The 136,089-nt window shown below is 39.8% G+C and overlaps 1 protein-coding gene and 1 long non-coding RNA gene across 4 annotated transcripts; one reads left to right on the plus strand and one right to left on the minus strand.

Moving 5' to 3' along the window:
• Nucleotides 1-80,766: 80,766 nt before the first annotated feature.
• RBBP8 (RB binding protein 8, endonuclease) lies at nucleotides 80,767-120,797 on the plus strand. Of its 3 annotated transcripts, XM_053986124.1 has the most exons (20): nucleotides 80,767-80,832; nucleotides 82,450-82,499; nucleotides 89,727-89,947; nucleotides 94,781-94,823; nucleotides 97,170-97,265; nucleotides 99,324-99,436; nucleotides 100,954-101,029; nucleotides 104,101-104,267; nucleotides 105,674-105,775; nucleotides 106,474-106,571; nucleotides 107,199-107,326; nucleotides 108,253-109,135; nucleotides 109,220-109,346; nucleotides 111,195-111,295; nucleotides 111,687-111,801; nucleotides 112,696-112,848; nucleotides 113,450-113,519; nucleotides 114,466-114,562; nucleotides 118,114-118,255; nucleotides 120,199-120,797. In XM_053986124.1, exons 3-20 carry the CDS (start codon nucleotides 89,836-89,838, stop codon nucleotides 120,294-120,296), a joined length of 2,721 nt encoding a protein of 906 aa, XP_053842099.1. In that variant the 5' UTR covers nucleotides 80,767-80,832; nucleotides 82,450-82,499; nucleotides 89,727-89,835; the 3' UTR covers nucleotides 120,297-120,797. The 3 variants fall into 3 exon arrangements, with proteins under 3 accessions (XP_053842099.1, XP_053842109.1, XP_053842091.1); XM_053986134.1 differs by lacking the exons at nucleotides 80,767-80,832; nucleotides 82,450-82,499 and adding an exon at nucleotides 86,737-86,828; XM_053986116.1 differs by lacking the exons at nucleotides 80,767-80,832; nucleotides 82,450-82,499 and adding an exon at nucleotides 86,929-87,148.
• LOC128812028 (uncharacterized) lies at nucleotides 84,412-86,138 on the minus strand. The gene is made up of 2 exons (XR_008438576.1): nucleotides 85,872-86,138; nucleotides 84,412-85,124 (listed from the first exon to the last, which is right to left on the minus strand). It is a non-coding gene; the product is annotated as an uncharacterized LOC128812028 (long non-coding RNA).
• Nucleotides 120,798-136,089: the final 15,292 nt, after the last annotated feature.

Consider the following 136,089-nt stretch of genomic DNA (forward strand, 5'->3'; position numbering starts at 1 on the left):
TACACTAGTGGAAAACTATACCCTGGCCTCTGCATCTTGAAAGAAAATGCCTGGACATTTAGGCACACACATGGGCCAGCATCTCATCAGGGTGTCTGTTGCAGTATTAAAAGCTGGGATTCCTTCTTTCAGGAGAGCTTGGGCATGTTTACATACCACTGGGTATTTTAGGGGTGACTCACTACAGAAGTCCCATTTGAAAACAAGAAAGAACAGAGTTTTGAAATAAAGTGCACTGAAAGGGTATGAACACAGCAACAGATCACCAAAAAATGTGAGGCTGGATTCGCCAGCCCACAGGAGTCCTGCTGGGCTGCAGTATGGGGGGGGTGGTCCTGACTGAGCACAGGAGAAAGGGTGAAGCAGTTGTAGGAGCTGGGCCCAAAAGGAAATCTCTTCTATACTATCTGTCCTCTTCCTTACTTCTGATGTTGTGGATGGACTGAGAAAGTGCCATTTGGAGCTATTTCTGCATGTGTTTTGCATGGCTATGGTCCTGGTTTGAAGTCACTGGCACCTGCCATGAAGCTAGGCATGTTCCCCCAAATTAGAATCAGATTTTAGCCTCTCTAGAATCAAAACCAGCATTTGCTCCAACCAAAATTGCACCAGTCCTTCCCATTAGCCCCTCAGCATTCAAGATACATTCATTCATAGTTTAGTTTCCTGCTCCAAACATGTTTGCTTTGGGAAAACTGATCTTTATTTTCCATCTAAATGAAGCCCAGTTGTGTCATGTCCACCAAAAGAACAATCTGGCTTAAAGCAGCTTTAAGAAAACCACTATCTGATGTCCATAAATCTCTGTCTATGCCATAACCGCTTTAAGTCAGGAAGCAGTGGGTGTGCTCAAAACAACACATAAAGATAAAAGATTTCTAGCGCCAAGAACGTGGATGTATTTTGGAAGAAAACACAGGGGGCATTCTGTGCAGGAAGAGATGAAAACATGCATCAGGCTGTGGAGCCTGCCATGCCACAGCTCACACACTCCGGCTCTCCGGGGAAGCCACATCTTCAGATGGAAAGACGGAGGCACTGGAGGCTCCTGTCCTTTGGCACACACACAGAGGGAATGGCTGCTGCTTTATTCACTTCTTTGTCTTGCAGCAGAGCAGTCTGTATTCCTCTGTTCTCTAGGAGCTGAAAGAACACATCAGAGAACAGACCCCAGCCCCTTCTCTTTTCCAAGGACAGATGTTGAACAGTTCCTGGAGGTGGAAGAGGATTTGGACATCTGGCTATGTTGCACTCCTGGACTCCCATGAGGATCTACCCTCATCCCCTCCTGAGTGGAAAGGGTGTTGCCACAACAAAACCCTTACAAGCTGGTCACACTTTGACCCTGTAACAACCCTAAAAAAGCCATTACAACAGGTGATGCTGGAATAATTCCATCAAGGTCAAGGATATTTCTATCCCTTGCCCAGCATGTGTAAGTTGGAAGGGAAGAGAGGTCATTGCTCTCTGTTAAATGTATACCTGGTTATCAACCTACTTCTACATCTTACTGTTAGTTTTTCTTTTATTTACAGTGCAGAAAAAAAAATTAAAACACAGACACAAAAAAAAAAAAGAAGAAAACAAAACAAGACCAAAATAATAATAATAATAATAATAATAATAATAATAATAATAATAAACCAACCAAACTCAAACAAATAAAAAGAAGTATACATCCACTGGAGCAGTCTTCTTTTCCAAGAGATATCATGAGGTACTGCACTTACAGGAAAGAGAATCAATCCTCTGACTGGCTCCTTGATTAAAAGTCATTACTTTTTTCAAGCCATAATGATGTGTAGGGCAGCAAGTAACCAGTTTAGAGGGTATTTTCACTCAGAATGGTAGGCATATCACCTCTATCTTTTACTATCCATGCTACTTACACAGCTTCTTTCATGCTGGAGTATCCAAAAACTAGTCATATTGTAAAGTGCTTGCAAACTGAGTTCTACAGCCCATGTATTTTGTCTGCCATTGGCCTTCCTCAGACAATTTATTGTTGTTCTTCATCGTTCTTTGGGAGGGAAGCAGAAGGCACATGGAGGGCTGCAGGTCTCCTGTCACCCCTTGCCAGAAGGGAAAAGGCAATGGCAGAGGGCCCCAACAAAGAACATTGATTTGGCTTGGAGAGTGTGTGTCCCATGCTGTGCCACTGAGAGGTTGCACAGTGTTAGCAGGCTGTGGTGGCAGACTGCTTTGGGGAAATAGATGTTCCAGCAATGTTCCCAGGTCACCCCTTAGGACACAGCTATGATTATGCACAGACTCTGCCTTTCAAAATGTGGATGGGAATGGTGGTGCTTACAAGAAACCAGTGGAAATTCTGTCCTCAGTAAATACATTTTTAAAAAATTAATTATCAGAAAAGCAGTGGTTTTGTGTGATCTTTGTACATACTTGTTGTCTCTAACACAGGTTATAAAGGCTTTGGGCAGGAGCCTTCTCTGCTTGTTCTCTCCAGCTCCATGTCCAGATATGCCTGTGAAACCAACTGCATAAAACCATAATGGATTCTGACAGGCTGGTCCAAGAGCATCATGCTCAGTACCTAGCATCTCTGGGGGAAAACTGAAAAGCAAAAAGGTCTTTCTGGGCACAGCACCTGCTCTCTGGCCTCCCTAAAGTTACCCATTCCTTGCTGCTACGCAATTGCCTTTCCAAAGCCAGAGAAAATAAGTTATGCATTTAGGGACACTTATGCAACCTAAACAATCCAGCATAATTCTAGTGAGTGCAGCCATGGTAGTGACTGCTGCCAGGTGTCCAGCCAGAGTAATTAACAAACACAAGAGAGCAGAGCTCATGGAAGCAAGGGCAGGCAGTATGTTAAAGACACAGAAATCAGCCAGACTAAGCCTGGCTCTTCCCTAAGAGCAAGAGCAAAGCTCTGTCCCCCCGGAGCCTTCTAAAGCTGAAGCTTACAATAATAATGAAATCTCTATGGGCCCAAATGAGCCTCCCACACACATCTCGGGTAGGAGCTTACCACACAAGGAGTCCTGCTGAAATTAATGGGCTGTGTGTGGATTACAAGATGCTATTTGGAATAACTGAGGGTGATCTTGCAGACATTTTCCCATTGTTTTTCCCATTGTCCATTCAGGATACCTGGCTTTTAGTTTAACTGTGTCCCTTCATGAAGGAAATTAAACACAAGGAAGGAGAGAGAAGAAAACATATTTTTGTGGAGAAGCATGGTGTAATGGCTGAAGCAGAAGACTTGGTGTCCAGCCTTGGCCCTCTCATTGACTCCTTCTTTTATCTTGATGCAGTTATCCTTTCTCAGATCTGCCATCCCTCTGCAAAGCAGAGCCTGTCAATCGGGCATCTGGTGTGATTTGATGTCGCAATGGTGACATGAGGCTTGAGAGGATCTCCCAGGATCCCACTGCCCATCCATCGCTCCTTGCGGGTGCAGTCCCTGAAATGGGTGATGTGGCTGTAGCTGCGAAGGAGGCAACAGCAGTGGCCTTTTCCTGTTTGCTTTATTCCCAGGGGTTATTTCTGGGCGGGAGGGAGGCTGCACTGTGATGTCAGTGTGTAAACAGGGAGGTGAGTGTCGTCAGGGCTCGGGGGGTGGAGATGAAGGCACGTCTGGTTCCCCGCAGAGGAGGGGGGACGGGGGGGGCAGGAAAAAAATCAGCTCAGATAAAGAAACATAAGGGAAATGGCACTGGAGCCACGGAGGAGGCGGCGGAGGGGGGAAAAGGCTGCCGTCCCCATGTAAATCGTTTGGGAAAACAGTGCACCGCCCTCCGTTAATTCCCCTGATTAAAACCGCATTAGTTTGTAGGTGTCAGGGACAGGCAGCTGTTTTCAAGGAAGCCCTGGCTCCACCAGGTCCTTCCTCGCCGGGCAGCGGCGGCTCTATCTGGAGGTAAATGTCAGCGAGGCGCGGAGCTCGCCGGCGCTTGTCCTCCTCCTGACAGGCCCTGGCCAATGTCCTGCTGCTGAGGGTCGTGGTAATTTACGTCCCTTCTGTGTACATTAACTTATCTGCAGCAGAGCTGGCGGGGCTCTTTCAGCCAGGCTGTCTCCTCCGCAGGCTGGGAGACTTTTCCTGCCTGTGGGACCCGAAGCGGGGACCGGCTGCGCGCCCCTGCCAAGTTCCTGCACCGGACCAACAACAACAAGAGCGCCGCGGAGCCGGCGGCGCTCGCCCCGACCCGCCGGCATCGCCCGAGCCCCGCGGGGGACACTCGTGTCCTGCGGCCCCGGGAGCCCGGCGACAGGGCAGCCAGGCGGCCGCCGAAATCCAGGCACTTGCCTGTAAGCCCCCTCCTCCGCCCCGACTGTCCTCCCTGGGTCTTATTCTGCTGTTGCTGCAACAGCTGAAATAGTTATTTATTATTTGCGGCTCCCACGGGGCTCCTTTCCCACCCCTCCTCCCCTGCCTCCGTGGAAGTAAGCAAGCAGCCTTCTCATGCAGGAGGCAGATATTTCTCGCTGGGCTGCAAATTTTGGTGGCCTCTCTGGGGTGACTATATCCTTGTGCTTTGCCCGGGAAGGATGTTAACACACAGGTACGCTGCTATCAGCAGCAAGATCACTCTGCCTGAGGAGAGAGTGAGGCATGAAGGCACTATCTCAGTTTTCCTCTGGGCATAGTTTTTTTTTCCATACAGCAGGGCATTCCCTCACATCCATATAGTTGGTTCTGTATCATCCCAATGTGCACAACTGAACACATTTAATCATCCAGCAGCTCCAAGGAGGTCTCCCTGATTTGGAGGTTTTGGGGGCCATTGCATTCACTCACTTTTTGTGTGATTATTCTCTTGTGGATCACTGAGGTCTTATTGGAAACCATAAAGGATGAAGCTAATTCTGCCTGTCTTTGACTAGGTTAGGCAAGGTTGTCCATTATCATTATGGAACTCACAAAAATAATGAGAGCAGAAAACAGCAGTGGCAAAGACCACATTGTCCAGCAGCCTGAACCCGCACCAGTTCACCCAGAAAGAGTTGATCTGCCAACCTAATTGCTAGTAGGAAAAAGGGGCAAAAACGTGTTGATATTTTTAACATATCAGAAAATGTGCCCCTTGCACAGTCTTTCAGGATCTCCTGAATGACCCCCATCAGGTGGCTTGCTTTACTAGATGCAAAGGGCCACTGTTGTATCAGGCTGTATCAGAAAGCCACCTATACTCTTTCGAAGTGCCACAATAATGTGAACAAGCAAATTACCTTTCTTCATCACAGGGTCTGAAAATTGTGTCTAATTAGGAGCTATTGGCTTGATCCTCCCACTATGTGCTTTACATGTACATCTCAGCCTAGTGATGCCTGGGTGTAGCTGGTAGGTACAATAATGAGTGTGTGGAAGATGATGGGTAACAATGTTACATTCTCAAAGCTCTTGGTGAGGATTAAGCTACTCAAAATAATAGAATAATTGAAAAAAAAACCCCACAAACTTATCAGGATTATGGCTACAGGCTGTATATCCTTTTTCTAGCTCTCCTCAGAAGCTGCAGGTCACCCAATGGTAGCAAGGGTGAAGCTGTGATGAGATGAACAACCTCAAATCAAGGGACAGGACCCACAACAGTACTGTGAAATACAAGACCTGAATTTACTGCTAAATGGTCAAATGCCGTGATTCTAAGGCCCTTGTTGGGAGACATTGAAAAGGTGCCTTGTGGCTTAGCTGGTGGCTAAGAATCCACTGAGTTTTTAGGTATATCTATAGCCCAAAGTTAGGCACCTACAGCATCTGTATGAGGCATGTAGACTGTTAAGTATTTCAGTTCTGGCTACCTCCCCCAGTCAGGAAAAATACCCAGGAGAGGACTTTGATTTAAGCTCTGCACATTTAGAGCTTAAGCCATGGTTTAAAAGGGAAGACTCTAAGTTCATCTAAAAGAAGAGGGCCATTTTCTAAAGACAGTCCTTTTTTAGATAGCTTTAGGGCAGTGACAGCAGCAGTAAAATCATGTTTGGAGTTATCACTCTGGATATTTAGGCATTTTTATGCTGAAGATTTCTTGTAGCAAGTACTAGACCCTGGTTCTGCTTCCTTAGGCCAGCTCCATAACCACTGGGCAGGTACCCCTTTTTTCTCCTCAACTCTATACAGTGAAAGTAGCTAAATTTTCCTCCTAAGTTAGGTACATCACTGGTTATAAAAATAAAAATATCAAAATATTCCTAAGACTTGATGTGATGTTTGTGAAGTTCACTGTGATAAAGATTGTGCTGTTTGCACCATTTTGACTGAAAGCTCACTAATATTTTAAAAATTCAGGCTTTGCTTATAGATTTTTTTAAAATATGGCTCAGTCAAAACTGAGGTGAAGCTTCCACAGGATTTTCTACATTTTGTTCTAAAGGTCATAACAAGAGAATAGGCTTTTCTGTGGAAAAGCTGACAGATTTTTTCCATGTGTAGGACTCTCTTTGTCAGAGTTTTCTGCTGAAATGACACAAACACTTGAATCATGAAGCACATCCCTTCCTTCAAGCACTTCCAAGTCATCATTTGCCTGTGTACATTACTGTGTTAAATCTGGCCTTATGAGTTTTACAGATGGACAGGAACAAGGAGTGGAGGATGATGGACACCCAGGGCCAGAACAGAAATAGAAGGAAATGACCAGCTTGGAGTCTAAGCAGACATGGATATGTGTTTCTTTCTGGAAACCACTAGAATACATCAAAGAACAGATTTAATCACGTACAATTGAGTGTGACCAAGTGTCTCTTGAGTGCTCCTCTCCTGAAACTATAGAAAAAATTTCAAAACAGCCTTTTTTCTTTTTTTCCTGATGAGCATCACACAGTCCTTTTGCCAGTCTTTCTTAAGACAAAAATCACTGCCAAGCCATAGGTCCAACGTTATGCATATGACATAACTTTACAGCCACTTGATGCAAATAATTTTTGCATCAAGTGGCTGCATTTTAAGGAAGCGGAACAGAGAAGAGCTAACAACTTTGCCTATTTGAAATAGATGTTTCCATGTATTTAAGTTTTACAATGAGCCTTAGAAGAAGAGCAACTAGGGTTAGTTAGAAACATATAGAAATGTATATATCTAGATATCTCTCTGTTCAAGATAAACATTACTGCAAGTATGCAGTGCCAGCACTGCCTATTCTTCCAGCTAAATCAAAACTCCTGTTAGATTCTGGTTTTAGTTCTTACAGCTACGCCTCCCAGAATCATGTGATTTTATGACAATCTCAGATTTTCCATCTTCATGTTTGCAGTGGAAATCATGAATATATGTTCCTGTGGGCTGCTGCATCAGGATGCAGGGAACAGGCCCATTCTAACAATAATTAAAAATATCCTGATGCTTAAGAGAATGTCACAAATTAGGTTAGAAATATGATGCTTAGCACCATTTTCTGTTAAATCATGAGTGTTCATTAAAGTTCTTCTCCTGCCTATAGGCAGCAGCAAGGGAATAAACTGAGCATCCCACACTTTCCCTTCTCATCCTGTCTATGATGCTGGGAGTCACGAATATCCCTTGATCAAGTCACACACAGGATGAGATACCAATGGACTGATTCTTACCCTTTGATTCCTTGTTTTCATTTTACTATAAAAGACCCTTATCTTTGTGAAGCAAGAGCGGGATTTCTTCCATTGGCACACACACAGAGCAGAGACCTCTGTGGCTCTGACAGGGTCTTGCAAGCTTTTCCCACCTGTCAATCTTGACCCAGATGTATTTGCACAGACCTGTTGATTTTGCACACAGTACCAGTTGAAATTTGAAACTTTCCAAAAATCATACAAAGAAAAGAACATTTCTGTCTGTAGTACTTTTATGGCAAGTTTCACAAACCCTTCCAACAGTGTTTGGAAACACTGTAGTTGAAACACTGGCAGCTGTGGTTTTTTGTCCTTTTCTCTCTCTCTTTCTTCTAGTGACATTGCCAAGCTGTGTTCTAATCTGGTGGGCACTGGGAAAATGAAACAAAAAATAGTTGAAGGGCTTATGGTAAGCTTGAGTCTTTCTGAGTCAAGGACGTGTGCTGTGAAACAGTCAGGAATCCAAGAGCTCTCTCCCAGTGCATGCTCTTTGCCATTGAGGGGGCTATGTCATTTCTTTGAAGCAGGCTCTATTTTGATGGGCAAGACACCAGAGGATGATGTAAACCTCTAAGGATGATTACTTGGGTCCTGTGTCCATCTTAGTCTGAAAAAAAAAGCCTTGAGAAGTGTTTGGAGCTGCTGCTCTTTTGTCTGTCAGCGATGAAAACGAGGGAGATGTTACAGAGCAACTGAGTCAAATGACAGGCACTTTGCTAGGAAGAAGTTCCCTGTGATGTTTGCTTGCCCTCAGTACAGCTGGTTCTCCATTTTCGATGTGGAGGTCTTCAGATAGAAGTGCCAGCTTGGGGGACACTGTGCCAGATCTCGACCACATCATGTGCAGTTTGTCTTGATCTGACACTGTGAGTTCAGGGCTCTCCCCAGCAAGCTGGTGGTCCTTAGGGCTGTCACCCACATAGAGCTGGCTGGCCAGGCCTCTGGCTGGGCTTTGCAGCTGCTAAGGCACATTTGGGAATGACAGCGATGCTACGTGCTTTCCCTCAGCATCTCGGGCAGCTGGATCCACATGAGCACAGAAACCAGTGAGGATCTCCAGTAACCCTCTGCACAGGGCCCATTGCAATGGTCTGAAGATTTTGACAGTCACTTAGTGAGCCTCTTGGTGCTCTTTTCCTTTTGATAATGACAAAAAGAAAGATAGATAAATTGAAACGTTGCTGAGATTCGTCATGTGTCATAAACCTCTAATCTTAATCTCTGTCTTTTCAACCAATAAGCCTTGATTCCTCATATTCCTCCTACGCCTGCCCACCATTCCCGTTCCCAGAACAGAGCCCCCAAATTCCCATCAGTCTTGTGGCAGAGTACCAAGATCAAACTAATAATATGAGAATTTTTCCACTTTCCCAAAGTTGTTCACAATGTAACAATAGCTGTACATAAAAAAACAAAGTCATACTCATGCTAAAATATTGGCGTTAAGGTTTATTTATCCTATTTAATTCTGTACACACTCCAATATTACATTTGTTATGGAAGTATCTGAGCCTCTTGCAGTGATGCATTCAGGAATGTCTCCCTCTTCCTACAGCAGAAAATGTAGAGGGAAAGGTAATATAGAAATAGACACAAAGACAGATGCAATACAGAAAGTGTCACTGGTACCAACAGTGGGGAGCTGTAAGATCAGCTTTTGGAGAGGTCATTTAATTCCCTGCCACTGGTCAAGACCTGAAAAGTCCCTGCTTTCTGTACAGTTTTCCCTTTTTTATCAGGGTCCTGTTAAAGGATCTTTGACCACAACTTTTGTCCCAGAGCTTAACTGCATGACTTTTTAGGCTCCCCACTCAGGCCAAGAGGACATAAAGATAGTTCATAAAACCATGAACTTGATTCAAATTCTGATTGGACACCATTAAAAGGAGTAGAGGACAAATATGACAAATCTGGAATAGCCTCAGCTGTTGAGAAAATGCAGGACCAGTTTCTGCACACGTTGATTCACTGAAGGCTTTCTGCCTTGCTGTAGCCTGGCCAGGAAGTGGCACAGGCATGAATAACTGGAGCCAGACCAATGACTGTCAGAGTAAGAGAAAATATCTTGAACAGCTCCAGACAGAACTGATCATTACTCTTGCTAAACCTTTTCGATGGCCCTCTCTATAAGAATAAAAAAGAAACTAAAATACACAGCACATTATTGAGGATAGCTGTAAGTAGCATCACTTACCATAGAGAGAAAAATAGAAAGGTTAAAATAGTTAAGGCAAAGCACAAGTCCCAAGGGATGAAAAGTAAAAATGAAGCATTATTTTGCAAGTTAGATCCAAGATAGTTCTTTATTTTGGTCTTCACTAAATAGAATGAACAGTGAGCAAATGTTGACTGCAGCTAACTCTACTGGCAAAAAAAAATCATTTGTTAAAAATTTTTAGTACACCATTAGTCAGAGGTAAAGTAGAAAATGCCAGATTGTTACCTCTTATGGAGGTAACCCATATTGACCCATATTTTCAAATGGGTTTCACTTGATTAAATTCACTACAACAAATTTGGACTCAATATCAGTGATCCAAAAACTCCAGATAGATGGAAGAAGTCATAGAGTACCAAAAAAGAGCAAACACAGCACTTTTTTTTTTTTTTTTTAATAAGAAGTCCACAAACCATGGCCTGTCTTCTTTATTTTAATTTCCAGAAAAATAATAGAGCTCTACATGCTCCACATGTATAGTATAGTATAACCATATATATAGCCAGAAGATCACATGACAATCAAACAACTTAGGAGATAATAGCTGCACAGGAGCATGGTTTTGTCAAACAAACACTAGCTCTCTTAAGCCTAACTCAATTTTCCTGTCTAGCAGGATAGGGGTCTTTGGGAGCTGATGTCACATATCTGGATGCTAGCAAGGCTTTTGACACTGTGTCATGTGACAGCTTCCTAAGGAAATTATAAGAAAACATGAGCTCAAAACTATTGTAAAGCAGGTGCTCAGCCACTTGGAAAACTTTACTTAGCAAGTAGCTGGGAACAAGTCATTGCCAGACTGCGAAGTTTCTTTGTAGTTCCACGGGGTTCCATCTTGGGTCAACATTTTTATTAAAAACTTGGAAAATATCAGAAAGGATTTCTCACTTCTTGGAAGACACTGGAAACATTTGGGAGGTTAGATCAGAATTCAAAAGATCTTTACACATTGAAGAAACAGTGTTTAAAATAACATATCAGTAAGGACTTGAGTAAAGTACTACAGCTAGAAAGACACTTTCAGACAAAATGCAAGTGCAGGGAAGAGCTGAATAGACAACAGTTCTTCCAAAACTGAACTAGAGGATGTGGGAGACCACACATAAAGGGTGAGTCAATTTTATGACATTAAAAACTCATCTAAATTATGGGGATTTTTAGAAGGGAATATTTTATTTAAGACTAAAAGAAATCCCTCCACTCTGCTCAGCATCTAGAAGGCATCTGTAAAGAACTGTGCCCATATTGAACAGACATTTCATAAAAGACTTGGACAAACTGGGAAAAGTCATGAATAATCGGAGGTTTAGACAACATGACTTATAGAGGAAGAATGACAAAAATATGGGCTTGTTTAGTCCAGAGGGAAGATGTGAAAATACATTTGAAATACATAAAATGCAGCTGCAAAGAAAGAGTAAAAATGAAAGTTCTTTCTGTCCATTAGATAGATAAAATGAGAAATGTTAGGTGAAATTGCAGTGTGGGATGTTTTTCAATGATAAAATGAAAATTTCCAAATGGTGAGGACAGTTAAACACTGACACTGAAAGCTACTGTGAGCTAGTAATGATCAAGGATATTGTGTGCTCCTCTCTTGTAGTCCAATCACAAGGCTTCCTTCAGTTCAGTGATGCCTAAGGTTCTGAGAACAATAAGAACACAAGAGCACCCTTAGCGCGTGGGAGTGACTGACCAACTCTGGTTCATGCCTCCCACCAAGAGGAGCACATCTCATACCAGCTCTTCAAAATCTTTATTCTGTCCGTATTTTCTGGATCATGACAGACTTCAGCTTTCAGCCAATAGCTCTAATCTGTGTACTGCTCTCATCCAGATAAAGTCACCTTGGTCACATTAACTAAAGAACAGCTCAGTACCACAAGAAGGTGGATCAGAACTATCTGGATGTTCCATGAGTTGGAACATCATCCAGCTGGCAGGAACATACTGAATAGCAGAAGAGAGAGAATTGGTCCTTGGGGGGGACATGAAAAGTGCTGCTGTCTTCCAACAGCAGAGACAGCTTTCTACATCTAGCAGTCACAGCCATCCCTTCAAGAGGGACCTGACCATTTGTTACATTACCCTGTTCCACTGTTAACACTCTGAAGTGAAACAGGAGTATCTTCAGGTCAAGAGTGTAAAATGTTGAAGAAAGATCCAGGAGGATGAAAATGGATGGCTGTTTTTCTATCTATTGACAAGGAGATCATCTGTCAATGCCACTAAAGTGGCTTCACTTCAGTGTCCTGGTCTCAATCCAAATTGATCCATCTCTCATACTTATTATCCCTACTAGATACAAATGTACAGGCCATATTTCATTTTCCCATCAGATACTGGCCTGAACAAAAGGAAGTCTATTCTGATATATAGTTTGCCTATAGTCAATATATGCTCTTGTACTTCTTTCTCCCCATTGGATAGTTAGTTTTTTTGTAGAGAGTAGATGTGTAGCCAGCTTATTTCAGAAGCAACACGTCTCACAGTTCTACAGGGAAATCAAATTATCCTGTTGGAAATAAAGATGAACTTAATTATCCAATAAGTGAATGCCAACACTGGAATCTTTGTAAGCACTTTTAGGTAATTCCTTAAAAAAAGAGATCCATTACACCCTAACCTGCACTTTGTCACCAGTGTTGTTTCACTGTCAAGGTAAAGAACTGAGGAATGTCCGCAGACTTGTTATGACATTAATCATATTAAGCAAGTTATGTGAACAACAACTGCAATTAAACTGTAGCAATCAAAGTCATAGGAAGCATTTACATTTTGGAAGACCATAAAGTGGTATGTTTTACTTAGAAATAACAAAGGTTGTGTCAATCTGTGAGACAGGAGCTATATACACACCCTTCCTGAAAACTACCTCTATCTCGGGCAGAATTTGTCTGCATCTCCAGTGAAGAGTCGGAGAGTTCAACAAGGAACTAAAACTTGACCCTGGTACATAGTGGTATAACCTCTTCAGACTCTAATGAAGTATAAACAATCCAAACTTATCTCCTAGCATCCACTTCTCCTATAGCTACCAGAAAAATGCCGAGCAAATAGTCAAAGTAAATAAATTTTAGGCTTCTTGTACAGAGCTATAATGCCTCCCAAACTGCTCTTTCACCACTGGGAATACTGATGGGCTGACACGAATCACTGATTGCAGACACATCTGCACTGAGGAAATAAGATTTTTTTTTCCCCACAAGGTTCCACATTTCTCTGTGAGAAGTCTGAATGGCGAAGTCAAGATTCCTGTTCTAATCTGGGGTTGCGTAGTTGCTCCAGAGAGCTCAGGTTTGTACTTAGGGCAAATGAGAAATAGATCCTATGCCACCCCACCCAGACCCTGGTGACAACCAAATCCTCACAGACTTTTAAAGCATTCAGGCCTTGGGCATAACATAAGAATATTTTGAATATAAACTTTCCATGACTATACACAGCAAAATCAATGTCAGAATACTGGACTTCTAGCTTCCAGTCATAAAGGTGATCACCAAGTATGACTGAAAAATGCTTCACATATTCTACTTTGCAACATGCTTTTCAGGGTTAACATTATGAAAACCAACTTGTTCATGTACTGCTTTGCAGCATCAGATGAGATCCATACAAACAGAAATTAATAATGTGCATATGGCTACACTTAGGCTTGCATCTGTCCAAGGCATCTGTATGAGGAAAGAAACTTTCAAAACAGGAAGATTCATTAACTTCACTACTGGCATTTGGTCTAGGAAGATGCTTCCCATTACTCCAGGATTTGGCAAATTCAGGAGCAGAGTGTGTTAGAATTTCATCTCTTCTGGCCTCCTGTCACCAAAGCTTAATTCTTTTCTTTACTATGCTAAATAATTTTGAATGCACAGTGCAGCAATATTCTAAAGACGATAATAATTTCCTTGGCTCTCCACTGCTCAGTAAGCACACAGTGCTGTAGGTACTGATGTGGTGATTACAGCTGCCTTTCAGCTGCAGGTCAGCCAGACCTGCTCAGTGGAGTCACTGCTCTCTGGCTCCCCAGCTTCAAGGACACTACTAACAATCTTTTTCTCTGAGGGTGAGCTGGCCTACTGCCACTGTAAACACAAAATCTCACTTACATGGTTGAAAGATTAAATATCTGATTAAAATTTCTGGCTGATAATTTGTTGAACTTGGCCATAGGGGTATATTCAATGCTACATGCTCAGGAGTAGGGGGAGAAGAGAAAGGGGGATGTTGTATTTCACAAAAATGCAAGCAAGTCACTTCTCAGCTGAAAATCAAGATGTAGGATATGATTTGGCCTCATCCAAAGCAAGAGGTGAACTGTATTTGGGCAAGTTGTCCTCCTTGGAGCAGCCTCTGCAGTAGCACAGCTCCTTGTAACCAAACCATGGTGTGAATTCACTGCAGCCACTTTTGAGATGTAGTGCCTGATTCCATGATTTACATGGCTGTAAAATGTCGCCAGAGGCAGAATGTAGGGATAGTCTGTAGTTGAGGCTAAATTCAGCACGGGATGTCAGTGGGTTAGACCAAGAACTTCTCAGTCTCCATGAATAACTCAAGGTACCACCAGAGCCCTGGTTCATGACACTTAGGAAATCACACAGGGATTTCTGCGGGCAGACATATCAGTCTCCCTACCCAGCTTCTTCAGGGTTTGTCTGTAGTAAAGAGACCTGGACAACCCACTCCCTTTGTCACAGTCCTTGAAAGGGTTGGGGAGTTATCAGCTGGTAGCACATGCTCAGAAACATCAGGCAATGGGTTTGGGTTTTTTCATTACAGGGCACAGGCAACTCTGAACTAATTTATTTTTTTCAGAGACATCAAGCAGCTCCATCCTAACTGCAAGTCTGACCCTTTCTGAATCTCTGGGGAAAAAAATTGAATCTTGTATAATGGGAAAACTTAGGCAACATTAATATAGGAACTTTTGGTGCTCCTGTACTAAGTCTTTACTGTTGTGGCTTAATTTGACATGATGGCCTCAGCCTTGAGCCTTATATTATTTCTTTGGAGTTGTTCTGACAGGACAGGAGCCTCAATCAAGCATGTTTCCCCACCGATGTGATAATTCACATAATAAGTATCAGAAAAAAAACCCACAATCTACTTATAGCAAGGACTGCAAATCCCCCATCACTTCTGCTGCCAAAATTCACTGATGTGGATATGTTTAGACAACTACAGATTATATAAAATCCATGGGTTTGTCCTGACAGTTCTGGTCTGTTTTGCCCATACACCTGTGGAGATCTAGTACAGTATATGACTCCCCAGGCAAGACTTTCCAGCATTATTTTTAGCATATTCTTAAATAGTCATGTTCCTTTTGGACTCTCTTTTCACTGCAACCTTTGTAGAGAATACTGCAACAATTCCTCATACCAACCGCATTGCTTCTTACTCTGTGCAGACATGATTGGGCTATGTTTTTCCAAATGTGTGCAAATCCCTGGCCTGTGTTTTATCTCTTCAGATTCAGTACAGTGAAGATAGATCCTGAACAATCTTAGCTCAGGCTGGGCAATGACCAATTTGTCTTAATTGGTGAGTGAAAGCTCATGGCATTTCTTCTGTTCCCAGCATCAGGTTTCATTCAACAAAATCAATGAGACACATCCATGTACTTAGAGTTAGTAAGTATGTTTTTGAATTGGGGCCTGGTTGTTCTTCAGAGCAAATATTGACATTTCTCCCCAAACTGGCTTTCCTTAGCACATTTGTGCTAATAAATGTCACTGCTCAAATGGTAAACAAAAGTGCAAATACAGTCAAAGCAAATTAATTCAAGCAGATATCCCCAGGCAACATTTTGCTCTGCCACCAGATGGCTGCAGGCAGTGACTGGGAGGGAACACTCTGTGCAAGTTAATGGCAAGAAATTTCTAAATGCTGAGGGGCTGGGAGCACTGGGGAGCTCTTCACAGCCACTCCACCACTGGCAAGACATGAGACTTGACCTTTCCAGGGTTCAAGCACACAGAAAAGCTCAAATAAAATGAAGAGCACAGGGGGCAGCGGTGGAGGCAACCAGCAAACCCTTTAGGTTTACCACCCATGATTAAATCTCTCCTGCAAATGGGAGAAAACTAGGGAAAATTCCAACAGACAAGCTGGGGGCTGAGCATTGCTTCTGCTGCATAAAATTAATTATCAAGGTATGGCCCATGAAATCCTTGTAGCTTGTAAAGGCTTTTTTGCAGTGGTAACCCAACAGGTAGTTACCATTGTGGTCCTATTACAAATCTAAAAGGCTCAGTTTTTCTATGAAGACCCCAGCAAAGCATCCTACTGCTCAGGTGAATATTCATCAGAAAATCTTGGAGGCTCCCATTCAGAAAAGACTTTTTTTTTGTTTTTCATTGGCCTACATTCCTTCATAATTTTGTCATGTCCTGTTATATTTTATCCCAGCAGTTGCCATACCCCAGAGTGGCTGGGCAAGCCTGGTCTTCTATCACTCCCAGAGATGAAAAAGATGCTGGATTATGCTGCTTGGAGCTCTCTGCACAAGGAAGGGGAAACCTGAAGTGCAGAGGGAAAGCAGAGCAGCAGACTCAGCATCACACTTCTGAGCAAAATATGCAACTTGATAGCCCAAAAATGTCATTGGCTGGAAGGCAGCCATTTACTTTTAAGAGTATTTAAAGTATGTTAACTACAGACCAAAAGAATACATTGTAAATACAACATAATAACTCCTCTAACAGAGGAGAGAGGTTTTTTATTTACCTACCAGAGACATTTGATTATCAAGCAAAATTGCCTTATGAAAAGAAAAGCACTCCATCACCTTGCAGCCTCAAGTGCCAGCATACCACATATAACTTTAATGTGGTCTGTACCTGTTTAGAGGTCACTTAAAAGGTAACTGTTTCAAAAAATGCATTCATATAAATGTACGTTTTAATACCTTTTGTGTGAAATGCTGAAGTTCAGTCTTGAATGCCTGTGCTCATGAAAGATCATGTAGTATTTTTAGCAAGGTTAAAAGGGGTAATCCTGGTCAAATTCCACTTTGAATACTTACACTTGGCCTACTTTAATTCTCCTGAAGTTTCAACTGTACATTGTGTTCTCCCTGGCTTTTTCTCTAATGTGTCAGCACTACCTAGATATGACTGCATTTCAGTAGCATGCTCTCCACCCCGCACAGGTCTGCACTGCTCCTTTTCCCTCTTCTAACACAATTGTTGCATCTTTGTGGGCCATTTCACTGGGACCTGAACAAAACAGGTTTAGCCAGGCTTGATGTGCAACAAGGGAGGACATTTCACCTTTATATTTTTTCAGTGTTAAGATACCTGGGAAAAAAAAGTGCTATGTAAGTAGGAAGGATCATTGCTGTTAATATCAATAGCAATATTTGTATCTCTATCTGTATTCCTTTTCACTTAAGTTTTTTAGTGATAAAAGTGTCCTAATTAAAAATATAAACAGGTCTTTCACTTTTTGTTTTATATTTATCTTCCACATGTGCTTGTAATAATCTGCCTTCTTGCCAACACCATCTTGTAAATGAGATCCATATCTCAAGAGTTTATCCTGGTTAAATAAACTGAATTCAATAAAACCCATCTTCAGATATTCCACATGTGAGAGTTATTACTACACTAACATGCTACTGTTGCTTCTGTTACCTAGTGTTACAGATGCATTAACTTCTCCCCTTTGCTTGAGTTATGCTCCACTGTATATCTAAGATAAGAAAATGGAGTGCCTGGAGTCTGTTCAGTGTTATCATATAACAAACAGTGACTTTTTTATTGAAGGAGCTCCACGAGTGATGCACGTTTTATTGAAACTAATTCAGAGGAGAAAAAAATATTTAAAGATAAATGTTGAACTAAAACCAAAGTAAGTAATGATGTTATTTGCCCCCTCTCTCTCCCCTTCCCTCCTCTTTGCCCCCAGCTCATAAGCTTTGAGATAGTGTCACATGGGGCTGCACAGTCAGAGCTCAAAGGTTACAGTGCAGTCTTATAGCTGCTCCCAGAAAAGTCGGCATCAGCATTTCCTGCCCCCTGAAATTCATTCATTTATTAACCTACTTTCTGTGAGCACCTCTGCAAAGCCTGCAAGCTGGACTGTTCTCAGCACAAAACTCGGAGCAAAACAGTTGTATTTGAGCTCCACTGTGCTGCCTTTTTTTCTTTACTTTCCTTTTGGTTTTTTCCTTGTTAATTTTTATTTTTTCTGGGTAGCTTCTTGTAGCTGCCTAGCTTGAACTTCCTGCCTTATTACTGCAAAATGATCTGATCTGCTGTGAGACACCAAGCCCTCAATGTCTTTTCCTGACAGCATTTCTTTCTCAAAAGCACCCCAGGCCATCCACTAATGCAAGCAAAGTTATATATTAAAAAGGTCACTGCATTCTCTCCAGAATCCTTCTGTTGTTGTTTGAAAAAGAGTGTAATGGACAACTGAGTGTTTTTCCAAAATTTGGGTACAGACCCCTCTTAGAGCAGGATCCCAGAGGAACAGCACAAGTAATAGATAAGATACAGTCACTCTTCCTGGTTTCCTATGGCCAGGAAGCCTCCTGAAGCCTCCCTTCATGTCCCTTGCTATTTGTTTTTTTAATCTCTTTTTCCTGTTGCCTTCCCAGCAAGGAATCCACTGCATTTCATCACAACCATCAGATGGAAATCTTCAGTTGAGTTTGCAGGGACATGGGCAGACTAAAGGCCCAGCCCTGAGATACACAGTGGCTTTGATTGGCAGCAAGAGCTCGATGTTCAGAATGATTCCAAAGGATGAGTTAGAAATACAGGACCAAGGCTCTCCCCAGATGGCCACAAGGCGATTCTTGGCCCATCAGAAAAATAATTAGAACGGCATTGCAAATAGCGAGCCTTCTTTTGCAACATTTATAGCAAGTGGAGGCCTCTCAGGAAAGATTTCCAGGAGCAGAGCCAAATTCAGAAATAAAAGCCAACAAAAGGAAGATTTACACCTCCCTCAAGAAGATAGCCAATAAGATTTCAAGGTGGATTTTGAGACTTTGGCTGCTGAACTACATTTCTCAGATTCTTCTCTTTGATTTTAATGAGGTGAACTAATGTGTTTGTTTGCTTAAAGGAATAATAATAGTAACACAAAGAAAAAAATACCAAAGGAACATCTTTTCTGAGCATCAAGGCCCACTTTCAGCATTTCATCTCCAACTACACTCTCTTCTTGGTTTTTATTTGCCAAGGCACTTCCTCGTGATGGGGTCAGGGACACTGTGCTAGGAACTGTTTAAACAGCACAGAATAAAGTCTTTTTCACAGAAAATTCACAATGTCTGCTTCTGGTAGGGGAATAAAAAAGGAAAAAAACAAAAAAACGAAAAAGAATGAGAAAAACTGCAACATTGCAACATTACTGCAACATTAAAGTCCAGTGTGTTGCTTTAAATCATACCTGAGACCCAGATTAACATACTGTTCAAAATACTGTAGAAATGAAACTATTGCCATGCTCTCCTATTCTAGTTCTCTTAAAGGGTTTTTCTTTCCTTGAGCTATTTCTTGCCTTTTTCTCCAAGAGAACTCCTCTTGTTCTTTTTGCACCCTCAGCTACCTTTTCTTTGCTTGTTGGCTTGGGGTGCCTCAGCTACACCTTGTTTCATTCACTGGTCATAGGAGGAAGTGGAAGAACCAATGAATGAGTGAATAAGTCTGTTAATCAGGTAATCACCTTTTTTCCTTGTAGGATTCCTCCTTATCTTAAGTAAATACTGAACTTGATGTCAGGAAGAAAAGGTTTCACACCTCTGAAATATAAAAAAAAAAGGATATGACAATGTCTTTTTTCTTGAGACTTCATCTATTAAACATGAAATTACCTCAGGCCTCTGTTTCTTGCATTTGTAACCCTGGTAAATAAATATGACATGATCAGAAAATGTTAACTAGTGGTTCTGTAAACAGAAAAGGCTTCCTACATATAGTCCTTAGGTGATATTGCTTTGAAGCATTGTTTCAAGTCATATCTTTCTGGCAAAGCTTAAAAGCTTTTAAGTGGAAATATCTCACTGGGAATTTTTATCCAGGCTCAACAGCCTGTTGCTAGAGGAGGAGCTGAGACCCGAGTGTCATTCCTGTACTGGCCACAGCTATCCTCTGAGATGCTGTGCTGGGTTCTAGAGGAACTGGATTTCAGAATGACAGGGTTTCAGACTAATGACTAGAACTAAGAAAGAAAATGATCGGAAGACACTGAACTAAAACCCACCCTCTTTTGTTTGAAGCTGGTACTTGATCAATTGGTTGGATGTGAGGTCTCAAGCTGGGAGGGTCAATGATCAGTCTCTGATTCCCCTTGCCCTGTTGCCAAGGCTTGTTTAGGCTCTGGCCCCAGGTCTCCCGTGGAGGTTTCTTTTCCAAGCTGAAAAGCCTTGCTCATGCACTCATGGCATCTGTGGAAACCTCTTCCACTCCTTCAGCTGCCCTCACCACCCTTGCTGGCAACTGCTTCTCTTTTGCTGCAGAGGCGGAGGGAGGATTCAGACCTGCATGCTACTCCATGCTCATGGAAACCATGGATCTATACAGTAGTGGCTCCCTGACAGTCACTATTTTATTCTGTATATTTTTCCTAATGCTCCCTAACATCTGATTTGCTTTTTAAGTGCTAGTGAGCACAGGGCTGACTTTTTCATGCAGATATTATAGTGCCAAGATGTTGTTCACAAGCGATAACAACCTGGCCCGTGGCATTTTACATTTAATTTCCAGATCATTTTCTCCCATGTGCATCACCTGATATTTATTTACATGGAGCTTCATCTACCATTTTACCATTTGGCCACGTAATCTTGTAAAACCATCTGCAACCATTCACAGCCAGCCATCATCTTGCTATCCTGAACAATCCAAAACTGTCCCCAGTGTTATCTCACTACTAAGCTCTTTTACAGATCCCATATAAATATTTTGATCAAGGGTTTTATCACAGATCTTCTGGAACTCCACTGATAACAATCTGCCATGAAAATAGACTGTGTTTTCTGCTCTTTCCTTCCTATCTTCTAAACAATTATTTATGCATACAAGGGCTTTCTATGCCGTGGTTTTTCAGTTTCTCTAGGAGTGACTTCTGTGGTCTCATGGAAGACTTTTAAGAATTCAATAGACTGAATCAATGGAATATCCCTACGTGTTTGCTGAGTCCTCCAGAGAAATAACATTTCATAAATAAGATTTTAACAGAATTTCAACTATAGACTTCCCTTTACAAACATCATGCTGTCTTTTGTACAGTACAGCATATTTACACATACTTATTAATTAATGACCTTCAGTATTGTTTCTATTAACTTGCCCAAGCATAGACATCAGGACGCCTGTAGTTCCCCTGAAATTCCGTTGAACAAAGTTCTTTTTTTAGGTAGCATAATTAAAAATTTGGTGTTAGTTTGCCAAGTGCCAGTCTTCAGTTACCAGGCTAGCTTTCAGTGTGCATTTAAACACTGCAGTTCAGTTATTTGTTGCTTGGATTCTTCCACAGCCATTGGGTAAATACCGTCTGGTCCCGACAACTTGGCATTGCTCGTTGTGCATATGGAGCCCATAACCTCTTCCACCGGCACTTCACTTAGAGACAGGTCCTCTGATGAGTCCCTCATAAATTAAGATCCCATTGTGGGAACCTCCCCAGATCTTTCCACACGCTCTTTTTCAGATGAAGTCTTGCATTCCTCATTTTAAATAATATAATACACTTATGCAACTCTTCTAATGACAAAGGCTGCTAAATTTTGTTTAAGTTTGCAAAACCATCATTTCCATAGTGGCTGAAAAGAAAGAAGGAGCTTAAAAATAATTTCCAAAGTCATCTACCTACAAAAAGAGCTGCTGCTACAGTGAATCAGAATAAAAATAATTTTGGTATGTATAGTGATTTTATCTTAAATACATGTCCTGGATCAAATACTGCCTGTACTGTATGCAGCCTGTGGGATCAGTCAGTCTAGTACACGATGTTTTGAAACTGACAAAATCATTGTGATTTAAAGGCTAGTATGAGTATACTTATATACTTTTATTTGCTCAAATTACACCACTCCATGGGTCTGGACTGTAACAACAACTAAACTGGTGCTCTTCTATTAAAATGTCAAGAAAACCCCTCCCTCAAAAGAAAAAAAAAATTAAAAATAGGATTGTCAGCTTTACTAAATAAGTGTAGAAATGATCTTGTTTGGAGCAGACAGGAGGGAAGAAGGCAGTAAGTGTCAGACAACTCATGGTCACTTACGCAGAAGTTTCTGAATTGCTCACGGCAAGACAGAGTGCAAAGAGTGTGAATCATAAAAAAGATCTAACACAGCTTCTAAGCACAAAGCTCTTGAAATGTTTTTCATTGTTAAAACACATGAAGTTACAGAAAACAAGAGGATGCCTGCTAAGAAAGCAAGAAATTTATAGCAGAATTCTACCATGCTGACTTCAGGAGGTAAATTGATTGTGAACATTTTATTCTTTTGAGGAATATTTTGTATTCAGTGGTTCATGAGCTTTTGTGTACATGCTGTAAGATTTGTGCACAAAGAAATGGTGAAAATGAGATGATGTGATTTCCCAAGATTCACTCAGAGCTAAAATCACATAACTTTGTAGGACAAAAGCTTCTGTGTGTTGCCAAAACCAAATGCTGCCAACTGTATTGCTTTTTTCAAATAATATAAAAACTAAATCTTTGATAAAGAGAACAGATTTTAGTTTGTGGCCAATGACTCTCCGCCATTGTAATGTCAAATGTTTCAAATAGCTGTTGCTCACTAAACAGTTAGGGGAAATAATCTCTTGTCTGCTGGACTGCTTTCAATGAGGCACTGAGACTGCATTAAAATATCCCATACAAGCAGAAAACATGCTATGATCACAAAGGTCCTTGGCTTCATATCACTGTTTGCACTGATAATGCCTACGATAACTCTGCAAGATACCTCTCTAGCTATCAAGTAATGAAAAATGAAAAGGATTATCGACTTGCAGAGAGCTGGTGAGCTTATGTGCTGCAAAATACAGTAATGTATCGTTTAGATAAGTTACTATTTGGTCTGGAAAATTGTGAAACATAGTATTTCAACACTTTTCCTCTCCTGCCAAAAGAACTTCAGAATCACAGAAGACAGTTTATTTCAAACATATGGAAAAGATGAGGAATGCTCTCCCAGAGATAACCATCTTTATAACCTGCAGTTGAAAGGATCTTCTTTTCCAGCTATTGGACACTGCTTTTGTATATTAGGTGAGCATTTCCCACTTGCACTTTTAAATATTTGGAGGGAATGGAGAGATATTTAAGTGACTGAATACTTCTTCCACGTCTCAGGCAAAGCAGTCTGAATGTTTTTATGATAGGTTTAAAACTGGAACAATCTGATTGTGGATGTGCTAAAGTTTATAGCATCAAACAACAGGGCAAACTGCAACAACTGATGGCAAATTACTTGTTCATAAATATAACCCTCATCTGACATAGCAAAGGGGAAAAATGGAAAAGAATTTCATTCACAGTAGTACTTCAGCTTTAAAATGCTTGACTTTACCCTCCACCTTCAAGAAATTGCTCTATCTTGATCTAGACTTGATGCTTTGGAAATGGTGCTTATTTTTCAGGAAACGGTAGGCATTGATAAAGGGGTAATACTGGACAAGAGGCTAGTGTAGTGACTATTTTTATGAGAAAGTCACTAAGGGTAGTGACTATTTTTATGAGAAATACTTTGCACTGAGACATTCACAAGTATGTGTGCACATACTCTAGAGAATTTTGCGTAAAGAAATGTCGAAACATTCAAGTTTTACTTACTACTACTCAGTTTCTTAAAACTTACAGTTTACTATACTATTCCCACCTCAAATTCAACAGTGACAAGAAATTTTTTCTCTGTCAACAAACTAGGAAAGACCCTGTTGAACATGTGCTTTTAGCTGAAATTTAACATTAAAATTAATTACAATTGTATTGATAAAGATTTTTTCTGATTGATTTAGATTTTAACTAATAACTAATTCAATTTTATCTAATTAACTAATCTTTTAACTAATAACTATATTTTAACTAACTTTAAGTAACTAATCTTTTTACTAATAACTAATTAGATTTTAATCTCATTGATTTAGATTTTAACTTTAACTGATATAGAACATTTAAAAAACATTTAACAGCATTTTAAATAACGTATTACAGCTTTATTATGACCATGATGAATCATTGTCGGGTGCGCTGCCCTAGTGCTATTTGCCTCAGCTATAAATACAGGTAGAGCTACCTGGTGTTCCATGGAGACTGCAAAAAATACCCTGCAGAGGTGAATAAAGGCAGTTTTTCCACCTGGAGGTCAATGGTACTGCAAGATGACTGCTAGCAATACCCAGCTGAGGTGTCGTAAAACTTGGCTGGTGACTTTTGTGTGACCTGGTGCCAGAAATCCACCTGGCACCAAGGTGCTCTGTGAAATTGTCACCAGGGGCCATGCCCACACAGCACAATGGCTCTAATGTCTTTCCAGTGAAACATCCTGGTTGGACACACCAGGTGTGAGGAGCAGGGCATGCACCCACAAAGCATCCAGTGGAATTAGCTAAGCAAGGAATGGCTCTGTGTGCTCCATTGTGCCCAGTCTGAACGCCTGCAAGGTCTGGCGATGCATTGCCCCATGCTACAGTATTTCAGTTTATTTTTGTTCACAAAGAGCTTCAGAGCCCTACAGTGCTATAGAAATAATATGCATTTGAACTTGCCAAGGACAAATCAAGTGTTTTAATTTTGCACTCTAACATAAGATAAGAAAATAAACATGAGCTGCTGGGGAGTTCAGTAAACTTGCTCATGAACTGGAGGGGTGGAGTGGAGGAGAGGCAGCAGTATGTGAAAAACTTCCATTCAGTGGAAATTGGATAGAAAAGCAAATAAAAAGTTACACTGCACATGAAAAATCTTGGAAACAATTCTGAAAATACCTAGGTATCACTGTAAAAACCAGGAATATGTCCTGATATACAAAATAGTATTTTTTCAAAAAGCTCCAGCAATCAAACTACAGTAATGCTTATTCCTACTTTCATTCCATATTCAAGCTCCCCTAGCAATTTTTTTGTATTAAGCAAATACAAAAACATACAAATGCTGAGGAGAAATCTTGTTGACAACACTGTGACAGTGCTGGGTTTTAGAAGGAATTGCAGATTTTTGTGTTCTTACAGGGATTGTGATGCAAGAGCACAGTCTGGGTCACAGCATATTAGAAAGACATTTATTACATTGGCAAGTTTTCCCTCTTTTTTTGGCAATTCTCAAGATCTGTAGAACTCCTCAAGAGAAACAAGATGGTTTTTTTTTTTTTTTCAATCTTGATTCTTCTCAATATTTCAAGAACTCAGAATCATCTGGGGAGCTCTTCAGCAACCATATCTATAATACCCACTTCTCTGGCTCATGGGGCCATGAGTTGCATCTTCAACAAGTGAACAAGCCGAGGGAGAAGGATACTTCAAATTATAGAACCATAAAACACCTTGGGTTGGGAGGACTTTCAGATATTATCTAGTCCAACTCCTCTGCCATGGACCAGGACCATCTTTCACTGGATCCAGTTGCTCAAAACCCCATTCAGCCTGACTTTGAATGGTGATGGGATATTGACAGCTTCTCTGGGAGACACATTCCAGTGTCTCACCACCTTCATCATAAAAAAATCTCTTCTTTATATCCAATCTAAACCTACCATCTTTCAGTTTAAAACTGTTGCCCCTTGTCCTGTTACTAAGAGCTCTGATACCTACTTTGTCCCCATCTTTCTTACAAACCCCCTTTAAGTACTGAAAGGTTGCTCTAAGGTCTCACCAATGCCTTCTCTCCAGGTGAGCAACCCATCTGTCTCAGCCTCTCTTCACAGGAGAGCTGCTCCCTCCCTCTGATCATCTTCATTGTCCTCCTCTGGACCCATCCAAAAGATCCATGTCTTTCCTGTACCATGGACCCCAGATCTGGATGCATCACTCCAGTTGGGGTCTCACCAGGGCAGAGCAGAGAGGCAGAATCTCCTCCCTTAACCTCTTGGCCACACTGCTTTAGTGCAGCCCAGGATGTGGTTGCCCTGCTGGGTTCTGTGTGCATATTGCTGGCTTGTGTCTGATGTTTCACCCACCAGCATCCCCAGGGCTGCTCTCAAATCAATTTTCTAATGAATGAAGGAATGAATCAATCAATCAATCAACCTTTTAATCAATGAATACTTACTACTATCTAAATCCTTTTTTTCTCAGAACGAAGTTCCTGTGTAAGACACCCAGCTTTGGCACTGTTACTAGCCTAAGCGTAGTTCCAATTTTGCTTTAGCTAACAGCTTCTAGTCAGAGCAAAGGTGCATCCCTCATTTTTTGTTCATACTGATCACAAGTAACTCTGTGTCATTCAATGGACCCAGGGGACCACAATGTCAGCAGAACATGAGGATTGGCATCAGCCCCTTTGACTTCCATCATAGCATTTCTGAAGGTAAATTGCAGGGCTCTCAGAGGTAAACCTGGTGTTCTGATATCTGGTGCAAGTAATGATTAAACAACAAGCCTGCTTCACTGTGAGCAGGCCAAAAATGATGCATGGTTTGGATTGTTTCAGGACTGTTGTGCTCATCAAACGAAACAGGCATCCAGAGCCTCCATTTTCTTGCGCATTTCAGGAACATGGTGGCATGATCAAAAGACCAAGACTTCCAGAAACAGGAAGCAGTGATCTGTTAACTAATAAATTCCGGGGGCGGCTAAAAGTGTGAGGATGTAAATTCCTCTGGAAGTGCCTTTTCATGACACTGCAGTATTGTCTGGTTCTGTCTGTGGGTGTCTGCAGCATGAGTGCTGTTTAGGAAGCAAGACTGATCTTTAAAAGGCTCTTCTGAACATTGCTGTTGTATAGGGTCCAGAAGAAACTAGGGCATGAACATAAAGGTTTTGTTTTCTTGGAGCAACCATTCTGAGAAAAGCAACAGTGTTACTAATTGGGGCTGGTTTTGATCATATTATTGTGTGAACTTTCATTAGTTCTGATTCCAGGGGTCAATGCATAACTGTAAATTTTTACAACTGGACCAGATTGGTTTGTAATTTGGGAAACAGATGCTCTAAAATACTTTCTCTAACCACACAAACAAAGAGCAAAAGGAGAAAGGAGTTCATTGCCTATCTTGCTTGTCAGATTTTCTATGCATTTTTTTAGCAGTCACCAGATAAATAAATGCATCTAAAGGATGCAGAAGTGCATCATTACAAAAGGGTATAATCACAGGTACTCACCTTGACCATTTGGTATAAATCATACTAATCATACAAATTTCTAATAACTAGGAAAAGTATTTTCCTCCTCCTCCATGTAGTGACAGATCAGAAGTTTTTCCTAAGTTTTTAATAGAATGGCAGACATTCTCCATAACACTAAACCTTGTTTTTTTCTTTCATCTGGTATGAGTCCCTACCTAAGAGTCTCACAGAAGATGACTGATTTAAGGCATTTTCAAGACATGCATAAGAGATAGCTCTAGACTATATAGCACAGGGACACTGAGCTCCCAAATTAAATCTGTAACCCTGGTTCAAATGCTTGGTGACACAACCAAGCACAACCAGGCAAAACTGTGGGAGATAAGCACGGCTGGCTGCATTTGCTGCTCACTACATTTCTGAGGACCAGACTGGTTTTGGCTGGGAAAATACAGGTCTGACTTAAGGCTCTTGCAAAAGGCAGCACCAGAGCACCACAGTCCCTCCGAGTGATGTGCCAGACCAATTACTTGTTCATTACTGACTCAGAAAAAAAAGTAAAGTCGCCTCCTGAGTAATCAAGCCACATCCTGAGGGATGTAATTGTATAAATCCTCTGAGATTTCTCAGGAGCTTTTTTTCTCACTTTTCAGATGTGAGATGCCCCTACCTGAGGATTGGTGTATCTGGGCCTGGTGGCAGGTGGTCTGCAGGCAAGGGGATGAAGACTGGCAAGAGCACAAGGACTTGGACACATCCTGCACCAGCATCCACAGGCTACGACAGCTTCTGGCTTTACCCTAGCCTGGGCATAAAATCCCATTTCCTGGATGGGAGCCCAGTGGTGAGTCAGGAGAGGCAGGTAGAGTGGCTGAAATCTCCTACAGATGGGATTAGAGATGCTTGAAGGAGAACATAAAGTTTCTTTATGCTTTAGTATGAGGTTTCAGAGCTGGCATGCTCTGGAGTTGGGATATTTAGCTGTGAAAGAGGTGAGACCCAGCATTACCCTGGGGGGAAGGAGGTCTGAGGAGACACAATTTGCTACAGGGATGGTATGGCACCTTCCTCTTAGCTGGATTACCTTCCTTGCCCTTCCTGGCTTTTTAGGGGTGATTATTTTTTTGTTTTGTTTTGTTTTAGGGTTTTTGGGGTTTTTGGGGTTTGGAGGTTTTTCTGGTAGATAAGAAGAGCAAGTGTCACTGTCACATTCAGGCTAAACCACCTCTTCAGCTAAGCTACTTAGGCATTTAACTTAATGCCTAAGTTAAAGGGCATTTCATGTACCAAGGGGAGACCTCATTGTGGTTTTCCCCTCATGAGGGGAAGTGGAGGGACAGGTACTGATCTCTTCACCCTTGTGACCAGTGATGGAACTTGAGGAAATGGCATGCAGTTGAGTCAGGGCAGGTTTAGGCTGGGTATCAGGAAAAGGCTCTTCACCCAGAGGGTGGTTGAGCACTGAACAGGCTCCCCAGAGAAGTGGTCACAGCACCAAAACTGACAGAGTTCAAGAAGCATTTTGACAACACTCTCAGGCACATAGTAAGATTTTTGGGGTGTCCTGTGAAGGGACAGCAGTTGGTCTCTATAATCCTGATGGGTCTCTTCCAGGTCAGCATATTCTATGATTTTATAATTCCATGATAATAAACAGGTTCTTCATTTTTATCTTTCAGAATACTGCAGTTTTGTTTTTTTTTTAAACTTTATATGGAAAAAACTATAATGTAATGGAAAAAACCCTAAATAATTAAAGAAACATGCCATAAACAGTTGTAGCCTGGTCCAGCAGTATGAATTAAAAACCTTACATAAAATAAAACAAAGTTGGTTACACAGAAAGAATAGAAAAGTTGAAATAATCTCTCTAAAATCTTGAACTACACATTTGTTTTATGGTCTATTAATTGGGGATTTTCAAGGTTTTTTAGCTCCCAAAGCCCCTAAAGTTTCTGCAGTCAGAATCAAGTTCTGTTTTAAGAAATAATTAACTATGAGACAACGGCAAAACTGATGTATTTCCTTGTTCAGTACACAAATAGAGTTATTCAATTCTCAAAACATAAGATGAATTTATCTTCCAGTGGATATTTTAGATGGTAGCATAATGATAATTTTATTTTTTAAATTGTATAAATAAATACAATAAAAAAATGAAATTATTATGGTACCATCTCAAATGTCCTAAGACTTGACCCCTCTCATCACTGCTACTGCTGTTTTACTAATTCTCCATTTTATTTTCAGAGGAGAGGTTGAACTGGCTATGTGAGAAACACGAAGGCAGCACAAAAAGATAAGAAAGATACCAAGGAAAAGGAGACAGGATGATACCCAAGCAGTGTTACAGGTTTGGTGCTGTCTGTACATTTTGTCATAGTTTCTCCCTCTGCAGAGCAATACCTGCCCTCACTGACCACAACAGCCATTACTCAGGAGGATTAGAGATGATGAGTACACGAGCAGTTCCCTCTCTCTCAGGGATGAAGTTTTGATAGCTCTCCCTCCCATTTCAGCCTCACTGCCAGCAGCATTTCCATGAGAAAATGCTAGTTTGGCCAACTGCATCAATTCCACCAGAAACACCGAGAGAAGCCACAGTGGGTGTCCAGCCCCTCCAGCATGCCTCCCTGAAGTCCAGTGCCAGACCAGTTCCTTGACTCCACAGTGCTTTTAAATTTCAGTTTCTCTGGAAATGCTGGGTTACTGAGTTAAAATTTAAATTTAAAAAGGAGTCTTTCTCTTGCATTATTATTTGTAAGTGTTGCCTTTGGGGTGTTTAATTATTTAGAAGAGCAAGACCTGAGCTGAACAAAAAGTGCCCACAGACACTTGTCAAACAACAAGAATTTCGATATTGTCCCAGCAGTAAGACCAGTGATAATTCTTTAAATCACCAGTTGATTGTTACTTGAAAACCACTGTATCATAGAATTCTTTAGGCTGAAAAGATCTCTGAGATCATTGAGTCCATATGTATGCAACAAGGTGTACAACAAGCTGTATATTAAAAAAAGACATGCTGTTTATTGTAAGAGAAATCAATCTATTCAGGTTTACTGTGTAAATGATTTGCCTGTGAATCTGCTTCCAAATTAAACTTACTAAATTGCAAATTGAGTCCCTTCCCCACTTACACTATGGATTCTTTTGTTTTTCTTAATTCCGTTGACTGTTACTTTATAGTCTCAAACAGCATCTCCCAACTGCCTCACTGAGACTAACTGAATTTATTATATAATCTCATCTCCATTTCCAAAAAAATTCAAGAGCAGTCTCAAAGAGCAGTCCTCTGAACTTGGCAGACACTCGTGTGGGAAAGTCTTTAAACAAAAACAAAATTGTTTATGGGCTGGGAGAAGGAGCTCCGCAAGACGATAACGTGCGCTGTGAGCCAACACTGCCCTCAGCAGCGGAGGTGGGGTGGCTCCCACAGTGCAGTGTGGAGCTGCTGCAGCCCCTCCACAGCCACCCCTCAGCTCCTGTTGGGCACATAGGAACTGCTTTTGCATCAGGGAAGAAGCAGACTGAGCAAAACAAGCAGCCAAGAATGCCTGAAGGGTGAAATGGTTTCACACAAAGTCACTTTGAATTTGTGGACTTCGAGGACATTTATAGAAGACTTATGTTTTTCCTCAGAAATTATTTGAATTTGTAGAAGCATTGGCTTCCCATGAGGTTTAATCACAAACCTTGGGAATTTTCTTACTTGCAATCTAGTCCTAGTTTTGACAGGACACATGGACAAATTTTCTGGATGGAAAAAAGCCCATACTTACTCAGGGTGCGGGCACAAGAAGAATCCCCCAGTCAATTCCCACAAAAGTGATGTTTCAGGACTTTTGAAGTGTGTCTGTATGATCTACTACACTGAATTAGTTAGTCCTAAGGATTTAGATTATGAATATTTTCCCAATTATGCACATTATTACCTCTTCTGGAGAGAAAATTAAAGAAGTGTGCCCTTGTGACATGGCTGAGAAAAGATGACCATGTCCTGTGCTAGCAGGTGAACCTTTTGTACTGAAACCACAATCACCAGGTACCTGCTGCTGAGCTGTGGCACAGACCCCCAGCACAGGAACCATGCACACACCTGGTCAGTGAGGTAGTTTTGCTTACTTGAAACAGAGGAATAGGGTTAGCAGGCAGTGAGGGATTTGCTAGACACATGAGATGTATTTTTGCCTCCTGCATGGAGGTGTCAAAAAGCACTGCAGTTTCAGGGCTATGCAGCTATCTCAGGTATACAGATGCAACAGCAGTCACTGCTGTGACTGCAGGGTACAGATATCCTCTGTCCCACAGGTTAGGTTTCCTAACAGCTAGTTTTCCTGCTGGCTAACAACAGTAGAGGCATAACTTCTGAATGATGTGATGTTAAGAGCTTTATTTGAGGAAGAATTCCAATAATCTAAACCTAAATGGTCAAAACAGTCAAAATTTTTATCCCAAGGGACAACAGCTGACCATTTCCCAAAGAAGCCATATCTTTGATTAGATTTTGCTCCAGTCTTGATTGGTCTTCAGTCATGAGAGAAGCTAATTTCCTCAAAATGCTGTGCCATCTTGAAGCAAGGGTTTGTATGGCAAAGGACCTGCATGTGGCTGGTCCTTCAAGGTTGTGGCACTCAACTAGCCCATGAACATTTTGGTGAGAAAAGGTGGAACTTCATTGTGAGCAAAATACAGGTGTCCCCCAAATCTAGCTATCCATTAACACATTTGTTATGGAGCTTTATAAGGAATCCAATTCAACTGCAAAGGCAGCTTCCTAAATGTGAATTGAATCTATCAGAAACAAAAGTGGAGCTGATAAGCAATGGAAGGTATGAAAAAGGAGAAATAACTTGCCTGGGGAAAAAAAAAAACAAAACAGTCCAAGAAACTCCATTTTATCTGTTGTCCAAACAACCATAAGTTCAGATGCTCTGAACATGACACAAAGGAGTGACAAAGCCAGGCTGCCTTGACAGATATCCAATTTTCCAAGCCTCTCACAACCATCACTAGTCTCACACCGATACTCTCCAGATTGCCCCTGCGTGAGTGCTCCAGAGCCATAATCTCACAGGAAGCCAACACTTGTATGTGCTAAGATCCATTGGACAGCATCACCTGAGGATGCTACCTCTGCAAGGAAGGAGATATCTTAATTAATTAATTAATTAAGTTGATGCATGAGGCTGCCACAGAAAAAAGGCCCAGAAACACCTTGTGTTTTGAGTTGACTAATATACAGAACCTGGAAACTAAGGGATTGGATGGAAATCACAGAGCACCTTGAAGCCACTGGTTTTATGGAGAGCTGTGCCAAAGGCTGTGGCATTATGGAGCTCTTATCCCAATGCCTTACACCATGATGCATGTTTGGTTTGTGCTCAAGGCAGAATAAAACAGAGCCTTGTTTCCCACTGGATAGCCTTGCTTACCTTCCCTTAGCTGCTAAACACCCTGACCTGTGGGTTCCAGTGCAGTCACACTCCCAAGATGCTTCACAGCTATGGGACAAGCATGGCTGGGACCATGGGCTGCGCCAAGTATAGAAGGAGAAAAAAGTTCCTTTCCTGTGGAGTGAGGGGAAACCCAGCAAAGGGATTACGAGGGCGTGAGTCACCGTGTGCCTTCTGCATGACTCTGGGGACAAGGCGGCCTCTTGTTCCGGGGCTGGGGCAAAGTCACAGCTTCGCCTGTTATTATTGTTAATCACAACCCCAGCTATACAAAGTCCAGCAGAAACCACATTTGCAAATGCCTCAACCTGAAATGTAAAATAAACACTAGGAAAATAGCTGCTACTTGCTTTCTCTAAATATACCCTTGAGGCCAGATCTGCTTCCACTGAAGTCAAGTCAAGTTTTGCAATCAGCAGCAGGGGCAGTGAGATCCAGCCCTTTATTTGGAAAGATATTAATAATCAAATTGCAGTTTTAATTTGTCACCAAGGCAGGAGTGTGATAAGGCATTTTGGTTGCTGCTATAAGTAGCTCTGAGAATTTTCAGAGGCTGTTATAGGTGCTAAAGACTTTGTGACATGCTGGCATGGCAAGGAAGGGATTCTGTGACTCTGGCATATGTCCTTGCTACAGGGAGGTGAAGAAATGCCTCTGGTCCCCCTCTAAACACCAAGGAGAGGCAACTGGTTCTGTGAAGCTGCAAGAGCAGTGGGCATAGAAAAACAGGAAGGTTGAAAGCTATAGGTCAGCTTCATTCAGTGATCTTATCAATACTTTCTGTGACTCATCTGTGACTTCTTCCCTTCTGAGATTTTTATGATGTATTCACTTCCTTCATTACCATATAAAGAGGGGGAATTTCAGCATGAAAGGTGGAAAAGTGCTAAGTTAAGGCAGTTAGAAAAACAGAAATGTTTTTAGCTTTAGCAAACTGCTGGGTAAAATCCTCCCACACTCATGGACTTTCCCAAATTCATGGACTTCATTTCATGGTGGTATATGCTGGATTGTGTTGGCAGAATGGATGACACTGGCTCTAGATGGTCACTTCCCAAGAGCTGTGTTTATGTGATAAGCACATTTAAACTGCACCATGTCATCCACTGTGTATCCAGCATAGTTCTAATTGCTGTGGTGTCGCAGTTAGAGCTTTTTGTGTTGTTACTGGACCCCACCTGGGAAGCAGGGCCAGAGGAAAAGATGAGAAGGAGAAAGGGACTGCTACATTTCCAGGTTTCAACTCAATAGGTGCTTAGGACAAACTCTGGGAGGCATCCAGAGCTGGAAGTGCAGAGTCACTCCTGAGAACAGTTCTGACACAGCCTGTATGTCTTTAAGCACGTTGCACATATTGAAAGTGAAGACTGGTCAGCTTTGTGATTGACTCCAGAAAGAGTCAATGTAAGTTTAGCCAGACTTATTAGCTCCAATTCAGACCTGGATTTGCTAGATACAACCTGCCGTTTGCACAATCTCTCAGGTATTTCTGCACTCCGCTCCAAGAGGGTGTATTAGCTAATGTGCAACCCAAAGTATGTTTGCAGCACTGCAGCCACAAGGATAAATTTTGCTGGAGCCAGGGGGTACTTAGGTGTTGCCACACACAGTTCACTAAAGCTTTGGACTGGATCCTGGAACACTGTGCTTGAGCACATGAGCACAGATGGACCCCCTTACATAGTGCCAGCTTAGTGTCAGGGCCTCTGCAGCACAGTTAATCCACAACCTGGATAAACTGCTTGTGAATAATTGAGAATTCATTGTACACCCACCTAGCACCTCTCTTTTATGGCAGGATAAACACTTCTCCATAAAAGTACTTGTAAAAGTGAATTCTACCATTACTCACATTTTATATATATTTCCTTGATGTTTGGGTTTTTTTTTTTTTTAAATTGTAACATGAATCATGCATTTTACTGCAGTTGAAGGTACAAACTCCAAACACTGTAGGAGCAGAAGCATTTCACCTGAAGAGCTTAGCTTGAAGTGCAGGGCACACCCAGGCAACTAAGCAGTAGGATGCAAACCACAGCTTTTCAAAATCTAATCCCAGGAAAGTGACTCCTGTTAATTGAAGGCTTAATTTTCTGACTTTGGGCACTGTCCTCCAGCTGTCACGTGTCATTTAGCTGTCAGATAGTCTGTTGGCACCTGGACAGTTGTACGGGATGATTTACAGTTCTGTGTCTGTCTACTGAGAAACAATCTACAGCATATAAAAATATGAAATTAACAGCCTCAGAGGTAAAGGCTTTCCTCCTTTGTCCATCTAATAGCTTTGAACTAAATTCATTGTTGGAAATGTTACAGTGCTCTGGAAAATAAAGCTCAAAAGCAGTTTGAAATTGTTGGTACAGTCAATAGAGTCTGAGCCTGCAGCCCATGTTTCTGTGGTCCAGCAATTCCAAAGTCAGTGGCCTTCACTCCTTAGCTGCATCCCTAGCACCTGGGATTTCTAATCACTGGCCATGCAAAGTTAAAAAAATTACCCAAGTTACTTTTCCAGAAAAGATGAGGGGTATTCAGCCCAGAATGACCAGGTGATGAAATCTCTCTAGGCACCAGGAACAGCAACACTGTCACAGCCCCTCTTGCCCTCTGTCTTGAAGCTGTGAAACTCCCATAATATCCATAAGGACCAGGACTTTCCAACTGCAGTGCTGACACTGGATGGGTGATTCGGGTGAGCATTTTATGACAGCCTTTTGTAGTCAGTAACAACCTGACTGAGGATTATTTGCCAATAGCTCAAATACACACCCTTTACAGATGAAAAAAAAGGCACTATGGATCCTGGCTAGTGGATTTAACTGGGAAGAAAACATCAGTTACAGGAGCATGTCATAAAAACAAAGTTTGAGTTAAAGAAAAATTTCAATGAAATCATGAAAATATCCATGGTTGTATCCCTTGATATAGCTGTGATAGGGGGCTAAGAATGGAAAGGGAGGAGCAAGAAGTGGTCTTTGTCAGTTAATATAATTTAAGTGGTTATCATCAGTCTCTGCAATTTTCTGCTTCATTTTTTCTTAATGTAAAGATTTTCTCATGTGCTCATTGCTTCTTATAGTGAAGATGAGGTAAGGGGAGAAGACGTAAACCAATTTTCCTTGAGTTGAAATTGTTACAAAAAGCTCTGAAAGAGACTGGCTGTGGTGACAGCCGAGGGCTTACCACCACCTGCTTTCAGCAACATGGTGGTGTTAATTTCTTCTGTTTACTCTCACCACTGTTCCTATCCCCACTGAAGAAATAAAATAAATGCCTTTGTTATTTACAGTCTGCACTGAGGGCAGGCATCAAGGTTGATTGCAGGTTCATGGTTGCCAGCCAGCCTCCCTGCTCCAGCAGGTGCCAGGCACCCTGAATTACTCCCATCACACCCTGCTCAGCAGGGCAGTGAGTAAGCTGATGAATTCTTATTTCTTCTGGGAGGCAACTGCCTCCCTCCCTCCACAAGGAACATCCCACATATAATAAAGGTTTATAGTCAACCGGAGCAAGACTTCAAACTCATTCCTTCCAGATTCATTCATGACAAGGGTGGGGATGCTAGACTGCTCAGCAATGTTTAACTCAACAAACACTAAAATCTCCAGAGCAATGGCCCTTTTTCACCTCTGCTTTCTTTAGATGCAGAATCAAAGACCTAGTAAGAACATCCTGCCAGCTTACGGTTACCAGAACTGAAAGAGAAGCAAGCTCTTAGGTGACAAACAGAGTTTTTAATCAAAATACAGTAAAACACAGTAGAGAATACAAGATTGTGGAGGGGGCCTCTGGCTTTAACATGGAAAGCAAGGCAGAGTTTTCCCAAAAAGCTGATTTTTAATTAGTTATCTAAAATAAAGTACTTTATCTATGAAAATAGCCTCACATCTCCTACTCCACAAGATGAGGAGGCGCACAATGTCATGTTAAGGAGAGTGTTGTTAATGCATCAAACTCAAGCACATGCAGTGTGTACATCTGAACCATGAAGCCTGAACAGTAAGAACAATTATTGCCTATTTCTGGCTATGAGTAAAAAAAGGAGTATTTAATTTCTTCAAACAAAACAGAAAGTAAGACTATCTTATTTCATCTGAGCAAGATCAAGGACTCTCTGTTGCAGAGGCCCATCTCCCATGTTCTCCAGAGAGGACTTGCATCCCTTAATGTTGGTGCAAATAGCCAAACAAACCCTTGCACTAACCTGCTTCATGCACCTGACATAGCTGCAGCATGTCAAATTTCATCAAGTATGACTTTGGAGATAGCAAGCAGCAGCAGAACAGGTTAGACAGCAGAGAAACTTGTTAGTTTCAGAAGGTCTGCATGGAGAAGGATCATGCAGAACTGAAACAAAATTTACATAAACATTTCCAGAATTTCCTGATGTTGACTACTCACAGAAATAGTAGAGAGCAACAAGTGGCATGGCTCTCTCCAGTATGAATTCTCCAGGATTTTCTAAGCTAGGAAGTCTCACTAGATGAACAGATATTTAAACTACCCACATTAAAGGAAATTCGGGGGGGGAGGAGGAGAGATCATCTTGCACTACTTTTTATGTTTCAACTGGAAAACTGATTCACAACTTCTGAAAATAAATTTTCAGGGGTACTGTTGATAATTTAGGGTTTTGAACCCAGAAACAAGTGGTTTCAGTGTCTTCCCTTTTCTGAAATTGGTTTTCCTTTTGTCCTAAAGCACTCCTGTGTGTTCATGAGCCATGAACAGTATCATGGTTTGGGCTAGCACACTGCAAGGCCCCAGCACATTTTCCATCTCAACATCTCACTATTTTTGCACATTAGAAATAACTGAAAAACACCAATTTAATTTTATGAATAATTCTGAATTTTGGTCTTCTGGTATGGAATACAAGGAGGCCTTGAAGATGTGTCAAGAGACAACTGCCTGTCCCAAAACCACCAAGAGTCAGGGCAACTGGACTGGGATGAAGAATAGAACGATATTCTGAAAACCTTAACTGCACTAGGTTTCTTGAAGTCTTTACCCTGCTTCTGTCAGCTCCTAGAGAGGACCTTAAGGAAGATGTGAGCTGTACTTACTCTTGACAAGAGTAAGTAAGAAAAGTTACTGTAATGGACACAAGTTTGCAAAACGTATCAGGCTCTCTGAATCAAGACTTTAATTCAGTAGGAAAGGGTAGAGAAGGATATCATTAGAAAATTTACCTGGTTCCAATAGGAATCTCTTTGACACAAAAAGACGAGCATGCCAAGTTTCATGGTGAGCTCATGAAATGAGAGACTATCACTGAACACCTATTGCAAAACTCCAAAACAATTCTTTTTATGCAAGCTGGACTTGCATCAAATTCTCCAGTGTGTTCTTGAAGGGCCATATAGGAAGAAGTTAGACAGGAATGAAAGATTTGCTGACAGATTTGGGGAACTTGGTACCAGGAGAAGTAGAATGTGTATCAGGCCTCTTAAAGGACAAAAGTGCTCCATGTGAGCTTGCAAGATGAAAGACTGTCTTAGGTACTCTTATTTATGAGCTTTTAACTTTACAGTGCATTTAAAAATCAGAGTTTACAAATACTGAAAAGAAAAGAAAGATGATTTCTTTTGAAATTGGCAGCTGCGCAAGTAGGAGGAAGTACTATCCACTCCACCTTGCTTCGTGCCTGGCTCTGGGAAGATCCTGGCTCATTCCAAAGGAAAGAGTCAGTGCGTGTGGTACTATCCAGTGAAGCTACCCAAGCTGAGTCTAGGAAAGCGGCACTTCCCGGCATGGACCTCTGAAGCAAGAAATACTGCTACATTATTTTTTCCAAGAAGCTCCAGAGTTTGTTAATTTTCATTTGCAGAGCATCAGGAAACCATTCCCACTAAAACTAATCAGCAGCTATCACCCAGTGTTGAAGGATACCTTTAGACTCCCCTGGACTTGGCACCCTCCAGACTGGTTTGTCAGACCCCATAAATTTAAAAGAAATTTAAGGAAAAAAAATAATAAAAAAAAGAAATACCCTGCTGAACTTTTCTGTTTTGCTGTTCTTGTAACATATATGAAACAGATCTGACAGGAGAGTTTCCTTCAGCTCATATCTCAGCAGTAAGGGTATGGGCTTTTTTTCTTTCTTTTTTTTCAACAACTTTTACTAAAAATAACTCCTTTAAGACTATGGAAGGAGATTTCCAGCCATGTAAGTTCAGATGTGCCTGTGTTCATTCAGAAGGTTGATCTGGATTTAATATGCACAGCCCTGTCAATACCTTGTTAAGCCCTCTGGCACCAGAGGGTCCAGGCAGCCACTCTGCATTGTATCCCAACCCCAAGCATCAAGAGGGATGTAATCCATCACATCAGCTCTTGAACCAAAACTGCTGCAATTATATGCTCTCAATGTGGGCCCATTAACCTATCAAAAAGCATTTGAGAAGGAGTGTAATGTTGTCAGTTATTGTTCACGGGGGAGGAGTGAAGATAATTCTTATCTTGCAAATAGATTCATGCAAAACCAATTGCAGTTTGTGTTTCTCTAATTGATTTAACCCATTTTCTAGTCTATGAGAATTCCAGGCTCGAGTGCTCACACACACACACAAAGGGTAATGCCATTTCCCAAGAGTGGATTAGAGGGACAGCCTGTGCCTGGCCCACTCCAGGAGTGCAGAATCTAGTCAGCCACAAAGAGCCAAGCATGTTCCCAAGAAAGGGAGGAAACACCAAAGGAGATGGAAAAGGTGGCAAAGGCAGTGCTATTCATACCAAACAGCAATGGGTGTGGCAGTATTAATATTCACATCCCACTTGGGTGCTTCCATGTATCAGCAGCAGTTAGAGGTAAGCTGCACCCATAGCACTTTTTGTTTCCACAAAGTGGGGCTGGAGAGCTCAATAGCCTCCAATAACCTAGTCATCCCCTTTGCAAACAGGATGACTCCCTGGCACTCAAAGCAGTCCTCTGTTGGGAAATAATTGCTACAATTAAGAATAATAGTTTGCTAAGCTTCACTGAAAGAAAAAGAAGGGGCTCCAGATCAGGTAAGCCTGGATACAAAATGTTCAGAAAATTTCCTGTCCTGTTTACAAAGTGGGAAGTATGTCCTGTAAGCCCTCACTTTGGTGGAGATCTAGAAGAGGAGACCATTGTGATTGTGACAGTTCTTATGTTCCTTGAGTAATCAAGAGAGAAAGCATCCATATAACTTAAATCTCTGTCATGATGAGATAGGGATTCTTAGAAGAAAAACCCTCTTTAATCAGGGACAATAGTTCTCCTAAATTAGTCACCAAATAAGTGTCTGCAGTTAAGCAATGTTATCTGCACCTTCACAGGTAATCCAGGGCTCTCTGAAGTTTGCCAGTGCTGGCTCCAAGCTGATTAAAGCACTGATGAGCCAGAGTCACCCTTTCCCAAGAGGCACAGGAAAAGAGCTGTCCTGCCCAGAGCCAAGGGATGGTGCAGCCATTTCCATGCTCCCTACATAACAGAGAGACCTTGGGAGAACTCAGCTCCTCACCAACAGCACCCTCAGCAGCATTCAGGCCCTCATCAGCTTTATGTTGATGAGAAAACAGAGGAAACACAAGGTCCACTGGCTCATGCTGGACAACTCAGAGAAGCATCTTGTGAATGGACATGACAAATTCAAGTCTCTCTGTCTCTCTCTCTTCCTCGACACAATACATTGCACAGCCTCTACCCAGGTGACAACCCAGCCTCTGCCATGACTGCCAGAGGAGAGTGCATGATGACACAGCCTACATTCTCAAAAATAAGGTCCTGTCCGTCCTTGTGACTCCTGCCAAACCAAATCTCCTGGTGATTTCTTTCCATTGCTGAAAATAATTGTCACTGGATTCCTTTTGTTCTGATGACTTACACACGTCACAGAGGATGCTGGTCCAAAAATAATAGGACAGATTCTTTGAATATTTGCAGTCTTGCAGTCTATTTCCTTAGTTTAAACAGGTGGAGGAGTGAAACTATGTTCATCTTGTACTTTCCCCCAAACCAGGTTGTAGTGACTACTGCTGGAGGATTCCTGAGCTGCTGGATGGCAGGTCAGACTTACCAAAGCAAGCCTTGTCCCCTTTCTTCTGTCACTACATCCTTCCTTACCCATGTTGTAGTTGTGGAGGACTGTATTTTACTCTGTTTGTTTGTTCATTTGTTTGCTTGTTTTTAATTCTAACAAAAGAAAAAAAAATTGCCATTCCTAAGATATTTCCATTTGCTATGGAAAAGGACTAGAAATACACACATTTGGAAAATGAAAGCTTGGAATCTCTTTAAATTCATAGTTCTCTTAGATGAGTGGGGCCGGTGGATGCAGACTGCATGGAGCCTAAAGGCCAGCTCTGTACAAAAGGGCAGAGGCAGTTCCTGTATGTGCTCCATAACAGCATGACACATAGCAGGGCTTTTGGACGAAGGGATGTAATTTTTATGTGAAATTGTTCCTTAGCTGTATATTTCTTTGTCCTCTGCCCATGGGAATAATGCTATCAGGCCAAGAATGAAAGACTCCTTTAAACTTCTCCATGAAAATAGGTTTGTTGTTAGTATTTCTTCCCAACTGGAGAAGCTGACAGGTTGAGGCAATACTAAAAGCTTCATGGCAATGAAGAAGGGTACCTGAAATCTGAACATTTTTGAACACACACAAATACACACTCCATTGAGAGCTACCCTTTCCAAAATGGGGTGGCATGTGGGGACTGTTCGGATAAAATTACTTCAGTAATTCCTCCCTGTCCTATAAACTGAATTGATAAGATTTAGGCTAACATTTCATCTTGACATTACTAATACATGTATGTGAGCATTCAGTTTACACTTTCATTACAGCCTGTCAGATTAGATCTGTATACCTGCTACGCACTAACAAGGGTACTATTGATTTTTCATTATATTCAAGTATTTATTCTCTTCAATTGAGCACATTCTATTTATTTTGGCATGGCTAACAGAGAAACCAAAGCAACTTAATCTCTTCTCAGAAAGAAGATTTAAAACTTGACAGGCATCAGAGCTTCAACAAACTGTTTGTTCCCATAGTGGTCTGTAATAAAAAATTGTTTTGCTAATTACTTTATTCACTGTTTATTCACTTAATTTTATAACTAAATCTGCAGTGCAGAGTGCAGGCAGAGGTGGTCTGCAGGTTATGGAGCAACTTTTCTTCCAGAAAGACTTGAAATGTACTGGCAATGTGTTTTGTGATCTTGTGGCTCAGTTCTGAGGCTCAGTCAGGTACCCACCAGGCATCCTCCATCCAAGTGTCATCCTGCTTTCTACTGCAAAAGCATCTACAGTGAAGAGCAAAAGCAGTTTATAAAATTATTTATAATCAGTAGGAGTTTAGCAATGAGTGTTGTCAGGTGGTTTAAAGAAAAAAAAAAAAGGATTCCAAACGTGGTTTGTTTTTTTTTTTTTTTCTGATAAAACTCTTGATTTGACGATTAAATATTCTTCTAGCAGTAAGTTCCATCAAGTGATGTGGTTGTTTCCCAGCTGGATGGAAGTGGACAGGCTCTGTCCATGTCAACCCATTTGGGGCTGGCATTGCCCAGGGCCAGTGGAGACCACTCAAAGGCTGCAGCAGCTGTGCGCCCTCTGTCCTGGTCCACCTAACATTTTAATAGCAAGAGTACCTGTGGAGATAGGTTTAGACACTACTGGCGATCCCATGCACGGTGTATATTCAAAATTAAGTAAAACCTGAGAACACTACAAACACATGTCTATTTGAAAACACATTTTCAAGCACATGTACGTTTGAAAGGTCTCAACCCTGCCTTTTTCTCCCTCCTCGAAGCGGATGTGCAGTGGTGTGCTCCTATACTGGCACCTAGTGGGGAGTGCTAGGGAGATGGGCAAGTGGGGAGGGCAGGCTGCGCTGACAAACACGCTCACCCCGCCGAATACCTGGGACACTTTTCTTTTATCCTGGTTCTTCAGAAGCGCTTCTGGATTAGCACATTTTTAGCAGATTTCCTGCTCGCTGCTGCTTTTGCAGCCTTCCTCTTCTCTCCAGCAGCTATGCCAGACTCTTTCCTGAGAGCCTTCACCATCCCAAGCCATCTGCTCCCAGCCAATCCTCTGGGACTGTACCCTCCTTCATACAAGCGGGCATCTCCACCTATGATCCCTTCCTCCTGTGTTTTTTGCTGGATCTCCTCATAGAAGCCAATGCACTTTTCCTCCTCCGGGTCCCCCTGCCTTGACCTGGGCCTAACAGGTCTCTCAGGAAAGCTGGCGACCACTGGTGTTGCTTCCTGCCTCGTAGCTTGTGCTCCCTCTCTGGCCTTAGAGGAAAGGGCTGCCTCTTACCCAGCAAAGGACTTCCTCCACCAGTTCCCATCACCCTCAGGAATCTTGTGTCCCACAATTGTCCCATTTTAGCTGAAACAGCAGAAGTCTCAACCTACCACTTCTCCCAAGGTCCACCCTACATCATGAGAACTTTGGAAAGGAAACACTACAAAGACATGACATTCTGCCAAAAAACATTTCTCTTCTTCTTCTTCCCATCTTTACAAAAAGGACAGCTCTCCTGAGGAATCTCCAAAGTTGGTCTCAAATACGCCAACCCAAATTAGACCTCCTGAGTATCCCAGTGATACCAACATAATTGTATCTGTTCTATACTCCCCCCCCACCCCCCAGCAGTTAAGGCAAATATTTTCAAGCATTTAAAGCAGCAAGAGCATTTTCAAGGTCAGCTTCTTCCATCAAGGAAGTGGACAACAGAGGGCAGAGATTAATTGCAGTCCTACAGGACAGCTGACCACCAGACAGATGTGCTTCCCATGCACTGCACTATTTTACTTCTAAATTCAGTGAGGAGCAACAGAAACACCTGCCGGTTCCCTAGGGTTATTTCTTGTCCCACTAAGGATTTCCTAAACTTCTCTCCCATGAGCTAGAAGTCCAGTCAGTGGGTGATGTCTTTCCTTTTGTCCTTTTGTCTCTTCCATTGTGGAAGAAGTCTTTGCTTCCATCTTGAAGGAATCTCATTGTTGGTTATGTTGTTAAACAGCCCTCCATACCACATGGTCCATAGCCATGCTTTACAGCCTGTTTCTAGCTGCATCGTGATTCAGCTGAGTTTTCCATTGAGCAGTTGATGTGAATGCTAAACCTATTCAAGGCTAGCAGCATTTCTGTGATTCATTCAAGTTGAGGAAACACTGGAAATTTATTAGGATGCCTTTACAGTCCCGGAAATTGCTATGGGACTCTGTCAGTAACAAAGGAACAGGAAAGGCTCACAGTTTTACTGCGTTTTCTCGTCTGCATTAGGTAACGCAGCCTTTATCTTTGTTTTGGTTTTTAAGTGAAACTCTGTCATGGACTGAGGCTCTGTGAGACTTCTGATCCTGCAATTTTATCATAAGTTTCACTATTATTTGGTGCTTTCTGTAATGCTCCAGCTATTGGAGTCACTTGATTTTTCTACCCGAGAACCAAAACTCCATCCCTTGCAACCGTGAAGAGCAGCAAAAAAAACGTTAACTAAAGCTACTCCCAAGCCAGATGGCAAAGGAAAGCTAGATCTCATGTTTAAGTTTCAGGACATTTTTACACCACTGATTTTAGCTTATGATTTCTGAATCTCTGAGTGCTGTTGGGGATGTTATCTGGAAGAAAGGGGAGAAGGAAAAGAAGCCATTTACAGCTCTTTGGCCCTCTCTTTGCAATAGCCTCAAGCCATCTTAGCATACCAGCTGAAATCAAGCAGTTGTCAGCAAGTTTGGCTATTTTTTTCCCTTCAGGCTCAATCCTCCAACCTACAAAGGCAGGTATCTGCAGTCAGCTGCTCTGCCCTCTCAGCAATGTGTCACACCAGACTTCCCTCCCCTGATGGCTGCCAGAGCAGCCGTAGCCAAGCAGCAACAAGGCTTGGGATTAAGGTAGAAATTTTTTTCATAGTTTGAAAAAGTAGACCCTGGTTTAAGCAGATGGGTGCACCCAAGCCACGGAGTCCTGGGGAACTCTACCATGTGTGCTGCTGCCCTTATCTCTCCCCGACAGCGCTGTGCTGGGTGTCAGTCACACCGGCGCCAAAGGCCTTCTGGCTCCTGACACCCAGGGACAGATGTGGGGAGCTGTGAGCGCTGGCCATGCTGCAGGAGACAAGGCACAGCAGGAGGGCTCACGCTTTGCCCTTGCTGAAGCCCCGGATCTACTCTGACAAACGCCCTAACTGGGAAGAAATCCTTGCATTTAGCCAGCACAGGAGAAGGGGATCCTATCACCACCTTTCCCTTCCTCACTCTCACTGGGAGCTGGTGCACCCCGGGGTGTTCCTACCAAGGCCACACAGTCTGTGCCTCCCCTGCACGAGCATGCTGAGTGCAGCATCCCACCTCCCATGGATTTCTTCCTTGTACAGTGAGGTTTATTTCAGCACTGCACACAGCAAGAGAGGAGAACATGATGCAGCTTTAGCAGCCATGGCAGAGAACTACATCATTTACACCACTGAGTCAACCAAGAGCTCAGGAGAAAGGTACAAACCTCAGGTCATTTCTGGGAAGGCCATCCTTTCTGGTGATTGGTCTCTTCCCAAAATGCCCATAGCAGTGATATTAGGGCCAGTAGTGTTTTTGTTAAAGAAAAAAAATCTTCTAGAGCAGTGCATAGTAGCCCACAGCCTCGGCTCAAAGTACCTTCTGTAATTTAATACAAGTTGTAACAAACAGGTGTTACATAGAAAGGGAGGGAGCAGCAGAGATAATAGAGCGGCCCTTTGGATACTTAGATCTTGAGCTTCATGACTGTGAATCCTTCAGGCTGGGATTTTCAAACAGCCTTAGGTAGTTGGACTTACAAAAGGATGGACTGAAAAAAAAAGGCATAACCCCATTTTCCCTTTTAGTATTTTACAATATCCATAACCTTTTGAGCCCTCTGCTCATATTCATGACTACTTACCCCAACCAGGAGTAATGTTATATGCTGCAAAAAGAAGCCTGCTTGTTTTTAAGACATGTGGTTGTGTTTCAAAATAGCATAAAATCTTCTTGGTTGCTGATAGAGAAAGGCCACAGTCAAACAAAAAGACTGATGGATTGGAACTCAAAGGGAAAACCGGCCTTTAGGGATACCGAACAATGTTCACACAGCACTCAGTTATGAAGCCTTCATTATGTACCAATTTAAGTTTATACATACCAAATGTTCTTGAGTCAGCAAAACAAGAGGGACTGCCTCATTCCAGAATATCTTTTTTCCACCCTTACGATGGATTTTTTAAAATAAAGGATCATCAATAACCATGACAGGGTTCCCTCAGAGGATGGGCATCCCAGCATGCCATGAAGTTGTCTCTCCCGAGAAGAATTTCCACAGGCTTGAAGGAAATCATAAACTATTTAGGAGGAATGAGATTCACAAAGCCCTCCCAGCCAGCTGCGTCACTGCTTGTGAGCAGGTCCTGGAGGACAGCTAAAGGCACTAGACCCCATCAAGGAAAGTCAACAGCCAAGAACCTTGCCCAGTTGTGAACAGATGGGAAAGAGAGAAGACGAAAGAGAAGAGTGAGGAAGTTCAAATCTCCTCATGCTCTCTAAACATTGGCTTTGGGAATATACACTATGTACATGTATTGCTAACAGTATAACAGTACTTGTGTCCAAAGCTTACAGAGGCAGTCACCAAATAAATTGAATGCGATTTTAAGAAAATTACAAACTTCCAGCCCTGAGGAGCCTTTGCCGGGGAGCTGGACCAGTTGAGGATGGTTAACACCTTTTACAGATACTGCTGTGCTTCATTAGATATTGCACCACACCATCATCAGTCACAGATGCTAAAGTTTGTCCAAGGCCTTGATGAGGAGGTACAACAACAGAGCTGATCTCGGCTGGGGCTAGCTTTAAAGACTGACCCCTTTGCTGAATACTCAGGAATCATTTTGTATCAGAACAAGAGTCTGGCAGTGGCAACTCTCCCCACCATTCAGACACTTACCCCACCCCTTGGATTAGAGATGTGCCCACCTCTGTCTACAGCTGATCTCTCCACTCACTTTAGCAGGAGCAGCTCACTGATAAGATAATCAAACCAAATGGTTTGTATTAGATGGCAGCTTAGTTCATCTTTTAAAGAAAGCAATTCAGTTAGGCACAAAAGTAGCATCCAAACCAGCAGTCTGTTTTTCAAGAACTACTAAGCACCAGGTATACGCCCTGTATAGTTCCAGCATATAGATATATAAATAAATTAGTTAATTTAAAAATATATATATGCACACATATCCCATCTACATACTGTTTAATTTCAGGAGATCACTCCTTGCTTTTGTAAAACAGGTCCCTTGGGTACCTAAGAATATATTTGGGAAACTGACTTCAGGCTTTTTATTTTTTTCCTTTTTTTTCTCTTCTTTTTTTTTTTTTTTTTTTTTTTTTATTAATCTTGGCCATAAATTCTATCATGAATAAGTCAAAACCCCATCTGCTCTAAATTTACACTTGATTTCATGCACAAATAGGGTTCACACATGTAAGTCCTGTCATTTGTGTGTTCCCAGAGGCAGTGCATAAATTATCTATGCACCAAACAAGAGGTCGGTCAGCTTTACCTCGTGTGCTGCTGAGTAAGTGCACATCAAAGGGCATATTGTGCTCCTGGAATGAGAATGAGGAGTCCTGACATGGGTCTCCAACTCCACAGAGAAATGCTGCTTTCCTTGGACACAAAGAAAGCCCCTAAAACCGTTTTTTAAAGTCTGCCAGAATTATTCAGCCAATGGAAAGTTCAGAAGGAGCCAGGGTATGGGTTAGCACTAACAGCTAAACAGTAGATCTCACAAAGTTGTTTGAAACCTGGTTTTGGTCTTAGAACAGGCAGTAGTTAGAAATAATGCCCATTTTATGACAGAGGTGTGGGAAGCTTAATGTGAAGTTATAATGCTTCTCTGTGGTCAGTATAAAAGGAGGTAAGACACATTCAAAATCTGTTAGATGGAGACTATCAAGCTCATGTGAAAATCACAGGGTAAATGCAGATCATACAATGTGAAGTTAAATACGGAATGCTCCTGCAAAAATGTGCTATCTGCAAAAGGGTGTTCAGCAGCACAGGGCGTGCCATGTCACTCCTTCAGACCCTTTCCTAGGTGAATGTTGGAAGACAAGTCCTTTGGAAAATTTGACATCTCGCTTTGGCTATTTTATGCTCTGGTCATAATCTGTACAAAAAGCAGGGTCTTAGTGAGAATTGAGGAAGGAAAAACACTGACTCTGAGTGGATCTTTCCCAGATAGATAAATTAAAAACATAGTAAAACACAATAACTACCACAGTTTGTAAATTAAGGGAGTAACTGGTGCATAGTGAGGCACTGATGTATAGCCTGGAGGAGTAACAACTTCATCGAAACTACAAACAATTCATTTAAAAAAAAATACTTTGAAGAAAAAAAATTGTCTCCAGACCAGCTTGTGAATAAAGCACACCAAAAAGCAACTCTAATACTCCATTAGCAGCACAAAAATGGAACTACCCCCTAAGTCTGGCATAAAATTTAATTACTTTTTGTTAGAAATACAGCTGTTTTGACATCTCAAGCTAACTGCTCTAGTGCTGCCTGGACAATACTCAGCACCAAAAAATACAGTGCCCTTCACAGGCATCTGAAGTTATTTGAATGGAGCTCAGGCCAGGCTCTGCTCCAAGCCCTGCGGCACTGACAAAGGCCATCAACCCACACCACACTTCTGCTGCCTGAACTGAGCCATCCTGACCAGAGGCAGCACCTCCAAAGAGAGACATCTGTCAGAGTCATCTGGCTGTCTCTGAGTGGTGACACCCTGTGAAGTGCACCTCATGTCATCTGGCCAGTTGGGCCATGGGAAGAGGGAATGAGTTTTGTTTGTCTTAATTTCATCCATCTTTCCATCCCCAAGGCCAAAGCCATCACCTTTAAGCCAGTCTAGCAGGATCCCTCTGGTGACCTGATGAGAATGGGAGTCACAGGTTCAGAAAATGTGCAAGCAACAGAGCGACAGATTCACTAGTTTAAAGTGGAGGGAAAAAAGAGTCCAACATCTCTTCCTCCAAAATCAGGCCACAGCCATTTGTGTTAAAGCAGTAGTGAGATTCCCAAAGTGGTCATGAGAGGCTAGGCACAGCCCTAAAGGCCTCCAAGAAGATTTCAGTTTCTGGATGTCTTTTTTGGAAGTAGTTTTTTATTTCCCTGATTCACAGATGTTCCTTTCTTCCAAAATCCTGAGGGATTTTATTTTCCTTTTTTCCCCCTTTTCCTCAAGGATAACAAACAGTCCCATTTGCAGCTTCCTGTTACATTTCATGCTTGTTACTTCTAAAAGATACAGAAAAACTGTCTTCAAGTCTTACTCAAGATTTGAACAAAGTTTCAACTGCTTTAAAAAACAAACTAAACTTACTTCACATTAAGAGTCAGACTGGTGATTATTTAACATTAAGTGTCTTGCTTCCTTTATGAGCAGAATTTTATGAGAGCTAGTTTAACAACCACATGGGTACAAGTATGGAAGTCCATAAAGAAAAAGAGATTTTACAGAGGCAAATGTATGCCCAGGTATGGTTTTTAGATGTTCAAGTGATACACAGATGTAACATATATATGTAGAGGTACAGTCAAAATCTACATCTCAGTCTTACTCAGATATTAAAATCAGAGACTAATAGGCAGAACTTGGCGAGACATCTTCTGGAGTTCAAGTAAGGAAGACTTTTGACAAAGAATGCTCCAGTAAAAATATGTCTTAAGACTTTTTTTTTTTCTCTACTTCTTCAGTCAAAATACCAAATTCAATCAAAAATAGCAAATAATTTTTTAATCACTTCCCTGACTTTGTAATACACTGCTAGCTTACACTGTCTGTATGCTCGGAGCTCCATGTAAAAAATGATTAATTCCTCAATCATTAAGAAAACATGCAGTACCAGCATTAGCTTGTAACTTTTCAAATCTTGGCAGAGCTTGCATTCAACCTCTCAGCTTCCACTCAACTTTCTTGTCTTGTTTTTAAGTTTGTTACTTTTAAGCACAACTAAAGGAATTCACTCTCCCTCCTCCCCTCCTCAAAACCAGACTTTTGCATCAATCAGTCTCACTGGCACCTTCACTGCTAGGCTTCATATATTTCTAAGCTGTGATTGCAGATAAGTTCTTTAAAACAAAAACTTTAAAAATCCAAGTTTAACAGCATCTGAAGGTTAAATACTGTGCAAAGCGAGAGAAGACAGTGACAGGAGAGCACTCAATCACCATATAGTTTCTGATCCCAATGAAAGCATCCTTTGAGAGTCTGCCTAGTTGTTGTCTAGCTTATATGATACAGTGCAGTGCCCATCAGCACTTCTGTTTGGAGGTTTGCTGCTTAGAAATCACCAGCAGGCTCATTACTCATAAATCAGAAGAAGGCTTTCAACCAGGCCTGGGAATCTGGAGACACTGCATGGAGAGGGAGCTCTGTCTGCTCCATGAGTTTCAGGCCATGGTGGGGGTTAGCTTGGCTTCCTACCCCGGTGCATTCAATCAAGTGAATTGCACAATCATGCTGCTTGGCTCTACTTAATGTAACGTTTCCTGAAATGTCATTCGTGAGCAGTACAAGTTATGGTTGTTGGAAGGGGTGCGGGGTGTCCACAGTTTATTAATGTAAAAGAAGGTATCTCAGGGAGAAGGGAAGACAGGAAGGTATTCTGACCGTTGATAGACTGAAAAGTGCCTATGTAATTATTGTGTACTTTTTGTCCCTGCAACACTGTGTGGGAAGGATCTCCTTGCAAGCTAGATAGGTTCCCACTGATTATAGTAGTCATGGGGTATCTTGTAGGCTGCAGTCTGATTTTGCAAATCTTGACCTTAGAATTTGCATCTAAGTGTTCTTCTTTGTTGATATTTAAATAAGTCCCACCTAAACTGAAAAACACCCAAGAGAAAAATACTTGGAGAAAGAATTCTTGTCCTCAGAGGCTCTGGAGATGCCTCATTCCATCTCCTCTGACAGGACATAGGTTGAACAAAATAGATTGCTTGAGGTTTGTCTTTCAATATGATTTCCAGAACAGGAATTTCTGCAGATGGACAAGATAGCATTAGTAATAATCCCCTCACAGGATCAGGACTTCAGACTCCAAAATTGTCTTTCAAAAGAGAAGGGTCAATGCAAATTGTGTTGGTCCATTTCGGATATGTATGTATAGATACAGTCTTTAAGTTGATCGGTACACACACCAATTTAATATGTAGTCTCTGTATTTCAACCACCTCCGAGGTTCCAAAAAACTGCTGAGGCCAAGGGGAGCTTTCCAGTGATATCAGTGTACTTTGCAGCAGGGCACTCACCTAAAAACCCAAAGGTAAGAAGCTTTCTTGTTCTTCTCTTATCTGCTGAGAGAGACAGGGTCCATTTTAGTGCTGGTGTAAACAGAGATGTATGTAGTTGAGGAGCATCAGTAATTTAAAGTATCGAATAACTGGCGTCCACCTGGGACGATTAGTGTATGAAATACACTAGTGATGTCTCCTGCCTCTCTCACCATGGAAATGCTGAATAAGCAAAAAGGTAGTAGGATGGGTAATAGCATATTCCACAGGGAGAATAAACACTATTACTAATTCAAATCCCTCATTTGTGTTAAGAGAGGAAAAGGTGGTTCATCCCAACTCTTCTCTACTTCAGTATAAAGCAGCTGCTTTTTAGTCATCAGGGACCTTGTGTCACTGAAACAGAGACTGCTAGCTGGATTACCAAGAAAACCTGCAAATTAATTAAGGTCCATACAGCCAAAAATAATAGCACTTAAAAGTTGTTTGGCCTATATCTGTTGAGAACAGACATTTCTCTGCTCTGGTAGCTGTGGAGAACTAGAACCTCAAGGAAAAAGAATGCAATATATTGACTGATATCTGTGCATTTTGGAAAGTTCACTGGCTGCTCTTTATACTCTTCACGTTTCTGCCTTTCAGTCTGTACTTCTACAAGATCCTCCTGTAGAATAAGATTCAGTAATCTGTGTTATTAGGACCACATCCACGTTGCTGTTAGCAACCAGCATTGAGGCAAACACATTTCTACTTTAGAATAGCATAAAAAAAAACTGCAGTAAAATCATGGAAATTACTAGTAGTCAGTAAAAAATGAGAAATAATTTGGTACCACAATATGTTTCTATTTCTGTATTTCCAGCCACACAGTTTTTCAGTAGGTAGTGGGAATGTGCTGTCTTCTTCTTACCATTTGCCATCATCACAGCATCACCACAAAATCTGTGAACATGAACAAAACAACCTGTGTGTTGTACGCCCTGTTGATAAGGTTAAGAAGTGCCCTCAGAGGATGACAAAAGTCAAATGCCGGGTATTTGCTCAAATGCTGTACCTCTAGACTAATTTTAAGTCTATGTGGCCAGTAATCTACCATGTTTCAAAAGGGTTCTGCTAGAAAAGCAGGGGTATTAGTAGATATTTTTCTGTAAATTTTACAGAACTGGGACTGTGACTTTGTTTATTTAAAACAAAAGGCTTTGACTCTGACTCAGTTTCTGAGAATCATCAGTGAAACAACTGACAGAAGTAAAATGTTATTTTACTGACAATATTTCTAGAAGAATAAAAAGAGGCTGTGCTGTTTTGGGCTGGGATAGAGTAAATATTTCTCATAGTACTTGGTATGTGGAAATGGTTAGGGTTAGAGTTAGGGTTTAGGGTTAGGGTCAGGGTTAGGGTTTAGGGTCAGAGTTAGGGTTAGGGTGAGGGTTAGAGTTAGGGATAGGGATACGGTTAAGTTAAGGGTTAGGGTGAGGGTTAGGGTTAAGTTAGGGTTAGGGATAGGGTTAGAGTTAGGGTTAGGGTTAGGGTTAGGGTTAGGGTTAGAGTTAGGGTTAGGGTTAGGGTTAGAGTTAGGGTTAGGGTTAGAGTTAGGGTTAGGGTTAGGGTAAGGGTTAGGGTAAGGGTTAGGTTTAGGGTTAGGGTTAGGGTTAGAGTTAGGGTTAGGGTTAGGGTAAGGGTTAGGGTAAGGGTTAGGTTTAGGGTTAGGGCTGGATTAGGCTTAGGGTTAGGGTTTGGCTTAGGATTGGGTTTAGGGTTAGCATTAGGGTTAGGCTTAGGCTCAGGGTTAGAGTTTGGGCTATGTTTTGGGATAGGGTTGGGGTTAGGGTTAGGGTTAGGGTTAGGGTTAGGGTTAGGGTTAGGTTTAGGCTTAGGCTCAGGCTTAGCCTGAGATTTAGAATTAGGCTTATGGTTTAACCTTCGTGTTAGGCTTAGTGTTAGGGTTAGGGTTAGGTTTAGGGTTAGGGTTAGGGTTTGGCTTAGGGTTAGGGTTAGGTTAGGGGTAGGGTTAGCCTTAGGGTTAGGGTTAGGGTTAGGGTTAGGTTTAGGGTTAGGGTTAGGGTTAGGGTTAGGGTTTGGCTTAGGGTTAGGGTTAGGGTTAGGGTTAGGGTTAGGGTTAGGGTTAAGTGTTAGGGTTAGGGTTAGGCCTGGGTTATGTTTAGGCTCAGGGTTAGGGTTAGGGTTAGGCTTGGTTTAGGCTTAGGGTTAGGGTTAGGCTTAGGGTTAGGGTTCGTTTAGGTTTAGGGTTAGGCTTAGGGTTAGGGTTTATCTCCTGTCCTATTAGGAAATATCTAATTTGAAATGCCCATATGCTGAGAGAATGAAATACCAGCATTCCAATGGAATGTTTTTCTTCATATGGACAGTGTTTCAGTGTTCGTGGCCTCTGCAGAAGATCGGGCCATATTTTTTTGGCATACAATTGGTCAGCTGCCACCAGAGCTTGAAACAATAGCAAATTACTATATATTATGTATGGTAAAACAGTTTTTAGCCAAACACTGACTTATTCACATGAAAATTTAGCTTAGAAGCACTTTTGCGTTCATTCTTTTGCCAGTAATGTTTGACACAAGATAAAATGTTACTAAAAATCATTTTAATGGCAAATAGAAAAACTCGCAAAATTATACACAAGTGAATCTGGGTACAAACTTTTGCCACTATGAATTTTTATTAATCTTAAAAGATTTAATAAACATAATAACACAGAGAAAGAAATCACCTTGCCCCTCAATGTAAATACTTAAATTAAGTAACAGGATCATCAGTGAGTTTAACTCTTATTTTGAATTATTTTGTGAAGTCTTAGAAATCATATTAAAATAATGGACTTAGGAAAATGCTCATATTTGAATCCAAAATCAAATTTAAATTCAAGTATTTTCACAGCTATGAGTTGCCATTCATTTCTAATAATACTATCTTCTTTTCTTCTCCTTTTATGAATACTACAAAAAATGAGTATGAAATTTTAACATACCACTGGCAAACAAGGGATATTAACTATCAAATAAAATTCGTGGTTCAAAAGTCATGTTTTCTTTTGTATTTTTTACACCCCTTCTACCAGGCTAACTTATGTAATCAACAGACATTGATTGCGTGCAAAGTTTCACTACTGAATGGGGACCATTCATTGTTGGAAAACTACCTATTAAGGAGGCAGATTCATGAAAAATTTCATAAATAATTTCAAATTTCCTAGAAGGGAGATGTCAATCTTAACAAACAGGTTTTCTCAAGTTGCTTGCCCAGATACATATGGGGTATTTCAGAAAATGACAACTGAGCACTGTCGTTCCCCTATCACATTTCTTATTGCCTTTTTTTTGCTTTGATTATCAAGAAAACAGAGCTCTCCACTGCAAAAGATACAGTGGCTGATGGAGCCCAGCAGGGCACAGTCCTGTTGTACAAGATGTAAAAGATATCAACCTTCCCACAGAAGGATCTTGACTTCAATTCCCAGACACTTCATGGAAGAAGAATTCACTCCACATCTTCATAGAAACAGAAATATGTTTATTTTGCTTCATTTCTTACAAACTGGTAATTCAATAAAATTCCATCTGTACACAGAATTTGATGCAATTCACCAGAAATCCACTGAGTGCACCAAAGAAAGGCAAGTAGCTGTAAAGTGCATTAAATTTCAAAGTAATGGCTACATGCACTAAACCCAGACCTTCACCAGCAGAGCTCCACTGATGACAATAATTGTTTCAGTTTTAAATGAAGATCAGAACCAGACCTGGGTTGATTTAATTCTTCAGCGTGCTATTCAGTCCTAAAGTGGGTAACTGTGAGCAAGAGGCAAGGTAGACAAAGGGGGCCAAATCAGCTCCCTGTGAAAGTTGTGATAATAAATGTTATCAACCGCAATGGTGAAAGGGTTAATATTTTGCTGCTCATATACTATCAATAATTTTATTAACTTGTTTTCATTCCTTTCTAATGTTTTTGTTCATTTTCAGATTCCATTTTTAATATTTTAAATTCAGTTTTAATATTCTCCACAGGAATTTAAAAACAATCCTCTCTTTCAAACTTAATTGTAGCATTTGTTATGCCATAAAAATACATTTTACATTTTCAGAGCCAATTTTGTAAAGGAATTGGATAATAAATGAAAAATAAGAACAACCAGACCCTTACTAACTTTTTAGTCATCAAAGTGACCTAACGTTTTAGAAAGGACAATAACTTTTCCAATAAAGTTCCAGAATAGTGATTATAATTATAGTCCACCAAAACAAATGTAGAAAATGATGCTGTCTTTCTTGGACAGTAGGATGGAAATTTGCAATTACTTACATTTTCTCCAAGCAGCATAAATTACCAGTGTTTCTGCCCCAAAAGGAACTGTGCCCCCTCCCTCTGTAAGGAACACAAACAACCATCTAAGCATTCATAAGACTGACCCCTCACCAGCACTGCCAGTCAGTCCCCCTGCAATGAACCCCCTTCTCCTGAGCAAGTGGATGAGGCACTGGTCAGTACTCTGGGCACTACCCTGGGCTCAGCCCAGGATAGTGCTGGTCAATCCAAACCCCCTACCCATTTCTGCTATTGGAATAAGGCCCCATAAAAGCTCAGGAGATGCCACCAGCTCAGCTGTCAGCAGCGCTTTAGCAGCATCACCGTACCAAGCACAAAGGGGAGCCTTCACACAGTTTCCCCGGTGCCAGCTCAGGATAAGAGGAGATGCCCAAAGTGATGTAGAGCCTCCTCCACCACTTTCCTTGTCACAAAAATTCCCCATGCAGGGGCTTGGCCTGAGCCAGGGTGCCTCAGAGAGCTGAGGCGTGGCCGGGCTCTCAGTGCCTGGGGAACCCAGGCAGCCGATACTGCGGGATATCCATGCTCCTTCCCAAGCATAGATATCAGCAGAGTGGTCCCACACCCTTGGGAATTCCCACACCAATTAGTACAGTTTATTGTGATGGGTTTGGCCCTAGCTGGGGTCAGGAGAGCCTCATCTGGAGCAGAACAGAGCAGCCCTGCCTGGCAGTGGCTGTACCTGCAGAATGGCCACAAGCGATACCAGAGAACATGCTGCTGTGCGGTTAAGTCCAGGCCTTAACACTATACAAAGTACCACTTTTGCACTTCACACCACTTTACAACTTATTCAGACTTGCTAATCCATCATCCCAATCACCTAAAGCTCTATCCCTAATTTTAAAAATCCAGGTGAAATCTGGAGAGCAAGAGACTTGAGCCCCCAAATTATTTGTAACACCTCACAACCAAACATAAGTGGGTACTCTGACAAAGTGTTGACTAAACTTTTCCTGTCACCCGATCAACTGGAAATCTCCCAGTACAAAATATCTTCTGTCTGAGTAAGAGTTGTTTTTCAGTCCTCTCAAGCAGTCCATGAGGACTGGACTTCAACCTGGTTTCTCATCCCAGTTCTCATCACTCATGCTGCCATTGCAGTTCAGGAGGAGACTTTAAATGCATGCTAACCCTTAATCATGCCAGCAGAGCCTTTGAAGTCACAGAGGACTTAATTTTAAACACTTCTCTCCCACAGTTCTAAAATAGCCACTGATACAATAAGCAATGAATGACCACTGTGTTTTTTGAGCAGCACCGAGTACAGGGGTCGTGTCTCAGACAACACAAACTTTGGAGAAGTTTGTTTTCAATGGGAGAAAGAGCACTAGCAAGAGCACTGCCCTGACTGCACTGAGCAGGACTTTGTTTTTTAAGATCAAGTAAATACAATTAATTTCTTTCTTTGAAAAAAAAAAAACCAAAAAAACCAGCAGTTGTCCATGTGCTTTCCTTTTTATACTTAGGTATAGTAGGTTGAAAACCAAGAGACAAAAAAGGACAGGTGACAACAATCTCAGTCCAGGACTATTGTGTTGGGCTCAGCTCTGCTGCCCCAGCCACAACACTTGGAGGAAGTGCCACACAAACAGAGGAAGCAGGATTCGGGCTGAGAAGGATTTAGTAACTGCATTACTATGCTCTCAGCACTGATGCCTGTAAAAGATAAAACCTGGGAAAAGACCTCGGGTTCCTACTCCTTATTGTTGCTGCCTGGGATTTAACTTGTATGTCTGAACTATGTACATATTTCACTGATTTAGGTGGGGCACCATGAACATATTTATATGGGCTGAGACAGTGACAGGACTGCTGATGTTTACAGTAACAGGTTAGAGAGGCTTTGCCAAAGCATTCTTAGTTTTTAAAAGGATTGGTCCGACCCAGCCCCCTTCCCCCTCTCCATTGTTATTTTGTCTGCTGGATTTACGGAAGAAGGAAATGGTAAATTACAAGAAAAAAATAGCATTTATCTTGCCAGGACGTGTTGCTTTGAACTTGGATGATATTAACATATCAATCAGATTCAATGATATGTTAAACAAGGTTGTCCCTGGTTTATGGTTCACCAAAGCTGGGAGTTGAACCATAGCTTTGTCTGCAAGGTGGGTAGGGAGCTTAACTCCACCCATCCAAGTCCTTCACATGGACACACAGCACTGACACTGGGCACAGGGCACCATTTATTTCATCTGAGTTATGTTGACCCAAAATAAAATCTGGTTTACAATTTAATTGGGACTGAAAATTTGCCCAAATGAGGCAGTTACATAGCCACAAATACAGTGACTATGGCTGAAAATCCTTGTAGGATAAAAACACAGAACATAATAAAATGTTCTGGGAATAAACTGGGAATATAATGACAGGCTACAATCACTCTGTTTAGAGTAGTCGTGTAAGAGGAAATATTTTTGGATGACATTTCCAGTTCCCAATCAGAGCTTGGCCAATTAGATGGAAAATTAATTCAGAAAGGAAACATTAATTAGGTCTTGATACAGATGCTAATTCCAACATTTCATGAGGCTACAACAATTCATCTCTCCCCTCCACCATTTCCTTACTATGGAATATTCATTATTTTACAATAACTCTTCAGGCTGAGGACAGCTTAATTTAACTACATTGCTTCCTTTGGGGATGACTAAGGACTTGCTATTTAAGTGTTATATGGCAGTACTGAACTGGATGCTGATTTGAACTGGACTGAATTGGATTTACCATACAAAGAGGTGTGCCGTGCACCAACAAACTGGCTACATGGAATTCAGAATGGGTGAAAGAGTGAATAAATTAAGTCATTCATACAATTAATAGACTAAAGGAAGAAGTCTTACCCTCTCCCTTCTTGCCTCTTCAAGGAAAGAACACACACAGAAATGAAGAAATACATATAAACAATATCTAATCTTGCTTGTTACTGCTTTTCCTCCCACATGTAAGACAAGAGTGAAAACAGATCTCACTAAGTAAATGCTATAAAACCAAATAAATAATTTAATAAACTGTAAAAATTCCACCAAGCAAATTAATCCTCAGGGTTTTAAATAAATACAGACAGTTTAATTCAAAAGTACTTTTTTTTTTCTCAAGGAATTGTAAACCAAGAGCTATAGCAAAATATTGATGTAACCACAACCATAGCATCTACTAAAAATAAGTTGCACACACTTTATTGTTTGGAAAATTAAATCAGCCCTTGGAAAGGTATTTTTACTTACTATGTTTACAAGTAGTAAAACTTTACAGTTAATCAGCAGACAGACATCACAAATGCATTTTGAATATTCAGACTTACTATCCACACTTTCCTAATTAACTTTTACATTCATGAAGTATTACAAACTAATAGAAAAAGAGCTGCAGTTAAAAAATAAAAATGCTGTAAGTTCAAAGCCCAGGATCATAGCACAGTAATAATTCTTTGGAAGTGAAGAGAGGGAAAAAGCCCAAATATTCTGATTTAAGAAAACAACTAGCTACAGAAAATGAAGTCCAGTTTCCTGTGGCTTTATGTCTTGTGGTTGAATTATTTTGTGCCTAATAAGATGCAAACTCTGATTGAAACTTTTCCTGAGTTTGAGGCATCTATCAGCTCCTTTTCTCTCCCATGGAGATTTTTTGATGTCCAGTAATGTTTGGCTCATAATAAAGTCTTTCCCTCATCAGAAAAATAAGTCAGACCCCTCAATTCTGCTCAGATACTAATTTTCATTAAACACAGAAGAAATTATTTTCAACTTTTGTACATCAAATAAACAGAAATTCGTCAGCAAATTCAAGGGCTGCACTAGGAGAGGCTCAGATTAGATATTAAAATAAATTTTCTCCACAAGAGCAGTTAGGCACTGGAATACACTGTCCAGGAAGGTGGCAGCTACCAGCTCCAGAAGTGTTCAAAAGGCATCTGGATGTGGCCCCTGGGGATATGGTTTAGGGTTGATTATAGTGGTACCGCCTTGATGGTTGGACTAGATGAACTTGAGGATCTCTTCCAACCTTGACAATTCTGTGATTCTGCAAGATTCAAAAGTTACAGAGGTCTGAAAAAGAGGCACCTGAGCAGAGTGACAACAATATGCATTTCTTTATGAAGTAGATTGAAAGTGAAAGTAATCTGAGTGCACTTGCTTTTGTTTCAGATCAAGTTTTCTCTCTCTAAATACCGAGCTTTTCCTCATATGCCAATTTTATATAAACAAGGTGCATGTTCTTTTTGTAAGTAAGAAAAACAGTAGTAATAGTGGGGGAAAGAAATCCAGCAGAGGTACATCAAGAGAGGAGAGTAAAATATCTGTGAAACTGCTACTCAGTACAGGTAATTCTGGTAATGAGGCTAAGAAAACATTTTTTAGAACATATTCTTATGTGCTTTAATACCATCAAAAATCAGGGCTCAAATAAGTAAATCTTAACTCTGTACTCTTCTGTACTCTTTTGTGCTTAAAGTAAACTCTCTTCAAGTGGAGAACAAGGTTTCTAGGGCAAGGCCGAAAAGGATAAAAGGAGGACATATCTTCTGCTTCAGCCTTTGCTTATCTCTGTATTCAAATCATCACTTTAGCATTTCTGACTCGGAAAAAAAAATTCTCCTTACTCTGCTTTCGCCTAAAATGCAGTTACATCCTTTACTGAGAAAAGCATGCCGTAGGATGAATGGCTATATTCAATTTTGAAAGTGGTTTCATAAAACATCTCTTGAGAAGGGGTAAAGGCTGTACAGCCAAACCTTGCCAGCAGCTCCTCTGCTATTGCAGGGCAGCAGTGGCACTGCCCGTCCTGCTCTCCTCTGTGCCAGATCACCCAGAGGGGATCAATTTACAATTTACAATTCCAGAGGGAATATCAATTTACTGTTAAGTGTGGATGAGGCCTCAAAGACCTTTTCTGACAAGTCAAAGCAACACCAGGATCTTATTTGGCTACTCAAAAAAATAATTTAGTGTATGCTTTTAAAACTAAAGTCATCTGAAGAATTTAAAGATGTATTTCATCTGGTGAGACAAATTTTACAACAGGGAAGGATTAGCAAACTTGTAAGAATATCTCTTTGTCACAAAAATTTCCACTCTTGTCTAAGTCTAACAGATTTCAGCTATGTTCCCCCAGAAAAAGAACCAGAGGTCATGCATATTGCATCTATGGTTTACCTCAGACAGTAAAGCAAATTATTCTTTGAATCCCTCTCTTCACTTTTTCCTAGGGAGATAATTCCTTCTGGGACTGTTGACTCATGGCATCTGGCTGGGATCTAGGGATATATTTGAAAGTCCTTTATATGAATCCTTAAGTCAGAATTAGCTAACACAAGGATGCAGAAGTAACCCACCAGATACAAAAAAAGCTTTAGTCATCATCTCAACTCTGTTGACAACACTTTTCCATCCAACTGTTTTTGAGAAGAAGGAATCTGATGAGTTAAGGCACAAGTTTGAGACCCAAGGTGCCAAAATTGTACTCTGTTCCTGAGTATGAGAAGTATACACAGGAATATACATTTAGGCATACAAGTCTTCTCTCTGATGAATCTCAGGCAGCACTTGGGTCTTCATTCGAGAACCTCTGAAACACATCTGTTATGGCATTTGATCCTTCCTGAGGCGACTACATCTGGTACTTTCAGCAGGGAATACCATCTACTTAAAACTACTTGGCCTCAGTGTCCCAGAAAGGTCATGGATAAAATTTAAATCCTTAACATACTTTTTGTTGAGGTTTTGAAACCAGTTGGAAATGAGCACCTGAAGGACTGTGCTTTTCAAATGCCGTCTGCAAAGAACCAGCAAGTACCAGCAACAACCTCCATAGTTTTTGATAGCTCTCATCTGACTGGAAGCCACTTCTTGATCCACCTGGACTACCTAAACCATGAGAAGAATCAGCCAGCACAGATTTTCCATGTAATTTACCCAAGCTTTTAATTACCAGCCAAACCAAACAGCAGAGGGTTCAGGAAACACATAATCCACTAGGGAATTCACCACCTGCCGGGTTCAAAAAGCACACATAAAACCACGTTGTTTTATAGGCTTCAACAAGAGAAGGAGGATGAAAAATAGTAAGCATTTTATTGCTTTTCTTTCAGAAAATCTCTTTTTCCAGAAAATTTCTCTTGCAGCTGGATTTTAACCTAACTACTATAGCAAACTGAAACTTTTCAGTGGCCGAGACTGTAACTTTGGGTCCATCCTCTGCATTTTACCAGATATAAGACTAATAGAAGCTTGATTTTTTTTTTTTTTTTTTTCCTGAGAATATAATGCATACTGTGCAATTAAGGGCTCTGTGGGGGAAAAATATGTAAATGTCATGAACACGGAAGAGACAATGTAACAGAGACAACTTATTTCTGATATTTTGTTACTTTGTAGTGCTTGACTTGCAAGCTGAATAATGTAGGTTTTACATGCAATTCCATTAAAGAAAAAAATTGACGGACAGAGAACTGGAAAACTTCATGAGTAGTCATCAGGTCCCAAAAGCTTAGATCCACAGCACAGCCTACGATTGTCCTAATCTACTTGAGCATTTGGTGACACAGTAGAAGGCTATTGTCTATGCTCAGCCATGGGAGGGAGATGAGACAGAACTTTAATGAGTATATTTCAAAGCTATTTGTTAGACAGCAAATGAAAGATGAAAGTTGGGAAAGCACAGTTTCAATCACAGAAGAAAAATGTATTTTCTTTTTGGAAAACTCTGCTGCTCTTATTCTCCCTGGCTTCTTTCTCCATCCCCACATCTGTTCCCACTTACTCTGCGCCCATTTTCTCACTGGGAAGCATCAGACAATCTTTACTGCAGGCACAAATATCTGTTCCAAGTGTCTTCGAGGGAATACATTCTTAGTCATGCTTCTACTCTACTGGGTGTCCTTACTTTACATGCAAGTCTGGGTCCACATATGTCCCAGACTTCGACTCAGCAAAATACTTATGCAGAGATCTCACAGTACAGATGTGCTTAATCCCCCAAATGTCTCGCACACATTTAATTTTGAGAATTCATTCCACTGAAGCTGGCAGAAGTGCAGTGTTTGCCACTGTCTTCTCCTAAACTTGAGACTTGCATATTGCACTTCGTTGTGACACTGACAGCCAAAAATGCATATTAATTATATAGCAAATGTAACATTTCTGATTTTAAAGAAATGTAAGTTGGCAAGAAATTTGGCTGCTATTTTCCCCACACTATCTCCAGATGAGTTAATAATTTTCTCCCTTATTTTGTAACACACTCAAAACTCAGAGCAAGACTTTACTTGTCTGACTTGTGACACTGCAGTGAATTCTCTTGTGTCCCTTGTGTGTCTCCCAGGAAGAACCAGCTCTCCTTCACTGACTTTCTCCCAGAGAAGGCTCCTTACCCTCAGCCCTCTAGGTGGCTCAGGTGTCCTTTACAGACAAAGCAGACCACAATCACTTTGATGAAAGGGGGAAAGATGCCCAAAAACACAACAACACCCTTATTTGCCTATTGGTTGTGGATAAATGATTCTGATCCATGGGAGGAATAGAGAACTGGCATGGATAGGGAAACAACATCATAAGGCCAACAGGTTGCTGTGCAAAATAATGACTTAATAGGCAATGCCTGCAAGCATTTGTTATTAAATAATTGCAATTAACCTGTTTCAATTACTAGAAAGATTTCCATTCAGTTAGAAATACAAGTGTTCAGCATGCAATGAAGCCACTAAACATAGAAAAGTATTGCTCAGAAAATCATAGCTCTGCAAGAAAAGAAAATTGTTGCCAGCTTTTTTTTTTTTTTTTTTTTTTTTTTTTTTTTTTTTTTCCCCACGGAGAAAAGCAGCTGATACAACAGGACAGGACATTTTCCACTCAGAAAACATGCATGCTCAGGCAGGCTGGAGGCCTGTGTAAAACAGGCAGCTGTAGAGAGATGAGTAAGTCACATCCATTCAGAGATAAAACAATTTTTTTTTTCATAGGATATTCTAATGTGGAGAATGCCAATCCTTCCCTCTCACTACCTCTTTGATGTTCATTTGCTTTAAAATTTTTCCCTGTGATGAACAACAGAGATTGCCAGCAAGTATTTGCAAGCTCAGCAGCAAAGCAGAAGGAACTGAAGACTTGCTGCTCCAAATGAATCCTTGAAAATTACTGTCTACAATAATTCTTTTCTGTTTGCTTCACTTAGTGAGTTATGGGATAAAGGGAAGCAAACAAAGTATGATGGCAACAGCTATAATAATAACAATAACAACTCATTACTGTTTGTAAAACCTCTGTTGGAGGCATGTAAGTGTGCAAAGTATCACTCTCAAAGGGATACTGAAGAAGGTATATTTATTTCCTCACAGGCTGCTTCTTTTTACTAATACATTTTGGGTTTTGATAGCATCACTGATTTTTGATAGCAAATTTCAATGCCGTAAAAATTACCACAAGAACAGTGAAAAGTGTACCTAAAGCAGTACACTCTCCATGATGCTTTGGGAGGAGTGCAAGAACAGAGTTAGAATACTGGATGGTGGTAATATTTCCTCCAGACCGACTCCCCATCACAAACCATCACCTATGTTGCACATTATGAACACAGAGAGCATAACCTACTCCTTCAGAAATCAGCCATTCTGGGAGCTCCCCTTGCCTGAGATGTCACTTGCCCGAAGCAGGAGGGTGGGTGGCGGCACTAGGTGGCACTGAAAGCCCTGCGGTTAAGGCAATTTTAGTGTTATTTTGGGCTTTAAGCGCCATCTGGCGTTATTGTCGGCTTTTTCTAAAAAAGTCTGGTTATGAGACCCTGACACTGGCCTGGCCACCTCCACTTTTCATGTTTTACAATAAATATACATAGCTAGATATTAAAATACTGTACCATCCAGTTTTGCTGAACAGATTAGTATTTCCCCTCCTTTCCTGTAGTGCTTTTGGAAAGGAGTTCAATATGCAATGCACTTATCAATTCTGATTTTTAGCCAAAAACATTTAATCAGAGAAGTTTTGGCTTAAAGGCATGAATGTGCTGCCAGATGCACTCCTGCTTCTGATTGCAAGAGTGTTTCAATGCCTTTTCCTTCACAGTTTCTTGGCTTCTCCTCCTTTAGGCTTCCTCTTGAAAACACAATCAAACAGGTTAGACAAATCAGAGAGACTGCCATGGGAGGCAAGAGCACAAAGATCAAACAAACAAAATCACACATCCATTCTTCCAACTCCTGTCCACCCTTCCCCCCTCCCCACCCCTCCAAAAAAGAAACGCCAAACCAAAACAATAACAAAGGACTAGTCCTTCACAAAAATCCCCAAAGCCTGGAATGCATCTAATCATCAGTCAAGATGTTGCACATGAATGCCAACCACCTAGTAAGGATTTTCTTCTATGCAAGTTTGTTGCAAATCTTCTCATTCCTGTCTCCATTCTTTACTTGTTTGGCCTGGAATGCTTTAGTAACAAATAACAACTTATTTTATATCCCTAGCATATTCCTTCTGGATAGGAGAGTGTATTATATGTGTATGTAAAACTCTAGATTCTGCTTTGCCATTTCCTGGACAACATACAACCTGTGCTGAAAGCAGTGTGCAACAGGTACACACTGAGATTCCCAAAAGCAGGCATCTGTTTCACATTTTGAAAGACTCTTGCACTATTGTAAAGGCTGGGAGGGCAGGGGGAGGCTTCTTCTCAGTCTTGCTCACGTTGAGGCTAACAGAGAAAGTTCCTTTCCACTTCTTTAGGAGCATACAGTGGATTTTGTCTTTTGCTACTACCTTGTAAACTGGTGCTGTAGGAAGAAATTGCCGACACAGTGTGACAAGGAGAAACAGCTCTGGCTCCAGGAGCTGGTGGGTGACTGATGCTGGGCTAGCAGCTGACTAAGCCACTCCAGACCCTGGCTACAGACAGGGCAGGGGACACCACTGATTCCAACTTGAAAGGCAGAAGGGCTAACTTGTTCTTCCTGGGATTACCAATACTGGCACACCAAAGCCAAAACTCAGATTACCTTTGTATAACTTGCCAACAGTTCATTTACCCTGTTGTTATCCAACATCCCATCACTTGGGGGCAAGGATGGAGGGGGGTGGCAGGTAAACACCAGGGCATAGGGTGGGCACTTCTGCAAACTGCCAGACCAAGCAGGTTAGCCAGGGGAATTCAGAAAGGAGTGTGAAACAGTTGACCTACCTAAAAATGACTCCTCTCACAGACATAATGAAGACAGAATTTGCATTAGAAATTCATACAGCTGTTTGGAGAGGGGAATGTTGCCCTCAGGGACAAATCCACTCCCTAACACCCAGCCTTGGCGTCTCCCTCATGCCTGGCCAAGGTCCTCCCCCTCATGAGGAAGAATCCTGCCCCCGAGGCACCTAAGCAACAGTGGAGCAATCCTGAGGAGGCTGTTTTATTAAATTAAATGTCCTCGTGGGAGGATGCAATTCAGGGTTTTTTTTCTTTTTTTCTTTTTTTTTTTTTTTCCTCCCCTCAAATGAAGTTCCCTTCTCAGAGAAAAAAGTTTCATTTGGGAAAATGAATTCTGTGTGGTGTGATTCAAATTGAACGTTGTTTCTTTGCTCCTTTTTTCAAGTCAAGTTGCATAAAAAGTAATACATTTCCAAAATCAGATTGTCTCCTTCTTCAGGTCTGATTACTTACTCCAAGTTCATCATTAGGGTAGTGTTATATGGATCCATGCTTTAAGCAGGACTCTCCAGTGAAAACAATGAGTGTTCTGCCTTCTGCCTAAATTAATAACACAACATGTCCAGTAGAAAATGACTAAAAAAATAAATCAAGCCAAATTAGTTTCATTTAGGCTAAATGTGGGAGTTTTGCTTTGACGTAAGAACATAGACATTTGGTCTTGTTCTGTTCTAAAAAAAATTAATTTGAGAAACATATCCAAAATAATCAAGACAGACAAGCATTTTGTATATAAGTAACTAGAACTACATCCCTGAAATGCAAATCAGGATTCTTTGCAGCTTTAATATTTTCCATACAAAATACTCAGCATAACCTCTCAAATCCAATATTCATCTTCACTTTTTATAATCAGCTTTTTTTTTTTACTTTAGTCATTGTAACTCCTTAACAACACACTTCTTTTGCCTATTTTGTACTTTTCTGCTCATACTAGACCACAAAAATAAAACAATTTTGTAGAAGAAGCTTAGGAGGTCTGTACTTTTGTTAAGTATGTGCTTTACTTGGTGTATCTCCACCACAAATAAACAAAAGCAGGAGGTCACATCATTGTGCCCCTGTGTGGCTCCAGTAACAGGACTTTGAGCTATAGTCTACATAGCTGTGGCCATCACAATGGTCACTTTTAGACTGCATTTCAAGCTTGTGTCCCTCAAACTTGTTTAAGCTCAAACTTGTTTCATGTCCAAATAAATTCAATATTAACACCCAAAACCGAGCTTCAAACAGAGACTTGAGTCATACTATTCTTTAGCCCAGATTCAAACATGTTAGCATGCAGCAAAATTACACAAAGCATACAAGGCAGTGTAGGTGCCTTCTAAAAAGGCTGGTATCTGCAGCAAGGATAGGCAAGCTGCTGAACTGTACTTCAGGGCCAGAACTGCAGGCACACAGATGAGAAAATGAACTTTGTTTCACACAGCTTTCTGTCTTGTACTTTACCCACAACGGTAAGGGAGATGCAGCCTATGTGGCCCAAAATTTCCTGATTCTTCTTAGGAAAAAAACAATTTTAAAAGTAAGTTCTATTTTAACTTAATGGCCACCTCCACCTCTGCAAGACAGTCCCCATGGGAGATTCTTTTCACAGGACAGAAAAGACAATCAGGCTGTCAGAAGGGCTTTTCAGCTTGCCTTTGTTCATTTTATCTTTTCAGCTCTTGAAGGTGCCGAGCCAAGTGGCAACACCTGTTGTGAGAAGAGAGAGTGCATCAAAAACAGACCTTGTGAACTTCTCTTCCTACCAGTCTGCTCTCACTACCTGTGTTGCACTATCTTGTACTTATATTGTTTAGACATTTTACTTTTACCAGGGGATTTGTGTTGTTTTCATCTAATTATCTTCAAAACTTTCTGTATAGAACAACTTCACATAGAGCAACTTCACCCAGCTGAGAGAGAGAGGTATACAAATAAAATTTTCACTGCACTGTAGACTGGAAGAATGAAGAGAGGTCACACCTCATCTACTACCTATGCTGTACAAAGCTCTTATTCATGTAGGTATGGTCACTGATGTACAGTGGAACTTTAAATAATTTGTTAAGAAGAAAATTAGTATCAGAAAAGTAAACAAAATAACAAATTTCTTGACTGTTCAGCTTTACGGAGATCCACAATCTCTTTCTCATGCCTTCCTCCAAACATAAAAGGCACCTTAACATTCTTTGTCATGCAAAAATTCTCATTTGTGTGAAACTCCGGTGACTTGTCTCACTGGCCTTTTAGGGCATAAATACCTCTTCTAAAAAGAAGAAAAAGGTCAGATTCGTTAAAGAGTTCACTCTACTCATGACTACCAGGCTATTGCAATGTAATGACTCCAGGAGATAGGTCTTCAGTCCTAGTGTTAAGGAATGCGATTTGAGCCGTTGCCGGTACAGACATGTCACTGATGCTACTAAAACAAAACTTGAGCTAAAATTTGTTTCAAGTCTTTACTTGCTTGCAATGGAAAGTTTGCTGGCAGCTGTTGTCATCATTAGCCTTGTGGCGATGTTTTTTTTCTGAAGTGTCTTGTGTCTTATTGAAGCTTAACGCTTGTTAAGTTGGGAGGGGACTTTGGGTGATCTGCCAGCAGCAGACAATAAAGTGTTCTTTTCTCCTGTTGTAACAGAGTCGTAAGTTTTGGTTTATGGATAATGGCAGCTACACACAGTAAATTAAAATACACACAAAAAAGAGGAAAACATGAGGGCTTTTCTCTAAGTAGTCTATTTAGCCTATTACAGGCTCCCCTCGGGTTTTAAATACAACCATAAAAACACTCTAATTTTTCACCATTAACTATTTTCTTTTCTTACTAAGCTAAGAGCAGGCATTTTTATAGCAATGTCTCTCTCCAGGGACCCCAGCCTTACTTTGAGCTTTGAGCAGCATTACCATCACCTCCCTTTGCTGTGGGTCCCTAGACATGCAGGTAAAGGTGTGATCTGGAGAATACCCCTTTCCCCCTGCACAGCTCTCTGGGAAGGAGCTGAAATTCACCATCTGCTAGTATGCTGTCCTCTGGTTCTGCCTTCTCACTATGGATTGCTGGGATGGATGGTGGTCTAGCTTTTAAATATGGATCAACTACATCATCTTTATCCTTTCAACTATACAGGGCTGTATCTCAAAGCATGCCAGGAAGCCCAGGAAAGAACCACTGAAGGAAACCATGCAGTCCACAGCAGACTCTAGTACATTGGTTCTATGCAGTGAAGCCTCACATATAGCATAGGGAGGTCTGTCAGGGCCATGGGACCACTGCAGAACATCTGCTAATTTGTTCGTTAAAAACACCAAATGCACCAGAACCAATTAACTTCACCAGCTTCTGTGCAGAGGCCCTGTAATTCCTGCAAGCAGATGGAACTCTACAGAAACACACAGCAGTCTCAGATTGTTAGGTTCAAGTTTAGGTTCATTATTCTAAAACAGGTCCAGTGAAAGCTAATCAGATTAAGATAATTAAAAATCAACCAGGTACCTTCAGCAGAAAAAACAAGACTAGAAGTCCAAGCAAGGAGCAGCATGTTTTTGCCCACTGGTTGTGGTTTTCCTTGTTTGCTCAAGTTACCTGAGTCCTTGAAGTTACATGGAGCAAGCATGGCCAGGTACTGGCATTGTTTTAGCAGCCACTGATGAAACTAAAGTGTAGAGAAATCTCTAAGGTTTGTGTAATTTAACACAGAGCTCTGTGGGTAGGTCCTGGGCTGGTGACATAGGTTACAAAGGGAATTTGTTTCTTTACAGTAACTCCAGCTCCTCAGGGCAACCTTGGACTTGTCACTTCAACTCTCTGTGTCTTTTCTCCTCCTTCACATTACAGCCTCAATGATGATGCATTGCTGCCTTACCCTTTCCTGCCTCACCTCCTGGAACAGGAGCTCCTCGGGAAGCAAGTTACTGGCAGCTGCTTGCAGGAGCACAGCCTGGCACAGCAGGGCCACCGGCGCAGATGGTCATGTCTCCACCAGCAGCACGAGGGCGTGTGGCACTCCTGTGTCACCACAAGAGCACACACAGCAAGGTTCACTATCCCTGCCACAGTGCAGACAGAAAGACAGCAGGCAATAACCACCCTCTGCACACTTAATAATTTAAAGGAGGTAATTGCCATACATAACTTAAACCTTATGGGTAATTCAGGAAAAGTGGAATTAATTAACTATCTTGGCACTTGGTCTTGATTCCACTGCTAGGATGTATTATAAAACATATAAACATCATGGAAGTGTTGTTCTATTTGTCATGCTGTGTAACAAACTGGGGAAAATACTACTGAATAGGAAGCCAACATCTTTCCTCACACTCTGCCTTAAGAAATCACTCTTCCAGCACAGATCTGAGGCAACAGCATTCCTGCTATTAGCTGTCTTCCAGTTACACAGGAATATGAAGTACAGAAATAAAATTCCACTTGTATTACATCTGCCCTTCCTAAGCGGCCAGTGCATACACCTTGCTCAATTTAATTCTGGAATCTCAGACCCAGCCAGAAGCCAACTCAGTCTCCTCACTTGGCAGTCTTTTGCCAGGTTCTTTGCACTTACATCTTTTCCTAATTTTCTTTCAAGATGTTTGTGTGTCTTTTGATCTTTCTGAATGATAAAACAAGGTAACCTAACCAAAAAAAAAAAAAAAAAAAAAAAAAAAAAAAAAAAAAAAAAAAAAAGGAAATGAACAGAAAAGCCATTTAAGTATGTTTAAAAACAATCTCATTGGAATTTCTTTGGAAGGCTTGTAGTCTGATCTTGTAGAGGCAAACACCTCAGGTTGAGTCCTTTTTCTTGTTCTGACCCAAACATTTGCAAAAAATGGGGAGTATTATCTCTTTTTTTTCCTCATAGGATCTAGATTTCTTAAAAAGAATATTTCACACATCAGCTTTCACTTAGGTATTGAGATAGCTGGCTGCCCTGATGGAAGTGCAGAGACCCCAACTGAGCTGAGTGTCCCCTCAAAGTAAAAGTAAGGTAATGGCAGCTCAAAATTAGGCAACTGCCATGCTCTCAGTGGCAAAACTTTACAAAGAGTCAAGACTAAACAGCTGTGCCAAAAGAGATGTTATGTTCTTTTGCTTTTAAAGTGTCCCTAAAGCTCAGGTTTAGGGACCAGGGCTTTCCTCAGGTGCTAGAGCTCTGTAAGCAGCAGTAGCATATGTATTTCCAACATCAGCCACTGCTGAAAGACAATGAACAAAGGGCATGCAAAAGGGAGGAGAGAACTCAGAGCCAAATTCTCTCATGTCACATACCAGATGAGATGACACTAGTTCAGGCTGTTCACTTGTCCAAACGAGGCCCTACTGCCACCTGCCCACATATTTCTATTTTTCCAGTGTTATTGTCACAGCAAGTCCTTAATTTTTTTTTTTTTTTTAAAGCCACCTGAACTATTGTATGTGTATTGATTTGGTTGATTTGCTGCCTGTGTAACTCAGAGCATCATTAATCTGATACAGAGAGCACTATTTGAAAGGCTTTGACTAAGTACAATATCAAGTGTCACCCTTGGCTTTAGAGTACAAAAAGTACAGATAACACAAACAAAAGGGCCATATTCACCCTGGTTTAACTCTTCCAGCCTTACTAACAATTGCCATAATGTGGTTATTCTGGAGTTGAATCAAAGGAAAATCTGAACCAGAATAGAAATGGGAGAAAGTTGCTTGGACAAAGATGTTTTCTTGATTACTTTTGCTTGATTGATACCACTGAAAATGCCAGATGATTGGAAACATTCATGTTACTGTTTCTCAGATGTTGGAATTGTCTTGTTTCTGGATAGCAATATGCTTATCAAAAGTGCTAATCATTTTCTCCACATAAATAAGATTAATTTCTCTCCAGAAAATTAATATGCAGGTAGCCTCTGACCAGGACTGGTGAACTGCCTCATAAGCACTTGGGTAACAATAAAAACCTCTGATAGTATATTTAGAGAAAGTAGAAGCAGGCATTTGCTTTCACAACAAGAAACCTTTCAAACTCAAATACACCATGTGTTCTTGTCCAAATTCCTCCCCCTCACCTGTATTCTGGTCCATACTTCTATGGCTATGTCAGCTGTGTCCTTGCTGTTCCCATGCCCTCCTTCTCTTATTCTCAACAACTGCTGTCAGCTACTGCCTTCTCCAACAAGACTTAACAACTACAGCACACAGGGCTGCTGTACAGGCTGCAGGTCACCAGCCAAGTGCTTTGGAGTATGCACTGTGATCCCACATGGATCTTCAGTATGTTTCCCCTATTCCTGCAACCACACATATGCATCTAAAAGAAGAGGTAGACTTTCATTATGCCAGCTGGGGGAAAAAAAAAAGTATGCCAAATCTCCAGTGCAATAGGGCTGTCATAAGCCTGAAGCAAAACAAAACTCAGCACCCTGTCCAGCCTTCCCACCCTTGATTACTCCTGATATTACTCACCCACAGTCTAACCTTTAAGTCATGCCTGTGGCAGACAGAAACTCCTATAGTTTTACTGAAGCTGAATATTATTTGAATTTTCAGTCATTCAGGTGTCCCTTAAAAGAAACTTTGCAAGGCAATTCAATTACTTGACCTTTGTCCTACCAATAAAATTATTTTTATCTTGAAAAGTATATTTTGATCTGAATGACAGAGGCTGGGCTGGACCCTGCTTTGTTTTCAAGCCAACAAGGTGGTAGAGGGCCAGGGCACACTTCAGCTTTCAGGTTTTTATACAGCCAGAAATGGGCAAAATATGATCTAGAAACTTTAAATAAGGCAAGAGTGGGGAACCAAAGCAACTGTGAACAGTTTTTAAATCAGTTCCAGTACTGGTTGAAATCAACCCCATGTGCCTTGAAATTTGCTGAGACCAGAACATTTCTTTTGTGTGTGTGTGTGCTATTCCTCTGGTTTAGAGCTGCAAAGATGTAAAAAAGAAAAAATTATTTTCTAAAAAAACTGATGTTGTTGCTGACCCAGGTAAAGTACCTATGACAAAAAAACAACTCTCTGTCACTGAATTATTGTTTCTCGCTGACATTAAGAAAACAACCTGGAGATTAGCCATTGATAAATGGTTTCTACTTCCCCAAAGCTAAGTTTCCCGTTTTACGCTGCAGTGCAGACAATCGAGCCTATGTCAGATTGTCAGTAACGCGTGACACAGGTTTCCTGTAACAAACAGGCCATGTTCCAGTCTGCACATTCCAATTCCATTAATCCTTGTACTGCTTTGTGTTTAAAATACAAGTAGCATGATTGGAAAAACAATAAAGATATCATCTGACAAGTAAGTATATAAGGGTGCAGAATTCTTAGAAAACAGTATTGCTGACACTGGACTGTCCCTGGGATTCTCAACATGTAGGGAAGATGAGACCTTGACAGAACAGGTTAACGTAATTCACATGTCGCTCACATGTGCTGACAAAACTCAGGAATTGAGGGCTTAACCCCTGCTGCTGCAGTGAAGAAAGCAGAAGCAACAGATGGCTCCTGCAAAGAGCAATCACCCCTCCTTCCACTCTGCTCTCACCCCAAAATAGTCCCCACTCATCTATTTTGTTGGCCTTTTACTGAGGAGGAGTTGGATAGCTGGCTGCACAGGGAATGCACATGTCCCTTCCAGCACAGGCATTCAGGCAGCAGAATCCTTGCCAGCCCAGTTTATGAAACAGGGGGACGCGTTTCATTCCTTGGTTCTGTATGCCCCCACAGACTAAACAGAGACAAGTCTTTGAAGAGTCCTAAAACACAAAACCTAAAGAGCAGCAAATTAGTGAAAGGAGAAAGTACAACTGGATGATTTCCTCACACACCTACACTGAGATCACCCATTTCAGGATGAAAAATTATTTTATGCACTTCCTTATGAAATAACAATCGCTTAATTTCTAACACGGAAGCCTGCTTTAACAGTAGCAGAGCCTAAATCAATACCTTAGATGTGGTTTGACACTTTATGCTTTTGTTTCACTGCCTTTTAAAGCATAACTCAAATATGAGTCCCTGATATTTGTTCTTAGAATTAATTATATTCCTGTATTTGCTTGAATACAAGCCAGAAAGTAATGAACTACAGACCTGAGTGTCAGGATAAAAACATATGATCAAAGGTACAAATACACTATTCACTATTCCATACATTCTTTAAATTGCTGGGGTGGATAAAAGTGTTCTCCCATTTAGCTCACACATTTTCATTTACTGAATTAAAAAAAACATTTGTTGGTCAGTATTCTTTGCTTTCTTTTAGGTTCCTAGTTGCTGCCATTTTACAGAGCATACTGTCTGGTCCTGACTGCATATGAGTCAGCCCAGTTTTAAGAAGGGAGGTGGAGAATTAGTGTTTGAGCCAGGTGAGAGTGTGATAGTTGTTTCCCAGTTAGTTTTGACTAGAAGTAGTTTACTGGGGAGCATGGGGTGGGAGTCCACAGAAATGTAGTTGTGTTAATTCTAGAGGGTGCATCAGAGTGATTTTTCTAGGTGTTGTGCCCAGGAAAGAAGGGTTTCACCACTGTGTTCTGATTTTGCATTTCTAGATGCTTACATAAGAAAAACACCTTGCTGATTTGCAAATGGAAACACTCTAGGGCTCCACACTGTATGAGTAAGTCACTTTTTTAAACTGTAGATCAAATTCCAATTGTTTTACTTTCAAAAAAGCATCTGTTAAAACATTTATTTCCTAAAGAAGACCATAGTGCAAGAACCTGTACAAAGGATGATTAGGACAATTCCTTTTAGACAACTTAATTACATAGTACCCAATTAAATGACACATTACTTGTATAAGCACCAATTTAGAGGATATGCTCCAGGTCAGCCTTACTGAATTTGCTGCCCATTTTTTGCTTATCTTGGAGGAATACAAATTAATCTCATGAGTGGGATATGAGCAAGCTTCAGTGGATTAAGTCCCAGCTATAAAAGGTAACCACTGCCAAAAGGACTAGGGAACACCATCAGAATTCACTAGTTAGTCCACTTTGATAGTAGGATACATTGACACTTCCTACAAGAATTTGTTCAGAAGGGACTAGGGCAAGGTAGACAGAGTGCTGTAAATTCACATCTTAGCTTACTTCTCTCTAATCTGCCTATGTCAGACACACTGATGAAAGATGAAATTTTAAACTGATTACACTGAGCAAATCCAAAAAGTTGTCTGATCACTGAAGTTCACCTTCAAAACCAGACTTCCTGTCTTAGCTTAGCTGATTTGGAATGGAAGTCAAAGTAATTGGCTGCAGATGAATTTGGTCTAGTTTAAGTGAATCATCAAAAAAACTCTTCTACACTAAAATCCTTAGTATCTGTTTTCTCAGACAACATGACTCAGTCCTTAGCTATCAGCTGGATGCTGACCTTGCCTTAGGTGTAGACCCAGATAAAGGCAACCTGAGCCATCAGTCCTGACAATTCTGCCTTCTGCCAGAAGCTTATGGAAGCACCAGAAAAAAATACACTTTCCTTAAGGCAAGTTACCACTTCCCTTGGAATTTTCAGAAGCTCATTAGTACTTACGGAAACAACAATACTTACATTGTGTCTGCATTGTACTGCTTTTTTTTTGATCACTAGGGCATTGAAAAAGTAGTGGTGTTATGCTCAGCACAGTAAACACAGTGGAAAATGAAATTTGACTGGCATCATGTAACAAAGAATCACTTCAAAGTTCATATCTTTCCTGTGCAGGTGAAGAGTTTATGTTTTAGCCATGCAGTTTTCCTGAGGGAGGAAAATAACTTTCATACAAAAGGTTAAATCACCTTTACCTTTTCTGAGTTTGTTTTTTTGTGGTTTTTTTTCAGTTGATCCCACCTCTTTAGTGATAAAGCAGGTGGAAATGAGGAAAATGTATAGTATAATTTCTAGACTTAGTCCAGTAATGTGCTCATACTGTAGCTATCAGTTCATCATACAGTTTCCTCATTAAATTTTTTTGAAATTTTTTTTCTTTAAAAAGTAATACTGTGAGCCCACCACTTCTGTCTGCCCTGCCAAGATTTGATACTTCAGCTATCCTGATACAGAATTTGCTGGACTGCGCTATTATATTTATTTAATGGTTTAAAAATTCCTTTTGTTTAAGTATAAAATTTTTAAACTGGACTGTTTCACTGATACCCTCCACCAAGAAAGCATTTTCATTGCAATATTTTGGAGACAATGGCAAAGTTGGTTTCTGGATAAATCAAGAAGGTGAGTGACAGCCTTTTTGCCACTTGTGAATGTCAGAGCTTCAGATGTGTGTCTCAAAGGAAGGTGGACAGAAGCTCTGCAGAGACCTGTGCTGGGGAAAGGCACTGCCACACCCTCCCCATTGCTCTTCCCCTCCTTCTGCCACAAGATATCTCCTCCTGGGATTTCCCAGAGGTAGCTAATATGAATCAGGATAAAGAAAAGATACTGAATGAGGCATAAAAACAAGATGCTCTGTTCATGCAGTTTCAATAATGCTGCAAGACTGGTGTGAACTCTTCCCTTTTAAAGTCCTAAGAGAGCTGACAGCAGGTTAAACGGTGTGACTGTTGTAGCTGCTGAATATAAACACCTGATCATAGATGACAGAAGTTGAAGAAGTGAGAGAGAGGCTGTAGAGCTATCTGCTGGGTGATGTGCTGAACTGATACAAGCATACTTATGGTTTAAGTCACAGGCTGAAGGTCAAAGGTGGAGGCTTGATGGGTCTGTCTTGATTTTCCGTTTTTATCATGTATGGCCAGGATGGGAATCTTGAGTCACAGTAAAGCATGGTTCTGTATACTGTGTATGGACTAGCACCACAGAGAAATGGCTGCCTAAGTTTATATTTCCCCTTTGCTTCAAAAAGTGAGTAGCTCCCTTAACAGCTCAAGCCAGAAAACATACACTGGAACAGTAATTTTTTCAAAATTATTTTATCATACAAGAAAGATAACGAAAGAGGATTAAAAATCTGGCTTCAGTAAGGTCATTAGCAAAGCTCCTTCTAACTTTAGAAGCTTGGAATTTTCTGTGAAAGACATTATTGCAAAATTCAAAAGCTTTATTTTTGAAAAGTTGGAACATACATTTACATTCATCTAGTGTTTTCCTAGTACCCTCTTCCTCTTGCTGTTTCTAAGTACAAGAACCAGGAGAGACCAACAAAGCTTTAGGTATTGGAAGAAAAAATTCTGCAACAGGACTGCTGAATGAAGTAACAGAATGTAAGAGTGGTTGGGTTTCCCTCAATGTTCTGAATTCTGAAGATGCTTAATATCAATGTGGCATTTTAAGTTTCTGACAAAAGATATTGTCTCACAAGCATTATGTTTCAAAACAAAAACACATTTTCTCACTCAATGAACCAGAAAGCACCAAATAGCATATCCTTTTTTAAAACACAGACCTATTGAAAATTTTTGTGAGTCTTTCTGCAGTAATAGCTCGATTTGAACTATTTTTTCATTTTGCATATAAGACACAAAGAGAGATCTAATGTGCTAAGAATATTTCAGCAAGACTCCTACAATAGAAAACTGTAGCTTCTTAATAAAACTATCTGGTGTATTAGTAAAGCAGCAGACAAATGAGTAGCAGATAACCTACTTGGATTTTCTAAGGTCTTTGACCAAGGATTACAGAGGATACCATAAGTACAGATTAAGGGATGGGAAAGTAGTTCTCATATTTAAAATAACTGAAGGCCTAGATGACAAAACAGAAAAATAAAATATCCAATTTCAGCATGTGAAAAGATATATGTGAGGTCCATGATATCCCGTGCTTCCATGTCTTCATATAGAAAGGCTGTTCTTTAATACAGTATCATGTGAAAAAGAAAACAAATAACAAAAAAGTATTTATCATTCAGACACCCAAACAATGACAGCAATGCCTCTTCTGGTTCCTGCTTTATAACTCTCTTTACAGCAAATACTCACTCTTCTGTAATGATTAATCTCCATGAAGAAAAAGGAAAAGCAGTCCTAAATGTCTGTAAGACAACAAAAAATAATAACATCTCAAGGTTTTTTCCTCTCAGAGAAAAATGGCAAGATTTTGTATCAGGCTTACTTTCATAGTGAGAATAATTATAGTTCTCTTGTAATTCATTTCTTATATCCTGCTGTCTCAGACATGGTAAAGGAGAAACTGTTGTCATCAACAAATTAGTTGCAACAAGTTCTAAACCTGTTTTTGCTCAGGAAAGCATCAAAAATGCTTTAGGTTGCATCCCTTGGCTCACTTGAAGGCATTTTTCTCTAGTTAGCCTCTAGGTCAGAAATTAACTGCTGCTACCTCTCTTCCTTTTCCAAGGCTGGACTTGGCCAACCTCTCATTATGCCCTTTATGAACCAAATGTCTCCTGCCTTTAAACTGCTACACAACTAGTCAAGAGGAAAGAAATATTATCTAACTGTGATAGGAGGTGGGGGCATGTGTGTTATCTGAATTTGCTTGTGAATGTACTGAACAGCTCTTGATAGCTACAGGGAGGTATGTTGTAAACTCTCTGTAATGAATACTTGTAGACATGAATGTTTGTGCATACCTTCACTATAAGAACAAGTTGAAGCCTGCACCATTTATATTGTCTTACTTTTCAGAATTGCACCTCTCTGAGACTCCTCTCCTGAAGAAAATTTTATGTGATCACTGTATAAATTGGTAGAGTTCACAGATAAGCATTACAAGACTTTTCTTGATGGAAGCTAGAAATGACAAACAACGTATACTTTATTCTCCACTGGAAAAGCATGTAACAATAGGTTTGATTTTGAAGAGAATTCATCTGTGAAATCTATTTAATGCAAATTATATTTGAAATAAGAGAGAAATGGATCCTTCAGATAATTATACTGCCTTCTTCAGGAGGAAAAAAGATCTCTCTCACAGACAATTCCGAGGAAGCCTGATACAATATTTATGTCTGTGGTAAGTCTACACTTAGAACTGCTATGAGTTATGAGGCTGAGAACAAGAGTCAACTGATGTCAAAATATGTATTGATATCATCTTTGTCTTATACTTTTGCCTTTTACTCATGAAAAATTAAAGCTCTGTAACTTGTGGAAATGAATATAAATGCTTAACTTAAAATCTCAATCCTGACAGCAACTCTGTATAAGAAGCCCTAAGGAAAAGCCCCTGCTGAATCTCTAAGCTGTGTACATGATGGGTTTTGTTTGAGGGGAACAAGAGTCTGGAAAGAACAAGCTCCTTTAAGCTCTTAAGTCAAAGAAAGAGGTAGTAAACATCCCTTTTATCCCTAGTCTTTTCAGAGTCCAGTAAAGAGTTCAGTGGCAAGTACAATGCCTTTAAAGACCCACCATGAGGTTCACTATAAGACTCCAAGTTTAATGATGACTCAGGATGCAGAAAGCAACATTTCAGACATCTTTTATAAGACCAGCTGACATAGTTGGAAGTAGACCAGCTTTGAAGCAAGCACACCAGCCCTCCTTAAGTCTAAATACGAGTAGAACCTTTGCCACATTGCACATTTTTACAGCTATTTTGGGTGATAATTTGTTTGTGTTAATCAGTTACAAAGTTTATCCAATTATGCGACACTCATGAAACCAAATTCCACAACGGAATTTGTGTACCGTAGGCACACAACAGTACATTCACATTGGATAGGGATTTACAGTTCAAGATTGAGTGCTTGTGGAAAGGGCTTTGGAGTCTTTAAAAACTTCCATTTAATATGGCACCAAGACTGGGGCATACCCAGAACCCGATGTCTCCATCACATTTGGCAGTGATGCCCAATTATTCAGTACAGCCTCCTGAATCACCAAAACCACTTCCTGCAGCGGACTCTCTGTAAATCCCTTATCCAAGTACTGACCCAGCCCAGCCCTGCTTAGCTGTATGCAATCATAGCCTAAGGTGGTGAAACTGCAAGCACAAACAGCATTCATCTGGCATTTCAGCTCAGTTAGCTGTCTTTTTCAGAAAAGAGCCTTCCTTTCAAGGCCTAAGATGCAATTTTATAGGAAGGGTTACTTTCCTGTAGTAAAATCATCTGAATATATTCAAATATCAGCTTGTCTTTCACATTCAGGTCAATGGTGAAAACACTGCCTATGCTACACAGCACTGTTTGAATTTGGTGGTAACTTCCCATTCTGATCACAGGTTGTCTAGTAACTATTATTAAAATTGGTAAGTAAGAAAAGATTATCTAAAAAATGATAAATATCACTATGGGATCATTTTATGAACAAACACAGCTTTCTACAGTTACTAACAGCCTTTGACAACATTCAATACAGCAAACCTTTTCAAGCCCAAGTTTAAATTTTAGGTGCCTAAACAAAAAAGAAATACACATTTAGCAAACTGATTGTATATGTACCCATTATTACATTTCCAGAAGTGTTAATTACAGCTCTTACTGATTTTACTCAACATCTCTGACAATCACAGCAGGAGATCTGAAAATTATGGCCTATATTTGTAATTGAATAATAATTTAAAAAAGAGTACTAAGCTTACAGAGATGCAGGCTTCTGTTGGGGCATATGCTGATCTCTACCTACATCCTGAATAACTATGCAATATGCAGGACTACTGTGCAAGTATTCTTGCCCCACAGCCATGAATAAAAAGCAGCACAGCTGCCATTGCAGCCCATGCGCTATTGTAGCAGGGCAACTGCTGTATTCTTTGCAGTTATGGAAGCATGGCCCGTGTGTGCCATGTTCTCTGACCTGTTTCACCTTGAAATAGGCTGTATAGTAATTCAGGCTCAGCTTGCACAGACCTAGGGCTCCACCAAAGTCACAAGGTAGATATTCCACGTGCAAGCTCCCAGTATGCTGTTTCTCATGTAGTAACAAAGATATACTGAATCCTATGCACACAGTAAATATACTTTGCAGTGGAAATAAATCTGAATTAGTGCACAATTTTGGAGGGTTTTAGCTGGTCACACTAAAGATTTGGTGTTAGATTATAATAAGTACGTACTGTTAGTGTTATAAAAAAGGGCATTTTCTTCTGTTTCTCTTTGCACTTAAGCTGGGCAGACCTCTAGCCCAGTTCATCTGCACATAAAATGAAACAAAATTTATAACAATAAGATCTTGCTACACTTAACAAGGATGTATCACTCCCCCACCCCTCAGTAAATTATTTTGCTGGAGGCTACATCATTCTCTCAGAGCTGTATGTTGGGAGTTGACAGAGGCGTGAATAATTCGCAGCGTAGAAGCCTCCCCAGCAGAGCTGAGCTGCAGCATGTTGGGCCGGCCTTTGATGCAGACTGGTTGGGCAGGTTCCTGGGTGCCCCGGGAACCGGTCTGACGGGCCTGTTATGCCAACAAATTCTGGTATGATTCCATGCTCTCCAGAATGCAGAAACCTGCCCAGCCAGTTAAATGAAAGGCATATTAGGTTATCCATTGCACATTGTATATATCTTAGGTGCAGCAGATCTCCTCTCGGCATTCTCTAGTGTGGTCCACAGTGGCTTCCTCATCTCACTTACACTTGAGGTTTATAGCTGGAGGGGAAGTCAATAGTAAATATTTATCACCCCGACCAAGAACAGAACTTTTCACAATTCAAACAGAAGGGTGAGTTTTGAAAATCTTTCTTTAAAATTAATTTAAGATAACCTTAAGCAAAAAATTTCTCTGATGCTTGAAGTGGTATAGTGGCTATCTCCTTAATGTGTCTGAGTACTGCCAGTCTCTACAGCACTTGTTGACAGGATTTTGGTAATTGCAGCTGTTTGAGCCTTTGGTGTGCAGCTCAACATCATCTGCTCTGTCTGCAGAGTATTTACTGCAGAGACAGTTCAATGAACCTAGAACAGCAGAGAGAGATAGAAACTCCACAGCCAATGACTTGGTATTTTGAGCAGTTCATTTAAGTATTGCTTATATTGCTTCTCTTTTATACAGCGTTTTAATAATCCCTGTCACATAACAGCAGTGTTGTGATAAGGCATAGTGCCATTACAGTAAGATGTGTGGTTACTAATTCTTGCCAGACTAACTTTTTTAATAGTTAAATTTTATAAAGTGAGCTACTTAAGCCTAGATTTACCTATTTCATGGTAAGATAGGAAACTTACTTGTCATTCTTACTGCTCTCCTTCTACATACTTCTTAGAAATTTGCCTGTTTAGAATGAGTAACGGTGGTGGTAATGGCAATAAAAAGCAGTGCTAGTCATAAAGAGTAGGCTGACCTAAAAGTTGTACCTGTATCTGCAGCTGAATCCATTCACAGGTTCTGTGTCAAATAAGAAAAATTAAACAGTGTGAAAACAAAAGCTGTGGAATCTGGTAACTGATTAACTACTGGAGCACAGGACTACTGGCTGAGCTGAATAGAAAGGAATGAAGACAGGTTTTGTCATGCCTGTTAGGACAAAATAACTCTTTAACTTAAGTAAATGTGACTCTTCTCAACATCTGTGTAGCTACATTTTTAAAAACCCTCACATAGCTACTTCCGTCTCCCAGGAATTCTTGATTTTGTCTAACTTTAAGCAAAACAATTACCATTCTCTTTTGCAATGGGAAAAAAACCCATATCATAATTAGTGGATACAAACCACTAGATACAAAATATCTATACTGGATTATGTTAGATTTTATGGTAGTCACACAACAGGAATCTTCAATTATGTTTACTGCCAGCTATTTCCAGGCTGATGCTAAAATTAATATTATTCTTTTGTAGAGTGTCAAGAAAAAGGCCTCCTGAGCCTCTTAAAAAATCAATTAATTGAAATCACTTTCTTATTAGCAGCACTGTAGGTGTGTGTAAAATTTTTTCTTTAAAGTGTGGATAAACAGAAAAGAACATAGGAAAATTTTGTAGTCTCACAGAGGCTGATAATATTCATCAGGAAAAAATGTTCAATTTTCTTATATTCTCAGTTGATTCTGTTATCAAATACGTAACGAAGACTTGCTAAGGGATAAACCATTCTCCAAAGAAAAATTACAGCTGACTGAACTGTATAGTTTGCACAAGAACTCTGTGTAGAGCCTCTAAAATGCTACAAGAGAGTGTTGATTCCTAAAGCTATAGGATTTTAACACAGAACATATTGAATAGATTTAAAATTCAAATTAAATAAATCACTTTTTCAAAATGCTGCTTGCCATCTCCTCTCCAGTTTATGTGTTCTGTTTTACTGGGTTTTCCTCAGCTGCCTTTTTTTTTTTTTTTTTTTAGGGGGCTGGAAGCACAGGGGCTATTGTTTGGGGATTTCTTTTTCCCAAATGGTAAGTAAAATATAACTTCCTATATGTTGCTTCTTTTCTGTCCCTGAATTCATGTTGTTCACTACAGTAAAAGATAGGTGGCATGATTTTTTTCACAGATCTGTTAACTTTTTACTTCAGCCTTCCAAAGTTGAGATAAATATGCATAACTACTCAAACTGGTCATGTTACCCTGAGAAATATCAGTATGAGCAAAACATTTCCGCATGCAGCTAACACAAATAGGTGCTGCTGCTTAGAGTCTGAAGACCAGGAACACTGCACTGGGGTCCTGCAATAGCATCCCTCATATTGCCTTTTTTTTTTCCCCCCATCCATCAAGTCTTCCTAAGAGACCTGAGAGTCTGAGTTGAGTAAGCCTTGGCAGTTTCTAACTATAGATGAGGGGCAGTGAAAGCACTTCAAAGAAGAGGGCTCCTTAAAATGAACAGTATTCCTGGCATTGGGGAATTTGATCTTGGCTCAGTTTCAACCATGGCTACACAAGCAGCTTGAGAAGAATCAAATTCAACGAGTGGGGTGATGGAGTGGCTCCTCCCTATTTTTCCAGAGAAAGCAACCACCTGTGCCAGACAGCAGGGGTGGTATCTGTTGTCTATGTGCCCTCCCATCTGTAAGAAATCACACTACTCAGAGCACTTCCAGTTCCTACACTTCCAATTCAAATCCCATTTAGGTAGCAGCTGAACTGTGCCACATACTCTTATTTGCTGCATCTGAAGCTGGGCTCCTTTGATGTCCTTATTGGCAATTGCAACATAAAGTACATTAAATGAACATGACTAGAGAGTTAAACAATATATTTATCCTGCAGCTGCAGATCTGCAAGTCAAGGAGGTTGTGAACACACTAGTCACGTGTGATTTATTAAATCTGATGCAAATACATAAGGACCTCACTATTTTATTTTATATACATACACACAGACAAACACACACACACACATATATATATATGTGTGAAGAATGAAATAGTTACCTTTGTGCACAAAGCAAATAAAATATTTAAATTGGACTTCCTATTGTAATTCAAATCTGGTTTTAATCTTTACATCTAAATTTAAAGTAATAGAAACAAAATAAAAGTAAACTTTCTGCTAATATCTTTTAGCTCTACTCTGTATGCATATGCAGTTGCTAGGTCATCTGCTGCTACCTGAGTAGAAACACTGATGCAGCCTCTATACTTCCCCTCAAAAAGGGAGGGGAGGTGTATGAATTACAGACTATTTTTAATTTTATCTGTGCTGCAACATTGCAGTGCTCTTAAAATAGAACTTCAGTTATTAGTCCATTTGCTGGTAAATAGTCCAGTCATCAAGAAGAAAGGCATTGCCACTAAACTGTAACTGAAAATTGACAGTTCCCCCTACTACCATAGGATTAAACAGTCGAGACCATCCAGGTCTAAAATGGGCTAGGACAAAATATGATTCCCTTTTTGCAGAATTGCTCATGGATACATGTTCTGTCACCTAGTTCAATGTGCCACAGTAAGGGTTATTCTGAAATCTGGACACGAGCCATGACACCACAGGAAGTTTCATATCTGTTCAAGCGCAGCAACGGTGAAGCATTTTTCCCACAGTTTTATTGTCTAGGTGTGTGTGTTTACTCTTACGAGGTGAATGAGATGCAGTTCCAGTTAGACTAGTCATCTTAAGACACCCAGTGTGTGAATGTGGAATATCAGACTCTCCAGTAGTTTTCTAGCACATTCAATGAGCCAGGAATCTATTCAGTGGCCAACTATGTGATTACAGAGTACATAAAATCAAATAAATCTGGAAGGGAGATAAAAGTAAAGTTCAACCGTTAACGTTAATCCGTTTTCACTTACTGTGGAGTAGATAAGGATAACACTGTAGAAGACAGTGGATTTATATTGCTGTAAAGATCAACACGAGAGAATATGAAAACAAACAGCTCAGCGTTTATTGGGAAATAAAAGGGATGACATAATTATTTGCCAGAGTGCTTCCTATAAATAGTAAGATAGGTACAGTTTATGGTAAAATATCTGATCAATCAGCAAGAGGACTATTTTATTGCTACTTATCAGATCTGTGCGTAGATTTAAGACAACTGCTTCTCTTAACATGAGGAAATGATTGCTTGCCTACATCACAAACTTTTAGGTCACAGCAGTTTCAAAAGTAGAATGAAAAGCTGCCGACAAGCATTATTTAGAAAGTCTGGAGTGTCTATCACAACCTATTATGACATGACAGCTTCTTCCAAAACACATAGCTAATTTTAGTTCCACCGTATGTCTACTGATTTGATAATGGATCAAACTTACAATTTGATCTTACAATAAGTAATCTGCTGCTGAGCTCCTGAACAACATGTTCATTTTATTTAAGTCAAAAAATAAGTGGTTAAACAATGATGAGGAATGAGCAGGAAAGTACAAGATTTTATCAAAATACTTCAGAATTCATGGTACGTACTTGATGGGAAACCAAGAATATTCTCAACAATGGGGAACAACAGATTTGAAGCTTGAATCATGTGTCATCTCCTGTCTGACAGTACTTCAAAATACCTCAAAAATGTTGAAATAGTATTTCAGATCCAGTTTTATTTATGCTGTAGCTCCTCATTTATGATGTTTTCTTGAGACCTGAGTGATTTGAGTAATGTAAAAAGAATTAGATGGAACAGCTACTAACAATTATGAAATGCCTGAACACTTAACTTTTTAAATACTGTTATTAACAATCTAGAAAGCATATGTTTGCAGCACTGTCCCTTCCAAACTGATTACTATTATGTCTTTTACTCATGCCACCAAGATGTTTCTACAAGAGTTCCTATACACATCAAAATGGTCCAGTGCAATCATGTGAAGGCAGACTAGTAATAGTGAAAAAAAATGTGCTTTGTTTCTATTTCATCACTAAGAACTACCTAAAATCAAGGTGTTTATCTCATTGCAGACAGTAGGGCTGGTCCCAATGAATGACAGAACATTGATCTGCAATTTGGGGAAAAAAAATAACCTTGAGAAGTAACAAAAAAGTTCAGCAGCCTTATATTGTACTAATTATATGTGCCTACTGGTTTCCATACTCACATAAAACACAAAAATATGCCTAAGCTGCTGTGTTGTACAGTAAAATGATGAGCCATGGAAACTGTTAAGATCAAGAGAGTGGAGGGAAGGCCCCCCACATACTTCTGTGTGTAAACCCCACCAACCAGATTACAAATCCCGGGGCACAGATAGATTTAACACCATAGCCTTAAATGCAAGGCCATTTCTGGCACAGTTGTACACCCTGATGATCCTCTTTACATCTAAACCAGCAAGAACTTCTTTCAGGAAGGCTGAGGCAGCATTTGTTTCAATGTAGGCTCCCGCACACACCTTTGCTTTTCCAGAGTATTCTGTGCCTGCTGTGACACCAAACTGTGGCACCAGCCACAGCCTGGCTTGTCCCCTTGGCTTTCCTCTGGCAGCTCTCTGTGGAAGCCCCAAGTACTGGGCCAGAGGAGGAGAGGGCTGAGACAACACCTGGTGACATCGATGAACAAACGTGAGCCAGCAGTGTGGTCAGGCAGCCAAGAAGGCCGATGGCATCCTGGCCCGTGTCAGAAATAGTGTGGTCAGCACGATCCTGTACTTGGCACTGGTGAGGCCCCTCAATTCAGGAAGGACACAGAGGTGCTGGGGAGTGTCCAGAGAAGGGCAGCAAAGCTGGTAAAGGGTCTGGAGCACAGGTGCCATGAGGAGCTGCTGAGGGAGCTGGGGCTGTTTAGCCTGGAGGAGGCTCAGATGAGACCTTATCGCTCTCTACAACCACCAGGAAGGAAGGTGCAACCAAGTGGGGGTCAGCCTTTTCTCACAGGCAACAAGTGACAGGACAAAAAGAAATGGCCCCAAGTTGCTCCAGAGGAGGCTTAGGTTGGACGTTAGAAAGAGTTTCTCCACAGAAAGGTTGATTAGACATTGGAATGGTCTGCCCAGAGAAGTGGTAGAGTCACCCTCGCTGGCGGGGCTGAGGAAAGACTGGACGTTGCACTTAGTGCCGTGGTCTAGTTGACACGGAGATGTGCGGTCAAAGGCTGGACTCGACGATCTCAGCGGTCTTTTCCAACCCAGCTCATCCTGTGACCCTGTGGCTCCGTCACCCCTGCCACCCGAACCCCTGGCGACCGCCCGGGTCGGGGCACTCAGGCCCTCACGTTCCCCTCTCTCGCGAGAGCAGCGCGGACGCCTCGCGAGAGCGGCCCGCGGCCCCGCCTCCCTGGGCAGGCAAGGCGCTCGCTGCGGCTTTTCCTTTTTTCCCGCCGCTGGCGCGCGGAGCCGCCGGGAGCCAACCAGGTAACGGCGCGCGCTCTCCTCATCCTCCGCCGGGGAGGGACCGCGAGCGCGCCGCCCCCGCTCCGCCCCGGGGACGGGCCCGCCGCGGCCCCTGCGGCCCCGCGTCCCCGCCGGGCGCTCCTCAGGCACTGCCCCGCTTGCCCGAGGGAGCCCCGTTCTCTCCGTCTGGGACGCTCCCGCCGCTCGGGAGAAGCGGCGTGTGGGATATGCCATATCGCTCCTCTGGCGTCCCGGCTGCGGGGTGTGACCCAAGCCTGGCGGGAAGCTCCCAGGTGTTGGTCATGGCAGGATTTCTCAGAGCATCCCGGCGTGTCTATCGAGTGAGTTTTCTGTGCGGTGTTCGTGCAAGAGGGGAAGGAGAACAAAGTTCACCGCCGGGAAGTTGAGTTTGTAGGAGCAGCCGGTGGGGATCAAGGCGCCGTGTGCTCCCCAGAATCCCGGAGGGGCGGTGTTCCCCCGGCGGAAAGGTATCAACACCGATAAGCAGCCTCGGCGCGTTTATCGGTGCTGATGGATTCCTGCAGGCAATCACCGATGAAGCCGTGGAAAGCCTGACGGTGCCGGAGGGAGTTGGTTTGTGGAAGAAGAGGGAAATGGACGCTTTTAGGTGGTTCTATGAAAGCGGCAGTCGGCAGGATAGCAGCAAAGTAGGACATCCGGGAGAGGGGCTGGCACTGTGCTTCCACCCCCAAGCAGCTTCCAGTACTATCCCTGCCCGCAAGTGTCCGTACATCCAGCTCTGGTGTTTTTCCCCCCTAAGGACTGGAAAGCATTTTCTTAGGGCTGGAGACTAAGCCATCACTTTTACACTTGTGCAGCTGCCCAGGCCTGTCAAAGGCTCGACTTGAACGCTTCTTGCGAGCCCTGTGTTTTAAGAGAGGTTGAACACCTGTAGGAAGCAATGTATCATTTTGGGATCTTGAAGCTTGGGAAAATGCCTTGCTCTTTTTTTCTTATTTGTAGTCGGTTGATGTCCGAATAATTTGCAGAAACTCTGAGCGGGTTTTGTGCATTTTTTTTTTCTTACAGTCATCTTGGGGAAAAAAAAATCCAAAACACTATGGACACCATTCACTGTCTAGAGTCAGGTGACTTTTTCATGGAAATGAGTCATCTGACATACTTAAATCTCAAACAGTAAGTGAAAGCAAGCGTGTGGTTTTCACTGCCCTAGTGCTTGATAGAGAAAAAGCTTGATCCTGAAACATCTGTTGAAGGTTAAATGCCATTCCTAATGTCACTAAGCAATTGGTTCCACAAAGAAGCGTTGTAAGATGGCTTAATGTGGCTGCACACAAAGTGGAACATTTCAGCTGCAAAGATGCAAGCAAATCACCGTTCAGCTGATGTTGAAAACGTGTAGGCATTGCTAATTTCAAACGGTAATTTTATTTTTTATTAAGGATTTCTCTGAACATTTGCTAACATGAAGCCATATCCTGAATTTGCTATGGACAGAGCAGGTTAAAGCAAATGTGGAGCTGCTGGCTGCATTATTGTAACATTTAAATATCCTTATACTACAGGAAACATACAGTTCAAGGGTTTCTGTTGAGAATAATGTTTTGATCCATTATTTTTATTCCATTGTAAGACATCCAGTCTGAAAAAAGGTGATTTAAAACCGTGCACAGAGAGATGAGACAGGAGAGTGGAACTAAAGCCTCCAGGCCCTACACTTGGTTACTGACCACTGGACTGAACATTTTATTGTGGTGAATCTGGGGGACCAGCTAAACCAGTAACTGCATTCATATACTCAAAGTTGTTTGAAGGCTTTCAAGATAGGAAATGCAGGTTCTTGACTAATCACAGACCTTGTATCATCTGAACTATAACTTATACCTCAAAAAATTGAGAGCAAATTGTTCCTTCCGTTTGGCACTATAGGCATGGTGATTTGCTTGCTCAAGTTGCTAATTTAGGAATAGTACAAAATACCTAGCTTTTTTTTTTCCTTACTGCATTTTATATTACAAGGTCATGGAGATAGGTATGTCCACCTGGTAATGAACAGTCCCTGTTCAGAAGTGTTTGTTTAAAATTGCATAAAAATGGGGAAAACTTAGAATGTCCATTTTCACACAGAGGGAACTGAAGGACAGAGATTACAGGAGTATTTCAGTATTGGACACCAGTATTGTCCATTAGAATTGAATATTGGACATCAGTAGTGCCAGTAGAATTGAATCTTGCCTTGGCTCAGAGCCAGATCTGAGTACCATGCTTTCTCTGTAGTTTGCCTGAGGGCATCACCTCTGTAAGAAACCCTTCAAGTGAGAATTATGGGTAAGATTATCCTAAATTATGTAGGCAGTCAAGCTTCTAAGAGTTATCTGACTTTGATTGTTCTTCTCAGATATTAATGTTTTGGATATTTATAGATTTTTGTGATTACTCTCCATTTTTTTTTCATCAGGGAATGGGAATCATTTTAATATAGAATTACGAACACTTCAAGAGGATGTGAGCTTTTCTTTGCAGAAGGATGTAATTTGAATCCAAGTTTATATAAAGGATGTATATAGACAAATCCATCTCTGATAAAACTTCTGACAAATGCTTTTGCTGACAGCCAGATTTTGGCACTATGGCTTACTTTTGGAAAACAGGAATTCGGTATAATTCTATCTTTAGATAAGAAAAAAATAAAGACTCTTAAGTGTTTTAATCTAATTTTAAGTTGATAACTTTTTAATGGGAGGAAAATTCTGTTAGTTTGTAATTACCTGCAGCAAAATACTTAGTAGTGTCCAAGCTTTCAGGGTGACTGTCAGTGTGAAAGTTCATAAATGTATATCCTCAACAAGGATAGACAGTAAACTTTGCATTTAATCCATGGCTACAAGTTATGCTCTGATAAATTCAAATGTAAGTGTTATCATTCTGTTGTTACAGACATACGCCCCTCTTCAGAAACAGTTTCATAACTATGTAATTTAAAATATAAAGTTTGAGAGTGAGCCAGTTCTGCAAGTCAAAGAAGCTGGGAGCAGAATAAAGCAAGATGAATGCATCTGGAGGAAGCTGTGGGAGCCCTAGTTCTGCAGAACCTACAGGAGATTTCTTCAAAGAACTGTGGTCCAAACTGAAAGAATGTCATGATAAAGAAGTGCAAGGTAAATCATTGAAGGTTGGGTTTGTCAGGTTAAAGTTGGTGTTTGTCAGTTACCACAGGAAAACTTTGAACCAAAATACTCTGCAGGGAACTAAATAGATTTTTAATGTTTTCAGTTATGCAGAAAGTTGGACCCGATGATTACAAATGATCCTTAGAGATTGACTACCTAAGCCTGGTTTAACAGGATTAAACTATCAACACATATAAATAATTTGCTAGGTCAGTGAAGAAAAAGTAATACAATGTTACATGGAGTCTCTGCTTGCCTACAAAATGTGTTACTTTACCTTTAATGGATTATGATTTCCAAACCATGTTATTCAATGGATTCTTTTCTTTTGCTTTTGGCTTTAGTTGTTTCACATACATTAAAATTATTTGCATTGTTTATTTCCACTAACTTGTGCAAAATCACACTGCAGATTAATGTTACTGAAGTGAAAATTATTTCTTCAGATTTTAGTGTTCTACATTTTCTCAGCAAAATTTGTAATGTTTTTATAATATTATTATTCTTACATTATGTGACTTGTAATAACAATTTTACTACAGATTGAACAGACACTAACAGCCCTTCTTCAGTAATTCAGAAAAGATAAATTATTGCACTATATGTATTGTTACTGTAATATTGTTTTACAAGGAATATTCATAAGGGTTTTTTGCTAAAAACATTAAATAAATTAACATTTTGTTCTGCTAATCTAAAGTCACACGATCAGTTCTTTTTGCATGGAATTAAAACAGTATTAGTGTCTTCTAGGAAGTTTTTCCTTATGTATGAAATAGTATTTATATTAGACTGGAATAAAAGTGAGTGAGTTTTTGGGATTTAAGAACTGTAGTTATGCAAGTGGATCTTTACCCAGAACATTTCAGTGGCCTTGGTTGTTTCTACCAGCCTCAAAACAGTTTCAGGTCTGTCCATTTTGGCCCAGTTAGACCATTACTTCTTGGTTTCAAAAAGTCTTGGAGATTTTATATTTTATATATATATATATATATGATATTGTTTTATAATTAATAGATGTTACATGCCTCCTAATGAAAGTCTTGATTCAATAATTTGCAGCACTAGGCCGTGACACTTTGTTGTTGATTATTAAAAAAAAAAAAAGACCAAACAAGCAACCAAAAATCATATACCACTAATATGGCAACTGGAAAGAAAACTGTAGCAGACAGTAGGATTTCTTGACATTAACATATGGGCTACAATTTTATATTGTGTTCCAAAACACAAAAAAATTAACTTTTTTAATAATTATTTTTTAAATTGTTGATGGTTCTTTTTGGTGTGGGTGTGATGTCAACCACAGATAAACGCAGAAGTACTGACAGAATGGGATCTGGCAATCTATGGCATGTCTGAACAACAAATGCTTAAGAAACAAAAAGCTCTGATGTAGACACTTATGTTAAGTGACCCTTTCTCTAGTTTCTTGGGGTGTGCAGCACGTGATTTTCAAGTTTGGGTTTTCTTTATGCAAGCAAGATACTCTTTAGAATGCATGCAGGGTGTGGCCAGGTAATTTTGCCACCAGGCAGTCTTTTTCATGCCTAGCCCTTTGTCAGTATGTCCCACACTCTGTTAGGTAAAATTAGGTCTTCCATGATAACATCAAAGACATGCCTGAAGGATAGTTAATTTTTCCAGAAGGTGGGGATCCTCTTATAGAAAATGGTACTGGAAGATATTTTAGAAACATCAAACACAGACTTGCCTAGACTTTGCTTGTTTCTGAAGTCTATAAATAAGAATTAAAATTGACTCATGAGTTTCCAATCTGAATGTCAGCAAAAATTATTTTAAAGGTGGTAGAAGGTGGATTAAGGGAAAGTTAGTTGTTGAAAAAGCTTTTTGCATGTACAATGTACTGAACACTGAAATGGTTGAATTCTTCTTACTTAAAATCCATGAAAAGTAGAATTTATGACACATGAACTTGACATGGTCAGAAATGTTATGCAAGTTATATCTATAGAATGTAGACTGAAGAATACTTTAAACTCATGCAGTTTGGAAGGGATTTTATTGAATTTCAATATTACTATATTGTAAAGGGTGTGTTTTTTCACTGTTATGTAAAGAAATCCAGCTTCTTGTTCTACTAAACTGATCACTTCCAAAATAATCCAAATTTTGGCCTTCTTCAGCCAAAATAGCTATTATTTAACTTAAATTCATTATGAAACAATGGGTAGGACACCTATATCCCAGTTTCCAAAGATGTTGGGCATGGTCAGTGTCAGTTACTTTTCATGGAGTTCAGAAGTGCTCAACAACTCGGAATAATGGTCATTAAAACTCTTTGCTTTTATTTCCTCTGTGTTGGATACTTCCATAGTGCCCAGAAGATTCAAAGGAATTTAATAGTGCTTTTTGTAAATTGATTTATTTCTACAGGTGGTAATTCTTGCCTCTTGCTTGAAATAATTATATAGATGCTTGCTGCACATGGATTGAGATGGTTTCTGAGGATTAATTTAGATCTAAAACTCTAAAAATATCTATCAACATAGAGATGTAAGCAGTGTTTTATGTACAAGAATGGTCTAGTTTTTTTAGTTATTGCTTACCTCTGAAAAGCAGAAGATATCAATGGACAAAAAACTGTAGTCATAGAAGGAGAGAAACTAATGAGGAAAGCAATCTCATTGATAGATTGCTGTAGGAAAGGAAATGGCTGGAAGTTCCTCAAAAGTAAATAATTATAGAAAACAGCTGGAAGGGATTTTAGAAGGTCATCTAGTCCATCTCTGTACCCTTGAGGTAGGATTATGTCTGCGTCATTGCTGACAGTAGCTTGTCCAACTTGTTTCAAGAAATCTTCAGTGATAAAATTCTGTGGTCTTCCCAGGCACTGTCAGTTTTAGGAAGTGCATTTAATGCTTTTGAAAATTCATCAGAACCGAAATTATCATAGCCATTAATTGAAATATTACAGCTATATAGTCTAATCAAATAGCAAGCTTCATAAAATAGTGTTTCATTAATCTGCCTAATGATAGTTTAAGTAAGATCTCTGTTGCTTTAATAGCTGTAGAGTGTCATTTACTAATGCACAAACAAGCTTTAGGTACTGTAGATTTATATAGTCTACAGCTTGTCTATTCCATAAAAATATTGTGGGAAAGATAAAATTGAATTGGGAAGGGCCATAGTGTAGTTCCACAGAGTTTTATGTGCTCCCTATGACAAATAAGGAAACTTGAGAAAGCAAAGCTCCTTAAATAAGCATTCTTAAAAACTCTCAGTGCTCTGGAAAAGCAAAAGGAAGAGACTACAGCAGATGTAGTAATTTAAGGCTCTTGTATAAATCAAACAGACTGGTTTCCTGCCTTCTCATTGCAGTCATTTGAACTAAGAAAAAATGCAACCTTTAAGTAACTAGTTTAGTTCCTCCTGAATTCAGGTGAGAGGGGAGATAGTGTTACCTGTAGCACAGTACTGGGCCTTCTGAGCCCAGCCTCTTCAATTGGTTGCTCAGGTTGCCAAAGTTACAATCCTAAATACTTGCTGAACAGACTACCTGTTCATACAGGAGATGCATTGTTGTGCAGCTTCATTCCTTCCGATGGGCGTGGAGCAGCTTTAAAGCAAGCTTTATAGGGGTTCTAATTGCAGATGCCTAATTGACTTGATGAATAGCAACTACTTAAAAAAATAAACCCTCTTTCTGTGCTGATCTGCATGATAGAACATAACGTCTCACAGGTGCTGAACACTTGGAGATAAAAGAAATCTTGCTATATTTCCTAAGAATTTTTTTAAGTAGTCTGTCTGCATTTTTAATTCATTGTCTCACTGGCATCTTGTAGCAAGTATGGGTTCACTGAGTCTGTGGCTGGCTTGACATTTTAAGTAGCCTGAGGAGTGAACTTTCTTGAGCAATGAATTTTTCCCTTAGAGCTGTTCCTAGTTGAGTGTGGTAGTGGAGAAAAAATAGTCCGTTAACTGCTTTAACCTACATTTTCTATAGTAAGATGTAGTCTCAACTATGTATTTAGGCTTAAATTCAAAGTAGTCTGAAGTTTTCTTACAAGTGTTCTGGTTTTATAAATTTATCCTGCTATCCTAAATGTATAATGCTTTTGCAAGAGAGCTTACAGGACTCCTAATGTTCAACCTGATGTTGATAGCAACCTTTCATAGCTGGCCACTCCTGCTGAGAACATCAGTTGTATTTGAAAAGCTTTTTCCTTCTGTTCAGAATATATAGTTAGGAACGTGGAACTCTTAGGGGTAGAAAGGTCACAGATGAAATATCATTCATCAATTCACCTTCAGATATTCCAAGGAAGCTTTGACTGAGAGAGTCTGGTAGCACATCTCCAAAGAAAGATGTTGTCCTTTCGTGCTTTAAAGCCTTGAATCACATGTTTTTAATGTTTCCTTATGTATATACACTGTAAAGCATTTCTCAGTTCAGTGATTGGATGCTTCATTTCCAGTGTAGTATTATGAATTTATGTGCACAAAGAACATATTTTATGCTACTTATGTGGGCATAGTCAATGAAAATATATTGACAATGCTGGCTGTTCATGTGTGGTCATTTCACAAAGGTGTTTGTTTACTTTTCTAAGTGGAAATCTGTGTGTTTATTTAAGAAGTCCTTATTTCCTGGAGATAACAATGACTATATTTGTTTCCAAGATCCTGTAGAATGCACTCAAAAAGTCCAGAAGGAACCTTTTTCTCTCCAGATTAGTGACATTTTTTGTCTCTCTTTGCAGCTAACAGTGGCAAGCAGGCAAAAATTTATTGTCTCACTCATTTTTAAAAATCAGAATTCTATAACATGTAATTTCTTCTTTCCACTTTCAGGCTTACAGCTGAAAATATCTAAGTTGAAAAAGGAAAGATGCTTGTAAGTACTCACCCTAATGATCTAGTTTATTAAAGGAGAGTCAGAGTACCATTAATGAGCTGCAATTCTTGTAAGATCAATTAAGGTTTCATGGATTCTTCCTTTAGATGTGAAAAAAACTTTGCTTACTTTAATAATTCAGCTAAAGTCATCTGAAGATGTACGGAGCTCTTTTACAGGGTGTTATTTCTTAAGTATAATTTATAAATTAAATAGTTGCTCATTTTTAATCTGAAATGATGAAATTATCTCTCACTTTTGATGTTAGCCTGGTGTATTGTAAGTTGCTTCCATGTTCTGGAATCTTAAATTGATCAGTCAGTTTTGTAGATGAGAAATATTATCAGTGCTGTGACTGAACAAAAGCCAAATAGGTTAGTCATTGTTGGAATCTTTCTACAACTGCCACATTGTGGATACAGTACTGTTACATAGGAGGTCTTGTTCTCCTTGCTGCATCTGAATACCTGGGGTTTAGTATTTCAAACTTGGTAATCAGCTGACAATGAGCACCTTATTTTGTATTCCACTTCAGCATTGGAGCTAATGACTTGTAAACCCTAGGTCAGAGACTGGCCATTATGCAGTGCCTTCATAGCCAAAGACGTCTGTCATGTTTATCAGGTGCACTGGAATTTTAAGGAAAGAAAACCCAACCAAGGGCCTAGTTCCTTCTGTTGTTTTAAAGTCTTCATGGGGCATTTTACAGGGATTAGGTGAAAGGCATGCAGTATTAGTGTACATTAATATCTTACTTATTTATTGCAAATGACTTAATGCCATAGAATGACTTAGAATTAACTAGAAGCAATTTTAAAATTTGCTATTTTAAGCCTCCTATGAGTGGCATAAACAGAAAAAATAAGGGGATTTTTTGTAGTTTTAGTTTTTTGTTGGAGGGTTTTTTTAATGTCCTAAACATCAGGAAAATACAGCCTGCTTTTGTCAGACTTCAAATTTTGTCATGGCCTGGCTGTACTTGGTTAGTGAACTGAGGTAACAGAATTTTAACATTTTATGCTTCCCAAGTAAAAGTACAAGCCTTAAATAGTCCCTCATGCTGCTTGCATGTAGCTGTTTTATAGGTTGAATATGCAGTTGGAATGGCCTACGTGGGTCTGTGTGATAGTACAGAAAAATAAAGCATCTGTACTTAAATTTAAAGATTAATAAAATATGCTTGTGATTGCACACTGTAGAAGCCTCCAGCTGTCCCATTCACTATACGACCTATGGTTGCTAATTTCTTGAACTACTGTAGTGCCAGCAATATGAAAATGTGGTTGGCTAAACATATGTTAAAGGGATAGTGCCAATTTAAAAGTGTGTTTGTGTAAAAGAATTGTATCAAGTTAGTAAATATGTTTTCATTTCCGAATGTGTGTGTGCTTAACAGCTTTTCATGAGCCAATTTCTTGACTTCCACAAATAATCCATCTCAGGCACACTGAAAACAAACAACTGCTTTCATGGATATATAGAAAGGATTCCATGGTAGAAAGAAGAACTGGGAATTTCTCAGAAGTTAGTCGCTGTCATGTTACACAGATTTAGGCACTTAGCTTTTATTGAACATTCCCTGTAGAAAATAATTGTGTGCTTGTCACTCATACCATGTTTGCATCTTGAAGAGATGTTGTGATCTGATAATAACATTGAAAGGGAGCTAAAATTGAGAAGTTAACATTACTGCTTTTTTCTAGCTCTTTTAAGGAGAAAATTTTCTTTGTTAATTAATTAGTTCTGGTTTTTAGAGAAGGTATTTTCCACAAGATGAAGTGCTTCTGGGGGGTTTCTTTTGTCTTTATGCATACTATGAGAATACATGCTCTATAGAGAATTTCTTCTTGAGGAAGTAAGCCTCTAATGTATCTAAAGACTTTCAGAGATTTCCAAACCTAATGTAGTTTGCGATGCTGCAGAATTTACTCACTGATACAAGACCAAAATGACCTGATTGTGAAAGCTCCCATTAGATTCCCAACAGCTCCACAACACAATAAAGTGTGAGAGAAGTGTTTGAGTTTGTTCTCTGAAATTGTTGCTTGAACATTGTTAGCTTTTGTGTGTTGACTGTCATTAATTCTAGTTTTCACCTGAACAAAAATCAGACATAACAGATCACCTGTATTATTAATTAAAAACTAGCTGCATCTTTCCTCTGTCATTTGTAAATTATTATTAATCAGAAACATTAGTTTTGTTTATTGTCACGATAGTATTTGTGCTGATGATAATCACATTTCCCAAGGATATGAAAGAAACATGCCAGAGAAAATTCTCTGGTGAAAAAATAATGACTACAATTTAAAGCTAGAACATTTTTTTTCCTCATTTTCTTTTCAGGGATGCAGAGAGGCTTGAAGAGTTCTATACCAAAAACCAACAGCTCAGAGAACAGCAAAAAGCACTTCATGACACTATCAAGGTTTTAGAAGACAGGTGAAGTAGTGTCTTCTGGCTTTTGAGCTTGCTGAATTTTGCTCCTGCAGAGTAGCTCTGGATACTTTGCAAGTTGAGTTTATTGTGTTTTGGTGTGGGATTATTGACTTTTTTTTTAGTAAGCCAGTCCTTTTCTAATGCAATCCAAATAGTGTGTTATAGAGAAAAGTGTAGAATTTACATTTTTCTGAATGAAGAACAAGCAAAACATATATAGCATATATATTTATTTATCTCATCCATATAATTAAACATAAAATTAATAATGAATATAAATAAATAATTTCTGTTGTATTGTTATTTTCAAAGTGCTTGTTTAGTTCAGTTTAGATAGAAGTTAGAATAGAGCAGCTTGGGAGGCAAACAGACATTTTAAGGTTTGTTCTTTTGTATCCATCTTTGTACAGTTAAATTTTATATTGATCAAGTTGTAATAGCAGTACAAAACCCAAAGGCAAACGCATATGTTCTGAAACTCAGGAGATAACTCACTAGGAAATGTTTCAGATTTGAGGGGGTCTTTTTTACCAATTGCCTGTTTTACCTAAATTTGATCACAGGTTCTGTTACCTTTTTTTGGACTTAGGTGTTCAACTCACCTGTTGATGCATTCTGCCTTTTCCTTCTTTGTTCCTGTTTAATCTGGTACAGCAAAGCAAAACTAATAGACATGAAATTACAGTGCATTTTTCTTTCTTTAAAAACTATCTGTTTTGGAAAGTATATGTTAAATTTGCTGTTAATAGGGTCTCAGAAGCTTTCTGGGAACAGGAGATCATTACATAGTAAATGGTTTTCCACTAGTCCTGTGTTACCTCAAGTTTTAAAACTGTGATACTCTACTTTTACTTTCAACTCCATTTCTCTGTGAAAGGCATTAGGGATAAGCTTGTAGCCATGCAGGTAATAAACTTTCATACCATGTAAGTAGAGAGGCACTCATGGTGTGGATGGACTTTTCTAATACCTTAGTAGATGAATTACTCACATTGTGAAAAACAAAAGTATTTCAACTGATTTAATAAAAGGAGATTTTAATACTGTTTGTTACACATTCAGATAAGCTAGTATGAAGAGACATTTCAGTATTTTACTCTTGTCATAATTCCACAATATTAAAACACGAATAAACCAGTATGGCTTTTACATCCAATATTCAGTTGTGTAATTGGAAATTTACATCATTTGTTTACTTGGGGTTTTTTAATACTTGATGTAGTAGCAGCAGCAGTAGTGTAGAACTTTTGACAAACTGGTTTCTTATCTAGCAGGCAAAAGAGAGTCTGGTTTTCACTTTGGTAATACTGTTAGCTTTTTGCTGTGTACCAGAAATAAATACATTCCATTAACCACCTATAAAATTAACACATATTTTATTGCATGAGTGAATGTGTCAGGTAAGATGGAGTAATTCTAACCAGTCTTTTTCTGATCATGGATGTGTTTTAAATAGTTAATCTAAACTAGTAGAGACAGTGGAGTCAATGCCTCTCATGAACTTTTGGATCCACTTCAAATTATTGGTGCTTAGGTAAAGATAAAGGTCACGTTTGCTTGGCAGTTGTTACAGAGTGAAATTACTACTCGATCTTTTTATTTGGTTATTTTGCTTAATGACAGTACATATCCTTCTTAGATGAGGTAGTCATTCTATTTACTGAAGTGATTTGCTTATTATTGGTATTTTCTTGAATGAACTTGATGTAAAATGGTGATGTGTATCCAACAATACTTTTAGTAGGATGCCTTACAAAGGATTTCAGTATAAAGGTGTAGCATGCTCCACTTTATTATATAAAGTAATGCATGTTGCTTTAGAAGTATCCCGTAGCTACAATCATTTATGCAAATGTTAGAGCATATAGTATTAGATCATTCAGAAATCTCAAAACATTGCTATGTGAACATATAAAACCACACTATTTAGTGGTGTGCTGCATAGCTGTCAGAAGTTTTCTGGTTTTCATTGTTCAAAAGGTCTGTTAAACATTTGTATCTGCTTCATACATGGCAATATTTTTTTAACAGAGAGACCTTTTTCTCTTCATTTTATTGTAGATTAAGAGCGGGGTTATGTGATCGCTGTGCTGTAACCGAAGAACATATGCGAAAGAAGCAGCAGGAGTTTGAAAATATCCGGCAGCAGAATCTCAAACTTATAACTGAGCTTAGTGAGTTTTATCCCCAAACCTGAAGACAAAACATGCTATTTTGTAAACCAGTTCTCCAGTAATTCCTGTAACTTGATATAATTTATATGTGGTGTATTTAGTAAGCCCAAAAAGTTCAGTCAGGGGATACTTAACTGTACAGTCTGAAAATATGTAACATACCAGTGACTAGTCATTTGACCCACCTTCTTAGATTGAAGTGCTGATACTGAAAGTGAACTGACGTGGAAAATCTTACACTGTAAAGTGGCTACTTTAGATAAAATGTGACTGCTTCTGTTTATTCCTACAGCTAGAATGATTGCCAGCTTTCCTAAGAAAATCCTGACTTCAAAAGGAACTGGTGATTGCACAGTATCAAGTTCAGACATAAGTTGGTCCAGCTTGTGTCCTAACTGCAGTAAACCCATAACTGTCACATAACCGACTGAGGCCACAAAAAATAGCTTTATACCAGGTAGCTTGTAGCCGGCTCATTTTGAAATCAAGAAATAGAATATGTGACACAAAATACACTGTTTGTTTCAGGTGATACACAAGCAGGACACAAATATGTTTATAAAGAGAGTTTGGAAAGATTGGTTGTATAAAGCAAACAGGACAGAATTTTAAAATGTTAATGGTATCTTTATCATTAATTATTTTGTATAATTTAGTTGTCTTGCTTTGTCAAGAACAAGCAGACATTAAATGAGATTTAGAATACGGGAAATGCCAGACAAAAAATAGCATTTTGGTGATTAATTAAATTATTGAAATATTCAGTTCTATGCTAATACAAAACACAAGAGTGTTTCAAGGACTTCTAATATTGGGCACTTACATAAAATTATTCTGAATTGTGAGTTTAATGATGAACAGCAAACAGGGTAAAGTCCATCTCTAAATACAGCTCTGAACCTTAAAAATCAAGGTGACACCTATTAGGTACAAATCTTGAACTAACACAGAGCAGTAGGCTCCTATGGGTTTGGGTTGAGATCTGTATAACAATGAAAAGATCATTTGATGAATCTAGAGGCAAAATAGACAACAACAAAATAAAAACAAGAACACAAAAATTAAAGTGAACAGAAGAGTTGGAGCTATTACCACATTAGTTTGAGACAGCATGGAAGAAAGGCTTAATGGTTGCTTTAGTGGCTAAAACCAAATTCAAATTGCTTTGTGTTTCATAGGTTATCCTTAGCCTAAGGAAGCAATTTTGTCCATGGAGACAAGGGAGCAATTCACTCATCTTTGCAACATGGTCTCACTTGTGTGTACGTGGACAAAAGTAATTAATGATTGTGTAGAACTAATGTTGTGATACAGTAACTGTGTCACTTTTGCCTTTTGTAACATGTCATTTTACTACTTTGTAAATTACTAGCTTGAAACTTAATTTTTGTAAACCATAGAGAAGGTGTATTGTATTACGTTTTACAATTGGTTATGTTTCCTTCAAGGACCTGACAAGATTATCATGTTAACAGGTGTGCATTAATTTTTTTAATACTTTTTTCTGTAAATTTTAGTGAATGAAAAAAACAACTTACAGGATGAGAATAAAAAGTTAACTGAACAGTTCCAGCAATTACAGAAGGAACTAGAGTAAGTTTTGGGTTGTTTGGGATATTCCCCCATTCCTCAGTAGAAATGTCTGGGAGTATAAGTATCAACTTTTAAGTCTTTAAATCTTGTTTCCTCTTTCTGATAGATAGACTGTGAAAAGATAGCCTACTGCCACTATAACAGCATAACAACATTGCCTTTTATTGTGTAGATTTTTATTTTCTTTTAGCTGTGGGCATCTTGTTTTAAACTGGGAGAAGTGAATTTATCATAGAAATTTTGCTTGACTTTTGATCACAGTGTATAGCAAAGCCTTACGTCTCACACTTTTATTCCTTGGTCGCCTCTTTACCTTTTGTTTCCTCCTAGGCTAAGACTTCAGAAAAGTAGTTACTTAGATAGTCAAAAAGTCCCAGGATCTTGCAATACATTTTAAAAATAAAATTACTATAATTTTGCAATTTTAAAAGAAAAATACAATAGTAAATTTTGAAAACAAGACATAGAAATAGTAAGCTACAAATTGACTGTGAAATTTTAATCTGCTATAGTAAGAATGTGCCATCTAATGTGGTTAATATGTGAATGTGGTGTACTGTGCAAGGCAGAGGTAGTGTTCCTTTCTTGTTGTGGTCTGACATCATCTGAAACTTATCTCACTTTTCCCTATCTGTGACTAAGTTGTATACATGCCTGGGAAAAATGGGACAGGATGTGTGGACTTGGTACAAGAAGGTTTTTTTATCCATGTGGTTTATTTCTTGTCTCTGTCAGATTTCAACTTTAGTAGGGAGTGAAACAACTACAGTTCAGAATGACTGTAGTCCTATTCCTCTGTATTTCTTGGTTTGTCTCCCATCTTTGCACCTTCATTGTCCTTTCTTTTTTCTGTATGTATTTAATCTTCTTGTGGTAACATACTTCATGACCCCAGCTTCCGGTAAAAATCTCTGGCCACTGCAGGAAAGCTGACAATGACCAATGTAACAATATGATATTTGATCTGCATGTTAAGTGATCATTCAAATAAGTGCAGAGTTGAGTGGATAAACAGTAATTTACAACGATGGTACTGCTGTTTTAATACAGTCACTGCATTTGGTTGGTGCGGTTGAGCTATAGTCATGGTACTTTATTTAGAATTAGCAACTTAGATTGATGTAGTATCACATTGTAGGTGCAAAGTAACAGATTGTTTCTACTGCATGATACGAAATCAGATTTCTGCAGTCTTCTGTGTTTTGTAGCCAAGTTATAATATTAAGAATAAAAATCTGAGAATTCTACATATAAGTGAAATCAGTGGAAGTGTAGAAGAATTACATTATCTGATCCTTTATGACATTGAGATTTCATTATGCATGGATGGAACAGCAAGGAAATTTCTGCAAAAATCTCTTCTGGGGTCTCAGATAAATCCATGATTCAGAAATTATTTATTATGTAGTTATGATGTACAGTATGTATGGCAACTGCTTCATTTGATGGTTTTTCCCTGTGATGGTATGTAGAAACTACCTCTTGGTTTATATAGAAGTAAGGTGCAGAAAAATATATTTTTAGTAGGGTCATTTGTCAAGCAAGACCACATGTGCCAGTAAATTTAAAGAGAACTCTAACAACTAACTTAAATTGGCAAAGTAAATTGATTAATATATCACTCTGTTGTTTATTTTGATTTGTGTCTTAAGATATTGCTAGTAGATAATATAGTTTTTCAGTGCTTTCTTTTTAAATGTGCTAGAAAAGAGGAATTACAAAATCACACAAAGGATTCGTCAAGACTTGAGAACATCAGTGCATCAGTATTTGTCATTAAGTGTTCAAAATTAGTAATGGTAAAAAGCCTAACTGCAAAAATGCTTTTTGTCTCAAGCCAGGCAGCTTTTTAAAGTTTTCCATTACCTTATTTTATATAAGATATTGTGGTTCAGCTTTAAGGCAAGCAAAAATTTATCTGTATTTCCTCTTTTTCCCTTAGATCAAAACCTTATATCCTTCTCTTTGTAGTTAGGAAGTGATCTTTTGGCCTGTTTTCTCTTGAGAATCATAAGGGAAAGTGCAACTGCAGGAAGATGACCAAGCAGACTGAGTTAGATTTCTGTGTGCTTTTCTTTTACTGCCTTTTCCACATCTCACTGCACCATAGGGCAGTTAGCCCCTTGTGAAGTACTAAACAAGCTATTTAAATTCAAAAATCCAAAATCAGTCCTTTTTTGTTGTTATTTCCTTGCTATGTATAGATAGAATTTTTGGAAAGAAAAGATATTGTTGTTTGTTGCACCAATTTTTATATACTGACTCTCCAGAAGGCTGCTAGAGCTGACAGTGTGAGAGAAGGTAAACTTCATAACTCATCTTGTATTTTACATTACTTGTTTTCCATGCTTTTTTACATTATTCCCTGAAGACCTTTTTGAGTTGAGTTAGAGGTAACATCAATGCTTTGGAGGGGGATTGCTTTGAATACAGTGCTATTCAGTACTATTTAAAATTGCCCAAAAGCTTTTATTTTGTATTTAAGGCAGTATTTCTGATCACTGAATATATTCTGATTTGGAAAGGACCCAACAAGGATCATCAAGTCCAACTCTTAAGCGAATGGCCCATCCAGGGATTGAACCCAGAATCTTGGTGTTATCCAGCATTATGCTCTAACCAACTCAGCCAATCTCAGGGTCATAAACTGGGAAGATGTACAGGGATTTCCATCCGGGGTGGTGGGGTGGTGGGGGTGGGAAAGACACTGATCCATCCATTTCAGCATTATTTTGTTAAAGAAGCGCCTGCTTCAGAGAACAAGCTATAACCTCTACACTACCTAGCTGCTTCTGGGAAAAAGGGCTTCCATAGTGCAGTTGTATGTTGACTTCAAATGTGAAGAGCTAGGGTTGTATGCTGTTCTTGGGGTTGAGCAATGGTCAATCTTTTGTTAGATGTATCTAAAAACTGGGTTGAGTATTACTTTTTTCACAGTGCAATGTTGTTGAGGTGGCTGTATTTCCAGAATTGTTGGGTTCTCATACTGAGTGATTGTCCTGCTTACTGAAGTGAAAACTCTTCATCTTGCTGACTTGGGGTTTTATTTGACTACTTGATTTGGCCTCCAGGGTGCAAAAGCAGCAAGCAGTGGAGGCAGAAGAAGTTATTCCAGGTTCTCCAGTTGTAACATCATCATTTTCTGTGGTTAATCGTATGAGAAGAAAAAAAGAGAATAGGCATGTCCGATATACAGAACATACACCCCCAGATTTGGAACTTAGGGAAAGCAACAGTGGTAAGAGTAATTTTTTTTTTTTTTTTGTAATTAATTAAGGGCTAAAGAGAAAGATCGTGTATAAACTTGATTGCAAAGGGCAAAAACTAAAAAAAAAAAAAAAAACTAAAAGCTTTGTGCTTTTTTTTACTCTACCTTTTCTCTTTTTGTATGATAATGCATGAGTCCAGGGGAAAAAAGTCTATAGCAGTAACTGTTACATCAGTGATATGCTCAGAACTTATTTCAACCTTCTACTTTTATTCATCCATGTACACATGCAAATGTAACAGTTTTCCAGCCTATATTTCTTCTCTAAGTGCAAATTGGCTGAAAAAGCATCTGTTCAGGTTTGACTTGTGCGTGCAGCAATGTCACCACCTAGTGGAGAATGAAACAGATGTTTTACCACATTCTGAAAGTATTCTGCAACTGAAGTAATGTTACTGAAACTGGTAGATATCTACATGGTCTCTCTTTGTCTGTATTCTACACTGTTTGCATTTGTTTTGTGTCTTAAATTCAGAAGTATTATGTGCATTTAATTTCCAGACTTTGTTCTATATTGTCATAGAAATAACTCCAACATATTTTGTCTACAAAAAGTATTTTTGTGTAATAAGGCACTTTGTGCTTGTATTTTATTGATACACAGGAAATATCGTAATCCAGGTCAATTTATCTTGTGGCATTAAAAAAGGTATTTTAAGTATGAATACATCTAAATATTAGTCTTGACTAAAAGCCTCTTCCCAAGAATAAAAATAGGATAACTGTGGGATGAAAAGGGTAGGCTGGTTATTCATGCCCTTTATTTTGCATTTGAAATTTTTAGTGCTGTGAGTAGTTTCTCCTTTCTAAGCATACCTATCTCTTTCCATATGGAGCTACCAAATGAATCCAAAATTTAATATGTAAGAAGTGGTGTGAATACCCATCACGGTTAATGGCTGTGAAAAGCTATTGGTCGTCAAGGTAGAAAGGACTACATGGCATATGTTTGTCATAATTCAGATCTCAGCTTTTTCACCTTTTCGTTACCTTAGCTGATGCAGAACATTGTTGCCTTGGATAGTTTATCCTTCAATAATTTCATTGCCCTATTAACAGGTCAAATACAGTTGAATAACTATTTTTATGTGGTCATACTAGATGGTGGTGTCTTTTGTGTTGGTATTGTTTTAGGGCTGACCAGCTGAGATCATATTTGTGAGAAAAAGGATTAATATAAAATATTTATAATTTTATTTTTATTCTGACATATCACTGTCACAAATTATCAGCTGTGCTTACATTGCTGGATCTACTGAAACATTAAATCTCGCATTTAAGTGCTTTTACGATCTGGAACATTGTCTGTATATACGCAAAATTATCACAACAGGATATCTAATTTCACCATGTGAAAATGTTTCCACATCTCTTAGAGTTTGGAAAAATGCCACTCTTTTCCACACAAGTGAGCACTCACCATGGAGGAGAGATACTAGTGACAGACACCTGTGATCCGCAACTGTCCCCTGTGCCAAGTGAGTGTATTAATAGATTTAGTTCTAATTCCATTCAAAATAAGGCAAAAATATTGTAAAACTGAGGTTTCATCTCTTTAAGCTTTTTAAACACAGAAACGTAATAAAGCACAAACCTTTTTAAATACTCTGATGACCGAGAATGAGCATGGAATTATTCATGCAAGTCAGGGTTGTGGTGGTTGCTGTTCTTGTGCTTTCCAATCTCATTATCTTGCCCCAGTTTAATGAACTGAGTAATGTTAAACCCCTCGAAGAAGGGAAACTCGTCTATTTGTTTTCCTAATAAAAACACATGAAAAATAATGGTTACTGTCAGTTAGGAAATATGCAAGGCAAGCATTGTATTATTAATATACATTATTTCTGTTTTACATGCTTTTATCAGACTATTTGTGCCCTGGACTGGGAGTGTGAAAAGCAACTTATATATTGATTTTTAATTTTGGGGAGCTGTATTATTCAAATTGGACACATATTTCTCTGTATCAAAGTGATACAGCAGTTTGCTCTCATCAGAAATTCTTTTGCCACTTACTGCTTCCAAATACGACTTTTATCTGACAGAGATCAAACTGTTTCCATAAATGCCCGTTTTAAATTGTGATCTTTTTAGTTCTTTGTACCATCTCTGTGAGTCAAGCAAGATACTATAATGCATATGTAACTTATTGTGATTTTTCTTTCTACTCAAAAAGATAAACCAAGGGTGGGAGGATACCCTGTTCCAAAGCCATCTTTTAATTTGGCTGCAGTCGTTGCAGAAACAATTGGACTTAGTGTTGAAGAGGAATCTGTAAGTATTCCCAAATTTCTTACATAACCAACTTTTTGGGCCAGTTGTTTACAAAAACAGTGTTTTTTCTCTTTTGCATTAAAATTCTGCAAAAATATTCTGAGTTCCAGTAAGCTCACTTTGGTTTGCTTTTGCTTAGTCTTTACTGACTTGAGCATGAAGAGATGTAATTCTGCTGACCTGTTGGGGGGCGTTGAGGAGGAAGGCAGAGACATGGTTCCTCCTTTCAAGTTTTGTTAGTACAGTGATCTAAATCCTTGGGTCTGATAAATTCCCTTTGTGCAGTAATCAAATCTAAGACATTGAAAACTGTTTCTTGGCCATGAGACTGATTGGTGAGTCAGGTGAGATTATTTAATAGTTTTGGTTGGTAACTACCATAAAAATATAGTATGAAGACTGTTTTTTTGCCCATGCATGTGAATGAATATTTTTCAGTTTCCATAAGATTTCTTTAAAGCTTCTGGTCCAAATTTAATCTCTTAGCTTTTATGATTTTTCAGAGTTTTGAATGTTTTGATTTGAATGGGTCTTTAGAGTATTTATGTGCCAACCAAGCATATTTCTAATTTTAAATCCAGTATCTTCTCACACTTCTTTTCTTTGTTTTCCTTCACCACTTGCAAGGAGTCCCAGAGTGTACTGAATCTTCCCCTCACTAATACAGTTATGAGCCAGGCCTCAGAGAGCATGCAGTCTGAAGACTCAAGAAAACATCCAGCTTCTGAATCAAGAAATGATGACAACAATTTAGGGTGTGTTTCCACTCAGTTATAATAGTTAAAATTGTTTTAAACAGGCTTATAGAAGTTTGGGTCTTCATAGAATTTCATGCAGCATTTTGCTTTAAAGGTATAGAAATGGAAATAAGTATTTTCATATCAGAGGGATTTCTTTCAAGTAAATAACGTGAGAAGCAAAGAAACTGATAGAATGCAAAACTGTAGGCTTTTACTTATTTCACTTCTAGTTTGGGCTTCTTGTGTACACAGTCCCTTATTTCCTAGTTTCTCATTATTGCAAGGTATCTTCTGAGGCCCATAACCCTGTGAATAGTGGGCCTAGAGCTGGAATGCAGAAATGATCTTATTGCTCTGATTAGGTGTCAAACCAATTGACTGTTGCCCTTCCCACTATCCTCAGGATATTGTGGTCTTATCTGGATTTTTTTTTTTTTGGCCCTATTTGTCATCTTGAATGTATGTTTTGTTGATGACAGGTAAAAAACAGTACCGAAAGGAACTTTTTTCCTTCACTTGCAGAAGCTTTAAGAATCTGTTGTGGTTTTAAGATCTATACAAGAACATAAATAGACTCCTATTGCAACCATTCTCACTTTCTTCCTTTTCATTGCACTGAAAGGTAGGGAGTCCTTGGATACAAGAGATACTTAGGCAGACTTAACTCTGTCCTTGGTTCTCAGTTGAATGTGGAACAGATTTTCACACCTTACACCAAAATGAAGGATGAGATCTGTATTTTGTTTGCCTTCTACAGCTCTAAGTGCAACAGTACCTATCCCTAGAATAGGTTAATTTTTATTTATCCTTCTGTTTTCAGTTAATACTAGCAGCTCACACAGCTTTAAAGCAGATCAGCAATAGGAAACATATTTTTTATATCACTTCCTCTCCTTCCATCTGTACACCAGAAAAAATCTCTAATGTTTCATTGTATTCAGTATTTCAGATCCATCTCATAACACTCCACCACATGATGACTGGGATTCTCGGGTAGCTTCTCCTGTTTTTGGAGCTTCTAGCAGCATGAAGAACAACTCAAGTACAGTTCATGCTCCTTGTATTTTAGATTCAGGATTGAAGCCTCATCTCAAAACCAACCTCTTCAACAATCCATCCAGTTCCATATCTCATAAAAGTAGATCAAAATCTGAAGATGTTGCTTTTGTTGCACCACTGAATCTTGGGTCGGAAATAAACTCAGTTATCAGCCAGGCCTCTGTCCATAGGCAAATGGTTGTGAAAAAGAATTCTAATGAGGCTGTAGCCTGTGTTGGAAACACCTGCACAGCTAAAAATGAGGTGATCAAGAGCGATGTCCTTCTTGTATACCAGAAGCAGCTAGAAGGCAGGTGTGCTAAGAGAAAGAAAGCTGAAGATGATCATGCAGTTAGCTGTGAGCAAACATCATTCAGCAAAGAGAACTCTGTGCCCTTTCGATCTGATGTTCAGCAGATTAATGGAGAACATACAGGGGATAAGCCCTTGGATCTGTCTGATCGCTTCTCTGGAGTTCGTGGTCAAGAGAAAAAACAAGGAAGTGAGGAGACATATAAAAGACTGAAGCAAGTGACTCTGCATGACATTTTTTCACACATAGGGAAGACCATTCCTGAAGGTTCATCATCCATTCAAAATGCCAACAATGAGAGCTGTTTATTTGGCAGAGATTTACAAGAGGAATCCTGTGTACAAGAGGCAGTGCTGGGAAAAACATTCTCTGACAGGAAAAACCAGATCCTAACAAAAGAAGAGGTTCCTCCCTTCAAATTTGCACCACTGCCGAGTTCTGCAGAGACAGAGGAACTTTTTGATGATGTAAAGGTATGCTTTTCTGACTCTTTTTCTTCTCCTTTGAAGTATTTTATTTAAATTTTGGGAAATAGTAAAATTGCAATATGTTGTTAGGTTGCCAGTGGCCATGTACCAAATAGAAAGAAAGCAAGGACAGGACATGGAGAGTCTGAACCAGCATCTGTACTTCAGCCAAACCCTTGTAGACTATCAAAAAGTAAAGCCCAGCAAAATGAGCAAGGTAACTTGATGAAAATGTTCCTTTTACTGCCTGCCTACCCCCTCAGACTGTGCTTGGAATTTTTCCTATCTTCCTTTCTTCTACTTTAATCCCTTTGTTCTGCTTCTAGCTCAGTCACATTTTATTTGGGATTTCTCAAGATCACATCCAACATTTACAAGTCTTTGTCTTCCTGGCATACTTTTGCCACTGTATAATAAATATATCATTGGTATTCAGGCATACATTCAACGGGCTAGGAATCTTGTTCTTTCTTGTTTGTTTAGCATTGTTATTTGTTGCAGTGTAATAATAAAATCTCATGAAGTTTGAGTTTAAACTATCAAATACTTGAAAACTATTCAAGTGTGAGCATAAGTAATTTTGTTAATATTTTCCATTATTCCTAATGATCTGGTAAGGAAATTTGTACCTTTATTGATAATGAGCAAAGGCTGTCATATGTTCTTTCTAGAGCATGTATTTTCTTTCCTCTTAAGTGCTCCCAGTTGGAAAACTAACTTTTTTGAACTAGTGTTTTAGAATCAAAGCTTCTGTATTCCTCAGCCAAGCTGTGACACTGCATACTTTATTTAGAAATACTTGCATTATGAATTTAAAAGATACTTGCCAATAGTGGCTGTGTGGCTTAGAATCTAAATATTCCCCTCAGGAATAAATCAAGAGGCATCTTTCGAGCAATGACCAGACACTTTTGTACTCTTTGCTTAGACCTGACACTTGTATTGTCATTGATCTAACTTCAATAGTGAACCAGCTAGGGAAGGCACCCCCTGGATCTGTTGTTTGTAAGCAGAGAAGGACTGGTAGGTGAAGTGATGGTTGGGGCCATCTTGAGTACAACAGTCACAAAACGATAGTTTTCCATTCTCAGAAAAGCAAGAAGTGAGAGGTAGCAGAACTGCTACCTTGAACTTTTGGAGGGCAGACTTTGGCCTGTTTAGGAGATCAGTTGACAGTCCTCCCTTGGGAGGCAGTCCTTAAAGGGAGAGGAGTCCAAGACATTCTTGGAGAAGGAAATCTTAAAGGTGTAGGAGCAGGCTGCTCCATGTGCTGCAAGGTGAGCTAATGGGAAAGAAGGCCAGCCTGACTGAACAGAGAGCATTGGGTAGAACTTAAAGAAAGAGAGTTTATGACTTTAGGAAGAGGGGGCAGGCAGCTTCAGGAGAACAACAAGCTGTTGTGAGGTTGCACAGGATAAAAATAAGAATGGCCAAAGTCCAGCTAGAGCTTAATCTGGCTACTGCCATAAAAATGTTTCTGTAAAGCCATCAGCAACAAAAGGAGGGCTAAGAGAATATCCTTGCTTTATTGGATGTAGGGGAAACACAGGGACAAAGGATGAGGAAACGGCTGAGGTACTTAGTGCATTTTTGCCTAAATCTCTAATAGTAATTCTCAGGGTACCCAGGCCCTGAGCTGGAAGACTGGAATAGGGAGCAGAATGAAGCCCCCATAGACCAAGGCGAAATTGTCACTGACCTCTTGCACCACTTAAACACACACAAGTTTATGGGGCCAGATGGGATCCACGTGAGGGTACTGAGGGAGCTGGCAGAAGTGCTCAGCAAGCCACTTTCCAAAAATTTATCATCAGTCCTGGATAACCAGGGAGGTCGCAGTTGACTGGAGGTGAGCAAATGTGACACCCATCCACAAGAAGGGCTGGAATGAGGATCCAGGGAACTACAGGCCTGTCAGCCTGACCCAGGTGACCAGGAGGGTTATAGAGCAGATCACCTTGAGTGCCATCATAAAGCACATGCAGAATAACCAGTGGATCAGATGCTTCTGGCAGAGTTTGATTCTAATTATTTCTCTTTTGTTTCTCATATTCTGTGCATACAGATGTGAAAGATAAACTCTCTTTAGAAAACTTCCAGTGGAGCATAGACCCAGGAGCTGACCTTTCACAGTACAAAATGGACATTACTGTGATTGATACAAAGGTGAACTTTTATAATAAGTCTGCATGTTCTATGATGTTGGAAAAGCCTGCAAAGCAGTACAATGAACATTGTTCAGGGCAGACCAAACCCACTTTGTAACAAAATTCAGAATTTGGCTCGTTTGATATTTGTTCATGCTACAGTTATCCTAAAACATTTCCACTGTTTAGTTGTACTTTGTAAACTCAGCAGGCATATTCTCAGTATGAAAGTGGACAAATGGTTGTGAGAAAGAATTCTAATGAGGCTGTAACCTGCAGGAAAAAAAGTAAATCAGTGTCCAAAAAGAAGCCAGTAACTGCTTTGAAACTGTTTCAGATACACAGCACTGACACTGACTAACCATTTTTTTTCTGGGTGCAATTGTCATGTTTGCTTTTTTCTTCCTTAGGGTGGTTCCCAGACCAGAGTTGGAGGAGAAGTTGTTGATATGGATTATACATATGTTAGTGACAGTGTGCTATTAGAAATGAAAAATCAACAGCAAAGTCAGGAAAGCAGTCCACGTAAGACTTTTTTTTTTTCTCTTCTCTTTGGTTTGCTTTTTTATGGTATGATGGGGTTTTGGGGGTTTGTTGGAGAGTTTTTTTGGTTGGTTGGTTTTTTGAGGAAGAGGAGGAAAGAGTAAAAGGGCACTTTTTTTTTTTTTTCCCTATATGGCTAGATAGTAGAAAATGGTTTGCAGGAAAAAATTGGTCATGCATTTTTATAGGTTACACAGGTCAGTCTATTTCCTAGAGAGTTGGTGGTGGGTTTTGAGGTTGTTTTTTTTAACAAGGTTAAAAAAAAAGACAGGATTTGTGCTGAGAGAGCCAGTAGCTATTCCTTTACAGTGCTTAAAGGGTGAAATACTTGACAATATAACAGTTCTGATCTCACCTGCAGTGAACAGCTTTGAAGGTTTTCTATGTAATCACATCAGACTTTGTATGAGAAGACTAATTTTGTTTTTAATGACATATAAATAGAACTAGTATGTTTAAAATAAATGCAAATGTGTTTATATCACTTTTACCCTATGGTATGTGATGAATCATGGCTGCAGGGCAGTGACTATTTCCTACCCACAAAAAGTATTTCCTTCTGCTTGGATAAGTCCATAATTGCTAGAAAAAAAGTTTCACATATCCAGTATTAAGGTCAAAGGTACCTCACAGCAATTCAGCAGTTAATCAAATTTTAGAAATGGGATCCAAGGTATCTGAAAAATAAATGAGCATTGGCCACATTTGAAAGCTTGACAGAGAAGTTGCAGCAAGAATTAAGGTATAGCTGGTTTTGAGTTAATTGGTACTGGAGCAGTAAGTAAATGTTAATTCTTTTGATTTAGTCAAATTGTGATTTCTTGACTAAAATAATTGAGACACTGATTTGGATGTTCTTTGTGCTTTTAATAACAGGAGGCGAAATAACAGATATGTTTGATCGGACAACCCATGAAGAATATGAATCCTGCCTACCAGAAGATAGCCCATCGGCATGTGATGAAAAAGAAACTCTTCATGATGAAGAGCAGGAAAAGGGAATAATAGCAGCAAGCAAGAAACTAAAGAGTGGGATATAATTTGGTTTTGTCTTTATTAGCTTACCTAAACTACAAGAGTTGATTTGAAGTCAGACTCTGTTCTTTAGGAACAAATATGCCAAATAAACCACCAGTTCTTTTTGCATAAATTTGTGGTAAAGTTGATTACTTGTAAGGACGTAACATAAAGCAATATGAATTTTTTTTGGTAGTTCATTTATCGCCACACAAATGTGGGATGCATAGTGGAAGTTGGCACAGCAGCAGAACACTAAATTGACTCTTAAAAGAAACACCAGGTTTTGGCTACATCTACTTACTTCCTTTCTTCTCACTATTCTAGGTCCTATTGAAGATTTTACAGTATTTTGTATTTTAAGCAGCCTTTCCTTTGATGTTCTTCTTGTCTTCTTTGCTTGTGTCACTGCTGGTTTCCTTCTGCTCCAGTAATATTTTTGATTGATGGTTCTATCAGTTCTGTATTATCTTTTGCATCTGTTTGAATCTGTTGTCTCAGACTGAAATGTACATGGCATTCTTATGTTTCTTAACAGTTTGTTAATAATTTTGCAGAAGTTTCTGCAGGCAGTCTGTTAACCTTGTATTTTGTTTTGCATGTGTATTTACAGAACATGAGGATAAACAAGATAAAGCCAAGCAGAAAGCTTTTGTAGAGCCTTATTTCAAAAGTGATGAGAGGTAATTTAGTTTGTTCTCTATGGGCATTTTAAGGCTCTTGGTATCTTCCCTATAGGAAACTTGATCCTCCATAAAATAAACATCTTTGTGTGTAACAGCCTAGCAGTTGAAGATGCAGAGGTAGAAGATCTACTACATTAGATAAAAGACTTTAGATAAAAACTGGGATAAGGGGAAAAAATGTTGAGATGCTTGTTACATTAGCTGAAGAGATTGCCTCTTCTGCTTTTTATAATTTTAGTGAATGCAGTGGTTTGTAATCCATGTGGTTTCTTACAGGCGTGTGGTCATGCCTGAATTTATGAGCCAAGGACCTGTGGGCTGCTTGTACAAATGAAAAGCTTTCCTTCTCTGGTATTTTTGCCCCTTGCTCTCTAGGCAATAAATGAATAGTGTTCAACAATTGCACCTCTTAGTGCCTCCTCTGTTGCCTTCCAGTATTATCATAATTGGAAGTCTGAATCTTCATTTTGTAATGATACCAAGTACTTCAGTTAGCTTATATTTTACCTCAGTGCATGTTTTCTTTGTAGAGGAAAACTTGTTTATTGTTTTGAGAGCAGTTAAGTTGAAAAGAACCTACTGATCTTGAACCCCAACTCATGGTAATTATTGTAAGCACAACTCTGTCTTGGACAAAAATATTCTATAGAAGATCTCTATTTGGGTAATTTCTATATAGTGATTACTTTTACACTCTGAAAAGCCATAATAATGAGACACACATTTCTGGTTATTTAGAAGTTCATACTATATTTGAAAACTGTTTTATTTATAAAAATTGCCCTATTCAACTATGAAAGGCAGTATGATTTGGGTTTTGTAGACATTTCCTGAATTATTTTTTTAACTTGTCTGTCCATCATTTTGTTCCAAAAAAATGGAAATTTCCAGTCATGTAGAAGAAATAAAAGTACTATTATGTGAAAACATTTTTGTTTTTCAGAAAGAGCACTGTGTTAGATTTTCCTCATATTGAGGTTATTCGAAAAAAAGAAGAAAGAAGAAAATTACTTGGCCACACTTGTAAGGAATGTGAAATAGTAAGTAGTGCTTTAAAATTTGTCAGTCTGCCATTCGTTTAAGTCCAGACAGTATCTAAGTGCTGAAGTGCTGTTTTTAATTATTAATTTGGTTGCATCATCATCATTACCTACGTAGCTGGTAAGTAAGTGTTTACCAAAGCTGGATAACCATGTTTGCAGGTGGTTTGTTTGTTTTTAGTGCAGTAGCCACATTTAGCATGGAAAGACTTGAGTTTGATTTTTTTGTGTGTATCTGCATGACAGAAGAGCTTCTTATGTCATGGTTCCAGTACAATTAATGTTAATAAAAAATACATTAGCTGGGCAAAGAGCTATTACAGGTTTCCAAACTTTAGATCAAAAGCTCTACTGAACTTTATGGGCACTGGGCTAAGTATGTTCTATATCCTGTTGTACCATTATATAGATAGACAGATCTCATTTTGGTTTGGTTGATTTTTTCTTTGTTTTCTGGGTTAATTTTTTTCAGATAATTGCACCAGCATAGGCGACAATGCGTATATTTATGCAAATATATGCAAAAATGTCTAAAGTTACTTGTTTAAAATACTTGTTAAAAAGTACAAAATTTTAGGTTTCACATTACACATTTTTTCCTCGCTTTCTGTTTACTAATCTGCTTTCAGATACTTGGTGTAGAGAAAAAATATTGATGTAACTACATGTGTAATAAGAACATATTTTATTTAGCCGTTAATAGAGTTATGATCTAATAAATGATGACTCAGTAGAAGTGTGGATTAATGACTGAACAATGGTGGATTTTCTGGAATCTTTCCACTTAATTTCCACATGTATATAGAATCAACATTTTTCAGAGATTCTCCTGCTATTCACTTTATAGTCAAGTCCCATTTACTTAGCTGAATAAATTTATTAGAGTATGTTTTTAATGAAAATATTTTCTGAAAAATATTGGTAAAACTCATTAAATACAAATACTTAATTTTTACAGTCAATTATAAATACCATTTAAAAAAATATGTTTGATTTAAAGAGTTTGAAAGAAAACAAAACAACCCCCAACCTTCAGTCTGTTTCATGGTTCCAGAGCCATGTGTTAAGCATTTTAATTTCCTGTTTCTGTAAGCTGCAGGTCTTCCTTCTGTAAATCCAATACATGTTACTTTCTGTCAAATTGGAGTGATAACTGTAGTGTCTGGAAACATTCACAGCTCCAGTTTTGTGACAGTAGGTTTCTACATTAAATGCTAGGAAAGTTTGGGTTTGTTGTTGGTTTTGGCTTTTTTGGGCTTTTTTTTAAGTCTACACCATTCAAGATCAATGTCTTGGAACGTGTGGAATGCTTGGCTGTGTCATTGCACAATAATAAAACTAGCTTTGAATTAAATGCCTGTGGAAGAAGGGAGTATTGGATAAAGCATAAGTGATGCTTTAGAAAAGTCTTCGTTTGCTGATTAGCCATATGGGTTTGAAAAGCTGCCAGAGTCTAAGGGAATATTTAGGGAGTGGATTAGAGATGAGTAAATTGATTCTGGCCCTGTACTGCAAGTGGTGTGATTGGGGTCAGTTACTGTCACTCTGAGAAGACCTGAGATTTAACTTGCCACACAAAGCAGATATTAAAGTCCTTTATAAGTGCTTATCTTAAAGCTTTGTGGAAGCACCTCATTCACTTTACAGTGTAGAACTTTTGATAAGAAGTCATGTTTTGGTTTTTTATGACCTTGTGATACTATCAGAGAAAGATTGTAGGCAGAAGTTACAGGTAGCTTGTAAAAGTAACATTTGTTAGTGTGGTTATTAAGTGTAGTTACATTTAGGTGAGTAGGAGGATCACTCAGGTGCATTTTTATATGCATTTAGATTACAGGAATTATTCTGTAAATTTTTGCTAAAGTAATGGTAGGAATGTTTTTAGGGATTGTTCCCTTTCTGAAACTGCAAATTGTAGAGTTCTATAAGTAATTCTTTTACAGGGAGGACAGGATGAGATTGTAGTATCTTCACACATGGAAAAGCCTAGCTCGAATGTTTTGTGTGGATTAAAAATGCTGTGGACAGTGAGATCAATCTAGAAAACAGCTGAGAGTTCTTTTGCTGTTTAGCTGACATACATAACTCTCATTCTTTGTCAACCCTAATAGATTTTTAAAGAAGCCAAAGAAGAAGAGTTTCTTTCTAATTTATTTATAAAACATGCTTATCTTGATTTTTTGATTGTTCTTATTTTCTGTTACTACTAAACTGTACTGTATTTTTCATTGTTGGATCTGTAATTATTCCTTACTAATCATAAATTGTTTAATTAAAAAAATTGCAACACACTACCAACTTTTAGTAGATTAATTTCTAAAATACCAGGCTATTTACAGGACTAAATAAGGAGCACTACTAATTATCCCTGAATAAAACTCAGCAGTATTTGTCTTATACAGACATTGTAGAATTCTTATTGTTAATTTTATTGACTTAACACCTTGTTCTTAACTTCTGTCAGTAAAAATCAAATGAGCATACTTTACAATTCCAAGTAGCTGAGAGCATGAAATAATCTCTGTTGACGGAGATATCCTGTTCTTTTCCTGATTTCCCCAGTCTAGGTCACTTTCCACATGATTGAATGAGTTCTAAACTTTAATTTGCCTTTTTGAATTGTAACACTGCCATTTCTGTAGAATTGTTTTACCATTTTCACAAGGGTCAGGTTTCTTGTGTGGCTGTGACTGTTGACTTACTAGTTGAATCAAACAGTGCATTCACTTTGAAAATATTTTGACCCTGTATGTGCTCTAAGGTCCAGATTTGTATTTTTAGGAGATACAATTAGAATTACAAATTAAAACAGTAGAAAACTGCATGGAAAAAAATATACTCTAACTTTCTATTGTGCTACTCAGGGAAACAGCCAGCAAAAAGGTTTGGAGGGAGTATTTACTTTTCTCATTGCAGCCCCCAGTACAGCTGACAGGGGTGAAAGAATATAGCCAATTTACTATAGAGACTGCTCAGCTGACAGATAATTTCTGGAGTCCCAGTGTCAGTCAGCTACTTTAACTCTTTATTTACTTCTAATTTGAGGCTAAGTAAGTAGGAAGCATTTTGACTTAAGTTTGCAGTTACTACTGTAAATTTGGATACTGGAAATAATTGTGCAGCACGGGGTTTGTAGTGGACTTTTTTCCTTTTTTTATTTTATATGTAGATGCAAGCTGACACTTATTAAATTTAAAAATTCCAATCTCTTTCAACACCTGTGCTACTTAGCTGTGTAAAATCAGTCAGTAGACTGTTGACATAAGTAATTGTACACATGCCTCAACCTTGTTACTTATGGTATGTTAAAAGATAGAAGGCTAACAAATTTGCCACGATAAAGTTATACTTAGTCTGTAAATTCAGTAAGCTTTTAGGATAATTGCCAGGTGTTTGTCACTTGGGTAACAAATCTCTACTCTGGCTGTCCTCACCATTGTTTTTAGATAACTATGTTAATAAACACAGTGATTGATAGTGTCAATTGTGTAAAGCAGTCGCTCTATTATGTATGAATTTGTTAACTGGGATTTTCCCCCCCTTACATACAGTATTATGCAGACATTCCAGAAGAAGAGAGAGAGAAGAAACTAGCTTCCTGTTCAAGACACAGATTTCGCTACATTCCTCCAAATACTCCTGAAAATTTCTGGGAGGTTGGATTTCCTTCTACCCAAACCTGTGTGGAAAGAGGTTTGTGCCAAAAAGTACTTTTTAAAGCTCTTTTTTTTTTCGTCCTTGAAATTATCTCTAGTTCATATAGCAGCCTTTCTCACCCAGTCCTGTTGAGGTCTGTTTTATCAGCAGCCACTGCAGCCACCATTGTCTGCTTTTAGCAGCTCCTGTACTACTAAGAAAGGAATATAAGGAGAATTTCTTAGAGCCTAGATAGAGAAGGCAGAAGTAATTGGGATTTTCATGGAACATAATTTAAACCCTATATATTTTTGACCATAAACAAGAATTGGATTTTTAGAAGTAAAGGCCAAGAGATTGTACTTACTTAGGAGAGACAGGCAGCACTATTGATGTCATTTGTCAGTGTTTTTAGAGCTTCATAATACCAGATGATAATGGAAATGTTGCAGGTAAATGTAGTTAAACAGTTTTTCATCATATACCCTGCTTGTTAGTGACAATGAAAAGATGTGGTGTTTGGTTTAGGGTTTTTTTAAGCTTGTCTTCATATAGAAGTTAGTTCTTTCTAAACAATTTTTCAAAATCTTAGAGCCTGGTGTAAAAATGAGGTTTTACAAATTATGTTAAAGCACTGAGATTCTAGTGTACTCTATGTACAATTCTTCAGAAGTGGTGAAGTGCTGGGGTGAGGAGGCCTATAGGAACTCTCTGCGTTCTCTTATATCTTTACTTGTGCATTAGCTGTGAAACATTAATCTTTGCTTTTATCTGTTCTTGTAACAGTGTCAGGTCAGGCATAGGAAAATATAGGCAGAGTTGTGTATGCGTATTGTGTGATAGCATTGCATTATCATCCTTAATCTTCCACAACAGGGAGCCTTGATTTTTATGGACCATACAACAACAAAAAAAAAAAAAAACTGGCCCATTTGGAATCTGCTTGCAGCCTCATTAAAAATTAGCTTCTTGGCTGTCTCCTTGTTCTTCTGGAGTAAGAGGTTGAAAAGTACTTTTTAAAGCTTTTAAAAAGTTCAGTTGTTAATGGTTCTCAACAGCATATCAGAGGCAGACTTTAGATCAACCCTCCCTTGGAAAAGGAAATATTTTGTAGCAACGCAGCAAGAGAACTAAAACAGGAGAGAGAGTTCCCACGATGAGCAATTGCTCTTGCCACTCCAGTGTACTGGGGTACAACATAGGTATTTTCTAGTCCTTATTGGTATCTTGAGCCATCTGTTTGTGTTGTTTTGGTTTGGTTTTTTTTTTAATAATTGAGTTTACATAGAATTTTCCAGCTATGAAGTAGAAATCTACTACTCTCATTTTGGTCGATGTTGTTGCTGATAAACAGTAAAGAATTGACAAAAGCCAGGTGCTGAAACTGACTTGCATAAAATGTCTGTTCACTGTCAGTGTTAGCTAAGTTAAGCATGTTATAGAAATTTTCTATCCACTTTTCTTATCAGAGAGCTTTCAAGGTGTGTTTGATCCATAGGCTCATGTTCAGCTTTTTCCAGTCTTTAATAAATCTGGGTGCTTTTAAAACAGAGGGAGGTACTGTTTATACCTACAAAACACATGTGCCTGAAGTTTCCTCTGTATGACTAGGATTTACATTTTCAAAAGTGATTTTTATTAGTGAATTGAATTAGCAGTTCTTGCATACTTTGTTACTCTTATGTAAAATCCTTGGTAGAAAGAATATGGAAGGTGCAGTTTTGTTTTGAATAAATGAACAATTCATAGTTTCCATTCTGTTCTTCATTGTCAACTGTCTGTATTGCATTACTGTGCTGTCACCTACTAGAAAGCAGCTGCGTATTTTAATGAATGATATTTGCACACTGGGATCTCAAAACTTTTATGTGAAGTCAGAACCACTTGCCCCAAAAGGAAAAAAAAATTAAAAGTTATTTTTTGAGGTTAAATACATATTAAAGCTAAAGTTATGCCTGTTTTTATATTATATTTCTTACCTCAGGTTTATTCTTTTTAAGGCTACATTAAAGAGGACCTTGCTCCCTGTCAACGTCCAAAAAGGCGGCAGCCTTACGCTGTGATGTTTTCTCCAAAAGGCAAAGAGCAGAAGACATAAAAGATGGGGAAGTGAGAAGTGCCAGCCTGAAGTGGATCTTTCCTGTCCGTAGATATTTATAGTTAATATAAACTTGAAATAAAGAACTGTGTTTTTCACAATGATAGACAAATTGTTTAATTGAATATGTAAATTTTATAAAATTCATTTGCAAATCTGATGTACCAGGAAACAAAACTATTTAATGTATGTTTGTTTCATATTGTGTTAATACATTTTGTATTTGTTTTTGCACCTGTCAGAGAAGTCTCCTACTTTTCTTTTTTCTTTAAGGCCAGCAGCTGAAATTCCAGCAATTCCTGTTTGAACTTTGTGTCAGTGAGTAACTACTTTGCAGTCACTGAAATCAGTTGTTCTTGCAAGAGTAAATGTCTGTCAATAGGAACAGAAGTGACAATTTTCTAGGGTGCTTTCATTTTGCTCTGGATTTTCTTGTATTTCTTTTTTCTTGTTGCAATAATGGTTGTATCTACTTGGAATAAAGCTGTATTAAATATGAAATGTATCTACTGTTCATAGTTTGGAGGTATGAAAACCAGGAAGTCTAATTGTCTTTCTTCAATTCTAGTGTTAAATGGTATAGCACCATTTTTTCCTCAGTGTTTAAACTAGAATATCCAATATTCCTTTTATTTTTTCTTTGAAATCTCTTTGCATAGATGTGTCTCATTTATTGATAGAGATAAGCATTGTTATTTCTAAATTTGGGTGACAGCTCTGCCCAGAGTTCTCCTAGTGGACAGCAATAGTCATCACCTAGGTTACAAAGGATTCTCCAGAGATATTTTAAATTAATCTTTTGTAGCTGGGGATATATTTCCACACTTGCATTGGGAGAGTAAGATCATACAGTATCACAGAAGCAGGGTAATACCTACATAGGTAGGCAAGCCAAAGATCACCATAAGATCTCTAGGAATAAAGAAGCTACAATCAGAGTTGGGTTCAAGCAGTGAGAACTCTTTTAAAAAGATATCATAAAGCAAGCAACTCTTGAAATACCTGAAGTAGAAACAAAATAATAGAAAGTACAGATACATCTGGGGTTTTATCTGTATATATTTATATGTTAAAATGTGTCTGTAATTTCTATTCTTGTACTTCATGTGTGGGTATAAAAATGTATTTGAAAACTTGGTGGATAGGACCATTTAAATTCAGCTTCATTTATATAGGAATGGTTGCAGGTTCTGCTGGTGGAGAGGTTGTAGCATAGGCCCAAGAAGAAAACTAAAACAAATGTGATAAATTTAACTGTAACACTAAGTGACACAAAATCCTTTTGGGTTGAAATTGCAGGCTTTGCAGAAAAGTAGAAGGGATAACAGTAGGCACTGTCCCCATCCTACCTGCTTAGTTGTTTTACTTACTTCAGCATTTCACATGGGTATATCCTAAGGAATGCCAAAGGCATAAAGCCTAATAACAATGAAGGTCTTTAGTCATTCCCATATATACTAATGCATGTTAACAATAAATGTTTGCAACACTGTAAAACCATTTCTTGGAACAGGCAGTCAAAGAACCCATGCCAAGGTAAGTCAGGTTTCCTGGATTTTTTTTTTAATTGAAAAAAATAGGTGCTGCCAAAAAGTGGAATTCTTGCAGGTATCCTGAAATTTGTTTTAGAACACCTATTACATGCTCTGCATAAATATTTATCCATTAAAAAAGAAGTTTTTAGCAAGAAGAGTAAGGTAGGAGACTGCTTATAACTGGGGAGAGCCTTTACACAGTAGAAGCTATATCCACCAAAAGAAAAGTGGATGTACATTGCAACTTAGCAAATGTAAATTTTGCTATGAAGTAGGCTGTTTTGATGTCTTAAGTTTCAGCTTTCATATTTTCCAGATTCTGTACTGCATTAGTATATAACTCTCAACTTCATATAAAGTGTTAGCGCATTCTCTTCAGAGTTTAGTTAGACAAAACAATCCTTTTCCATCCTGAGAACCTGGACACTATTGCAGCTTCAGGCCCAGAAGTATGAACAACAGTAAATTGAGGAGAGCAATCTGGGAGGATAGGACTTCATAACCTGATGCTGCAATTGGACAATTAACCCAAATATGTAAATGGACCAAAGCTTAGAAAAGTGTGAAGACTTGGGACCTGCCATGCATCTTGGGTGGAGCCATGGCCAGGCTCTTCTACTGCCCAAGGTGTATCCTTTGAAGGCCTTTTTAATAAATACCTACTTTATTCCTTTAACACTGTCTAGCCTCTGTTCTAGGTAGCCTCTTAAGGCATCAGTTTGAGAAAGTTTCTGAAAGAAATAACTATAAATCCTATTTTAATAACTTTATCAGCAAAAGGTAAAGTAAAAGATCAAACAATAATGGGAACGTTTAAAGGTAAGATGACAAGCAAAGATGGGGTTTTTACAGCAATGTTTATTATGGAAGTGCCTGGGAACCTTTCTTTGCAGGGTGGGTGGGCAGAGCTGTTGGGAACTGAAATGGCAGAAAAGGTAAATGTTTGCAAGGGTGTTGGCAAGCGGACAGGATTGGAGCCTGCTCCCATGGATCAGAAGGTGAGAGGAAAAAACTGCTAAATCCCTCACTGTAACATGACGAGCAAACCAGCTGTGGTGGTCAAGGAGAACAAAGTAACAATTCTGCCGTGAAGCTTTAAAGAAGACTCCAAGGAGATCAGTGGGGCTGCAGCCTTATGAGTTTTATGGAGTCATGGGAACTGGGCTAATTGGTAGGAGTGTAATGAACAAGATTTTCAGACTTTTTATAAATACAGTGTGAAAGGATGACTCTTTTTACAGCTGCCATTCTGATGGCCTTTAAGATACTTTGAAGATGTCAAAATATTATTTATCTGACAGTAGAACCAAGTTGTCACGGTGCAGAAGTTCTCTCCTAGAGGATGCCTGTTTAAAGGTACATAAGACATTACAGTGGGATTCTGCTAAGTACCATTTTATTCAGCCTATTTGTGTTCTGAGAAAGGGTGAAGGGAGAAGTCTGTTAAATTATTCACTGAGCAAGTGGAGCTGGGATATAGAAGAGGGGGAAATTGCAGAGCAGAACCCCTTCAGACATAAGAAGGGATGTGATGGATGCTAATGAAGTCGTGAAATGTGGAAAGAGCAAGGATTGCTCTCCAAGGGCAGCAGGTTTAGTTACAAGAAAAAAAGGAACACAGTGTCTATGAGGATATTACTGCTCCACTAGAGGACAGTAAAGAACTGCTTGTAAGCTTAAAGCAGTGGAAGAATTACTCTTTCTTACCCTTTGATAGTTGGCCAATTTTATAAGATTTATATTGATTTTAAAATTGTAGATCTCTTGACTAGCTCTTCTAATGTGAGAAAAACTATTTTGCTTCATCTTGAGAAGCAAGAGATCAATTGTAAAAATCAAGAAACAAGAATAGAAACAGACTGATTTCTCTTCCAAAAATAAGGATAAAGAAATAACAGAAGTCTAAGCAACCTTTGTGTACCAAAAATATTATTAAAATTTATAAATTTTTAAAATTTACTTAAATATTTCTGTTTGCAGAAGTTTCTAATTATGACTTACCTGCATTTTTAGGACACTCTTGGAATAATATGTATCTTTTGCCTGGAAGGAATGGAAGAAAAAAAGGGAGCCAATCAGAGCCAGCAAGAAAAGTCTGCTAAAAAAATCACTTTAAATATTGTTACATTTATACATATTGGCTATCTTTGTCCTTTTTATGGCATGGCAGCACCTTGTCATTGCAGTCAGCTGCACTATGAAGAGGAGTGGACTGTGTTCTTTGAGATTTGTGGGGCTTTCCACAGTTGGCAGTTGGAAAGAAAATCGGAAAAAAAACATAAGCTGAAGTAGATTTCTCTCTTTGGAAGAGATTGTGACTCAAACCAATGTTTGTGAGCCAAATATTCAATGGCTGCTTACCCGAAGGCATTACTCAGAAGCTGAGAGAATGGGAGAACTTTCTTCAGGTGTATTGAAGTATGAGTATCCAAATGAGTGCACTGTACTCTGTGCCTATTGGGTCATGCATCCACCACCTGGCAGAACAGCCAGCAGAGCCACAGCTGTCTCCTAGTTTCCTGTCCTTGGCTGGGACTACATCTTAGGATTCATGCTGCCTCTTCTCATTTTATGAGATAAGGGAAAACTTAGTAATCGATGCTAGGATTTGTGCATCTTGCAGTTATGTAAATAAATACTGATATAATATTGGTCCTGACTGGAAGAGCTTGAGGACTTGACATTCATGTAGGAAATACCCCAAAAGAAACAGTAATATCTAGGAACTCATCCATTCAACAACAGCAAAAACAACCCTCCCTGGAATGGGTTGAAAGCTGGAATGGGCTTCTGAATTTTTCTGAACTCAGATCAAGGTAAACCTCTTGGGTTCCAGCTGAGCTTATGGCCTGCTGGAGTACAGCACATTCCTAATGGTTCTTAGCATATATTCCAGCCTGTGACATTCAGACACTGGTGTGGACCCAACAATTGTACAACTTCAAGTTGGTCGCTTAGTGTCATTCCCAAAAACATAAAGATGGCAAAGTCATGGCTTTAGCACTGCCAAAGTGTTATCTGTCCACTCTGCAAACAATCTCAGCCTGAGAAGGAAGCCTTTGATCAAAAAAATGTTTTTTTAGACTGCTTGGAGCACAGAAGTCATATTGTTGGTAAAATGTCCACAGGCAAGCTGTTTCCTGCACTGCCTATGAGGCCAAGTTGGTTGCTAGTTGCTTTTAATTAGTTGTGCTTTTGAACTTTGCCTTTCTCATGCAGAAAGGATGAATGCCTTGTCTCTAATGAAGCAGAATGCCTTGTCTCTAATGAAGCAGAAGGAAAACTATGTCTGTTTGCTGACAATTAGAAACTCCTGTCAAAAGAAAAAAAGAAAAATAATACAAGAGCAGAAAAATCACAGGCCAGAAAAGAGAGCAGAGGAGAGCGACGAGGTTCTTGTTGGTGGTACATCATGGGGTATCTTGTTTTTAGCCCTAAGCCTCAAGAGAAGGGATTTTCTGTGTTCAAATACATCAATTGTAGAGCATTTGGAAGAAGAAGCTGACACTTCCTTTGTCCCACATGTCTTAATGTAGAAAGACTGCTTGGTCTCAACACAGTCTGTCTTTATTGTGTTCCTGCACAGAGCATAAAGTTTCCAGGAGTGTTCTCTGTGTACAAGTATGAACACCTAACTATGAAGGAGAAGTAGCAAGACACTGCAGAAATAAACCCAAGGTTTACCTCATTGGAAGATGGACTTTACTTTCGGCTTAGGTGCTTTCAATAAAACCTGAAATGTAGAGTGTTTTCCTCGGATTTCCTCTTGTTTCTTTAGCCTGTGCATTGCAATCTATATGTCACCATATCAAAAAATTATGTGCTATGAATGATAAAAACAGTGTTGTCCTCTGTGAATTATTTTATAGGTTACAAAGTGACAGCACAGGTTGGGTTGTTGCGTCTTAGAACAAGGATGTGCTATAAAAATACACAATTAATTTTGATCATCAAGTTCAAAATTATGATTCTTCTAAATACACATAAATCTCCCCTCAATGATAAATATGAGATTTTTTTTTTTTTTTTCTAATTGCAATTGTCTTTTGTCTCACCCCACTCCTTTAAAAACTACTTCTCCTCTTTAGAATATTTTTTAGGATACATATGTGGCTGGATATTTGGCATCCTGGGCACAGTGCAAGCACCATCACAGCAGAGCCACATGGACTTCCTGGAGTCTGGGAGAAGTTACTGTATCACACTCATTGTGAAGAGAGCCTCTAGCCAAGGGCAGCGAGGTCTTTCTCCCACATTTAGCAATGGTGGGAGATAACCCTGCCCGGCAGGAACTTTGAGAAGGACATTTGCAGACCGCTTGTGCTTGGGTGGCTTTTGTCTGCATTCCAGCTGCAGCCATGGACAAGGCTTATCAGTCTCACTTATAGCCAAGGCTCCTGTTTAGCATCTCATTATGAAAATTAGTTGGAGTTTGGGTCAACATGGGAGAAAGGTTCTTTCATTACAGATGGGAAAGCTGATTTAAGCTAAAAGCATGTATTTACTGGGGAGGCATCCTCAAACTAGAACATGTTACCAAATCAGCACAGTAACATTTGGTACATACTTTCTACACCAGTAAGTGACTGCACTTGGAACTAACCAATGCACCAACAAAGTCATCAGTACAAACTGGTGACATATATAACATATTCAGACAAGAAAAGTGAAGAAAATATCCCCAGAAATAATAGCAGGAAGAGTTCCATGTCTACCTCTATTCTACACCATGTCTTCTACAAAGATATTACACACATGTTGTGATAATGCACATTAATATATTTCAGGTACTGTACCAGAATAAATAAAGAATTAACAACCATTTGGAAACACAGAAGATCTCCCTTCCCCCCCTTTCTTATTTCTGAGTGGTCTACCAGGCCTTCAAACTTCAAAGTAGAGATCAGTTCAATTTTTGGTTTGGGTTTGGGGTTTTTTCACTTTTGATAGTCACTAACTTTAATAACAGTTTTGAATTAATTTATTTTCAGTTACTTAGTACCTTACTTGGCATGGTTCCTACTTAAGACAGCAATTTCATGTGGAGAATGCTTTAAGAAAAAAAAAAAAAATGTAGTGATACAAAGGACAAAACATTTATATTGCTGTGTTCCAGAGCCAGTAGGAATAGACAGGAGACGGTGCTGTGGATCAGACACACATGAAACAAGAAGCAGAGGAGACAAAATTCAGATGTAGTCATCAGCTCAAATCCATATGGTGATAAAAGCCACACAATTCCCTCACAGTCAAAATTCCCAACTCTATGAGTCTTTTTAGAACCATTTTAAATAAAGTGAGAATAAAATAAAGCTAGATAAGAAAGAAATAACAATTTAGGGGCCTTTAGGAATATGTTTTGTGTACTTTACTTGTGCCCTTGGGTAAATCACTTGTGGGAAAAGATAAAGAGATTAAATACAGTCTTTGAAATTACATTCCTAATGACTCACCATTTCAGAGAGCTTGGGAATTTAAGCTGCAATTGAAAAGAAGCATAAAATTAAAAAAAAGCTAACATTATGTTGGATAATGTGTATCAGATAATGAGTTGATACACTTTTAATGCTGAACAGATGTCCTAGAAGAGGCAATTATTTTAATTCAATTTTTTTTTAGTTAAACCAGTTCGCAAAAATACAGGTACTCTCTCACACAAATGTAAGGATGAATATAATTAGAACCAAGATGCTATAGCTGCAAGTCAGAAAATCTAATTTTCTATTTCTATTCCATGGAAATATCCTGCATCTCAAATTGTAGTAGTCTTACACTTTGGAATAAAATAACAAAATTTTCCATTAAATTAAATCTAAAATAATTTGGTTTGACATATTAGACTTCTTGAAGTATTTCACTCTGCCCTAGCAATTGAACTTATATCATTACTGTCAAATTAATAGAAGCAGGCAAGAAATTCAAACTCATCATGACAACCCTCTCTGAAATCACTGTGCTCTTTATATGTGTTTCTAAAGTGTTTTGCTTGCTGGATATGAAATGAATACTTTCCAGGTTGCTAGCCTGCCAAGCACACTCTATTAATTGCTAATAGATCAGTAAATGCTTGGCAAACCATTCAGAGAAACCAATGGGACTTTTCAAGTTCAATCCTAATAATTTGACTTCAGCAAGGAAAAAAAGAAATGTAAAATGTCATAAAGAATATTTTTTTAGCCATACTTCCCTCTACTTCTTTTTTGGTCAGTAATAGAGAAGCACATGAAATCATTGGAAATATGATTCTCTTCTTCTCAAAATTGTGTTGGAAGAGTTAACTGTTTAGGGAGGGTGCCAGAAAGCCATTTTTATTCCTCAGCCTCTGAATATTGACAGAGAATATTTTCTTAGCAATCCTGGAAAAGTATTCTGTATTCCCAAGAAAGGAATCGCATTTACGTCTCATCTGCACCATCTTCTGCTGTGGTTAACAGAGAGCATTGAGCCAGGGAGCTCTGGGATTGGTGGCACTTCACCCTAAGGATAAGCAAAGGAGGCTTTTGTGAAAATTTTGTCAAGACATTAAATGGCCACGTTGTTCTGATAGAGTATTGTGGAAATATATATGGAAATATATGACTTATTTCACAAGTCATTAAATCTGATCAATATTTCTTTTAAAAGACAGGTATGTGCTGTGGAGACTGGTGGTTTCCAGGCTGTGCCAGCTCTTTGAAGTTACTGCATGTATGATTTTCTCACAGAGCTGGTTTCATTTATAAAAAGGCATTTATGTTAAAGCAAATGTGAACTGGCACTGAAACAATTGCTATTAAAATATATTTCCCTTTGCGATGTCAACAATTTCCAACTCAGTATATATAAAAATAGCTGTCATGGGCTTTCTCAGAAGAAAACTTCTGCAGAATCTGCTTATCCTAGGACTGACCTGGGAAGGACATGGGAATAGGGACAGTAAGATTTAAGGCATTTGTTACCCAGAGAGGCTACAAATTGTTATTCCAAATGGGTCTGTAGGCTTGACACGACCTACTCTAGGGGCTCTCACCCATGTCCCCAGAACCCATGGCAGTTCTTTTACACCCAGCAAAGACACCCATGAGCTGTAGCACACACTGAGTCATTCTAGAGGGAACTGCCTTCAATTTGCAGTTATGAGACTCACAGGAGACTCCCAAAACCAAACATTTCTTCTTTCTGCCACTCTAATTTATTTTGCTCTTCCAGGTTCTACATGTACATCCACTTCCAGGAACAAAACTGATGCTTGCCTGCCAAGGGCCATCAAGGGCCTGCATTCCTGGTGGTGAAATCTTTTCCCTCACGATTCCCCATCTCTCCCACAATTCTGGATTCAGAATTTCAGCTCAGACTAACTTGAAATGTTTTGAAAAGGGGCCCTTATTTCAAAGGGCAAGAGACTCAAGATGATCTAAAATGTGATGGAGTTCAGCAATCAGAAAGCAAGGTGCTGTAATTCACATCCCATTGCAGAAGCTTGGATATAGGTTGGGGCACTGGCAGAGGGCAACTCATGTGGAGGGAGTTTTGTGTGAAAATATTTCATTTTCTCAAAAAAGCATGTTAACTTTAGGATGTTCCAAGACCATTTTGGTCAGATCCTGCCTACTCTTTCAAAACTGCCATTTTCAAAACTCACCATCTGTAAAAATCTACTCTAGTAGCTTTCCTCATGCCATCATACAACTGGTGGCTGTTGAAACAAATGCTTCAAATTGGCTTACTGTATTTTAAATCCTATTGCCTATTTGTTGTGGTTTTAGCACTCAGACAAAGGAAACTACATCTTTTGTATAGATTTATGCTATATAGTAGCCAAGAATAAATCATGCAAGTGGAAAAATATCAAGGACAGAGTGTTGAAAAGTAAGATAATGTGATTTATGTGTGTGGCTGCTGTCTCTGCAGTCCTCAAGCAGAATATCTGCTGCTCTGCACATCTCTCATTTTTTTTCAAAGCTTGAAAAAATGAAAACCGTAAAAGCCCTGCTATTCCTTGGCCAGGGCTGAAGCTGAAGGGAAGAATTTTTCAGGGAGGATTTCCAAGCTCCCACTCACTAGCCTATTCAATTTTTTAAGGCTTAGGGATAATACAGACTCATTTATTGCTCAGAAGTGATCTGCATGTAACTTTATATCAAGGAGGTTTGATGAATTTTCAACATGTGAAATTCCAGTGTTTTCCTGGCCTACTGCCAGCACTTCCAAGATCTTCCTCTTTTACTATTTATGTGTGTGCAATCAGGTATTTTGGTTGTGTTTTCAGACCATTCCCCTTTCCTATTTTAATTGCTGCACTGCTTTTGAGGGTCCTGATCTCACCACCAAGCCCACGGTTGTTGTATCAACAAAGCTGCAGCACCTAAAATCCAAAGATTGCATAAATTCCTGCTTTTACTTAAGCAAAGCTTTCAAAGTAACCTGAGAGGGCAAAAAGGCTTTCATATGCCAAACCCAGTGTTGTTATGTGACAAAAGGTAGGGAGACCCTGATAACCTCACTGGGGACATGATCCCTCCCTGCCCTTTGCTGGACTGTCCCAGGGACCCCTTAGCCCCATGGGCCAGGGGTGACATCCATTGGGGTGAGACAACAGGAGAGGCTCACCTGAGGGGTTTGACACCTTATGGGGTGCAGGGGAACAATGTCTTGGGATGCAACAAATTTAGAGGATGTTATGGGGAGGAATCAGAAGTGGCAAAAGGAAGGGATCATGGTGGTTTGGGGAATAATGACGAGGCAAGAGTTAGGGGATATAAGAGACCAGTCAGTACCCTTGTCTGGCCATGCCCTGCACCTCATTGCTGCCATCTGTCCTGTCTGCTCATTAAACTGTGTCCAGCTACACCCCTGGGTAGAGGCTCCCTACTCTTGCTGGCAGGCAAAGAGAATAGGTGGCTTGGGAGACAGATATCAAAGCAGAAAAGGCCTGGGCCAGATATTTCTCCATCCCTACCTGCAAAACAGTTGGAGGAGCTGGCTACTTATCAAGGCCAAGCACAGGGAAGAGTGTGAGGTCTAGGGTTCACTGTGAGACCTGTCTGTGTGTGCGTGTGTGTGTGTGTGCGTGTGTGTGTGTCCAAAGATTGATAAGGGCATCCAGTACCAGCTGCCAAGTGGGCTGGTTGTCCATGACTGGCTACAGGAGGGGTCCATAGCCTCATGTGGGTGTGTGTGCATGTTTGTCTCTGCAAGTGAGTGGGACTGGAGCCCTCTGGAGGCTGGTGTGCTCCCCAGGTGCCAGTAGGTATTGGATAGATTGGATTTATGAGGACAGTTCCTGCCCACATGGTGTGTCTGCATGTATTCCCAACACATAGGCCTTTGTGCGGATCAGACACAGAGGGAGACAGGACTAAAACATTTGTGCTGCTTGTGCAAGTGCTATGTTTTCTAGGTGTGCTGGTTTTGACTGGGATAGAGTTGGTTTTTTAAGTGTGGTTGTGCAGGGCTGTGTTTTGGATTTGTGCTGAAAAGAGTGTTGAAAACACAGGGATGTTTTTGTTCTGCCTGAGCAGCACTTACACAGGGTCATGGCCTTCTGTGTTCCTCATTGCACCCTGGCAGCCAGGAGCCTGGGAGTGCACAAGGAGTTGGGAGGGGTCAGCTGACCCCAGCTGACCAAGGGTGTATTCCAAAGCATATGGCATCATGCTCAGCATGTGGAGCTGGGGGAAGAAGGAGGAAGGGAGGGATGCTCAGAGTGATGGAGTTTGTCTTCCCAAGTCACCATCAGGTGTGATGGAGTTGGGCTTTCCTGGAGGTGTCACTGGGTAGGAGTGAGTGAGCAGCTGAGCTGCCAGCTGGGCTTAAACCACCACACTGGGTTGTGGTGTGTGGCCACATGTACAGGGTTTGTGTGTGTGTCAGTTTGGAATTCATACTCAACCTGCCTACAGACTATTTTTAGCTGCTGGGCTGCTGAATCCAGCCACCTCCAATCCTACATGTCCAAGTCTCTGCTCTAATGAATGCAGCAGGAATTAATAAGTGGCCTAAAGACTGCTATTAACTGAGTTTTAGACTATTGGGATTTCTAAATGAAGGACTTTTTTCTTATACAGGGAAGGCTTACAGACACATGGGGTCCACCCATTCTCTGCTGGTGGCTGCTCAAGGACCTGTACAGGGAAAAGTAATTTCTAACTGCTGCACAGCCACCAAGCAAAAATTAGAGAAACAAACTATGGAGGGAGAAACTTTTAGCTGCCATTAGTGTAGAGGTTGCAGCTTCTCCCATCAAATTTAACTAATGCAAGGCCATGTGTCCAGGATGGCCATGCCTGTGGGTTTCATTCTCTCATGCTGTGAGGGATCGCACAGCTTCCAGCTCAAGATCAGAAGATACCTGACCTGGGGCTGCAGGTCCCTCCCACTATCCAGTTACTAGGAATTTTCCAGTAAGTGAGACGCCATAAGGAGGTGTCAGTGATAAAAGCCAACCTGAGAAGAACTCTCTCAGCATCAGTGCTGAGCACACTAATAAATCATTTAGCCCAGCACCTTCTAAATACCAGCCCCAAAGCAGCAATATTTACATAAGTTTCTCCAGCCCGTGCACAGATGGTCTCTGACTGCTCATGCTCCAAGAGGGCTCTCAGTATGAACAAGAAGTGCCCTGGGTGGGGGAACAGCTCAGACTTTTCACAAGGATAGTTTGCATGGTTAGCTTTGGGTACTAAACAGTGCAAAATAAAGCAGAGAGTATTTCCTATGAGTCTGGGAATTCTGACCTAATTCTAAACAAGCATCTGTTTGCTCCAAGCATCAAAGCCATGAATAAGCACAGTACCCCCCTTCTTCTGAAAATAGAGTGATGGAAGGCTTTCAAACCCTTTAAAATCCCTGAGACCCTTTAAAATTTCCTTTCAGACTCCTGTGTTGTGGTATCAAGCAGAAATGTCACCTCAGCACCTGCTAGGATGACAGGCTGGGTTGGCTGTGACGCTGCTTGGAACACTTGAGCCACTGCCCAACTGAGCGGAGACAGGAAATTGTACAGGTGATGCCTCATGTCCTCCCACCAGGATAACAAACAGCACAGTGGAAGCAGGTCAGCCTTATCTCCTTGTCTGCCTTTTGGTCCCAAGTGGGACAATTTCTCTCCTGCAAGCATTGCTAAGTGTGAGTAGTTGGTCCATACTCTCACTTTCCCTCAAAAAAGTAACCTTTTTTAAGGCATGCATTGATACAGGGCAGTCCTAGGAGATGCATCATCAAAGGAGATGCACACACAACTGGGGCTGTGACATGGTCCTGTGCTGGAGGCTTCAACTGCAGCCCTAGGTTAACAAAAATAAGAAAAGAAGCATTAATTCCTGATTTCTAATGTTTTCCATGAAAGAGGCAATAGCAAACACAGAAGAAAAACCCAAATCGAACCAATCAACAAAATGAAAAAAAATTCAACAAAACCCACAGGAAAAAGAATAACAAAACAACAACAAAAAGGAAGTAATAAACATGTCAGTTCCATAGGGCTGTTTTTGAGGTGTCCTGGGGGCAAGCTTGTGTTTACCTGATGGTGTTTGCAAGTTGGGCATACAACATAATTTGGCCTCCTCTTTCTCTCTATCTTGTTTGCTCTATCTCCTGTTTGCTTCTGTTGGAGCTGTGCTTCTGCAGGTGCTTTGATAGGCAGAAAGCTCACTCAGAGTCCTGCCTGCAGGATGGGGACAGGCATCTGTCCCCATCTGCATCACACTGTACTGACATCCACCCCCCACATGTAGGTTTGACCATGCTACAACAAAGCAGGAACATCCTCTGCCTCCAGCAGCTGTACCAGCAGGAGTGTGGAGTACATCTCAACATGATAGTCCCTCAGCAGACACCACTTTTCAGCCCCCACTGACGTTTTCAGCTCCTAGATGGGTGTGAGTTAGGATTTAATTCCGCCCAACAGCCTCGTGATAAGAAAAAAAATTAAAACTTGGAGGAGCATAGTAATTTAAAATTCATAACACAGAAACTGTGGATAATGCACCAGCTGCATGAAGTAACATGATCCCAGAACAACACTGCCAGGGCCCAATACCATAATGCAATTTTCTTTGCAAGTCTTTTGTCCCATTCTGCAGCACATTGCACACCTCAGACTGGTCCCCCTTTTTTACAAGACACCCATCTCCCTGGCTTGTGCCTGTATGCCAATCTCCTCTCTAATGCCAGAGCATTTCTACCTTGCCTGAACTGTCTTCCCTGAGACTGGGAAGGAGAAAGACCTACGGTCCCTCATCTCTTCCCATGCTTAGATAAGCAGTTCCCTCTTTGTTTAGTTCCTTGAGACAGCAGAGCAGCCATGAACACGGGGTCAGGGAGTCACAAGAGACAGGGGAGATCCCCTTCTCCATCCTCCTGTGCCACTAAGGGAAAGAGGGAGATAAACTGGGAGTAAAGTTAAGCCCAGGAAGAAGGGAGGGATGAGAGGAAGGTGTTCTAAGACTTGGATTTTATTTCTCATTACCCTACTCTGACTTGACTGGTAATAAATTAATTTCCTGGAGTCAAGTCTATTTTGTCTGTGATAGCAGTTGGTGCGTGATCTCTCTGTCCTTATTTTGACCCATGAGCTTTTCTATATATTTTGTTACTTTTTATCTCCCCCATCTAGCTGAGGGGGAGGGGGGGTGTTAGATCATCTTTGATGAACATCTGGCATCCAGCCAAGGTCAACACACCACAGCCTCTGACTGTGCATGCTGTAAGCAACAAGGATCTCTCTAGCCTCCACCTAATATTCAGTCTGCTCCCGCAGCAGGTAAATACTTCTGGAGCAGGGATTTCTAAAATATGTGCCAGGGAGACAGACAGTGAATCACAGAGGTCAAAGTTAGCAGTCAATACTGTGACCCAAATGCAAAATGGTCTGGCACAATCTGTTCCACACCAGAGACAGTCTTCCTTACTCAGAGACAGGCCCTGACAAACCTCCCCTTTCACCTGGGTTGAAATTTTAAGAATGGAAGGCAGCAGTAGGAAGAACAGCTCTCCTAAACCACTACTGTGGCTTGAAGAGTCTAGAAAAAGAACAAACTGTAGTAAAAGTGTGGGTAAAGTGTAGAAAGCTGTTCCTCCTGCAGCACAGCATCCCAGCTTCCTGAAGTTCAGAGATTTCTCCTACCACAGGTTTTTCACTGGACCGTCATCTGAATATACAGCCTGCTCTTACCCTCCATGGAGGAGGGAGGCTTGTTCCCATGTGAAATAAGCAGATATCTCAGTGGAAGTGAACAAAATGTCTCCAAGGGACTCTGCCACCTCATATGCCCCAAGACCAAGGTTCATCAGCATCCTGCCATCCTGCCAAATGCTTGTGCAGCTTGGAGTGAGCTAAAGCTGCGAGTCAATAGCAGGATCCCTGTGCTGTGCATTAAAGGAAATATTTCCATATTTTCCTTTCAGATTGTGTTGAGATTGCCTCTGTGCTGTGGGCCTGACTTGGTAATGCTTGCTCACAGCAGAAAAAAGCCAAGTGTCAAGCGATGTGGAGTCCCTTCTAGGTCTCACTTTAGGTCCCTCAAGCAGGGGAGATGAGCTCTAGTCCAGCTGTGGCCCAGCAAGCCAAGGAGAGGGAGCAGGCCAGCCAGCAGAACCTGACAGTATCACAATGACTTGTGAGCCACCTGAAGGTCCCAGGAGGATCTCAGGAGGTGCAATGTTCTGTTGTAGAGAGGTACTTTTCTCCCTGACAACCGCAATGCCAGCTTGGGGAACTGCTGCTTTCCACCAGCTGAGCTAATGTTAAAAGTATAGACTGTTTCTTTGAAAAATTCTCAGTGAAAGCAATCTCCTGCCATCATGCTGAGGGGGAAGAGGATGCAGTCCCCAGAGAAGCCCTGCTGGCAGCTGAAATCTGTCCACCAGACTTTACCAACTGGATTAGGACAGGCAGGGGAGGAAGGGGGTTTCCTACAGTCCTTCATCTCCTCATTTTGGCACATGCAGTGGCTCCAGACAGAGGCTTGGATCTGTGAAGGCTAAAATTTGGTTTTAATCACATCTCTAAGAGAATATAACAAAAAGCTGTTAGCATATTTGTTTGTGGTATGAATAACTAATGAAGCAAATACCAACCAAAACTGAAACTGTTGTAATTAACCACTGTGTAACAGATATTTCGGTTCATCATCACAATACTTTTAAATTATCTGCACATAAATTTCAAGTATTATTTAGAAAGGGAGTAATCTTAGAACAACTTGATTTGCTCTAGGAACACATTCTGGAAGTCAAATTTCTCTTTATTTACAGACAATCAAAATGAAAATATTATG

The sequence above is a fragment of the Vidua macroura genome, chromosome 1, assembly GCF_024509145.1.
Source record: "Vidua macroura isolate BioBank_ID:100142 chromosome 1, ASM2450914v1, whole genome shotgun sequence".
Classification (NCBI taxonomy): domain Eukaryota; kingdom Metazoa; phylum Chordata; class Aves; order Passeriformes; family Viduidae; genus Vidua; species Vidua macroura.

Excerpts from the sequence above, each read along its gene's own strand:
- RBBP8 (XM_053986124.1), top strand. The coding sequence starts at position 89,836 with ATGAATGCATCTGGAGGAAGCTGTGGGAGCCCTAGTTCTGCAGAACCT. Across the intron at positions 104,268-105,673 it reads ACTTAGGGAAAGCAACAGTG|AGTTTGGAAAAATGCCACTC; the intron begins GTAAGAGTAATT and ends CACATCTCTTAG. Across the intron at positions 109,136-109,219 it reads AACTTTTTGATGATGTAAAG|GTTGCCAGTGGCCATGTACC; the intron begins GTATGCTTTTCT and ends ATATGTTGTTAG.